General features: G+C 42.5%; 1 protein-coding gene and 1 pseudogene across 1 annotated transcript; both read left to right on the top strand.

The window, feature by feature from the left end:
• The first annotated feature begins 41,799 nt into the window (after positions 1 to 41,799).
• On the top strand, positions 41,800 to 123,607 carry LOC148521287 (uncharacterized). Its single transcript, XM_088475338.1, has 3 exons — positions 41,800 to 42,239; positions 51,978 to 52,048; positions 123,454 to 123,607. Exons 1-3 carry the CDS (start codon positions 42,139 to 42,141, stop codon positions 123,591 to 123,593), a joined length of 312 nt encoding a protein of 103 aa, XP_088331464.1. The 5' UTR covers positions 41,800 to 42,138; the 3' UTR covers positions 123,594 to 123,607.
• LOC148521288 (PHD finger protein 3-like) lies at positions 46,638 to 48,924 on the top strand (annotated as a pseudogene).
• Positions 123,608 to 144,179: the final 20,572 nt, after the last annotated feature.

Genomic DNA, 144,179 nt, shown 5'->3' with positions numbered 1-144,179 from the left:
AGTTACATTTGACTAAGGGGTAATCCAGTACTGACGCCAGTTGAGCTAAACTGAAATATGTTTTCAGCTTCCCAACCCACACCAAAAGGAAGCCTGGCCCAACCTTGGGATTTGTAAGATTGGCCTAAGCAGCTTGCGCACCAACTAGGAACCTGTAAAATGTTGAAATATGTAATTGACACTACACCCAAAAAGGGAAATGACATTGTGACTGTTATGTGTTTCTTGTGTCTGTTTGACATACAAAGACAAAACACAATCTAACTTTTAAAAAAGGGAAATCCTTGCAGGAACAGTCTACTTATGTCATGCTAAACTATCTGGTTTTTGGATTTAAAAAATGAGCCAGAACGTATATTTGTCTGAAAAAATTTATTTAGAAAAGTGAACAAAAATAAAAAAACTACTGGCGAAGGAGGCCAGACAGCCGGTCGAGGGCCACAAGAATGCCAATTACATGTTGGCGCATCTGGCCAACACAATCCGCCACCTCTTGCCGACGCCTCTGTTCCTCTGTGGGTGAGAAAAGTGTGTGGGTTAATACAACAATAGGGAATCCACATTAAAAAAACAAAAACACAACGAAATCACTCCTAAACCTAAAAAAAAAAAAAAAAAGGGGGTGCTGCCAAAAATACAAGGCCTATGTACAAATTCCCACAGGTGTGATATGTGTATGTTGAAATCACCAGGAAGAGGTAAAGGCAAACTGCAAAATCACCAAAAGTCAAGCCACAAAAACACGAAGAAAGGCACGACACATGATTACATACAAACAGTTTGTGCTTTAAAAAAAAACAAAATAAAAACATACCGGGAGCCAAAACGGGAGCTCCGGAAATGCCTCCATGATCCTCCTCGGAGGATCCGTCATTCCCCAAAGAATGGGGAGGAGTTATGATGGACTCCGGGGAGGGGGTAATTGGAATAGGGGTGGGTGGAGGAGAGGGGGAAGTGGGACGGAGGGGAAGGAGGCACGACATTTCCGGGAGAGGGTCTGGGAAGGATGGGGAGGAGTGGGGAATAGGGGAAAGATTTGGGGTGGAGTGTTGGCTGGGGGTTGGGGATAGTGGCCGGGAACGCCGTCTGGACGGACGGTGACGGCGGAGTCTTGGCTGTCCCCCTAAAATATGTCAAAGAAATTGCGGTTAGTTTATGGACAAATCCGGGGACCAAAACTAAAAACAAAAAAACCCCCCAAAAAATAAGCCAAATAGGAGTAGAATGAATAAATCAGAAATAGAGGGAAAACATGCACACGCAGATATGAGTACAAATAATAAATAGGACAGACAGGAAAACATGCACACGCAGATATGAGTACAAATAATAAATAGGACAGACAGGAAAACATGCACACGCAGATATGAGTACAAATAATAAATAGGACAGACAGGAAAACATGCACATGCAGATATGAGTACAAATAATAAATAGGACAGACAGGAAAACATGCACACGCAGATATGAGTACAAATAATAAATAGGACAGACAGGAAAACATGCACACGCAGATATGAGTACAAATAATAAATAGGACAGACAGGAAAACATGCACACGCAGATATGAGTACAAATAATAAATAGGACAGACAGGAAAACATGCACACGCAGATATGAGTACAAATAATAAATAGGACAGACAGGAAAACATGCACACGCAGTTTGCCCCACAAACACAAACATTAAAACCACAATACATAACACTTACTTTCCTCGATCTCCATGCGAAAGCATGCCAGCAAGCGGGGCGTTCGCCATTGCAGGTCGGACCACCTGCGCTCCAGCTGCCCGATGTTGCGGCGTGAGCCGAAGGACCGCAGGCGGGTCCGTGCCTCCGCATACGCGGAGCGCTTCTGCCGGTTGGTCATGGGTTGAGGTTGGCTGGTGATCCGGCGATCCATGACCTCCGTAAGCACCAGCAGCTCGCGCCAGGTGAATTCGGAGGCTCTCATGATGGCAATGGTGTTTTTCTTAAAAATCATTTTTGATAAAGTGTGTAAAAATTTACTGATTGGCTAATGTATTTTGGAAATTAACAGGAGCAATTTTATTGGTTAGTGTATGAGTCATGTGTTCGACAGGGCCAGAAATCTCTGGAGAGTTATGATAGGCTTGATGCAGTGACATGCGTAAGCAAATTTAAATAAAGAAATGAACCCAGGGAAATATGCGGGGAACCACAGCAATAGAACAATTGTTTAATTGTGGTTCACATGTTTTTTGAACAATAAAAGCGAATGTTTCATCCATACGTATTCTGCGGGTAAACACAAACACGGACAAGAGTAAAGTTTCTTGCATTGTGTTGAAAAAAAACAAACAATTAAGCTAATTGATACATTGATTGGCATGATACGATTGATGGAGGTAGGCAGAATAAAGGAGCAGGTAATCGACATCTGACAAGGCCACTTCCTGTTTATACTTGTGCGTGCGTTCCTTTCAAGCCATTTCGGGGATGTACGCTCGCTATTTCGTACGCTCGTTAGTTAGAGGAGGGGTCGTCAGAGTTTAGGGAGGAATTTTAGATGCGAACGAAAATACGAGCGAGCCATTGAATTTAAATATTTTTGTACGTACGCCTAACGTACGTGCGCCCGCTTGCGAGTGGGTCTGAATGAGGGCCTTAATTTTCTAAAACATACGATTTGTTTCAGAATACTGTAGTAGCTATAATTGTATTTTAAATTAGAAACTTCTGCTGAGATAAGAAATAATCCTTTTTTACAGCTACAGTATTTCTGATTGCAGAATGTATAACTTCCTAGAGATGAGGTTGTTACAGTGGGAATTATTAGCTGATCACTGGGAAAGGTACAGCTGCACATTGTTAATTTTGACAGACCTTATGACAAATGACTGGAAACTCATGAACAAATTGGAGACATCTGCGTAAGAGCTATTTTCAACACTGATAAATACATCATTACTTATATTTACAGACTCTCTCATCACAGGACGGAGATCACTTCATTCATTGATCCAGGATTTCATTTCAGCTATTGAACAGGGCAATTATTATATTGTCCCAACTTAACTCTACAGATTAATCTCATATTTTACGTTAAGGAAGTGTTGATTGATTTTGATGTACAAACAATACTACAGCAAATGAGACTATTAATGATTAGGAAAATAATTAATTGTGTCTGAGGTGGAAAAACCAAGCAAGGTTTTTTAAATTTTCAAGGTTTTTTATTTTCCTGGCAATTGTCTGAAAAGTGCATTTGTTTTGTTTAGTGCATAGTTCAGTGTTTCCTAACTCCAGTCTTTAGGGACCCCTAACAATGCAAGTTTTACAGATCTCCTCAGTATAACAATATATATAATTATCTCCACCAGTGGATGTTTTAAAATGTGTCATCCAGTAATACACCAGTGCACCAACTGGGAGATCTGTGAAACATGCACTGTTAGGGATCCTGAGGACTGACGTTGGGAAACACTGGCATTGTTATTATTACTAATACAAGGAACAATTTGTGTTAAAATTCAGAATATTGTTTAATGTATTCCTTGCTTTGTCAGTTTGTAACTGAGAGAAGTGATTAAAGTTGATGAGAGTGTTTTTCTTATATACCGTTACAGTATGTTCGAAAGCAAAAATTAAAAAAAAAATAACATACCTAACCTTTAAATGAATTCAGATGATCCTCTATGGTACTTGTAGTAGAAACTACATGTACATCCAAGCAGTGCATAGCCTGGGTCCATAGCAAAATTTGGGTGTGCCTGCTAATGTGATTCTAGGCTCCTGGCATAATGTGAAGATGGGCGGTAGAACTGCGCTCTCGTTGACCAGGGGGTGGTGTGTTGTGGTTTCGGGGTGCTGCACCTTTGTGTGGGAGTACCTTTCCCGCACTGAAAATGTATGGGGGTAGGGGGGGTAAGGTGCGCTCTTCCTGCTAGTAATGGTGATGACTTGTGTGTGTTTGTGAGTGGTGTTAATTAGAATGTTTCTTCTGGTGGTGGTGATGTTTTGGGAGTGAGGAGGGTGTGATTGGGTATGGAGTGTAGTTTGGAGTAATGTGAAAAGGGGAATGGAATAGGATCAAAATGAGGCCAGTGAGACACAGTAATTTTGGGCAAAATCTTTTATTGAGTAGTCACAATGCTGCTCTGTTAAGATCCCGGGCAGGTGGGTGGGGTTCAGTGATGAGTGGTGATGAGACTGGGGAGGTAGGTAGACCCTTTTAGGGGGCTCCTTCCCGTGCGGTTCAGTGGCCTTGCACGTCACCCCTGCTGGACCTATGGTCGACAGTCTAGGAAGTCTCGGGGGGTGGGGGGATTTGCAGAGTGGGTTGGAACACCTGTGCGGCGTCCCGCGTGTTGGTGTGAGTCTTGGCAGTACTTACCTACCGGTAGGTTTTTTGTTGTGGTGATGTAGGTCGACGTTGCGGCCGTTGCAGATTGGCTGGAAGCTGCAGGTTTGTTGGTGAGCTGGATCAGCGTGTTGCTGGTGTGCTGCAAGTGCACGGCTGTTCTGATTGGTCTGCGGAGGTCAGCGACCGTAGTATGCAGCTGAAATTGGCTCTTGGTCGTGCCGCTGGTGGTGCGGAGCCAGAGGTGTGGATGGGTGAGCTGCTGGGAGGCTGGGTTGCAGCGTGTGTGCTGAGAGTTGCTGAGCACACCTGGGAGCAGGGGGGGAGAGGGGCTGGTCCGGGGTGGAGCCGGTCACTGGAGGTGTGAGCGGTGCGGACCAGCAGGCGGGTGGGCTGAGAGCTTTCTGCACTGGTGGTCCCTGGTGGGGATGGGGATCTTTAGTGGAGGTCAGCCTGGATCGGTGTCGGGTTTGATGTGAGGGTCTCCAACGCGTTTCGGCACAGGTGCCTTCTTCAAGGCGTGCTCAGCAACTCACTCCTGGCCAGGGGTGTCTCCACCGTCGATCCCCATTTCCACGAGGGACCGTCAGTGATAAGAGCATCCCGCACATCCGGCCGCAAGTCCGCCCAGCCAACATCGCCAGTGACCAGCTCCATCCCGGTCACACTTTCCACATCCCCCCTCCTCCCTAGCTTTTTTTGAATCAGTATCCCGGGCAGACCACCCCCCAGGGGTGGTCTCAGCACACACGCTGCAACCCAGCCTCCCAGCAGCTCACCCATCCACACCTCTGGCTCCGCACCACCAGCGGCATGACCAAGAGCCAATTTCAGCTGCATACTACGGTCGCTGACCTCCGCAGACCAATCAGAACAGCCGTGCACTTGCAGCACACCAGCAACACGCTGATCCAGCTCACCAACAAACCTGCAGCTTCCAACCAATCTGCAATGGCCGCAACGTCGACCTGCATCACCACAACAAAAAACCTACCGGTAGGTAAGTATTGCCAAGACTCACATCAACACGCGGGACGCCGCACAGGTGTTCCAACCCACTCTGCAAATCCCCCCACCCCCCGAGACTTCCTAGACTGTCGACCATAGGTCCAGCAGGGGTGACGTGCAAGGTCACTGAACCGCACGGGAAGGAGCTCCCTAAAAGGGTCCACCTACCTCCCCAGTCTCATCACCACTCATCACTGAACCCCACCCACCTGCCCGGGATCTTAACAGAGCAGCATTGTGACTACTCAATAAAAGATTTTGCCCTAAATTACTGTGTCTCGCTGGCCTCATTTTGATCCTATTCCATTCCCCTTTTCACATTACTCCAAACTACACTCCATACCCAATCACACCCTCCTCACTCCCAAAACATCACCACCACCAGAAGAAACATTCTAATTAACACCACTCACAAACACACACAAGTCATCACCATTACTAGCAGGAAGAGCGCACCTTACCCCCCCTACCTCCTGGTATAATGTGCATGTGCTCAGGTATAATAAGCGTGTCCTCGGGGACCCTAACAGTGCATGTTTCACAGATCTCTTACTTGGTGCACAGGACTGGAAGGAGGGACAGAAAAAGTCTTAGTAGACAGGGCTACACTTACCTCTTTGCAGTGTGAAAAAATCAGAGAGAGAGAGGAAAATAATACTAGTTGAAAGAAAGGTGAGTAGAAGCATATGCGGTACCTGCAGAGAGAAATGAAATCCTGGAATGCATAAAAAATGGAATAAAATCATGTGACTCAGAGGTCCACGCTAATTCCATGCTGTACGCATTCGGCCAATGTTTCTGCTCATGTGTGCGAATCGCACTGCGCCTGTGTACCAATGGTTACCGCTGAAAGCCACAGAATGAAGTTAAATGCAGAGATGGCAATTTCAGTGGGAGTTCCTGGGGTGTACAAGTGTGTGGCTAGCCAGATGTGGGTGTTGCAGATAGTCACGCGGCTTTTGCTGCAGTTGCACTGTTTTTGTCAACCGTGTTCAGACAGATATTCTGTGCTTCCACAGGGCTGGTGCAATGTTCAATGGTGTGACCGATGTGCAGCCGATGGTTCAATTTAATAAGCAGAGCTGTGGAATAGTGTAATAACCAGTGGGCATCGCAGTACGTATTCCATTGGCTGCAGCATTAGCATAAAGACACAGTTGCGCTGTGGAAAAAGACACAGTCACTGCTGCATTATAGTCCGCCCCTGAATCAAGCCCACAAAATATTACCATTGTTTTAGTCAGTTAAACCACACCTTGAATAGAAATACTTATTTGGGCAGCTCACTAAAAGGACATAAGAGAACTTGGGTGGGATGTATGTAAAAGAAAAATGCAATTGAATGGAGTAAACCCACCTGAAAAAATTACATTTTTGGAGGTTTATTACATCACTGCTGCAGTCCCACAACACAGCAGCCCACATTGGTTTATGGGGCCTATTCATTAAACTTAAAAATTCTCTGGAGATAATTAGCTTTAGAACTCTCATGGAGTTCTAGCTAATTACAGGTGGAATTCATCATTCCACCTCTCCATAAGTATCTATTCCGAAAAGCATTTTTGCGATGACAGCTTTTCGGGAAATAGATACTTTTCCCTGCCTACACTACCTTATCGCATCTGGAAACAGTGCTGCGCATGCGCTGTTACATCTGTAAAACCAGCGCATGCGCAGCACTGCCTACAGATGCGATAAGTTTGTGTAACCCACCCCCCTCCCCCCTCCGCTCACCTCCCCCCCCCGACTTACCTGTCCGCGCAGCAGCCTCCGGCTCCGCGTCCTGCTGGACTGTCATGTGGTTTCCCAGCAGACCACAAGACAGATTAGAAAAACAAAACTTTTTTTTTCTTTTTCTAAACTTTCTTGTGCTCTGCTGGGGAACACACATGTCCGACCAGCCTCCGGAGCCTGAGGACGGAGCAGAGCGCCGGAGGGACTCGTCAGGGGACCTGCACACGCGGATACAGGTAAGTTTCACCTGCTATTCGCCACCTCACAGTGGCGAATAGTAACTGCATCAAATTCCGAAAATTTATAATTTTCGGAATTTGATGAATACCACAATTTCCACATCCCCATACTAATGTATGGGGAGTGTGGAAATTAACACAGGGGAACTTAGCAAGGAGATATCTGTGATATCTCCTGTGCTAAGTGGCTACATGAATACCAAAATAACGTTATTTAAGGAAAATGTCCTTAAAAACGTTATTTTAGTGTTGATGAATAGGCCCCTGTGCCTGCTAGCTAACACCATCATTGGATGGCACTGTCTATTGAAGCCCATGGATCCCTCTCCATTACTTTTGGCTTAAGCATGTGCAGGCTGATGGCCGCACATGCACATATTAACCCCATGGTCATATATCTGTAAGTCTGAGCATCGCCAGGACATCTCTATATCGGAATGAGATATCTAAAATGCTTGTATGCTGCCAAATACAGAGGGAGATGATCGCAATATATATTATACAAATAATACACCCCCCCCCCCTAAAGACAGTTTAGAGGTGGGCAAATATGTGGTGTAGCCTGTCCAAGAAGATATTGTTTGATTCTTGTTTTATAAGATTTTTTGAGACTTCAACACAATGGATTCTGAATATCATGGTAAGCAGTAGCAGCTGCGACTGTTATTGTAGCCACTACCGATAAATTATGCTAATGCCTATAGGAGGTGTCTGAAGGATCCAAAGACGCAGCATAGGATCACCATCACGATCATCGCTCCCTAAACTTTACCTGTGTAAAAAGCCCCGTTACAGCCAGTTCTGCCCCTTCCATCAGAATGTGTGCAACTCAGCATCCCTCACATGCAGTACATGTTCAAATCTACATCAGCCCCTATGTGTCTCAATTCCACTTTTTCTGTTGTAGAAAGGGTTGTGGTCCAAAGGGCTCTGAATTGACATGTAAATGAAAACAAAAGTAATTGCATTGAATTTGCATGTTAGATACGGTTCCCTAGTTAACAAGGGTATGAAAGGAGATAGCGAAAGATCAGTATTTCTACAATTTATGTTACAGATTGTTAATAATTATGTGTTGTTAAATGCTATTACCTAAGAAGCCAAAGCAGAGTTAGTAAAAAGGGGAACAGATTTAGAGGTCAGGTCTTTATAAGCCCTCATTTGATGAATTACATTTTAATATAATAATGAAACAAGTCATAAGCTATGACATTTTGTTTTATTTTAATTATGTATTCATATTTACTAAGTATGACAGTTACAGGGGCAGTCCATGCATGTTCTACCCTTCCACACTCCATTCAAGATGGCATACAGTATGGTACAGTGAATATTTTGTAGTTATAGTGATACAACAAGCATCCAAGTGGCACCCCTAGGCATGTACATCACAGAAAATTCATCACTGGAAGTAAATCAGGCATATGTTGCTCAAGACAAGCATGTATGGAATAAATGCGTTTAGTCGCCCTAATGCAGGGATGTACACATCACAAGATGCACATATGCCTGCATGTGTAACATACGTGCCTGGTTTACTACTAGTCATGATGATCAACCATATCGTGGGCTTGCATTTGCTAAATGGATTGTCCTCATACACCTATCCTCAAATCAAATAGCCCCATTTAGCACGACATGAACTTTGCTACTTACCCAATCCAAAACACTAATCCTAAGTACCTGCAGTAGTACAATATAAGTGAACTAAGACGCAAAATTCAGGAAAAAGTACACAATCCAGGCAAAACAAGCAAAAGACAGGCCCGGTACGAGTAATCTTCCCCATGTATCATTATCTTTGGTTGTAATGGATATGTAATTGAGTGCCAAACGGTCAAAATGGGCGTTTTAAGGGTGTGCATAATTAACAAAGCAGCGTCATCGCTATATTGTAAAGACGCCCCCTGGCCGCTCGCATCCTACGTCATCTCCGCTATTTATTTGATTAATCAAGTACATCGAAAGGCGTCTGAACTGCTCACAGTGCTTGTGGTTGGATTTTCCTACCGCAATCATGCAAACAGTTCAGGCTAAGAAACAACCAAGTGACATGGTCGATGACGCTGCTTTGTTAATTATGCACACCCTTAAAACGCCCGTTTTGACCGTTTGGCACACCTGCGTTCGGATCTCCACTGCCTGTTTTCAAGCACCTTCCCCTGTTACCACCCACAAACGCCTCATTCTGTCACTCAAATTAGCAGGCATTTGCTATTTTGCAAGCACACAATTTCCGACCGCAATGACTGGTTGGCGCATGCACATTGCGACCCATACGCATGCGCAGATGTGCAAACATCGCTCGGAGCGAACGAGCGGCCGCTTACGAGCGGCTCTGAATCAGGCCCTCTATTCCCAAGTCTGAATCAGGCCCTGAGTGCGGTCAATGACGCCTGGATGACACAAATGGCAGAGGGCAGGAATGCAGACCGTGCCGCCAAGATGACACTAGCGGCAGGTAGTACAAATGCGGACCGTGCTGCCTAGATTACACAAATGGCAGGAACAATAAAGCTGACTGGATACTGGGAACTCAACTGGACACAGGAGACCACGCTAGAACCGGAAACATGTGAACGCTGTCACCGGCATTGGAGCAGCGTTCACAGCAGCAGGATATGGACACAGGAGCCAATCCGGACCAGTCCCAGAATGACAAACAGGAGGTAGGCAGAGTATCAATGAACACTGATCCGACGTTCGCTTTGCACAATATTAGCAGTGTGGCGGCTTGTAACAAATATGCAAATGCTAGTATCAGCCTTCCCCTGGTGTAGTAGTCTACGTCTGAATGAGCAAGCACTGAAATGTGCACTGTAACACTGCAAATGATTCTTGATACACCACCATTGGCACGTCATCACGTGCACCACCGACACTTGCACCTTTCCTACGGCAAATGCAGTTTCTCCATCTGTGGCTGTGCATCTGGGAACACAGCCGCTTTTACCAACACAACCACAGTACTCCCATAACACGCCCATGAGACAGACTTTACTTGAGCACACTTCAGGCCACCTCTGAGTCACCACCCAGGAATGCTCATTACTTTGCCGCCCCATATCTGATACCATCTGTCCCAATCGCGTCTTGCATACAGTCTGTGTAATGCATGTGCCGTAGGGGTTTTCTGCACTTTTCACACATTCACAGTGGCAAATAATCGCTAAACTATGTAAACATCAGTATTGCATTCAAATTGCGTGGCCCCCTGAATCAGGCCCTTAATGCTTATCCTCTATTGAATGGTTTTATACTGTATGGCACTGTATTGATTTTAACGATGTGTGTTTAACAGATTAATACAAGTGTATTTTTATTCATTCGAGACTGTATCTTCCTTACCATGGCAACCAACCATCCTTGTAGAAATGAATTTGATTGTAGAAATAGAACATCTATATTCTGTTCCCGTTTTATGCAATAATAAAATTTTTTGCAATGTTTTTAATGTTTTTTTGTTTCTATTCTTCTTTACTTCATTTACTTGTTACCACAGTAACCAGGGTTCATAGTGTCTAGGGCGTCCACATCATAGTGCCGGTGTCACGTTGCCATGACACTTTTCATATCAATTGGGGTCAATTTAATATGGTTTATTTTGTATTTTCAGTAAGGGAGACCTTATGTGAAAAGAATTTTTGCACAGATATTGGGGAACTTTTTTTTCTTTTCACTATTGAATAAGCTTATTGCAAATTTTTACTGATATATATTGCACATTGTATTTATAGGTAAGTACATGCATGTTTATTATTCATTGCACATTGCTGAATGTGTAACTGAGCGGATATATAATTTTTATACTTTACTAATACAAATACAATAAGCATATGATTTGTGGGTGTGCTTATATTGCTTTACTACTTGAATAGTCATAAGTGAAACTAGACAGTATTCATTATATGTATTCATATAATCTTTTCAAAGCTGAAACCAGTGGCGTAATTATAAATTTTGCTCCCCCCCTGCCAATAAAGTTTCAGGTGCCCTGCCCATAAAACAAACACACCCAAAGACAACGTTAAGGTGTGTGGTTTCATGATACAGTAATGTCCCTTACACATTATGACACACTAAGTAATGCCCCTTATAACACATTATGCCACACCGTAATGCCCTTAAAACACATTATACCACACCGTAATGCCCTTATAACAAATTATGCCACACCTTAAAGCCCCTATAACACATTATGCCACACCGTATTGCCCCTATAACTAATTATGCTATACCGTAATGCCCCTTATACATTATGCCACTTTTAACACATAATGCCACACAGTAATGCCCTTTATAACACATTATGCCACACTAAGTAATACCCCTAATAGCACATTGTGCCACACAGTAATGCCCCTTACACATTATGCTACACAGTAATGCCCATTGCATCCCACCCTGAAAGATCTACTTCACCAACCCTCCTCTCCTCTCCTCTCCTGCCAGTCTGTCACCTCAGCTCAAGGCAGGTTGCACAGTTTCTATGTCCATGTAGAACCAGATTATTGGGAACATAGCTTATAACCTGTAAACTGCATGTATCAAGTTAGTGCCCCTAATACAGTGCCCCCTGTAGTTGTCCCCCTGTAGTTGTGCCCCTTATGCAATGCCCCTGTACTAGTGCCCCTTATGCAATGCCCCCTGTAATAGTGCCCATTATGCAATGCCCACTATAGCAGTGCCCCTTATTCAATGCCCCCTGTAGAAGTACCTATTATGTAGCCCCCCCTGTAGCAGTGTCTCTTATGCAATTCCCCCTGTAGTGCCCTTATGCAATGTCCCCTATAGCAGTGCCCCTTATTGAATGTCCCAGTAGTTGTGCCGATATGCAGTGCCCCCTGTAGTTGTGCCACTTAAAGTAGTGTTCCCCCAGTACTTACCTGATCCCAGTACTTACCTGACTCTACGCAGCATTCATCCAGGCTGTCACTCATGCTGCCATGCTGACTGGATTTAACTTGATCCATCAGGCATGGCTGCGCAGGCTCCTCAATTCGCGGGTGACGTCATGACATCACCCGCACACTGCATCACTGGGAACACTGGCCTCTGAAAGCATAGAAGGGTTCTTTAGCCTCTGATCACTTCATAGGCCAGCATTCACAGTTGCAGTGGTGAAGCAATGGCCCCCAGCACCCCAAAACCACCGCAGGGGCTGCGGAGGCCGTAGTTATGCCACTGGCTAAAATGTTATTGTAATTATGCTTATTGGTGTGTCTACTTTTTACCATAAGCATAATATCTTACCCATTCCTGGGGCCAAGTATAACATATGCAGCCAAATCTATTATATGCAGAACCATACTGTATATGGTGTCTTCCTTACTGAACTCCACTCCGTTGCTGATATTTCCTCCTCCTAATGTTAAGGATAGAGGTACGTCCTTAACTCAGTCCAGCAACAGCCTTTAGGACTGGATAACTTGGCTTGCTGCAGCTGTGTAGCAGCCTTGAGGGCTGATTATTCTTGTCAGGTAGTGGCCTGTGGGCCATGCAGTAAGTTGCGGCCTTTGGGCCGTGTAGCAGCCTTGAGCTGTGTGGCAGCCGTCAGGGCTGGTAGACACTGGTGTTGGTGCGCTAGATTGTGCACTTAGGATGCTGAGGTGCGGCCTATATCACCGGGTTGACACAGACATTGGTGCACAGGATTGCGCACTAAGGATGCTGAGCCTATATCACTGGGTTGACTTTGGTGCACTATATTGCACACTTAGGACTGCGAGTGCATATGTGCCGCCAAGATGACACAAGTGGCTGGGAATCGAAATGCACACCGAGATGACACAAGCGGCAAACAGCAGATGTTATGCGGCTGATACAAACAGCAGACAAGAAATAAAGCAAACAGGAGAACTGGAACCCAACTGAAACAAACAGGAGACTGGTCACAACCGGAAACATGTGAAAACTCTATAACCAGAAATGAATGAAGGGCTGGCTGCAATTTAACAGATACAGGGTCCAATTAGAGCAAGCCCTGCAAGCCTCCCTAATGACAGACTAGTATGCACCTGGTCTGTGCTGTCACGGCCAGGGTATTTCAGCATGGCGCTAGGCGGGTGTTACCTGTGAGGTCATTGTGGCGCGGGCTGTCTGGTGGCGGAGCTGGTGTCTGGCGGGGGCTTGGCTGCACGCGTTGCTGTGCGGCCCTGTTGTCACTCTGCGCTGGTGAGGCCTGGCGGCGTCTCCGTTCCGTTTGGCATGGGCGCCGCCATCTTGCCTTCTGGCCATGTGATGCGGCTGGCCAATCCTGGTGAGTCACATGTTCCCTCCGGCCAGTAACAGCACGGCATGGGGTATTTAGGAAGGGTTAGTGCCTTCCTTCTTTGCCAGTGCAAAGTGTATCTCAGCCTAGCTGAGAGGGAGTTCTCTGTGCTTTCCAGTTCCTGTGAATTCGCTGTCTGCCAGTCTGCCTGTCAGCTCCTAGCTCCCACTGGACTACCCCGCTTCCTCCATCACCCTTGCCCATACCTGAGTGCCTGAGCCTGCTGACATCCTGCGCTTCAGTTCACTACCTGCAAACCTGGCTTGATTATTTTCAGTTCACTACCTGCAAACCTGGCTTGATTATTTTCAGTTTCACTACCTGCACACCTGGACAGCTCTAATTGTTTCTACTTGGACATTAACCCTTTTGCTCCCACCACAGAACTCTTGTGCACATTTATATATTCCTGGACTTTTATTTACTGCCACATTATATGCCTACTCAAGCAATTATTAAAAATCCTAGTTTTATTTTCAAATCTGCTTCTGTGATCGCTCCTGCTACCACCCTGTGTCCACAAACAGCCCAGAACATAACAGTTTGCACTGGTCCCATGGAGCCGGCCACGGATCAGGAGTCAGGAGTGGATTTGTTCCGATGCATTTCTGGTCGTTTAGAAAATCTGGAAAACATGCAGCATCAGATGGCTCAATTTCTGCAAGAGATGTCCAAGCGACAGGATAGTTTGCAAACTTCCTTTTCTACCCCTGAAGTACCAGCATCTACATCCGCATCAGCGTCTGGGAATACAGGAGGCAGATCATCTCCCCGCTTACATCTTCCTTTACCAAGTAAATTTGACGGCAATCCTAAACTCTGCCGAGGATTCTTAAATCAGTGTGACATACATTTTACCCTGCAGCCTGACAACTTTCTGACTGCAAGAACTAAAGTGGCTTATATAGTCTCTCTGTTATCCGGCCAGGCCTTGGAATGGGCTTCCCCACTCTGGGAGCGCTCAGATCCGCTGCTGGATAATTACGCAGGCTTTGTGTCATCCTTCAGGAGGATTTTCAATGAACCTGGGCGTACTGTATCAGCTTCATCAAACATCATGACACTGAGACAAGGGGTCCGTCCTGTCAGTCAATATGCCGTGCAATTTCAAATTTTAGCATCAGAGCTCAAATGGAATGAGGAAGCCCTCACCTCGGCCTCCTGGCATGGGTTGTCAGACTGACTAAAGGATGATCTAGTCACTCGAGAGCTTCCTACTAATCTGAACGACATGATTTCATTGTGTATCAAAGTTGACCTACGCTTCAGGGAACGTCAGGCTGAAAAAAACAGAACTGACCGGCAAAGGTCATTTACCCCCTCCATTTCTACCCGACCCATTCCTTCTCCTACTGAAGAGGAGCCTATGCAGGTGAATCATACACACCTCTCCAAAGAAGAACGTCAGAGAAGAATGCAAAAGAACCTCTGTCTGTACTGCAGAGAGTCCGGTCACCTGCTGATCTCCTGCCAAATCCTAACTGACCCTGGAGACATCAAGTTAGGAGTTATGAACCCGTCTCCAAAAATTAAAGATTTCACGATTACCCTAGCCTTTGATCTTAAACCCAAACCTGTCTTTGCTACTGCTCTACTTGACTCGGGAGCAGCCGGAAATTTCATAACGTCTAGTTTCATAGATAGATTTCAGATTCCTTGTTTGTCTCTCAACCATGCCATCTCTCTGACCTCTATAGACGGACACCCTCTAACTAACGGGATAGTCACCAAAGAGACTCAACCAGTATTGGTCCGAATTGGAGCACTTCATTCTGAGTCCTTAAAATTCCTGGTGATATCAGAGGCCTCTCAAGAAGTGGTTCTTGGTCTACCCTGGTTACGTCAACATAATCCCAGGATTGATTGGAGTTCTATGCAGATTCTGTCATGGGGTATGGACTGTCAGAAATCCTGTCTTCCAAAAATTCGACCTGTGAGAAAGACAGTTCCATTAGTTTCTTCTGCCATTCCCAAGGAATATCAGATGTTCGCCAATGTGTTCTCTGAGCAACAAGCAAATATCTTACCCCCTCATAGGGAATGGGACTGTCCAATTGAATTGATACCTGATAAGATACCACCTCGTGGTCGTACCTATCCGCTGTCCTTGCCTGAGACCCAAGCCATGACTGAGTACATCCGGGACAACCTGGCAAAGGGGTTTATTCGCCCCTCTACTTCACCTGCCATAGCTGGGTTTTTCTTCGTTGGCAAGAAGGATGGTGGTCTAAGACCATGTATCGATTATTGAGGCCTTAAAGACATTACTGTAAAGAATCGATACCCTCTTCCCCTGATTACTGAGTTGTTTGATAGGGTCAAGGGCTCTGTCATTTTTTCTAAATTAGATCTGAGAGGGGCTTACAACCTCATTCGTATCCGAGCTGGCGATGAATGGAAGACCGCTTTTAATACCAGAGATGGACATTTCGAGTATTTAGTAATGCCTTTTGGATTGTGTAATGCCCCTGCTGTCTTTCAAAGTTTAGTTAATGAGATTTTCCGGGATCTGTTATATGTTTCGGTTGTTGTCTATCTGGATGACATACTGATTTTTCACCCTCTGTGGCTAAACATCAAGAACATGTTAAAGAAGTTCTGACCCGTTTGAGAGAAAACCACCTTTACTGCAAACTGGAGAAATGCGTCTTTGGAGTGCCCAGTGTACCTTTTCTCGGCTATGTAATATCTGGCTCCAGTTTAGAAATGGACCCCAAGAAGGTACAAGCAATTCTGGATTGGACCCGACCTCAGACACTGAAGGCCATTCAGAGATTGTTGGGCTTCGCCAATTATTATAGACGCTTCATTAAGGGATTTTCTACACTGCTGGCTCCCATTACAGCCTTGATCCGCAAAGGTGCTAATCCTGCCCAATGGTCACCTGAGGCAGAGTCTGCCTTTCATCTTCTAAAACAGGCCTTTATCTCAGCACCAGTTCTTCAACAACCAGATCTGGACAGGCCTTTTTTGTTGGAAGTGGATGCATCATCTGAAGCTGTGGGAGCAGTTTTGTCTCAACGTTATGAGGACAACCGAGTCCATCCGTGTGGGTTCTTTTCTAAAAAATTCTCACCTGCCGAAAGGAATTATGCCATAGGTGAGCAAGAACCACTAGCTGTAAAGTTGGCGTTGAAGGAATGGAGATATTTGCAAGAAGGCGCCAAGTTTCCATTTACTGTATTTACGGACCATAGAAATCTCCTATTTCTCAAAAACCTCCAATGTGTGAGTCCTCGTTTGGCCCGCTGGGCAATATTCTTTGCCAGATTTCAGTTCACCCTGACCTTCCGGTCTGGAGCACTTAATCAGAAGGCTGATGCCCTATCGAGATCTCTCCTCTGTGATGATCAATCTGAAAATCAAAGCAATACCCCTGTCTTGGAATCAAGAGTTTTCGCCGCATTACAAGTTCAGCCTCCTACGGGAAAATCATTTGTGGCCCCGGAATTAAGGAAGCAGCTTCTCACTTGGGCACATTCCTCTCACTTCGCAGGGCACTCAGGCACTCGGAAGACCTTAGAATTCCTGAAAAGACACTATTGGTGGCCTTCTATGAAGGCAGATATAATGGAGTTCATCTCTTCCTGCTCCACCTGTGCTCAGCATAAATCATCACGACAAGCTCCAGCTGGGGAATTGCTTCCATTACCTACTCCATCACGTCCATGGATGCATCTCTCCATGGATTTTGTCACAGACCTGCCAGTCTCTCAAGGTTTCAACACTATCTGGGTTGTAATAGACCGATTTTCTAAGATGGTCCACTATATACCGTTGAAGAAGTTACCTTCTGCCCCTGACCTGGCACAGTTGTTTGTCCAACACATATTTCGTCTACATGGCCTTCCTGCTGAAATTGTCTCTGACCGTGGTGTGCAATTTACTGCAAAATTCTGGAGGGCTTTGTGTTCTGTTCTTCAAGTGAAGTTAAACTTTTCCACGGCCTACCATCCGCAAAGCAACGGCTCCACCGAGAGAGTTAATCAAGATCTAGAGACTTTCTTAAGAATTTTTATGTCATCTTCCCAGGACAATTGGGCTGCCTTGCTGCCGTGGGCTGAGTTTGCACATAATGCTTCCTACCACTCGTCAACTAACCAAACGCCATTTCAGGTTGTATATGGCCTTCATCCTCGTGTTCCCGAATTTCGAAGCCTGCATGTTTTCGATGCTCCGGCCGTGGAGGACACGGTGCGGAATTTTGCTGCCATCTGGACTCAAGTACGGTCGGATTTGTTGAAGGCATCCTCTCGCTATAAGACCCAGGCCGATAGAAAGCGTAGAATAGTTCCACGCATGCAAGTAGGAAACCAGGTCTGGTTGTCTACTTGGAACCTTCGTCTAAGAGTTCCGTCTATGAAATTTGCACCCCGCTTCATCGGTCCCTTCACCATAACAGAAGTTATTAATTCAGTGGCCTACCGTTTACAGTTACCCCCATACCTAAAAATTCCCAATTCCTTCCATGTTTCCTTATTAAAGCCCCTAGTCCTGAATAAGTTCCATAATGCTCTACCTGCTTCTCCTTGAGTCCAGATGGAGAGAGGAGTTGAGTTTGAAGTCACCCAGATCTTGGACTCTCGTCTGCGCAGAGGTCATCTTCAGTATTTGTTGGACTGGAAAGGTTACGGTCCAGAAGAACGTTGCTGGACCGATGCTCGTGATGTCCACGCTCCCACACTCATCAGGAGATTCCATTCTGCCCATCCGGAGAAGCCTGTTGAGTGTCCTGAGGCCACCCCAAAAAGGGGGGGTACTGTCACGGCCAGGGTATTTCAGCATGGCGCTAGGCGGGTGTTACCTGTGAGGTCATTGTGGCACGGGCTGTCTGGTGGTGGAGCTGGTGTCTGGTGGGGGGCTTTGGCTGCGCGCGTTGTTGTGTGGCCCTGTTGTCACTCTGCGCTGGTGAGGCCTGGCGGCGTCTCCATTCCGTTTGGCAATGGCGCCGCCATCTTGCCTTCTGGCCATGTGATACGGCTGGCCAATCCTGGTGAGTCACATGTTCCCTCCGGCCAGTAACAGCACAGCACAGCACAGGGTATTTAGGAAGGGTCAGTGCCTTCCTTCTTTGCCAGTGCAACGTGTATCTCAGCCTAGCTGAGAGGGAGTTCTCTGTGCTTTTCTGTTCCTATGAATTCGCTGTCTGCCAGTCTGCCTGTCAGCTCCTAGCTCCCACTGGACTACCCCGCTTCCTCCATCACCCTTGCCCATACCTGAGTGCCTGAGCCTCCTGACATCCTGCGCTTCAGTTCACTACCTGCAAACCTGGCTTGATTATTTTCAGTTCACTACCTGCAAACCTGACTTGATTATTTTCAGTTTCACTACCTGCACACCTGGACAGCTCTAATTGTTTCTACTTGGACATTAACCCTTTTGCTCCCACCACAGAACTCTTGTGCACATTTATATATTCCTGGACTTTTATTTACTGCCACATTATATGCCTACTCAAGCACTTATTAAAAATCCTAGTTTTATTTTCAAATCTGCTTCTGTGATCGCTCCTGCTACCACCCTGTGTCCACAAACAGCCCAGAACATAACATGTGCAAACAGAAGACAATTAACTAGTGTGCAGCTGATACTGCACACAGACAGACAGGAATGACAGGCTAGGCTAAACACAGACAAGACAGGATTTAATACAAGCAACTAAGGGCCTGATTCAGACCCACTCGCAAGCGGCTGTCCGCTCGCAAGTGGGTCGATGGTCTGCACTGAGCATGCGCACGACGGAGGGAGCTCCGTCGTGCGCATGCGCCAGACACGATGAGCGAAGGACTTTCCTTCGCTCGTTGTGTCCGATCAAAGGGGGCGTGCTGTCAATGTTGATTGACAGCACGCCCCCTTTGGTGGGCGTGCCAGGGGCGTGCCTCCCTGACGGGGGCGTTCCCACGGGAACGCCTCCCGTCAGAAGCCGGCCCACTGACATCACTAGTGATGTCAGTGGGAGTGATTTTGGCTCTGATAGAGCCAAAATCACTCCGGAGCTTGCGGTTGAAAAACCTCAACCGCAGACTCCGGCTCGCAATTTCGATGGCCGCGATGGTCACGACCATCGCGGCCATCAAAATGCACGCTCGTATAGCCTGTGGGTGGTGACCCACAGCTATACGAGCGTCCAGGAGGACGCTCCATGAAAATGGAGCCCGGCCCTCATGCAGAGCCCGGCCCTCATGCAGAGCGTGAGGGCCCACAGGCTATACGAGCGTGCATTTTGATGGCCGCGATGGTCGTGACCATCGCGACCATCGAAATTGCGAGCCGGAGCCTGCAGTTGAGGTTTTTCAACCGCAAGCTCCGGAGTGATTTTGGCTCTATCAGAGCCAAAATCACTCCCACTGACATCACTAGTGATGTCAGTGGGCCGGCTTCTGACGGGAGGCGTTCCCGTGGGAACGCCCCCGTCAGGGAGGCACGCCCCCGGCATGCCCACCAAAGGGGGCGTGCTGTCAATCAACATTGACAGCACGCCCTCTTTGATCGGACACAACGAGCGAAGGAAAGTCCTTCCATCGACGTGTCTGGCGCATGCGCACGACGGAGCTCCCTCCGTCGTGCGCATGCTCAGTGCAGACCATTGACCCACTTGCGAGCGGACAGCCGCTCGCGAGTGGGTCTGAATCAGGCCCTAAGACTGGAAACTGCAACCAAGATGATCTGATAACTACAGATCCTAACAGTACCCTCCCCCCCCCTTGATGAGGGGTTAAGGAACCCCTAGACCCTGGTTTGTCTGGAAAATTCTCAAAGAATCATCTATGCAATGTAGGAGCATGTAAAGGTCTTTCCAGAATCCAGGAGTGCTCCTCTGGTCCATACCACTTCCAGTGGACCAGGAATTGAAGGCCATCTCATTAAATTCTTGAGCCAAGGATTTTTTCAACAAGGAATTCCAGGTGACCTTGAACAAGCACTGGTGGAGGCCTGACTGAATGCCTCAAAAAAAACCTGGAGGAAAAAAAAACGGTTTCAGAAGAGAACAATTGAAAGTGTTATTGATCCTGAGAGACCGGGGTAGCTTCAGTCGAAATGCCACAGGTTTAACTTGATAAATAATTCTAAATGGACTAATGAACCTGGGACCCAAGATCTGTGATCTCTGGCATAGATTGATATTTTTGGAGGATAGCCTCACTAAGTCTCCCACTTTGAAATTACAGAGCCTGTGATGTTTGTCAGCCAAGACCTTAGAACAACGAGATGCTTGGAGAAAAGAATGGTGCACTTCTTCCAGACTGATCATAACTTGGAAACAGATGAGGACAGAGGAATTGTGGTTGATGTTGTTTCAAAGGAATTACTCCTAGGATGAGCCCCAGAATTGCTGAAGAAAGGAGATATGGAAGAAGAAGAAAATATGGCAGGGGTAGTTGTAAGCAAATTCAACAAATGGTAAAAGAGTAACCCAGTTATTTTGACACTTGGAAATGAAGCAACAAAGGTACTGCTCCAGGGACTGATTGGCCCACTCTGTCTGTCCATTGGACTGTGGATGGTATCCAGATGACAGACTGACATTGATACCTAAATCTGCACAAAAGCATCTCCAAAACCGAGCAACAAATTGGGTACCTCGATCCGAGACAAAGTCCGATGGAAGTCCATGGATTCTAAACACACGTTGGATAAAGAGCACTAACAACTCCTTAGCTGAAGGCAATTTGCTGAGAGAAACAAAATATACCATCTTCGAAAATTGATCCACAATGGTCCAGATGACCAAACAGCGGGAAGATGAGGGAAGATCCACCATGAAGTCCATGGCTATATGAGTCCAAGGTTTCAAAGGCGTAGGTTGTGGACACAAGAGACCAGATGGAGTAGTTCGGAGAGACCCTCCTGCTGCGGCTCCAGCAATACAGTGATCACTAGGTGATCACTGTGTGGAGGAGCAGCAGCAGCGGCTCTGGTAGCCGCCACTGCTGCTCTGTATCTGGGCCACCAGCGGGACACCCTCCTGCTGTGGCTCTGGAACTACAGTGATCACTAGCTGATCACTGTGTAGAAGAAGCAGCAGCGGCGGCTCTAGTAGCTGCCGCTGCTGCTATGAATATGGGCCACCAGCGGGACACACTCCCGCTGTTGCTCCGGAACTACAATGTACAGGAAGCAGCAGCCGCGACTCTAGCTGCTGCTTCTATGTACACAGGCAGCCCAGCAGCACCCCGCACACTCCCACCCCGGCCTCAGCTCCTCCTCCTCCCCCATGATGCCCGTTTTGATAAGGGCATATATGTGTGTGTATATAATTATAAATACACAAATACATAAATACATTTATACATATATATATATATATATATATACATACATACACAAAGTCAGAAATCCACTGCACTCGCCACTCCCAGATTTGGGGTGCAGACCTGCACTCGCCATTCCCAGGAATGGGGTGCAAGTTGCTTGTGACCACATTGCTTAAATAAATACAATCAGAAAACTGATTGTCATAAAGCTCACCTAGTGCTATGAAAAATTAATCCACACAGTCTGTAGCGCAGCTGAGGTGGAGGGAAGGCCGAAAGCCCATGTTTGGGGGTCTCCCTGTAAGAGGGAAATCACTATCCCAACTCGTTGGATCTCCGAACCAGAGGATATGGGTCTGAGCTTAAAATAGAGCTTACCGTTTGGTTGAGCACCAGAATCTGCGCAGGATTTTGCGCAACCTCCATGATGAAAGGAAGAGGATTGCCTCTATCACAACAAGAAGAAAGTTCTCTATCTGTGTATGTTTTTAGTCGGTGATAATATTAAGGATAGAGGTACCTCATTAACTCAGGTTAGCAACAGCCATGTAGCAACCTTGAGGGCTGATTATTCTTGGCAGATAGTGGCCTTTGGGCCATGCAGTAAGTTGCGTCCTTTGGGTCATGTAGCAGCCTTGTGGGCTGGTAATTCTTGGCTAGTAGCGCCAATGGGCCATGAGCAAGATGAAGACTTTGGGCCGTGTGACAGCCTGGAGGGCTGGTATGTCTTGGCTGGTAGCGGCCTGTGGGCAAGATGCAGCCTTTGTGGTGTGTGGCAGCCTTGAGGGCTGGTAGACGCTGGCATTGGTGTGCTAGATTGCACACTTAGGACGCTGAGGTGCTGCCTATGTCATCGGGTTGACACAAGCGTTGGTGCACAGGATTGCGCACTAAGGACGCTGAGGTGTGGCCTATGTCGCCGGGTTGACACAGGTGTTGGTGCACTAGATTGCGCACTTAGGACTGCGAGTGCATTCTGTGCTGTCAAGATGACACAAGTGGCTGGGAGTAGAAATGCACACTGTGCCACCTAGATGACACAAGTGGCAAACAGCAGATGTTATGCGGACCGTGCCGCCTGGATGGTACAAACAGCAGACAAGAAATAAAGCAAACAGGAGAACTGGAACTCGACTGAAACAGGAGACTGGTCACAACTGGAAACATGTGAACACCGGCAAGGAATGAAGGGCTAGATGCAATTTAACAAATACAGGGTCCAATCAGAGCAAGCCCTGCAAGCCTCCCTAATGACAGACTAGTGTGCACCTGGCCTGTGCACACAGAGAAAACAATGAACTAATGTGCAGCTGATACTGCACACAGACAGGAATGACAGGCTAGGCTAAACAGACAAGACAGGATTTAATGCAGTGTCTCAGTAGCAACTAAAACTGGAAACTGCAACCAAGATGATCTGCTAACCGCAGATCCTAACACCTAATGTCTCTCTAAATGCAGCTGGGTTTACATGTCAGCCAAATCTATAAAACTGCTGTATTCTGCCCTTTTGTGAACTTTGCCAACAAATCAGAGATCAGTGCAGACCAGGAAGCCAAGCCAGCTCTGGGCCTGACATAACAAAACATATTGATACTGTAGCTGTTGGGCTGCATTGATACTGTACTGTAGCTGTTGAGATGCAGAATCATTTCAATAATCTTTAAAGGATGAGAGCCATAATAGCAGGGTCTCTGCCATAATGACAACCAGCTCCAGACTGCTCAGCATGGTATCAATACCAGAGGAAGATCAGGCCCAGGAGAAAACTCTGGGTTTCCCTTCCCTTCTAGAAAAACAGACTCATGCTGAAAGCACTAGAATTCTTTCCACGTCCATGCTTTGTGGGTGAGCGATAATACCATTGTAAAAAGTACATTTAAGCATTTTTTTATTTTTTTACTACAGATCCCAGTAAATCCTTAGAACTACAAGTGCCAGCATACCCATGGCTGCCAATGCATGAAGATACTTGCAGTAGGAAGAGCGTTTTGCCAAATAATGTACAACTTTGATTTGAAGAAATCAATAAGATCTAATAGAATCAGAATTAGGAAACATAAATATTCACAGTCAAATTTTAAAATGTTACAGCATTTCCTACATTTGCTTAACCAATATATTCTCCTCTCATGTTCCCACATCAGCTAGTGTAAAGCGGCAGCAGTATCTGATCTGATAAACAATTAACGAAGCAAAACAAAATATAAAAATATAAGTGCAATTGTCCAATTTGATAAACCCCCTTATGCAATCACGCCAAAGTGCTCCATGGCAATATGTTATCTAGTCAAGTAAACCTGTAACCTGCTCTAGCAGCTGTCAGTCATAGTGGGGATTTGGATGTGAGCATAAAAGGCAGACAGAGCCTACAAATTGCATAATCAAATGAAAAATCCCCTAGACTGAGAGTGTGGGCTGAGAACTAATTGAAAGTTTGGCTGTGAAAGCTCAAAAACCAATCTGACAAAAAACAGCTGTGAAAACAAAACAACTATGCATTACAGAGATTTGTCTACAAAGCTTAGCGGAGGCATACAAAAGGGATTTTAGGTGGAGAAGGTTGATATATTACTTGGAGGTGAATGAAGGTATGGTTTGTACTACTTTAGAATAAAACATTTATGAGATTGCTAGAATCGCCAAAGTCAGTATTCAAATTGAAAAAGATTAAGGAGTTTTTGAGGAAGGAAAGGGAAGCCTCACAAAATGGTAAAAGTTCATGTTCGACAGAAGAGGGGATATGCTGAAGTCACGTTCTAGGTTGATAAATGAACACACAATTTCACAGCAGAATGTCATCATTCCAGTTAGGGCCATTCCTAGATACTATAATCTGTATTGTTACCCATCATTCCCTTCTATGATAAATTATTTATCATAATCATAAATAACATTATCATAAAATATAATGTACACTGTGCTATTAGAGACAGGACTTAGGGCTCGATTCAGACAAGCTCACTAGATGCGTTTGCACACTAGATGCGTATGCAAATTTCGGCAAGGCTAGTGAATGCATGGCAAAGCATTAGCATGCCCACTATGTCTTAGCGTGCGATCGCATTGTGTATGCAGATGCCCACCAGCCTGTCTTAAGATGCCCACTTGTGCACATCACCTCCAGGAAGTATATACAACCATCGGTACATCGAGTACCATCGGAAGCGAACGCTGCGCATGTGGCTGACCATACCCTACCGCAAGCACTGCGAGTGCTTCAGTATGAAATACAAACAAGTGACGTATACTATGACGCTGCCTCTTAAATATGCATGTCTCTGAAGCGGTGTTAAGATGCTCAGGCATGCCTGCGTTCACACCTCCACTCCCCCACGCACGCGCATTGCGAATCGATGCATATGCATGCGCAGAATGCAAACAATTGTCTGGCTGCGTATGAACGCTTCTTAGTGAGTGGATCTGAATCGGGCCCCTAATTCATTTTGTAGAAGGAAAACTGTGCACAGATCATACCCTTTATATTGTTATATTCTATCACAGGGAAGGAAGAATTCGAATTACAAAATCACATACAGCAAGTGTCCATTCATTGATAAACATATATTTTAAATTTTAACAAAGTTTTCACATAGGCTGTACTCCCCACAGAGTATATATAAATGAATACACATAATTAGCATCCTAACTTGTACTTTAACAATTACAGTATAATATAAACATAGGACCTCATTCAGAGCCGCTCGCAAAATGCAAGCGCTCGCTCTGAATGAGGGCGGATGCTTTTTCTTTAAAAGCCAGCCTCCTGGCCACTTGCTAAGCTGTGGGTGACCACCCACAGCTTTAGCGAGTGACCAGGTGATGGTCGCGATGGTTGAGACCATCGCGACCATCGTAGCTTGCGACGAGACTCGTGGGGTAGAGTCTCGTCTCCCGCAAGCCCCAGGTAGCTTCCTGCTCTAACAGAGCAGAAGCTACCTACTGACATCACTGCTGATGTCAGTAGGGACGACTACAAATGACAGACATTCCTTCAGGAACGCCTCCGTTTGTCCGGCCACCCCCCTCCCCGCCTACAAAATGGAGAGAGCTGTCAATCAACATCGACAGCCGCCCCTTTTGTAGCGAGCCCTGGAGCGAGTGAATTTGTCACTCGCACGGGGCTTGCGCACACGCACTGTGGCCGCTGCGCACGCGCAGGGCCTCACCATCGACACGCTTGCGAGCGCATAGGCGATTGCGAGCGGGTCTGAATGAGGTCCATAGTGTTAAAGTTTCCAAAACATGTTGGCAATTTGTAGTCTACTATATTTCATCTGCCTTTAGTTTTGGACGTACATCCTCTGAAAATAACCTTTGCACTATAAGAAATTTGCTGAAATAACTGATTTTTCTTTGGCAGTAATGAAGCTTTTTGTTATCACTCATTGCAATCGATTTCAAATTTTATTTGCACTTCTGTCTAATGTACTATCCAAACTGGACAGGCCACACAAGAATGAAGGACTAGATTTATCTAATGAGACCACAAGCATTTCTGTAGAAAGGGCATTTCTAATGCCATGACATTTAAATTAATATGGAGTATTGCACTTCCGTTTGCTAATCTAGTTGGCTTCCTGGCAGCAGATCTGTTCTTCTCATATCAAGTCTCAATTGAAAGAAACAAATTGCTATCTATTTTTCTGTAGCAAGTGATTAGAGGCCAAATTTATGATTTCTAATGTACAACAGACTCATGGAGCTACAATTACCTAGGAAGGTGCAGTTTACCATAGTGTTATATTTTCTTAAATGTATGCCTATTAAATTAACAAAAGAGCTACAGTATACTACTTGTACCAATAGAGATACACACACTAAGTACTGTTGGTCGCTATGTATAGACCTATAATTGTGGCATGTACATAGAGATCCATATTGGAGACATGCAAAAAGAGCCCCAAGTTCGGTTTAAAGAGACCCATACTGGAGGAATGTATGGGAGACCTGTACTGGTGGCATGTATACATAGACTTAAGATGTGCGTGGATCCCGTGTTTTAGTTTTGGCAAAACCACCCTCATAAGTTTTGGTTTTGGCAAAAACAACCCTCAAGTGTTTCGGTTCTTTTCTGTTTTGGTTTTAGATTCTTTAACATTTATAAAAACAGTTCGAGTCATTTCAAGTCAATTTTGACCACCTCACAGCTCACAATATTATTTTCACCCAAAGGCTGCAGCAAGCTGGCTGGCTGAATTAAGCAACAGAGAAGCAGCACAAACACGTGGCAATTAAAAAACAATATAGCACATCTATAAAACATAGTGGCACTGCAATGGCAGACGGGATGGCAGTTGATTATAAACTATACAATGCTATTAAATGTTTTAATTCAATCAAGAACTAGATCAGAGGCCCGAGGCCAGCACAGGTAAATTGAGGTTGTAATATTGCCAGTTTAAGGTTTGATTGATTGATTGATTATAGAATATAACTACAAAGAAAAACAAATCAGAGACATTGAAAACAATATTAAAAAACAAGCATTCAAAATCCCAATGAGATTGATTTATTGATTGATTATTTACAGTACTAATATTACTATAAAAAAACAAAAAAAACTAATCTAAGACATGGAAAAATTATTAAAACACAAAGCATCCAAAATCCCAATGAGATTTTTAAAGTGGTAACTGAATCCAAACAGCAAGTCACAGACCTTAGGATTCAAGACAGTGTAACAGCCTAGCCCAAGTCAATATTTATTATTATATGATTACATATTTTGATGATACTTCTCTGTATCTGCTGAGAAGCTGCAGAACACAAGGCCTATACACCTGGATGAGAAGTTGGTGATGGATGGCATTGCAAGCTACAAAAGAACATCAATGTCCCAGTAAAGTACAGTAATATACACTGACTGTCAAACACACACAATGTTAGCAAAGTCCATAATTAAAAGTGGTGCATGATGGATTTCCCTTTGGCACTTCCATCTACCCTTATGCTGTATATTAAAAATGACATGCAGTTTCACAACCAGGCACTTCAGCATTAGGGACTGCCACTTATGTGGCTGAAGTGTTTGGTTTGTTTGGGCCCCCACAAAACAAGCTACCAATTGGCTTAAAGCAGCTAATAGTGTTGTTAATCATCTCTATGCTTGGAAAATGCCTTTATCATCCTCATCCTCACCCTCACCAGTTTTAAAATAATTATAACACAATATTAGTTCATAACCACTGGAATCCACCGTTACAGAAGTCGTTTTGTTGTAATTGGCAGCAAAGGGCTTCCTCATAAAATTTGTAGTTCATTTATATGAACGTCAGTTTTTCCACATTTTGAGGAAGTATCCTCCTATGGTGATCTCTCATAAGGTCCCCAGCTGTGCTAAACACTCTCTGTGAGTACACACTGGAGGGTGGGCAGCTTAAGTAAATCAAAACTAGTTTGTACACAGGGCTCTAAATTCTCTTTTTTTCCCCCAGTATTCAAAGAGACTGTGTGACATGCTAATTTGTACACTGTCATTAAAATAATCATCCACCATTCTATTGATGCTTAATTTATTAGATTGAGTCACAGTAGAGGTGTCAATAATTTTGGACAATTCTTTTAAGCCTGACCAGATGTCACAATGGTGTTTTACTTTGGTGTGCTGAGTTGACCTATCCTTATCGCCAGTGGGTCTCTTGATCAGTTTTTTTCCTGGCAGCAGCATTTGCAGGAGAAACTGAATCAAAAGATGTTGTAATATCATGTGCCTCTTGAGCTGAACATACTTGCAAGGAGCTCTTAGCATGTCTTAAGATCTGTGTCAGTTGGAAAGAAAGACAATACATATGACTTAAACATAGGATAAAGCATGGTTGCCAAAATGTAGTGGTCCAATTTCAAGATGTTGTAAACCCATTAGTCCTAGTGAAGCAAACAAAGAACTTGATCTGCAAGTCCAACATACTTAGCAGAATCACTTTGTTTCATCTCCTCTTTCAGTTTCTCAAGTTTCCTTTCCAGTAGTTTTTAAGGAAATCACATGCTTCAGGTTGACAGTGTCTAATTTCACGTCATTGGTTTCAGTAGCTTACCTAAAACAGAGTGTTCTCCAGTGTGCTGGACTAAGGTACAATCCCCCTCCTTTCCCTAAATCATGGTTTATCATGTATGTTTAGATGGCTTCTTGCTGATCCTCTAGTCACTGAAGCATTTAGAGTGTGGAATTCCAACTGGTTACTACCTCTTGCTTCAGTTGGTGCATTGGTGGCATGGCAAATGGAACTGTTGTTGCAGCTGCTGCAATGTTCTACATGCAATTGCTGAATATGGGCAGACATTTTTTTAGGCCACAGACAGCATCTCCTGTCAATTCTAAAGAATTCTGAACCACTAAGTTTATTTTGTGCTCAAGAGATGGTACATGTTCAAATTCACCCAGTTGTAATGTTTGTACAATGTTACTTGCATTATCAAAAATTACAAATCCTGGGGAGAGTTTTAGTGAGGTAAGCCATTTTGCTATCACATCACTGAGTTTTCCAACAGGTTGACACCATTATATCTCTATATAAAAAACAGCACACAGCTTTAAGCCAGGTGTCTTTACATCATGTAGTGGCAGTATACTGTACAAATGATCCCGTAATGAGTACAATATAATGTCTGTAGTGTTTAGAGTAAAATGCAGCTGGGTTGCATACCGTAGAAATTGAAGGTGGTGGCAAGTTCAGAGCAATGTATTAAGTTCTGCAGAGTACCTCAATAATATTGATCTTGAATTCCACTGTCTTTATGAAATACTACATGTGAGTCTTCCTCCCAACATAGATATGTATCCTTATAAAACACAGGACTCACACACCAAATGATTTAATCCTTTGTTTAAATCTGTATAGTAGATTAATAATACATCATTAAATAAAAAATACAGATTTACAAAATTATATTGTCCCTTTCTAGGCCTCGAACCCAAGGCACAAGCTTTGGAAAGCGCTCACCTTACCCACTCACCCACAAAAGCCAGCCATAGCAGCTATTATACCAATTGTGCATGTCATGTCTAGCATGCATCTTTACACCAGCATGTACAATGCAATGTCAATAGTTGCTTATAGTCTAATAAAGACACAGTAGCATATTTTTAGGCCAAGTGACAGTGACAGGTTTATTTGAGAAAAAAAAGGTGCAGATTCACTTTAACAATCAAGAAACAATCGAGACCACCACACACAGTAGCCTGTTTGTTTGCTGCAGTGTGTGTGACTAATAAAAACATACACTAAATGGGAATGACAATAATGCCTGCAGTCACTCTTCCCACACCTAGTGCATCTACAGTACCTGCTCAAACACTCACTGCATCTACCTACTCAAACACCAAGTGCATATAACTACTCAAACACCCACTGCATCTACCTACTCAAACACCTACTGCATCTACCTACTCAAACACACACTGCATCTACCTACTCAAACACCCACTGCATCTACCTACACAAACACCCACTGCATCTACCTACACAAACACCCACTGCATCTACATACACAAACACCCACTGCATCTACATACACAAACACCCACTGCATCTACATACACAAACACCCACTGCATCTACCTACTCAAACACCAACTGCATCTGCCTACAAAAACACCCACTGTATCTACCTACACAAACACCCACTGCATCTACCTACACAAACACTCACTGCATCTACCTACTCAAACACCCACTGCATCTACCTACACAAACACCCACTGCATCTACCTACACAAACACCCACTGCATCTACCTACACAAACACCCACTGCATCTACCTACACAACAACCCACTGCATCTACCTACTCAAACACCAACTGCATATGCCTACAAAAACACCCACTGTATCTACCTACACAAACACCCACTGCATCTACCTACTCAAACACCCACTGCATCTACCTACTCAAACACTCACTGCATCTACCTACTCAAACACTAACTGCATCTACCTACACAAACACCCACTGCATCTACCTACTCAAACACCAACTGCATCTACCTACTCAAACACCCACTGCATCTACCTACACAAACACCCACTGCATCTACCTACTCAAACACTCATTGCATCTACCTACACAAACACCCACTGCGTCTACCTACTCAAACACCCACTACATCTATATAGTCAAACACCCACTGCATCTACCTACACAAACACTCACTGCATCTACCTACACTAACACCCACTGCATCTACCTACTCAAACACCCACTGCATCTACCTACACAAACACCCACTGCATCTACCTACTCAAACACTCATTGCATCTACCTACACAAACACCCACTGCGTCTACCTACTCAAACACCCACTACATCTATATAGTCAAACACCCACTGCATCTACCTACACAAACACTCACTGCATCTACCTACACTAACACCCACTGCATCTACCTACTCAAACACCCACTGCATCTACCTACACAAACACCCACTGCATCTAACTACTCAAACACTCATTGCATCTACCTACACAAACACCCACTGCGTCTACCTACTCAAACACCCACTACATCTATATAGTCAAACACCCACTGCATCTACCTACACAAACACTCACTGCATCTACCTTCACAAACACCCACTGCATCTACATACACAAACAACCACTGCATCTACCTACACAAACACCCACTGCATCTACCTACTCAAACACCAACTGCATCTACCTACACAAACACCCACTGCATCTACCTACTCAAACACCCACTGCATCTACCTACTCAAACACCCACTGCATCTACCTACTCAAACACTAACGGCATCTACCTACACAAACACCCACTGCATCTACCTACACAAACACCCACTGCATCTACCTACACAACAACCCACTGCATCTACCTACTCAAACACCAACTGCATCTGCCTACAAAAACACCCACTGCATCTACCTACACAAACACCCACTGCATCTACCTACACTAACACCAACTGCATCTACCTACACAAACTCTCACTGCATCTACCTACTCAAACACCCACTGCGTCTATCTACACAAACACTCACTCCATCTACCTACACAAACACCCACTGCATCTACCGTACCTACTCAAATACTCACTGCATCTACCTACTCAAACACTCACTGCATCTACCTACACAAACACCCACTGCATCTACCTACTCAAACACTAACGGCATCTACCTACTCAAACACTAACGGCATCTACCTACACAAACACCCACTGCATCTACCTACACAAACACCCACTGCATCTACCTACTCAAACACCAACTGCATCTGCCTACAAAAACACCCACTGCATCTACCTACACAAACACCCACTGCATCTACCTACACAAACACCCACTGCATCTACCTACACAAACACCCACTGCATCTACCTACTCAAACACTAACTGCATCTACCTACACAAACACTCACTGCATCTACCTACTCAAACACGCACTGCATCTACCTACGCAAACACTCACTGCATCTACCTACTCAAACACGCACTGCATCTACCTACGCAAACAACTACAAGTAGTGTACACTAGGCCTGATTCAGAGATGGGTAGTTATGCGATTTCAATGCAGATTGAACAATTGTTTGCCATTGCACATAAGTATAAGCCACACTGCGTGTGCGCAGCATTCGCATTGCGATTACGGAAGCACAGATGATCCCATCACAAAGTGACTGACAGTTTTTCAGTGTTTGGGGTGGTAACGGGGAGTGGTCATAAAAACGCAAGTGTGTCTGTCCATTTAAATGCAGTTACATGGGCGTGCATAAATTAGCCACTGCGAGTACATGTGCAGCTCTGCCTGTCAGAAGAGCTCCCAAGGCTGTGGCAGGTCAGACCTGTCACAAAAGTAAGATTGCCACCGATGTGCCTCGATGTTACCGATACCATGCAGGTAAGAAGGCAGCAGTGGATATCTTTATGCTCGGGTGATCTTTACTAACGTTAGGATATACTCGCTACTGCATTGCATATGAAACCACAACTGCATTCACATTAGTGTCTGTCTCTGAATCAGGCCCACTGTCTACACTACAGTACACAGCCCACAGTCCCACACCCAGGGGCGCCGAGAGGGGGGGGAGCGGGTACAGATTACCCGGGCCCGGGCTTCCTGAGGGGCCCGGCGGGGGCCCGGGTCCGACAACGCCCCCCCTCCCTCACAGCAGCCCAGCACACAGCGTGTGCTGAGCTGCAGTTGGAAACTGCTCGTGGCTGCTGAGCAGCAGCCACAGCAGTCTCCTATGCCTGTGCGGGGGAGCGATCACACTGATCGCGCACCCCCTGGCTTTGCGCCGGGCTGAGGGGGCGCTTTGCGGCGCTGCAAATCTTTTTGATTTTTTTTTTCGGCAAAGGGAGCATGGCCACGCCTCCCGAGATTAGGCCACGCCCCCTATTACCGGAGGCCGCCTTGGCTCTTGGCGGTCCTGCCCACACCTTCTCCCTCCACTGAAATTGGCATCCTCCTAATGGCATTTTGTTCACAGGCACAGTCCCACACCCTCTCCCTCTGCTCTCCTGTGTGAAATGGCACCCAATCACGGCAGAGGGACTTTTATATGCAATCCAAAACATGCGAGAAGATGATGATCCGAACTAGGAGGGAAGAGCCGAGCCAGGACTCTTGTCCACTTGGAACCCTTAAGTTTAGGTGTGTTTAATATCCAGGAAAACTGAACCTCTAATCTCTAAAATAGACCTATTGTATACTGGTATCATGAATTCAGAGATACTTACTTACGTACCAATATATACGTACCAATGAAAACAGTGATTGTCCATAACCCTTTAGATAGGCAAAGGGACAAACTTATTCAAATAGTGTTCAAATGATTATTTTTTGGTTTATTAGTTTTACATGTCATGTGTCATGTAACATAATGAGTACCATTAATCAGGGTTTAATATACAGATATATATATGTATCCATGTTTTAGGAACCAGTTCAGTTACTTACTTGCTAATGTTTCCTATGTGGCTCTGAAGCAGAGAGGAGGGTGGCTGTAAAAAGAAATGTGTATACCATTATTTCATTGGGACTTGTTTAGGTATTAATAAATTAGTGTACTTCCTGTCACATAAAACATAGGTCACTATGGAGATGAGGTGTCTTAGTGTTCTACATGTCATATATGCATATATGTACGTGTACTGTATATTTTATGTCATTGAAATAGGTGTCCTTGTGATTTAATGTGTGTAGGCAAAGAAAATCAAACACAATACTCTTAAAAGACACATTTGTCAAATAGGCAAGGCGAAGGATAACATGATTTCTTACAATAACACATAATACACATATCTTTTGTGAGGGTCACTGCTATTGCAGCATGATGACATAATTACACATATGGAGCCAGGAAAAGAATGTTATGCCCACATCAACTTTACAGTACAAATTAAATTATTATTATCGATATTTTTCAATATGTTTATCTTATGACTTTGGTGTCTTTTTGTCAACCTGGTACAACATTCTATTTTGGATGTAGCATTTGTACAAGAAAATGGGATTGTGATCGATGACGGAAAATGTACATATCAACAAAATTAAACATATCCCCTTAAAAGCTGACTTTTATTGCATTTGAAACGCCGAGATAATTACAGCTTTTTACCTTTCTCCCTGTTTCATATAATAATTTTCTGTACTTTTTTATAACTTAAACCATACTTACCTAATGTATTCCTCCTCTCAGAGAGGTCCAGGTGGGAGATATAGGTGTAGTTGTGGCGTGAATCATGTCATTGTGTCTCCACTCCCCTCTACTCAATATCACCGTCTGTGGCATCGGAATGTAAGGGGAAGGGTCTCAAATGTACTGATCAAGCCCCCGGACCCATGATCCAGGATTCTAGTCTATACTCCTGGGAGTGCAGAAGAATTCAGGAATCTCCTGTACATTTTGGGAAAGTACAAAAACATGTAAGGACTATTTCATGTGTATATTTAAATTTTTTATCTCTTATTTATGTTTTACTTTGCAAAATAAACAACCAGATTATCTCCACATATTAGGTGGAGTTCAAATCTAGCCGTGTTGCACAATTAAAAAGCTCTGTTGTCACCTCCTATAACAGAAATAAACCCACAAATGCACACACCTGGAAGCTATTTAGATTATCTTGTCCCACAGAGGAATAAAATTAATTACAGGTGGATTATCTCTTGTTCGAAATTCCAAAAATCCTAAAATCCTAATTTTTTACAGCACAGACTGAGATACTGAAACCTTTGCTTTCTGATGGTTCAATCAGGGGTGGTTCAAGTGGTGGGCTGGCAGAAATTAATGACCAGGGTGCTGAGGTTTGTGGACATTTTTTACCTTGTGTTTGGATCCTTTCTATGAGATACATATAACAAATTTTGGACTTTTTATTCTGTGAGTCCTGGACTAATTTTTGGTTTTATAATATTATCTACATTGGTGTGATGAAGTGCTACATTGGTGTGATGAAGTGCTACATTGGTGTGATGAAGTGCTACATTGGTGTGATGAAGTGCTACATTGGTGTGATGAAGTGCTACATTTAAAGATGCTGTTATGGGATTAATCTGCATTCCTGTACTGTGAGTTTGGTACGCTGACCTAGTGTTAGCGATACCCTTATATGAATTTCTCCTGCACACTGTCTTGTGAGTAATGGTACACAGTGCCTCAAGTTCCATGTCACAACATTACATCCGGTGGGGAAACACTGGTTACTTATTTGTTTATGTACTTTGTAAGGCGCTGTGGAACACTTGTGGCGCAATATAAATAAATGATAATAATAATAATAATAATAATAATAATAATAATAATAATAAAGATACCGTTATGTGTAAAAGAAATGGTGCTCATTCTGTGAGTGGGGTTCGCTCCTTTTTTGTTGTTGTTATATCCAGAATTTTGGGATATACTTTCCAGACTTCATACAAATAGGAGTCCAATTGTCATATTTTGGTTATATATATCATGACGAGAGACAAGAATGCTCAATCATGTTTGAGATACATAAAATCTTTGAGGAGATGTACAGTACATCTGACTCAAGGAACGTATATATTTCATTGAATTTTACGTGTATATATACCATGGATAAGCGCCTGTGTGTGTATCCCTTTTCCCACCTTCATTCTTTTATTGCATTGATTTGAATGTGGTGACATCATTTAGGGTTAGGGGTTGCCATAAGGCTGCTATGCGCAATGAGACTCACCACACCCGTATTATTACTTGTCATGTTTATTAAGAAGGTTTGCAGGCTTCAACTCACTAGTGATCCAGTAGCGAAGTTATGTGCAAATTTCCTCAATTGGGATCTAGAAGATAGAAGCACAGAATTAATTCCTTTTCTAACACTGACTGTAACGGTGGTAAAGAAACTTATATTACGGAACTACATCGTTTCTATTCCCCCTTTCCTAGTAGCTGTCAAAAATACCCTACTACAGTTTTTATAGTTAGATAGGAGGATTACATTACCAGATAGTGAAAAAGGAGTTATACATCTTCACAAAAAATATATAAATTCTTTGGATTCGGATATTTGAAACTACTATGTGGTTTTTACTTCGTAATTTAGATTGACGTCTTTGGTTGCACTTAGACTGGGATTGTGATTATTGTAACTGCTTGATTCATAACAATAAGACTACAAATTGTTCTAAAAAAAAAAAAAAGGGTAGACACAGTCTGGTGTTATAAATGTGCAATATAATTATATGCCAAGTAGCAATAAAATAGGCTTATCTGTATAATACTCTTGGACCTTAGTCTGCCTTCCTTATTGGATATATTGCAATTCCTGGAAACAAGGAAGAACTTGATAACAAAATGGTAACGTGTACATAAAACAACTTTAAAAATAGCTTATCCAAATAGCTCAAAGTCCAAAATTCCCTTTTTTTTATTCTTAAATCATATAAAAATTTTGCAATCAATTTATTACACTGGTAAATTGTTGATGTTTGTCTAAGCTTGTCCCTGTTTCTTAGGCGATGTCATCTATATAATAATGAAGAGAGGTTAAAGACCAGGAGTTATACACAAATAAACCTGTTTTAATTCTCACCCGTTATTTTGTTTATATTGTAAATTATACAAAACACACTATATTTACATTACAACGCCAGATGACGCCTACCTTTTCTCATTACTTTCCAATCTGCTAACACCTGGGGACAGATTTACTAAAGAGTGAATTTTTGAAGCCGACGACGATCAGCGTTTTTGACCTATGTTTTTCAAATGGCATTTGTAATTGATGCAAAATCAGGCACTGATTACTACTGTATTGCTGTTTGAAAAATATCAATCACTGATAGCCAGCAGCTCTGAAAATCCAACGTTTAGTAAGCCTGACTCCTGGTGTCTTTAGGGATGGCCGCCACCCTACTGTATAAATGGACTGTACTGATGTTTTTGAATTTGTGGTTGCCTTTTTTATGACATGTATATATACTTCATGTTATGTGCATAGGCACGTATATATACAGTATATTTTTGTGTTTCAGCACCATTGCTGCATTTTTGTTGCATTTTAAAACAAAGAATTATTATTAATTTTGTCCACTGTACTTTACAGATTTTATGCTATAAATATGATTATCAATATGCTCATTTTTGTCAGCTAAATGACATTAATATCCACTTGCATTCATGTGAACCTAGGTGGGGAAATAAACAGGAAATGTGAATATAGAATGATAAATGATAAAGTGTACTTTATTTTAAATGATTTCAGCTTCAACAGTCCATAAACAGAATGCAACTTTATTATAGGTGAAAAGATAAGGGAAGGAATGTGCATTAGGGTTGGCTTGTCATCTTAGATCAGTGATTCCCAACCTCGGTCCTCAAGGCACACTAACAGTCCTGGTTTTAGTGATATCCATGCTTGTGCACAGATGGTTAAATCAAAATAACTGAGGAACTAATTAAGTCACCTGTACTCAAGTATGGTTATCCAAAAAACCTGGACTGTTAGTGTGCCTTGAGGACCGTGGTTGGGAACCCCTGTCTTAGATGCTACCGCTTAAGCGTCAAAAAAGGATTTAGTAGAAGTTTAGAAAAGCATAAAAGAACAGTGAGTAACCTGGATAATGAAGATTTAAACATAGATTCCAGAGTAATATCTAGTGCTTTGCAACCATGGTATCTTTACCCTGAGCTGTGGTCAGTGCAGCTTTGATTTATTAGGTGAACATGACATGTTACAAGTAATGCATACCCTCCTTAATCAGGGTTCTGTATGTATAGACATATAAGGGAGGTGTGTATACTGAGACCTATATTGATGGAAATAGTTCAGTTACTTACTTACTAATGTTCCCTACATGGCTGTGATCAGAAAGGGGGGAGATGGAAAAACATGCATGCCTTTCAGTTGTTGGGACTTGCATGGGAACTAATAAGAAATGTGCTTTCTGTTACAGGAATCAAAGCTTGATATGGAGCTGTGGTGTCTTAATGTACAACAGGTCATTCTGTGTATATATATATATATATATATATATATATACACATGTATGTGTATACATGTATATATTATGCCATTAAAATGCGTGTTCTTGTGGTCTAATATGTTTTAGACAAAAATAACACTCTTAAAAGACAAATTCATCAAAGATGCAAAGTGAAGTAATAACATTATGATTGTCAATAACACTTAATAATACACATATCTCCTGTGAGGGCCATTGCTAATGGTTTGTACTTAAATAATTACACAAATGGAGAGTCAGAATGCCATACCTTCTTAGATTTTCATAATGTACTATATATCAGACATGTGCATGGACACCCGTGTGTCACGGGCTGGGAAATTGGAAGGGGTGGACCCGAGCTGGGTTGAATGACAGAGACACCAGGACCAGAAGGGAGTTTGAATTTAGATGGTTTAATGTAATTCTTTAACATACAGATGAAAAGAGGACTAACTGAGTGATGGTAAATAAAGAACTTGGTGCAGAGATGCACAACTGCAGATACTGAAAACAAACACAAAAGTCTCTGAGGTTCAGGGGGTACTGTGGAGGAGAATTGGAGGGTTAAATACTGTAGAACTTGTACATGCATTGAATACTGAGTTGAATACTGTAGCAGAGTAGAATATATCTCCTGGATGGAGTATGCAGGATTGGGAAAGCACTTTGAATAGAACTCCGGGATGGAGTGTGCTGGATTGGGTGAGCACTTGGAATAGAACTCCAGGATGGAGTGTGCTGGATTGGGCAGGAGTACTCCCGGCTGGAGTACACAGGAACAGAGTCACCTGTGAACTGGAACTGGAAACAGCAGGGCTCAGAAGCATAGGTCTGGCTAGAACAAGTGCACTATTGTACTGGCAATGAGATAGAGTCAGGGAAAGGCTTTTATACCCTTGGCCGGATGGTGATTGGCTGGAGTCACTGGAGAGCACTGCTGACTGGATGGGGTTGAATCACCTGACCTGATCCAAGATGGCCGCGCCCATGATCTGGATGTCTGGCATGTAGCACAGGAAGTGCAAGGAGAGGCAGCAGGAACAGCCAGGCAACAGCAGAGATGCAAGGAACCACCCTCTGGCATAGGCCTCACTCTAGACTCCCCTGAAAGCAGCGGCCGGTGACTCAGCAAGCCGCGATGACATCAGCACATGGGAAGAAGCAGGGGTCTCCGACGGAGGTCTCTAGCATGGTTTGCAACACCGTGTTTTTGATTTTGTTCTAAAATCATCTTTGTGTTTTGGTATTAGTTTTGGTTTGGTAAGGTTTTAGTGGTCCATACATTTCTATCAGTAATGGGTAACATCTGCAATAGTTGAAGCCAGATCTTTATAATTAAATAGTAGACATAACATATATACAATATTATCAGCAGAGGTGTTAGGAGAGGTGTTAGTATTTATCAGAACAAGAGGTGTATTTACTAAGCCTTGGATGGAGATAAAGTAGACAGAGATAAAGTACCAGCCAACCAGCTCCTAACTGTCATTTCAAACACAGCCTGTGACATTGCAGATAGGTGCTGATTGGCTGGTACTTTATCTCCGATCACTTTATCTCCATCCAAGGCTTAGTAATAGACCCACAATTCTCATTATACACTGTCAGTAGGCACACACTGCAAAACTCTTTGTGGTAAAACTATTTATAATAAACTGGTTTAGGGATGGCCATCGACCATCGATGATTTATAGTCGTTGATGGTTTATGGCCGATTTTGAATGTTTTTCCCATTGATGGGGCAGAACCAGATGGTTTCCCTCCATCAATTGAAGAACAAAACTGAATAGGTTTTTTGTTTGTTTTAAAGGTGCCGGGACACAGAGCATAGCACCGCCCCCCCTACACCCACAAAGCCATGCCCTCGGTTATGATTGTCCCAATCAGTGATAGAACAGTGATAACCATCGGGTTGGTGAAGACATCGATGGTAATCCATTGCATAGTTGGTTATCATCAGTGGCCACTTGCTATTTTGCCATGGTAACCATACCGATAGCCATCCCTAAACTTGTTTGATTTAACAGCACACAGACATGACAGACACATGAACAACAGCAGTACTTCAGCACATCACATCTTCTTCTTCTGGAACATTCTTGTAACAATAGATACATAACTATTTACAGAGTGATAACACACCAACACTTTGTAACAGCACCACCTGCTGTCCCTCCATTGTAATCACTCAATCTACACTTAAGTCTCAGACTGTTGTAATATCTCAAAAAATATAACTAATAAATTGAGGGACTCATTGGCAAAGAGGCATATGGCACATCTACATGGATTTCACATTTTAATGCCATCAAGTAGCTTCTGCCATCTAGCATCTACTTCACTAACTTCTAACATAGTGGGATGTGCCTATTTCTCACTAACAGCAAAATAAAAATCCACAGTATTATATTTCAAGACATATCTAGGTGAAAAGTGGCTCATACCACTTGGTTAAATTTGATGATTCTGATTGTGAATTTTCCAGTGCTTGTAACAAACTGTTTACATTGGTTTCAAGATGGAGGCTTCAGGCAGTGAGATTAATGTTTTAGATAAAGAAAATACCAAATTAATGAGTAAAAAACTCTCTCATAATGAAAATAAATGGAAGAGAAATAAAAGTTGCAAAGTATTATGATCCACTGCTGAGATTTCTGACAGCCTAATGGTGCATACACACGATCAGATTTTTCCTTCAGATATGAACGATAACGATTTAAAAATCGTTCAGTCGTTCATATCTGAAGGAAAATCGTTCATATCTGACATGCCTGAACGATGGACGATCAACGATGCGCGTTCCCGATGGTCAGATAACGATTTCTGATATCTGATGTGTTTGCAGTCAGACTTGGACGATTCCATTCATTTTAATGCAGTCAAAAATCGTTCAATCGTTCAAATCGTTCAAATCGTTTAATCGTTCAATCGTTCATCTGACAAATCTGACAAGTCTGACAAATCTGACCGTGTGTACGCTCCATAATGGTGCATACACACGATCAGATTTTTTCTTCAGATATGGACGATAACGATTTAAAAATCGTTCAGTCATTCATATCTGATGGAAAATCGTTCATATCTGACATGCCTGAACGATGGACGATCAACGATGCGCGTTCCCGTTTGTCAGATAACGATATCTGACATCTGATGGGTTTGCAGTCAGACTTGGACGATTCCATTCATTTTAATGCAGTCAAAAATCGTTCAATCGTTCAAATCGTCCAAATCGTTCAAATCGTTTAATCGTTCAATCGTTCATCTGACAAATCTGACAAGTCTGACAAATTTGACCGTGTGTATGCTCCATTAGTAGTTTCCAGTCCTGGCTGTTGCTGGGCAGCAGAGAAGCTGTCAGTATTGTGGAAGCATTCAGCTGTAGCCAGTTTGTAATCAAGCTCTCAGTGTGTGTGCAGCTCAGCTGCAATTTAATCTACAATCAAGGAAGCTGGATTACAATGGTTCCTCTTCCTGTTAAATTGCAATCAGTCCCAGCATTCCCTGCTGGTGAGTCTGTTCCTAGCATTCAGTCTGTTTGGTTCCATCCTTCTCCCAGTCTCCTGTCTCATCAGAGCCATTTACCTGGCTAGTTCATCTGTGTTCCTGGTCGAGTATCTCACAGTCTGCTGTGATCGTGTTACCAGCCATGTTACCAGCCTGCAGTCTAGCCACATTATCAATCATCCACATCAGTCTACAGTTCAGCTGCCCCATCTGTAGACAGCCGCTGTGCCTTCCTGCGGCCCAGTTTTGTTCAAGTTCCCATTCATACCTGTGACTCTTACCATCTAGTGCAACCCTGCCACAGCATATTTCCATCACTATCTGCGGTGTGCAATCATATCTGTGAAATTACCATCTCCTATGGCAACAGGGTACCTTACTTGTTGTCCACCTGCTGGTGCATCAGTCCTCGCCAAGTCCATTGCTGGGTATTCAGATTCAGATCGAGGTTGCCAGCTCAGGTACGTCCCAACTACATACCATCTCCAGCCTTCAGGTGTTAGTAAAACACTGTGCCGAGAGGAAGTCCTGGCGATGTGCATATTCAGTCACTAAGGGAACAATGGGTTGGTCTTATAGGTGGAAAATCTCCCTTAGTGACTCTTTGGGATTATCTTGCATCACACTGTAGCATCACAACACAACGTTCCATGACATACAGAGTCTTATGCAGTTTATACCACCTGTTTAGGCTCCATTTTATCAATCCTTGAAATATGATGAAAGCCTAGTAATGCTAAAACTTGAAAACATGGATGAGTGGTGCAAGCACTACTGTGGCACTACTGCTGTGACTGTGTCAGGTCGTGAGGTGCAGCACTAAGGACTATTTCACTGAAGGTCTGTGGGGTGCAAGCACTGCTGTGGCTGTATCAGACTGTGAAGGGTTGTGCGGTGCAGCACTAAGGACTGTGTCAGTGAAGGCCTGTGGGGTGCAAGCACTACTGCTGTGACTGTGCCAGACTGTCAGGTTGTGAGGTGCAGCACTAAGGACTGTTTCATTGAGGGTCTGTGGGGTGCAGCACTAAGGCCTGTGTCTATGAAGGGATGTGCATTACCTGCAAAAAGTCTGTATGTGGCACTTGCACAAGTAAAATTGAACAATATTGCAAGAATTGTACAAAAGTATAAGACATAATAATATAGTATTGCTGTTTTTTAATAAATATGTTTAATAATATTGTAGTATTTTTGTTAATAAATATGTTTAATAATATGTGTTTCATTTATTTCATATAAGCCAATACAAAAATATAATTATTTGAGGCAAGTATTATGGGAGTCTATCTGACTCCATTTGGGCATCTAAGAGGGTCGTAAGTATTGGGTATTCTAGTGTTAAGCCCATTGGTAGCTTGTTTTGTGAGGGGAACAAACAAACCAAGCAATTCAGCCACAAAAGTGTCAGTCTGTGTAGCTGAATTGCTCGATATGTTAAACTGCATGTCATTTTTAATATACAACATATATTTCAAGGACAATTCCATCTTGCATAAGTTTTCTTTTCATTATGGGCTGTATGTTTGGGGGGCATTAGGGGTGGTCTTACTTGCATAGACAAACATTTTTATTGGTTATTGCACAAATAAATTACTAATTTACACACACATTTTTAACCAGTAAATAATACAATATTAATAGCCAAGGATTCCTGCCAAGGACTGAAACAATGGCCACTTGCTATTTTGCCATGGTAACCATACCGATAGCCATCCCTAAACTGGTTTGATTTAACAGCACACAGACATGACAGACACATGAACAACAGCAGTACTTCAGCACATCACATCTTCTTCTTCTGGAACATTCCTGTAACAATAGATACATAACTATTTAATATAGAGAGGTCCATATTGAGTTTGAGGTTGAGGAAAGACATGAGACGACAGCTAAAAGACAGCCAGTGGTGTTAATCATACGAGCAGGATAGCTTTCATTTGAAGGAGATAAGATATGGATATTCTCAGCATAGATATGCTCGTGAATATTTTGCTTTTTTTTTTCTCTGATGGTGGAAATGTAAGGGGACATAAGGGGGACCCAGCAGTGATGTCTGTGTATTTCAAATTAATAACAAAGTGGGGAGGAGGTAAAAACTGCAGAAAAAATGCTGACACTTTGTGTTTGGATAGGGCAGTTTTCTTTAGGCTAAAAGGGAGAGGTATCAAACCTTCTAAAGAGGACAGAAGCCAAGAAAATGAATAGTTGTACTGCAGAGCTGCAAACTCCAAATCAGCCTATCTTACACTAACCGATATTAGGAGGCTGAACTGCTGGCCATACTATTCCCCCCCTCCTCCCTCCTAAATGTTCTTAATCAATCAATCAATCAATCAATCTAATTAAATAATCAATCCTTCTTTCCTTTACTGTATCCGACTTTCACTACATACATACTCCACCTCCATTTCTCTGTATTGCCCTCATTCCTCTGGTCTATTATTAATAAAACATTTTTGGTATCTATGGGGTTGTATAATCTATTAAATTGCCATCCTGTCTGCATCTGCTGTGTGGCAATGTGATGTACTACACTCTTTTAAACTGCCATGTGTTTGTGTCGCTGCTCTGTTGCTTAGTTTAGTCACCCAGCCTTTGGCCAATATTGGTGAACAATATTGTGAGCTGTGAGGTGGTCAAAATTGACTGGAAATGATTGCAAATGAATGGTATTGGGGTTACAAATACTGTAGACACAAAAACATGCCTGAATTATATGATTTTAGTTGTTTTTATTGTTTAAAAAAAAAATACAGATCCAAAACCAAAACATGTGAGGGGGGTATTGCCAAAACCATAACATGACAATGAATTAGAACCACAACCAAAGCACGGGGGTTGGCGTACATCTGTACTCCCTACAACGGTACCTAACATTTGGTTGCTGTTGCCCTGCTGATTATTTGAGTGTTATGTTCACGGATACAGCAATATTTTATTAAACCATGTCCTGGTCCTGCATTGTTTTGTCATGTAAGTCTCTGTTTTATTTTGCTCATTTGAAATGCGCTGCAGAACCCTTGTGGTGCCATAAAAATAAAGGATGATAATAATAAACCCCTGGAAAGCATGATTATGACATACAGTATTTGCAAATACTATGTTCTCTCCAAGGCAGTAGTCTACGGGGAGTAAATTCTGTTTAACACATGAATAGTGCATCATGCACTATGCAAAATATGCTTTTCCAGAAACTAGAGAGGTCCATATTGAGTTTGAGGTTGAGGAAAGACATGAGGCGACAGCTAAAAGACAGCCAGTAGTGTTAATCATACGAGCAGGATAGCTTTCATTTGAAGGAGATAAGATATGGATATTCTCAGCATAGATATGCTCGTGAATATTTTGCTTTTTTTTTTTCTCTGATGGTGGAAATGTAAGGGGACATAAGGGGGACCCAGCCGTGATGTCTGTGTATTTCAAATAAATAACAAAGTGGGGAGGAGGTAAAAACTGCAGAAAAGATGCTGACACTATGTGTTTGGATAGGGCAGTTTTCTTTAGGTTAAAAGGGAGAGGTATCAAACCTTCTAAAGAGGACAAGTGGAGAAATTGCCCATAACAACCAATCTGAATGGTTGCTAAGCACAATACCTCCAATTAGTCCTATTTTTTTCAGACGGTTTGATAAGTTCCAGCTCAAAGGAGCGAAGGGAATTCAGGAGTAGGTGAATTGTCTACATTATAGGAGGCAGAGAGTAAATTCATAAAGATTAATATCAAATCTTTAAATTGTGAAGCACAACTGAAAATGCTGGCTATATATAAGTATATGATACTAAATGTATGAGGAATTATATATTAATTAATTTCAGTTGCAAATGCAGTAGCGCATGCATGGGGGGTTTCTGAGTACCTGGAACACCCACATTCCCAATGGAACACAGAGGCAGTGAGGGCTGGTGGGCATACAGGAAGAGGATGTTCCCCAGCCACTCAAATTGTGTTTGTAAATGCAATAAGAGAGGTCACACTGCAGTCACAACATCCAGCGGCCGGACGCTCTGTTCTGCAGTCAGTAATGCTGTGTAATGCTGATCCGGCCATCCATCAATCACAGTGGTGGGATGTATTCACACACTGACTGGTGGATGGCTGGAACTATCCACAAGAAGGTGTATCAGTTAGAAGCAGGACTGATAGATGGTGGGACCAACCAAAGGCAGCCAGGTGAGGATTAGACATTCTGATATTTAACAAGAGGTGGGGAGAAAGTGCTAGGTTTTTAATCATTGAGTGGGGGCATGTTTTTTGACGATGGATGGGTATGATTTTAATGAGTGAGCGGGGAGGCAGATCTATGGTAATATTTTTTTAATAAAGGAGAGGGAGTCTGATTTGGGGTGTGATTTGTAATGAGGAAGTATGGGTGTGTGTATATGTGTGTCATATATATATATAGAGAGAGAATTATAGGTTGTCCAGCACACAAGTTATGCTGTTATATCTAGAGTTGTGCACCTACCCCCGTGTTTTGGATCTGGATCTCCCCTGGTTTCAGCTCTGGATGGGTTTTGCCAAAACCTCACCTCCATATTGTTTTTCTGTTTTTGGATCTGGATTTTTTCTTCAAAAATAATAAACAGCTAAAATCACATAAAATTGGGCCTTTTTTTGTTCCTACAATATTATTAACCTCAATAACATTTTATTTCCAAACAATTTTGACCACCTCACAGCTCACTATATTGTTTTCATCCAGTTTAGGCCCAAAATTTGCATCTGGCTAAGCTAAGCGGCAGCAGTGGGCGGCACAAACACATGGCAGTTCAACTTCAAACATGGCACATCAGGAAACACTTTTATTATTCAAGAGAGGCCTATAGAAGCAGTGGCCGCGCTGACACAGATGGTTTATTATGTGTGACAGCTCCGGAGAAAGCGGTGCGGAGGTCTATCAAGAAAGTGAGAAAATGGAAACTATTTTATGTGGATCCCACTAACCCTGCCGTGTCATCACAGAACCGTGAATGTTACTGCCCATTTGGGATTATTTGAGAAGTTTGTGGTAGAAACTCTATTTAACACCTTGTCTGATCCTAATCCCAATGTACAGTTTATCTACGTGCTGAAATCTCCTCATGTGAAATGGCAGACAGAGCATTCTCTGGATAACCATATTTCTAAATATGTGAATGCACTTACTCTGAACAATACCTCAGTGATGGAGAAGATGCACTGGATGATGAACAGAGTCTCTCCTGTTAAAACTAAGAAAGAAGACCAAACTTGCCAGCTGCTAGGATATTGGAATGCAGATTCCAAAGAAGTACAGATACTGGATGAGCTGGAGAGTTGTTCTGACCAAATGGGTCAGGGAGAGCACATTCTAATCGATGATGATGATGATGATGATGGTAACATAATACATGAAGAGGATGGAGAACAATCTCCGATACAATTAACCACTATGCTCGATACAAAAAGGACAAGAGACCTGTTGGCGAGTCCAGAATCCCTAAACATATCACAGCCCATAGGAAAGTCAAAAAAGAAAATGTGTAAAGGAATGAAGACTCTCTCCCCCCTGATGCTGGCTTCAGGCAAGTCACTTAAAGATATTCGGACCACCACAGTACAGACGCTATATGAAGTTCTGCTGAAGAGTTCAGGAGACAAAAAAAATCTTGATGTGCATCTGGAAACATTGAAAAAAAATTGGCAAAGAATGTTTAGAATGAAATTTGCAACAACTTGTATAATACTGGTGTGAGGTACACAAATAAGTACAGCAGTCTCCTCTTCAATCTGAAAGACCCAAAAAATAAGATTTTATTTCACCGTGTGGTACAAGGGGAGATCACTGCACAAAGTCTTGTTCAGTTGAGCCCAACAGAAATGGCTTGACTGGAGCTGACAAATTCTAGAAACCAAGAGAGACAGCATACTCTGGAGATCATTGAGAAAGCAGAAAAAGCACTCCACCACAAGCGGCATATGACAAAACTCACACACGAAGGTTTAATAGAAATAGATACAACACCAGATCAGATGTTTACCCTGGAGGATCTGTCTGATTCATCATGATGCCCCCAAGATTGTGCAAATTCTGCCAAAAGAGAGACTGACACCACGGCTAAACATAAGTCACCTTCTGGATGTCAATTGTCTCATTGGCATGGGGAAAACCCAGCCCTCAGATGAGATGGATCTCAGCCAGTGGACAACATTGAAATCCCCATTAAAAAGTCACAATGGAAGACTACAGTGTGGAGAATCTTTCTTCACAGTCAGGAGAGGCCTCCAGAGAACATGAAGAAAGATGCTCTAAGTGCTGAACTTCAATGGATTTCTCAATCATGTTCAGCGGTGTGGAAAGGTTTCATTCACATGTTTTCTATAAAGCATTTCAAAGTTACAGCCTTCAAAGTGTCTGGCTATAACACCCACCTTTGCCAGGAAATACCAAAGATTATCATAAGCAAAGGATTAATCTGTCTGGAATATGTCTGGGAATCCATGGATCATATCTGGCCTGAATGCACTAAGACATCCAGTGATTCTGTGTTCTGTAGTCAACTTTATTCCTACCTGAATCGCAAACTGAAATATGGAATAGTGAGCACAGACAACATGAAGGACTTTGATATTCCGCTGCCTGCATGCCAACCGATACCTCCCAGACTACACCCACTGGGGGGACCAGGTCTTGATAATGACCATCCCCATCTGTTGCTAGAATTTCTTCTTCCAAACCATCCATCTTGGACTTCCTGTCCAAAAGGGGTGAGCAGGTTACAGAAAGAGGAGCTAGATGTCCCCGATTAAAAATTTTTTCATCTATAATAGATGATGTGGAGAGAGAAGAGCTTTAGATGTTGGAACAGGGGCTCCCACCTATTTGGCTTCCCTCCAGAGAGCAGAGCTCTGTTCCTCAGGAAGTGGCTATGCCTGAGCTGATAGGTAGTCTATGTCTGTTGGTAAACACCCTTCAGGAGATGGCAACCCAGAATAACAACAACTATAATAATGTGTCCACTGATAATAACCAGCCTGATCCCTTAACAGCAACATACCCCATATGGCCAACTCATAACATGACACCCAGTTTGCAGCTTCCTCTTCCGTTATGACACTTATCCAGTCACCATGGTTGATCAATCAGCCATGTGTGGTACACCCAATTTTTGGCCTTCTACATTCTAACATCATAATATAACACACTAGACTTATAATCTTTGCTTTGTTTATGTTTTTGAATAGAACAGTTTTCGAATTTAGGATGTCCACTCTACATAGGTTCATAAATATAGGCTTTAGTTTTGTAGAGCATATAACTTTATAAGCTGTTAGGACAACATTTCTGCTATGTTTAAGATTAAAAAATCAACTTTTTGTAAACCAATAACTTTAAAAAAAAAAATTTTCATGCAATATTCATGGTTTGTTTTTTTTTTTTAAAGAGATTTTTTTTTTTATTACTAGTTTTGTTTACAAAATGCAATAAAAATATTTATCAAAATTAAAAAAATAATTTTTTTTTTTTCACTGATGGTGTGGAAAACACGCACACAGAAAAAATTGATTGTTTTTTTCACACTGGGGGTGAACCCCTGAAAGAGGCAGCAGCCCCTTAACAGACAGCAGCACAGCACCACTGCATTGATGACAAGTGTGGCTAACACTAATTTTTTTCACACTGGGAGTGGGTGAAGAGCACCCCTGAAGGACAGAGCACCCCCTGGACAACACAGCACTACAGCCAGCCAGCCCCTATGGACAGGACAAGTACAACAGCCAGCCCCTATGGACAGGACAACAGCCAGCCCCTATGGACAGGACAACGCCAGCCAGCCCCTATGAACCCAACTACAGCCAGCCAGCCCTTATGGACAACAGTAGCCAGTCCCTATGCACAGCGTCAGCTGTGCAATAACAATAATAACACAACAGCATAGCACAGCTCACAGCTCCCTCCCTCTTCACTATCCAGAGCCAAAATGAAAAATGGTGGCGAATTGCAGGACCTTTTATAGATCCAAAACCCGCGAGAATCCGACAGCGGGATGATGACGTTTTGCCTCGTTTTCAGATCCGAGTCAGGCGGGAAAACCCGAGCCAACTCTTATCTGCTTCGGATCCCCGTAATTCAGGTGGGTTCGTTTCTCAGGGAACCGAACCCCATCATCTCTAATTATATCTGCTTAGGTGCCTTCTGCCATAAATTAGTAATTATAAAGGAACAAATGCAGTGGCACTCCAAGGCTTTAAATCAAGTCAAAGTGTATTCTCCAACATTTCAGTGCCTTATGGCCCTTTTTTCAAGGTACATTGTTTTGTGTTTAGTATGCATATTTTGTAAAATAAACCTGGTTATTTACTAAACATATCAAACTATGGAGTAAATTTATTTTGCTTTAACAATGTTGTAATAGTCCGGTCTGTGGTTTCCTGGTACTGCTGGGGAAGAAGGATAAAGCTGAAGGTTATTTCCAGTGTGGAACTCCACGACTCAGATCTAGGGAGAGTAGATCTTAGATCTAAAGAGTATTGTGATAGAGTATTGTATATACGCTGGAGTCTATAGTTATACCTATATAGCACCATTCATTTACATTATATTAGCCCTTACCACTGCCTCTACAAGCCCCGTGACTAGGAGAACCAGCAGGAGCGAATTGCATAATTTGGTGAGTACTTACATTTCTTACCTATCCTGCATTATCGTGTTCACCAAGTCCCTGATACTGCACAAATGTATTATATTTGAGGTGGAGAGGAGTACGAAGAGGTTTACATTGTCACCAGCCTTTATTATCAGAACATCACGGGATTACTATTCAACTATTCAGAGATTGTCTGTGAACTTTTTCCCTAAAAGTTTAACTCACTCTTGGACACAAATACGAACATTTCCCAATTAGGGACTGGGATTATATACAGACTTTATGGATACAATCTAAAGAACACCCTACCTACAGATTAAAAATTGCGATTTGTTGATATCAAGCAGGACGATACATGATTAAAAAACAATAAAACAATTAAGACACGTACGAGAATATACACAAAAGTACACTAAGATTTCCCCAGAGCGCACCATTATTGTTCAATTTATAGTTGTCTTTAAAGAGGTTGAGATACCTCTACCGGTGGAGCAGCTAGGGGCATTCCCACAATGGGCCAAGAGCGCTGCTTAGTTTGCCTACGCCTAGGGCCGGCTCTGCCCATTAGTCTCTACCTAGAAGGAAGTTCCTCCGCTGATACAAACACAAGAAAAAGGCTTTTCAAACCTGACTTTAATTGCTGCTTTAGACTTGTATTGTTTGAACCATGTCTGCACCAGCATCTCTATTAACTATATTTATGCTTATTTGTATCTGCATCTCTATGTAATATATGTGCAGGTTAATATAAACAAATTGGTAAGAGGCAAGTTTTTCAAACTTGACTTTAATTGCTATATTTGATCTGTATTGTTTGAACCATATGTGCATCTCTATGTAATATATCTGCAGATTTTTGTAAAATATATATATATATATATATATATGATGCAAATGATGGTATATACATCCCAATGTAATGGCGTTATTGCTATTATATGGTCAATTAAATTTAAGTATGGGGCTACAGAAAACTATTTAATGGTGTTTAGTTCTATAAACCACAGGTTCTCAAACTCGGTCCTCAGGACCCCAAACAGTGCAAGCGACATAATTAGCTCCACCTGTGGATCTTTTAAAATGTGTCTGTGAGTAATGACTACACCTGCGCACCTGCTGACCTGGAAAACGTGACCTGTGTGGGAAAATGAAGACCGAGTTTGAGAATGACAGCTACAAACCATGTACCTTATGTATTTTCAACTTATAAAAATAGTCCTTTTTCCCCTTATGATCTCACTCACTCTATAATAATTTCTATTATATATGTAGTAATTATCAGAGCCATAAATAGACTTTTTGGTGCCCTGTGCCAGAAAGAGCACTGGCTAATCCCCCCCCCCCCTGCTATTTTTCAAATAGGGACATAAGACCCTAAAAAGGGCCATGGTCTCATGGGGAAGGGCCAGGGAAGAAATAAGCTAGGCCAGGAGATGCTGGTGATAATAGAGGTAGCTACAAGTGAGAATGATAATAAACAGAAAATTGACAGGCCAGAACAGTACCCCCTGTCCTGCAGTGCCACTTTACCCTAGTTACGGCCCTGGTAATTATGATTATACTAGAAGAGTAATCCTCAATTTTTCTAAATAGGAGGACATCATACTTCCACAGCTGGCAATTTGCAACCTATATTATCTCAAGTTTGGTCCTAGATGTTAAAGGTATGTGAAATACTATCTTTTATAAAAATTATTTTTCTTTTTGATAAGCTTTTTTTTTTTTAATATAAGCAGAATTAAGGGTATTTTATTATGAGACCATTACAGATCCAGCAATGCTTCACAATTTACTAGGTGTGATACTCTTACAGATTTTTAAAGGAAGTAAGTAAATCACTGACCTTCCCATTCCCGGATATTACCGCACAAGTTGCACTTTGACAACAGTTGTCCGTAATATGTAATCAAATTGAGGTATGGAGTTGAAGTTGTATTATAGTTTTTCATAATGTATACACATTTGTTCTAGAACTCGTATTCATAATATTACCTATATATGTACATATTTTATGTTTTGGATTTATAAGCTCATACCAACCCTGTATGAATCTTTAATATGCCTACACAGATCTAGTCTAAATTTTATTTTTTTCTTTGACACCCTTTCTAAAACATTGTTATATATTTTAATTTTTAAGATTAAGAATTCTATTTCTCGAGCAGTGAAACGTGTGGAGAAGTGAACCAGTAGCGAAATTACCAATAGCAACCAATCAGCTTTGATGTAGCATTGATCAAGTACAATCTATAAAATAATAGGAAGGGGCTGATTGGTTGCTATGCTCAACTTCTCCACTGGTCCTTTTCACTGCTTGATAAATAGACACCCTAAACCCTGAAGAAGTCTCTTGGAGACTAAACACGTAGGGTAACCTTTCACTGGACCCACTCTGAGAATATGAAATTGTGGATATTGACTCCAACAAAAGGGTGAACTGTACATGCTCACATGTGGGATTCTTTTAAGTATCATTCTTTTATGTATCATTCACTGATTGTAAATTGTACTTATTAAGCTGTGCAAGTGTTTTATAAAATAAATACAATTTTGCTTTTAAAAGGTTGTCATGTATTATGTCAATTTTTTTAAAGGACTATTTCACACATGATTGTAACCATAAAAGTAAACTTGATAGAATTAATTCACATTTGACTATCTTTAATCTAGAATAGCGCCCACTCATAGACATTTCACCTATAAAAAATATATATATATATATATATATATATATATATATATAATGTAGCAAAGGCTCGGCACTCGTTCCTCAGGGTTATAGCAATGTGGGTGCCCTTTGCAGAAAATGTAGACAATGTGGTAGATTGGCAGCGGCACTCCTCAATAAGTTACAAGTTGGGTATATAAACCACTAGTTTACTTCAACGTTTCAATCATACACGATTTTCTTCAGGAAGCAATGAACAAACGAAACAACACTTACCTAAATACCGCACCACGAGTGAGACACACCGCGTCTGTCGGAAGCTGTCAGTGACGTCACCTGCGGCACACAGACCGGCGGGCGCGAGGTATGACATAACGCTCACTATGACAACGGAGTACACAAAACAAGATCAAAAGGTGCCGTGCCACCACCACCAATACATAAGAAATATATAAAGAGAATGCATAATAAACATCTGAAAAGTCGGCAATGAAGCAGGAGAGAAGCCAGTATGGACAATAAAATCAAAATATGCACAAATAAAGATGACAATAGGGACATATATATGAGGTCAAGTACCTAATCAAATAAAACAAACCAGAGGCAACATCTCATTCAGTCCACAAGGTTGGACTGTGTTTAAACGGTGTATCCACCTAGTTTCTGTCTGTAACAGGATCCTAGACCTGTCACCACCTCTAATATTCTCCAGAACATGGTCTATCATTTTATAACGTATAGTGGACAGACCATGTCTGTGCTGTCTAAAGTGGCGTGCCACCGATTGTTCGTTGTCACTACAACCTAAAGCTAATCTAATGGCCGATCTATGGAGAGCCATTCTTTCACGAAATTGGCGAGTGGTCTTACCAATGTATAAAAGCCCACAAGGGTAACGAATCTAGTATATAATGAACTGGCTGGTCAGGTAAGTATATGATTAATTTTATATCTAAAACCTGTATGCGGATGTTCAAAACTGTATCCTTTTTCCATGAAGCTGCAGGTCGTGCAGCCAAGACATTTATAATTACCAGGTTTTTTGGATAAAAAATGTGTTTTGGTGATTTTACTGAAACCAGTAATATCATTATGGACAAGCCAGTCGTGAACATTTTTTCCTCGTTTGTAACAAGGCAGAAGGGCAGTATTTTTAAGAGACGGTAAGTTAGTGTCGGATTTAATGAGAGGCCAATATTTTTTGGCAGTTTTAGCAATTTTACCACTACCAGCACTAAAATGATTGACCCAGACCAAACTATCTATTAATTTCTTCTCTTTGTTTTGTACAAAGTCTGGACATTTGGGGGCAGATAAAGCCTTTTGGCAAGCAGTATTCAAGGATTTAAGGATCTGAGTAGAGGTTATTCTCTTAAAGCCTTTTGGCGAGCATTATTCAAGGATTTATCTGCCCCCTGATGCACGTCTAACACCAACATAGCTGTCAAGGTCTCAGCTATCTGCTTTGCAACAGGATGACTGCTGTCGTACTTCATCCTCATCGCAAAGGACTGTTGGAGGGTCAATTGTTTAGTAAAAGAAATAGTGGTGTTCCTACTTCCTCTCTGGGATGATGAATGACTCCCAGTGGCAGCAGTAGGCGTAGCAATGCAGGATCCTCCGGAGGAATCCCGGATAGGAGAGGAGTCAGTCATACCAGTGACATGGCCTGCGGGACTACTTCTGTTCCTGACTGAGGAGAAAATTGACGAGGAGGGAGTTGCTGGTGTGGTTTGCAGGTGCTTGGATACAACAGGACAAAGGGATTTAGGTGTCCCTGGACTGCTTACGGTCTTAGCCACAGTTTCTGAACTTGACAGTGACTTTTTATGAACATGCTGCAGGTGCCGTATAAGAGAGGATGTTCCTAGGTGGTAAACATCCTTACCCCTACTTATTACACCTTTACATAAGCTACATATGGTAAGACAGTTGTTGTCCGGATTTGGATAGAAATATTTCCAGACCGAAGAGGTGGATTTTTTGGTCTTCTGCCCAGGCATGACAATGGGCTTATTCATCCCATGGACAACAACTGTCTCCCCCGGTGCCTGAGTTAAACAAACCACATCACCATCAGAATCTTCCTCGTCAACTTCCTTCTCAGCGCCAGCTACACCAATATCCTCATCCTGTTGTACTTCAACAGTGGCATCTTCAATTTGAATATCAGCAACTGGACTGTGGGTGCTCCTTCCAGCACTTGCAGAGGGAGTGAAAATGGTGGAAGAAGCCACCTCTTCCCATCCAGTGTTGGGAAGGTCAGGCATCGCAACCGCCGACACACTTAGACTCTTCTTTGGACTTTGATATCTTCTTAGAACACAGTTCTTTGCTGTGCTTTTTGCCAGCTTAACTCTTTTCATTTTTCTAGTGGGAGGATGAGGGCTTCCATCATCATGTGAAGCTGAACCACTAGTCATGAACATAAGGAAGGACCCTAGCCATTCCTTGCCACTCCATATCGTAAATGGCATATTGACAAGTTTAGGTTTCACCTCAGATGATTTAAATTTATTTTTTAAGGTAATTTTACTGAACTTTGGCTTTTTGGATTTTACATGCCCTCTACTATAACATTGTGCATCAGCCTTGGCAGACTACATTGATGGCATTTCATCGTCTATGTTCATGACTAGTGGCAGCAGCTTCAGCGCTAGGAGGAAGTGGTTCTTGATCTTTCCCTGTTTTATCCTCCACATTTTTGTCCTCCATTATTTTTGTGGAGTGAATTACCCCTGTAAAAATAATTTGGATTAATTAAATGGAATCGACTGGAGTGAATACACAACACAGGGCAGCGTACCCCAACACCACACAGGGAATCCCCTGTAAACATTATTTAGATTAATTAGTCTACTGGAGTGAATACACAGCACAGGGCAGCATAACCCTACACCACACAGGACAGCCCCTATAAAAATTATTTGGACTGAATATACAGCACAGGACTGCACCACTGGACTGGACTGATACAGCAGAGCAGGTCACCCCCAGACTGATACAGCAGCACAGCACCACTGGACTGGACTGATACAGCAGAGCAGCCACGCCAATTTCTCATGGACACTACACTAGAGACTGAGACACGTCCTCTCACTACCCTCTCCAGGACTGGAGTGAAGATGGAGGCGCATAATGTTCAAAGTCTGGGTCTCGCGAGAATCCGACACCAGAATGACGTTTTGCCTCTTTCTGGGAACCGAGTCTGGCGGTATTTTTGAAATCTGAACCTGCTCATCCCTAATATCAATTATTAATATTTTCATACTGGCAGCTCTGTTACAGCCAATTTGCTAAATTACAATATTCATATCGGTAGGGTTAGTGAGCATTGAACAATATGCACTAGAAGATGGAATATTTTTCAAATGTAAGTGGATTTACAGTGGATGTCATTGTTCTTTGTAATTAGACAAGAAATAAGCATACATTGGAACAGTAATGAAATGAGTATAATAATAGTTTATCAAACTGAATAAATCTGTAGAAATTCATTAGTAGCACTAGCAATCAATTATTCTTCTGCAATCAACCTCCATACATTACTCCTCTCAGTCTGGTACTGAATCAGAGATGGATGCTTATTGTGCCGCCTCTGTATCTTTGTATGCAGCAGCTGTGTAAAATTTAGCAAACGCCGCAGTAGGTGTCTAAAGTAAAAAGACATAAACTGCCCTTTACTGATCCGCTGCTGTATCTGAAGATGCTGCATCAGATCATCTGCATGACCGGACACGGTCGGACTTCTAAGCAACCCTCAGGTTACTCAGGATGTCTGGCAAAATCATGCTGCAAGGGGTAGTGAAGCAGCAAGTTTTCAGCACTTACAGAAAACAGGGCCGCCATACCAGCATTACCTGTAACGCTCCCCATCGCCAAACCCAAATGCCAGCAGTATGTTAATCAAGCTGCAGCTGTTGAGGCACTGTGACCGATGTTGCAATACCAGATCTGCACATGAGAAGTCCGGCTCCTGCGCATACGCAGATCAGTAAATATCGTATTTACATTAATCTCTGAACCAGGCCCTCTCTCTGCATATTTATTAATTAATTAGAAAATTCTATGAAGACACATGTATAGTACTGTTTTTTTCTTCACAACTGTAAAAATAATGGGGGTGAAGGTTTCTGCTATAGCCTACTGGCTGGGAAAATAAGCACTGAAACATTTTGATGGAAGTTGACTCAACAGTTAGCTAAACTAGATCAGTAATCATAAATGTTCTTAGGACCTCATTCAACCTGATGGTTTTCATACATCTCTGATGGTGGGGCACCTGCAGAATGGGTCCTGCGCTGTTGTACGCAGTGCCCCTGTGCCACATCCTGATTGACAGGCTGCTGCCATTGGGGGCAGGACGGGGCGGTACAGGCCCAAATCCAAAAAATGAGGGTGTGCCATCCCCATTTTCTGGGAGTGCCGAGGCCAGGATCTGCATCTTCCGATGTAGACTTCCTGGCCTCAACTACGGAGCTGCATGGGCATAACTGAGTAACCTCAGGGTAACTCAGATGGCCGATGGTCTTGCAGATGATTTTATGCTGCAATTAGTATGCAATGCTGACAGTTTTCCTCAGCTGTAACCTGCTGCATTAGCATATGTTAGCATCACTGCTGTCTCCAAAGACACAGCAATGATGCTAACTATGCCCATCTCTGAATCAGGCCCTTAGATACGACATACCCTACCTGGGTGTCACCCGCCAAAGGGTGGCACCAAGGTGCCGACTCCCCCTCAGTGACAGGAGCCGGGTGCAGCACTGTAGCATTAAATCTAGCATTTGGCTCCTGACACAGTGAGTGAGCTGGCACTGCACACAGTGCAGTCCGCACCTCCGGCACCCCCCACGACCACCACCCCCGAGTGATAACAAAGGGAGTTCAGCCACAGGACCATGCCCCTTTCCTGCAAGGCCACACCCTGTACTGATGAGGCTACACCCTTTTTGTTGGCGTGCAGCCCTGCCCGCATCGGGTGTCGGTGCGAGGAGGGACACCACTGCCCTACATGGCCAGCTAGAAAAGGTTGAAAAGAAACTTTTCACATAAAGACTAATGTTGCGTACAAACGGGATGATTTTCCTAAACTATATGAACGATAAAGATATTGTTGAATGACATCATTCATATCGTTCATTATTAGGCAGTGAACGATTGATCAATGACCAACGATGTGTGTTCCCGCATGGACGATAAAGCTATCTTTATCGTCCATGCATGCAGGCCAACTTGGACGATATCATCAGTTTTCCCTGTTCAGAGATGTGGCAGGATGACTCACTGAAAGATATCTTCGAACGATATCTTTGAAAGATATCTTTCAAGTCGTTGGTGGTACAGATCGTACCATGTGTATGCACCCTAAGTTCTGCTAGAGGCATGTCGATAAAAGGATTAACTAGAGGTGCTTTAAAATTCAGCAGTTAATGAATTGGAACTTTTCAGATAGGTTATACTCCAGAAACAATGTCTTTCACTTTCCATTTTCTGATAAACAGTTGCAGTGCCTCTAACGATGGGTACATACTAGACAATATGTCACCCGATCCTGCGGATTGGGCAGACATATCGTCCGATGGAACGACCCAGACGCCGATTCCAGCATAGTGGATGGAACCAATTCCCGACATATTGGGCGGGCGGTCACTGCATCATGCAGTGTTTACCAAACATCCGATATATTGTGCGGTTGGGTGACTCATCACAGGGATACACACATCGGCAAGTGTGTGTCCAGCGATGCGGCACCCAGCTTAACAGAGTTACAAACATTGTGGTAAAAAAAATTTTTTCAATTATATTGTCCAATACTTAAGGAAACCATTAACAATCAACCTTTGGTAATATTTAAGAATAACAACCTTCAGCATATACTGGCATCTAGTCTTCTGCCAAGATTGTGAGAAACACTAGATTGGCTACCATCTAAAACAATAAGCTGCTACAGATGCAGTGAATCATCATGTCTACATATATATTTATTATTTATAGAGCCACTAGCTTCCCATGAATGGTGTTTCAATGGACAGGGCCTGATTCAGAGATGGGCGCAGTTGCATTTCCAACTGTGATTTTGGATGTAGCTTGCTTGTGAATATATGGTAATGACTTAGCTGATGTCTTTGTCAGGTAGTCTGAGTTGTGGCCACATTTAATACTTATACTTCTGCAGTGGTGTAAGCAAAGAGAACTTTTTCAACAGTGAAAAATCTCTAAGCGGATATCATAACATGGGTATATGTACTAAGACAAGAAGATCCCTTCTAGAATGGTGATCCTACAACATGAGCAGTTTTATAATCATATTACATTTACAAATACACTTAGTTGTTGGCATAAATAAAACCATACATAATCATCTGGGATAGCAGTTTTGCATATGAGCAGAATGAAGCTGCTTAATCCCTGCTGTCCTCAATTGGACTAAGTAAATACATTAATATATACCATTTACACAGCAGTATTATTGTAATAAAGTAAACTGTACAAAGCAGAGTAAAATAGTTTTGGTCCCTGTTGACCTCAATTAGGCTCCATGATCACACTGAGCAGCTGTTAGTGAAACGCCCCCAGTCTAACTGTCTGTCCCTGTCTGTGCATGGACAGGGACTTAAAAGCTTCAGTGGGAAAATTATTTATGCTCCTACAGACCGGCTCTCTCTACTCCTCAATACAGGTATCCTCCATTTCATAACAATTTCATCAGTGCCTATCATTCCAGTAACCCTGCACTTACTACTTCTCATCAGAGCTCTGGGAGTGAAAAGTGTCTGACAGTAGATGTGATCCTTTTTCTTCCTTCTGGTCAAGGAGAGGCGCTCTGTTCTCTCACCCCCCTCCCTCACCTCATCCATCCCTCCACTACATTGCAGATGAAGGGGCAGCAAAATCAGAGTTCCTTTATTCACCTTGTACCCACTGCCTTTTACTTTCTTTTGATTGGTCAAAGATGTGACTATAACTTTTAAATATACAAGATCTCAAACCAACTGCCATATGTGTTAATTTAAAACTTAAGAAGGATTCACCTTATACTGGTAGTATTTCAAGTTCAGCATATAGGGGCTGATTCGGAGATGTGCGCTAAACCGATGGTGAGATCAGACCTATAAAGACTAATCTCATACACTAATCAAGGCTGCTGAATAACATGACCATTCAAGCTTCTGATGAACCTAGAAACTGCTGCGTTAAGTTTACCCCTCACCCTATCCAGTGCCGAACATCCCTAAATACCCCTCCAAAATCGCAGAGGGATTATTTCGGACCATACTAACACTACTTGTGGCCAATAGTGCAAAATGACTTGCAAGTTTTACCTGATACCTTTGATAAGCTCAGGCTGCTTCCCCCTAAATGAAAAACCAACCAATCTGGTGTCCCAAACTTGCCTTCAGCATTCCAAAGGAGGTCTAGATGACCACCCAATATCAAATCTCTTAATCCAATCCAACATACATCAAAGGTAGCCTTACTAGCTAGTGATTGTCTGCAGGCCCAATATATATATATATATATATATATATATATATATATATGTAATTATCCTGTAAAACACACCCAATAATTCCCCAAGAAAACCTGTAAGAATAATTCCCAACATTAATAATAATAAAATTCCTATTCCTAGTCAAGAATGGGAAAACAATAGTTATGGGTGACCCAGATGAAGGTGAAAAACACAAAAACCTCTTTGAGGTCAATAATTGGAAAGAACTTAATTTACCCAAAGTGGTGGGAGGCCTTGGGTTTCCCAAAAAACAACTTGCAGGAAGTGCCAGTAACTACTATAGGCAAGTTATCCCACCTTATATAATTCTTGTAAGATGTTGACTACCAATGACCTAACTGCTTTATAGACTCGATAGAAGAACCTTACGCCGCGACACATACATTGCCAACCCTATTCTAAATGAGTGCATGCCATAGTGTTCAAAAGGCAAAGCTAAAGCAACCAAACATTTATTGAAAATGCTTGAGAACTGATACTTTGAATCAGGTGAAAAGTCGGCATGAATCAACAATTGAGCCCCACCATCCAGATGCAACTTACCAAACCATTCAGCTAATGTTACAGGACAAATTAGCAGTTCCAGATGTACCAGAACAGAGATTCACCTAATTGTCCATTTTAGACCAACTGTATGTATCAGGTTTCATAATGTTAGCAAGCAAAAACAAGTAGTCAAAGAACTTTTATTGACTGCTACCAACTCGCCCACCCTCAATGCCCTGAAAAGAAAAAAAATGTGAAACTAAACAAATTAACCTCATAGTCCCCCAAAGCAATTCTCTATACTGCTACGATCAATTCTTTAAACAATCCAAAGTCTATAGGTCTACGAGAATCCCATGGACTTACTTGCTCCCATGACCCATCCTTCATGGTCATAGATAGAAGGAACAACTTAGTCGGATCAACTAAGTCACACAAGTAAGAAAAATAAGAAATGACAGACTAAGCGGCAGATAATGCCGCCTTAGAATGGCCCAGTCCATGCCAATCCCAAACAATCTCTAACATAGCATCATGAAATATCTTACCCTTACTGCTTGGCACAAGAAAACCCTGTGTGGCAGTCCAAGCTGCCTAATAGGTCTTCAGCATACGGAGACCCAGTGACTTCAAAACAAATCCTTCAATGCCGGCCTGATAATCTACCACACATGATCAGAATAAATTAAACCAGTTGAACTAGCCAATGGGACAAGTGACCTAAACCTAGCTCATTGAAAATGAGATGAAGTGTCTGCAATCTCATTTTCAACCCCCCGTATGTTAGGAGACTGAAATTCAATATTACTATGCAGCAAAGTAAAGGTAAATGTCTCAGTAACCGTAAAACCAGGGGGAATACTACCCTTTTGTTATTGATAGCTTGCACAATGCCCAACTAAATCTGCTGATTACTAAGCCTAACTGCCCAAAGCTCAACCGCTACCGCAATCAGAAAAAACTCCAAAAGTACCATATTAGCAGTTAAACCATGAATCAGGCCAAAATGCACTATAGTATCTCACAAAGCTCACAGGCAAAAGTATACTATCTCCATCAAAAAAGGTGCAAAACCTACAGAATTTGAAGCATCTGTAAACAACTGAAGCTCAGAGTCGGCCAACAGTTGTGGTAGCCATAACCAAAGCCATTTGAAATCATGTAAGAAAGCCAACCATCAACACAAATCCAAATGGTGAACCTTACTAACACCTGGGGGTACATTTGCTAAAGTGCTGGTTTTTAGAAGTGGGGATGGTGCCCATAGCAACCAATCACATTCTACTTTATACATTTATCTAGCAACTTCTAGAAGGTAATAGCTAGAATTTGATTGGCTCTATGGGTAACATCTCCACTTCTACAAACCCATACTTTAGTAAATATACCCCCTGATGTGGCTATTTCTAACCTATGACAAAAAAACCCTACCAATAGGAATAACATGACTCAAAAACCTTTTTTGCTGAAAAAAGCAGCAAAGTCCTAATGGAGTATCAATAATACCTAAATATAGGACAACCTAGTGACTGGTCCCCCAGTCTTTTTCAAGCAATGACAGAGAAAAGCACTTGTACCGAAAAAAGCAGGTCCTCAAACTGTGCTGTTGGCTGGCCTTACTAACAAAAAATTGTCAAAATAGTGGGCAATGCCTAATTGCCACATAGCTACTTGAACGCACCACAGCAAAAAGGATCTAAAACACTCAAAAGTGCATTAAATTGAACTTCCCATCTGTCTACATAATAGAGACCATCAACTTTGAAACCCATGTACTTAAAGAAAGTAGGATGCAGGGAGAGCAACCAAAAGACAGACTTAGAGGTACAGTATAATTACTAAAGTGCGGGTTTTTAGAAATGTTGTTGTTGCCAATAGAAACCAGTCAGATTGTACTTATCATTTATTTAGCACCTTCTAGAAGATAATAAATAGAATCTGATTGGTTGCTATGAGCAACAATTCCATTTCTAAAAATCTGCACTTTAGTAAATATACCCCTTAGTATCCACCTTGGCCAACAAAGTCAATTTCCCAAAACCCTGTACAATACATAGAGCATCTTCAAATGACTGATAAATGACATAGCAATCCTTCTTCAGAACCACCCCTAATGGTAAAATACAAAAACCTTCCAGAGGAGGAGAAAGAAATGATCTGCACATGCGCCCAAATCTGATCTGTGCCTCCACTTTACAATGGACCATATACAGTACCCTTGACACATCTGAGACTAAACTGCTAGCTCCGCTGCTAGAGCTCTTACACTTCCCTTTAAAATAATGTACAGTATAGTGCATTAACTTGCATGGCTTATCAGATGAGCTGTATGAATCAGTAGAATCATCCGATAAAAAGGAGGAAAGCACTGTAGGTAACTGCTATGTCTTTCTCACCTTCTCCAGATGTGGAAGGGGTTTACAAAGCAACTCTGGACCGAACTGATTGTCCCACATTGCATGGTGCACCCACCGCACCTTGACATAACGACATCTGATCTTCATGTTCAAAACTAGCCTAGGCAGAGGAGCCTGCAAGGTTGCTGCATACTGTAAACTCAAAGCAGCTGTATGTGAGAAATAATTGGTAACAGGAACAACTGAAGGAGCAGATGAGGTAGAAGATACCTGCTAAGCGAGCTACCTATCGTGGGGCAAAGTAATAGATCTCTTCATGCAATCATGCAGTTTTCAATGTATGTGACTTAGGGGGTCATTGAGACCCGCTCGCGAGCGCAGGATGCTTGCAAGCGGGTCGATGTTCCCCCACTGCGCATGCTCACGCCGGAGGGTGCTCCGTCATGCACATGCGCTAGACTCGGCGAGCGACGGGCTCTCCATCGCTCCGGGTCTCTCACCAAAGGGGGCGTGCTGTCGATGTTGATTGACAGCACTCCCCCTTTGGTGGGCGTGCCGGGGGCGTGCCTGCCAGACGGAGGCGTTCCCATGGGAACACCTACCGTCTGAAGCCGGCCCCACTGACATTAGTAGTGATGTCAGTGGGAGTGATTTTGGCTCTGATAGAGCCAAAATCACTCCAGGGCTTGCGGCAGCGAGACCCTACCACAGGGTCTCCGTCGCAAGCCCGATGGTCGTGATGGTCAAGACCATCGCGACCATCATCATGGACACTCGCATATGCTGTGGGTGGTCACCCACAGCTATGCGAACGGCCAGGAGGCCGCTCCATTTTCATGGAGGAGGGCACTGATTCAGAGCGAGCGCTCTGGTCAGAGCGTTCAGCTCTGAATCAGGCCCTTAATCTCTTGCAAAGATTTGTTTTTACCTGTATAGTCTATATTGTTCAGTGAAGAATAGTTTATGGTATATATCTTGGCTGGTTTTTGCTCCAACTCAGAGCAAATTAGCTCCTCTAAAAACTCATGAGCTTTCTATTCACCATACTTTGACTATTACAACCTCATTGGATCACTATAAAAACTTTTACACACCTCCTACAACTATATCTACTTCTCTATCCTCCTGCTTTTATTAGCTGGTGACGTATCACCAAATCCAGGTCCAACACACACACAGCGGATTTACTATGGAATAAATATCCTGCAAACCTCACATGACCCCCATCACCCTCCAAATCAATAAATGTGCCTTATGGATTCCACACTCGATCACAATTTCTAATTATTTTACATCTGAACATCTCTTTACAACAACTACATTCAGAAATTTCTACATTTACTTGAGACTGCTGGTTCACACCTTAACCAAACTCTTTAAATAGCCCTTGAAGAAGTAGCTTCAGCTACCCATCAAACTTCACATAAACTGAAATAACAACCATGGCTTTCCATAGACACCTACAAAAACTGTCACGTAAAGTAGAATGTCAGTGGCGTAAATCTTAATCCAAATGACTTCCTCACATAATGTAAAATAGGAATCCACCCATCTGTCATCCTAACCCTCTGTCCCATGCTCATTGTCTACCCCATCTGTGTTACCCCTGTCTGTCTACCCCTCCCCTTTAGAATGTAAGCTCTCACGAGCAGGGCCCTCTTCCCTCATGTGCTTTTTCTTCCTTTACTTATATTGTTATCTATTCTTTACTCCTTACAACAGCACCTAATTCTTGACTTGTGCCATCCTGCTACTGTTGCAGCAATGTTTATATACCTTGTACTTGACTTGCAATGACTTGTACTGTATGTCACTGTTTTCTTGTTCTGATCAACTGTTTCTGTAGTTTATGTACTATGTAAGGCGCTGCGGAACTCTTGTGGTGCCATATAAATAAAGGATAATAATAAGGTAAGACATCATTAATTGCACTTAATGAATGTAAAAAGGAAAACATTACTTAGTTCTACCAAAGAGGAAAAACATTTTTTAAAAATATTACACTGACATAGATTCCTTACATTTCTTTAATTGTAAAGAGTATAGACGCAGGGTCCCTCAATTGAAATAGAAAGTGTTGGAAAATATTTCTATACAAGAAGTGTCTGACAGCAAGTGTATGCTGCATCATAGAAAGATGTTATTGATTGATTGCGTGCTTAAAAGCCTAATGCTGGCCATACACTAGCGCGATTTTGGGCTGATTGCCCGATTTTCGACGCATCGTATGATGAATCATGACGAAATTGTGTAGCATTTAGGTAGGATAAGATTTGATGCGTGCTCCCGCTGCTCTTAAAACGTATTGTATGATCAGATGTGCATCCTATCATATCTATCGTAATCGTATGCAGATCGTGTGTGTTAAAAAGCACCAAATCGTGCTGTCGGGACTGCCGGGGAGTTCAAGGGAAAACATACAATGAATCGCATCGTACTACATCGTACTAGTGTAATGGTGCATACACATGGTATGTTATCTATGAAGGATAACTATATCGTACAATGATATATCGTTCATATCGTTCATTTTTATGCAGTGAACGACCAACAATGCACATTCCCGCATGAACGATAATGATATCTATGATCGTCCTTACATGCAGGCCAACTTGCACGATATTGTCTTTCAAAGATATCCTTTGGTGCATACACACGGTCAGATTTCCCTTGTCGATTTGAAGGATAACAATATTGATATATCGTTATCATTCAAATCGACCAGTTTCTGTCCCCTTCGAACGATGGTGAAATGCACAGGCACGGATGGTCGATATCGACCATCACCCGTGCATGCAGGCCAACTTGGTCGATATCTACCAGGTTAGCCTGTTTACTATAGGGACCTGCGATCGTTGATCATGGGTCGTTATAGTAGTTGCGGGGTTGATACATGTGTTGGATGTTCGATATCGAACATCCAACACATGCAGTATTATCATATATATACATTATCTGATCATCTCCAAGTCTGAACGAGTGTACCCTCCATTTGAAAGATATCTTTGAAAGCTATTTTTCAAAGATATCTTTCAAGTCGTTGGTGGTACAGATCGTACCGTGTGTATGGAGCTTAAGGGATTGTAGAAGAAATCTAGTGATAAGTAAAGCCGCACATTCACTAGGCGATGGGGTAATGACAGTACGATTACAACATTGTAATTGTACCATCGTTCCCCATCCCCTGCAATGCCTACACTGAACGATATGTCGTTCAGTGCAGGCACCCTCCCTCATCCCCGAACATGGTCAATCTGTCATTATCGGCTGATTAACCGGCATGTTCAGGCGATGATTGATGCCGAAAACGACCAGCAGGAGCATGCATCGCTGGTCGTTTCCGACATTATAGTGTACGATTTGTCATAATCATGCTCATTAATATCGCCTAGTGGATGTGCGCCTTAATTCTTGCGTGTCTTTCTTTTTTATATATTTCTGTTTTATTTTTTCCATTGCATTTATTATAGGTTCATTCAAGTTTATGCATTGTGCATTAACACGTTTCATATTGTTTATGCTTATTGAGAGATTGTCCAGCTATTACTTGGTATGAACATACATGTTTCTTTATAGTATTTACTTTGTATATTTATTGCCATCACTATATTTCTATTTTCCTGTGTTAGTAGAAGGTGTTCAAAATTATTATTTTGTATATTGTTCCAAATTAGGTATGATTACCAGAACAGTTTTTCTCTACTAATTTGCTTTTCTGATATAATTATAAGTAGAGATTAGCGGTTTAGTTTTGTAGAAAAGCGAACACATCTAAATTTGGGGGTTCTGAGTCAAACTGAGGCATGCCTCGTTTACTCCAGCCAAATCTGTGTCTCAATTTCAAGGCAAAATTTCATAATCCCAGAAATGTCGGATATTGAGTTTTTTGGATTGCATATAAATCCTTCGCTGTCAACTTCTGTACCACCAACGACTTGAAAGATATCTTTGAAAAATATCTTTCAAAGATATCTTTCAAATGGAGGGTACACACGGTCAGATTTGAAGACTATCAGATAATGATATCTGATCATACTGCATGCGTTGGATGTTCGATATCGAACATCCAACACATGTATAAACCCCGCAACTACTATAACGACCCATAATCCATGATCGCAGGTCCCTATATCAAACAGGCTAACCTGGTCGATATCGACCAAGTTGGCCTGCATGTGGCTCTTGAGCCACATGCGGCTCTTCCATTGTTCTGATGCGGCTCCCCTGAATGCCTCCTCTGATAGGTGCGCAGCTGTTCAGAGGAGGCTCTTCCTTTGTTGCAGCAGTCTGCTCCGCTCTGGAGGCATGTATGTGCGATGGAGAGACACATGGGGGGTTTCTGGTGTGACACAAGAGGGGGCTGCTGTTGTGATAAGAGGGGGCTGCTGTTGTGACAAGAGGGGACTGCTGTTGTGACACATGGAGAGGCTGCAGTGACATCAGGGGGGGTGGATTGTATTATGTGAATTTTTTTTCCCCAATTTATTTTTATGAATGTGGCTTTTTCAGTGTATTTTATGTGGCTGTGGCTTTTTGTGTATTTTAAGTGGATGTGGCATTTTCAGTGTATTTGTGTATTTGGATTTCTCAGTATATTTTATGTGGATCTGTTTTTTTTAATTTTTATTTTATATTGTTCTGGCTTTTTCTTTCCCTTTTAATAGTTACCTCCACGGTGATAGTGTGCATGTGCTTTTACATGCTCCTAAACACAACATACCAGGGGAGTGGCCTAGCTGGCCATGCCCCTTTTTTTGCACATGCACCTTAGGCGTGCACATGATCTTGGCTCTTTTACACACCTACAGATATTTTTGGACTCTTTGCCTCTAACTGGTTGGCCACCCCTGGGCTACAGGATGGAGAAACATGGGAAACAGCATGGGGTCCCCATGCCACATTGTCGACCAGCCCCAAACTGGTCAGTTCAGGGCTGGAATTCCTTGGGCTGATTGGGGGATGCTAACTGTCATGGTTTTGGAAGAACAGTCCTGATTTTGGAGAACTGTCCAGCACAAACAGGTCAATGACTTAAGGAACTGTTAGGAGGTTTTTTCCCTCTGCATGCTGCTTTCCATCCCTGCTGGCCGATCATAGCCTACTGCACTGTCAAGCAGAGGAAGGGTTAAAGTGATGTACTGCACCATACAATAGCATCTCCATAATGTTGGGAATCTGTACAAAGTGTTGATAAAATCATCAGTGGTTGTCATCCCTGAATTGAGGGCCTGATTGTACTATATTAGCATTGCTGCTAAAATATGCTAATGCTCCAGGAGGCATCTTAGGACAATAGACTCCCCCTGACACCATTGCAGATCCCATCAGATCACCATCAGCCTTCTTATGAACCTAAGGCTACTTAGAATGGCCATTGCAGCTCTGTAGCTGGTGTCAGTTAATCTGCCTCCGTAGACGTAGACACGGACCTCTTCATTCCTAGAAAACAGTGATGAAACACCCACCACTCATTCCCTGCCCCCAAATTGGCACAGCATATCAATCATGCTGTGACTTAGAGGCACTGCGACCGTAGTCATAGATAAAGACCTGTACATGCACAGTGTATATCTAACACAAATGGTGTTGTATGCAAGCCATCGGGTTTGCATCCAACTCTGAATCAGGTGCTGAGCTCCTTCCCATGGGGAGGTTCAGAAGCAGGAGCTATTGTAAAGACTAGTTTCCTCCTCCATCAGAAAATGCAGCATGTAGGAATATTTGGAGGGGACACAACATAGGGAAAATTATGCTGGAACATATGTGACAAGGGAAGTTTGAGGAGGGCATGTGTGACATGAGCCAAAGTACCCACTAATTCAGTCGTTTTCAACTCCAGTCCTCCAGTACCACCAGCAGATCCTGTTTTGTGGGTTTCTTTAATCATACACAGGTGAGTTAATCTATTTTGCTGGTTCAGTAACTATTCCACCTGTTTCCACAAACAGAAATCCTCAAAACATGATGTGTTAAGAAAACTTTAGTTTTGAGGTTGAAAAGCACTACATTTCGTAAAATGCCCTTTGTACAGCATGATCAAACACATCCCTACACCCTACACTCCTTTAACATCTGTGCTGTTATTCCATGGTTGCACTTCCCTAAGCAATATATTTTGTGTTCTGTTTTACCTTTTCAAATTTTGTGTTCTGCAATTGAAATTCAACTATGATTTTTACAAAACTGAAATGTCGGTCAGCAGGTTCACTCTTTCTCCTAATGTAGTGCTCATGTGACTCTCATTAAGATATACTAGTGATTAATACATAAAGAGGTCATAGGGGCATGCTTTACAGTATCTCATATCACATTTATTGATTTTACATTTTCAGTGATATTTCACAGCATTTAATTGCCCATTTGATTATTTTATGCACATAAAAATAATATTATCATCCCTTGCGAGTTGGTGAAAATAATGTAACATTTTCTGTATTTTGCTATTGTTATCCTCCTCCAATCACTGATATTAATCACATGCAGAACAAAATCTAATACTAGTGCCAATGGTCAGAAATTTCAGAGTAGGTCTTTAACCATTGGGATACCCCAATTCTTCCTGATACACATATCATCCAAAGCAATTAATTTATCTTCCTAAAGACACCATTTTGCTTGGCAAAATAGTGTCAGACTGAAAGCGGACATGTAAAATCTGTCCTGTGATACCGCAATGAAGAATAAAATGCTTTGCAATATGGTCTGTGTAAACTTAATGCTCTGAGTGCCACTAATGTGAAATATACAGTATGACTGCACCCATCTGCTTCCAGAGGGCAGCAAGCATCCATTTTACACTCCTTTGATGCTTTCGCAAAACACTGCTCACATATAGCAAGTGAAGGACATGTATTAAATTCCTGAGCATAAAGGCAGAGCGATCTGAGTTAACATTTCCCTGACATCCAAGGCTATTTTATAGCATAATAACACATGCTATTGACTAAAAGGGAATGAAGGGTAAAGATTACTCAAACAAAACAGAGAAAAATGTATATACTTCCCTTATACAACACCTATGAAGATACAACATCTAATAAAGTGCATATAGGAGGCTCATGTAGAGTTATTATTATTATAATTTATTTATATGGTGCCACAAGTGTTCCGCAGCGCCTTACAAAGTACATAGGCAAATAGGTTGATTTACAGTACAATACAAGACATGGATAATATCTATTGCTACATTTGTGACCATAACACCCAGATAAGCAACAGAGCAAAGCAACCAAGTGTTAGGTGCCCTAGTGGGGAGTAAGAAGTAGATGAAAGTAGAGTTAGGAGAAGTACAAGAGGGTAGAGGGCCCTGCTCATAAGAGCTTACATTTTAAAGGGGAGGGACAGACAAACATGTGTGGCACAGATTGGGGTAGGCAGGGAGGAAGGAGTATGTAGCAGCAAGTTTAAGATGAGAGCTAGAAGGCTTTCATGAAATAGTGGGTCTTGAGAGCCCATTTGAAGGATTGTGGAGAGTCTGATGGGAAGAGGGAGAGAGAAAAGTGAGTGAGAAAAGGAGAGGTCCAACCTTGGGGAACACCTACTGTAACAGGTTGTGGGGGAGAAGAGGAGACATGAGAGAAGACAGAGAAAGATCAGTCAGAGAGGAGGAAAGCCAGGAGAGGGCAGTGTCACGTAGACCAAGGGAGTGAAGGATTTGCATAAGTAGAGTGTGTACCACAGTGTCGAAAGGAGCAGAGAGCTCAAGGAGAATGAGTAGAGAGTAGTGGCCCTTGGATTTAGCAGCAAGGAGATCATTGCTGACTTTTGTGAGGGCAGTTTTAGTGGAGTGGAGAGAATGAAAGCCAGACTGAAAAGGGTCAAGGAGGTAGTGGGAGGAAAGAAAGGTGGTAAGGCCGAAGTAAACAACACGCTCAAGGAGCTTGGAGGCGAAAGGGAGGAGATAGATGGGTCGGTAGTTGGCGAGAGCGATAGGATCAAGGGTAGGTTTTTTAAGAATGGGGGAGACAAGGGCATGTTTGAATGCAGCCGGGACATTGCCTGATGATAGGGAGAGATTGAGGAGGTGGGCAAGATGGGAGTAGGCAGAAGGAGAGAGGTAGCGGAGGAAATGTGAAGAGATAGGGTCAATGGGGGAGGTCCGGATGAGGGACATGACTTCCTCTCCAGATACAGGGGAGAAAAATGTTAGAGTCTGTAAAATGGATGAGGAGGGGTGATCCAGGAAAGGAGGAGGTGGAGAGCTTGGGAACTGGTGGGATATGATGTTCTGATGTATGGAGTCAATTTTAGATGTAAAGTAGGTAGCAAAGTCAAGGGCAGAGAGTGAGGAAGGGAGGCGAGAAAGGGGTGGGCGGAGATGGGAGTCGAAGGTGGTGAAGAGACGCTGGGGATTTGAGGACTGAGAGGAGATGAGGTTCTTGAAATATGACTGTTTAGAGAGGGAAAGGGCATCACTGTACGATGAGAGCATAAATTTGAGAAAATCTGCCTGAGAGCATGATCTTCTCCACTGTCGCTCAGCAGTTCGTGAACACTTTTGCAGATATCTGGCGCATTTGGAATGCCAGTGTTGTGGTGTGAATCTGCGAGGGTGAATAGTGATCGCCGGAGCAACAGAGTCCAGAGCAGAAGTAAGGGAGGTATTGTGTAGGGAAGTTGGATGTAAACGCAATTTACAGTACACCCTTTTTAAAATGCAATTTGAATTTTTCTTTCTGTTGAACATGCACACCCAAAATTTGCACTACTTTCCCAAACGAGGGCCTGATTCAGAGATGTACGCTGATCCCACAGCTGCTGTGCGAAAATATGGAAATGTCGCAGATGCTAAGATTTATATTGAGCCACCCACGTGACATCGCAAATTCCAGTGATTGCATACAAATATTCAGCTCTCCCCCAACTCAGTGACTGTCAATCACTCAGAGTTCAGTGCGACTAATGGTGCATACACACAGTACGACTTTTATGAGCGATTTGAACAATATCGTTCATATCATTCTCATTCATATCGTTCACTTTTTTGCAGTCACCAACCTGACAATGACCAACGATGCGCATTCTCACATGAACGATAACGATATCTATGGTCTTTCAAGCATGCAGGCCACCTTGGATGATTTTGCAAAGATTTTCCTATGAAAAGATAGCTTCACTGACATATCTATCATAGATATCTATCAGTATGTACAACCAAAATCGTTTGCCCTGCACTACACAAAGTTGGAGGGAAATCTATCAACGATATCTATGGTTGTTCAAGTTATTCTGTGTGTATGCAGCATTAGACATATCTGCAGATTACTAATAGCTCAACTGAGCAAATATTGGCATTGCATACATCTTAATTGCATAAATCACGCTTATTACACCTTGTGCCAAGGAAGGCAGAAGACAGGAAGGAAAAGGGGGCATGAGGGCAGAATGGGGGTTTCAGTATGGTGAAAGTACAGCAAAATGCATCCCATGCTGACCACCAAACAGATTCATATGTGCTTATTTGTAGGTAGGTCATCTCTGTTGCTAAATACACACTGATGGCGACAATATGTGGTTGCATCAGAGTGGATAGATGCAAAAATCCCTTCCATTTATACTAATAGTATAGAAATATTGCTGCTGATATCTGTTTGCATTATTACTCTGTCACACCCCGAAGTCCGTGTTACCGAATTCGGCGCTGTCACTTTGAAGCTCTCCAGGTCCCCCGCTGGCCAACTGTGGCACCACCAAAGTGTTTAGCACTTATCTTTAATTGTGAATGGTGTTCTCCTCTAAATGGTTCATGACATTCTATACCATGGGTGTCGACATCTTGGACTGGATCACATGACCCACTTTGCCTACCAGCTTTCAGCAACTTCACACAATCCACGCAGACTATCAGCACATAGAGCACCCTACAGTACTTAAATCATGAACTGCTGATAGCACATTGTTAGTACAACATTTCTGTTGGAGGATCAGTAGCCTGGCTTCAGGTTCAGGTCCTGCCTCAATGTGTTCCGGTACACTTGCTTCAGCATTGCTGCACTATACTGCTCCAGTGTAATTTAGCAAACCTGCTCCAGTATTGCTTCACAGAATATATCAGTGTAGTCTGCTTGATTAGTTCTCCAGCACCCAGTCTCAGCATATACTGCAGGGTGCTTCAATTGTGCTTCCAGCACCCAGTTCCAGTGTATTCCTGAAGCCTGCTTCAGTTGTGCTCCTGGCACTCCGTTCCAGTATATAGCAGTCTACTCCAAGATATCCAACATACTACTACAACCAGAGCCGTAACTAGACTTTTTGGTGCCCTGTGCCAGAAAGAGCATTGGCGCCCCCTCAGTTTTCAAAGGGACATAATGTACCCAAAAAGGGAAATTTCTTCATGGGGAAGGGCCAGGGAAGAGATAGGGGAGGCCAGGAGATGCTGGGGATGAAATAAGAGGAAGCTACAAGTGAGAATGATAATAAACAGAAATTTGACAGGCCCAAACAGCGCCCCCTGATCTGTGGTGCCCTGTGCGGAGGCACCGGCCGCACTACCCTAGCTACGTCCCTGACTACAACCATGGGCTACCCTAATAGCCTGCACCTGTTCTCTTTGCCTGTCCTACCCATTCTGAAGCATCAGTCTTCTGCTACCACTAGTGGTTTACATGAGGAATAGCATTATTAGGCCACTATTATACCATCCAGATTCACTCACACTCTAGCACTGACAGCTAGCCTAATGGAGCACGACCCGAATCAAGAAGCCCCTAGTGCCATGACACTGTAATAGCAATTTATTGGCTCAGTCATGGCCAATAAAGCCAATGTCATCTTGAATTAATGTTTTACTTTATGTACAATCACTGTATGCTAGCCTGGCTGAACTGGACACATCACACAAAGATCCCCATTTACTAAGTAGTTTTATCACCAAAATATAACCCCCCTTTTACCCTCTAAAGGGACACCAAGTTACTAACTCCCATTTCACTAGTCTAATGTACCCACCTATATCCTCCCTATAAGTGGTACATATAATATTATCAGTGCCTCCACCCAAGTACTAGTATATAGTGTGGGCCTACTTGGGAAAGCCTTACCACAATGAAATATAGGTATGTGGGAATAAACCCAACATATAGGTATATATGTTTAAACACCTTTGACATGCTTACTCTATAATCCTTGTACTGCTCCTTGGATGCTAAAGCTTGAAGTTTATCATTATAGATCATCAAATTCCTTAATAGATAACTTACATAGCAACTGATTTTATGTCATAACGAGTTAACATTTATTGTTAGTATAGAGTTTCCAATATATCCATTCAAATAACTGAGATTTACAGCCATTTAAGATATACCTATACTAAAATGGTGACTATTCTCCTTTTTACTGTATTATTATATACACTTGTAACTATATTATATCAAATAAGAACATACTACAATTTATAGGATTCGTAGCACTGGTACAATAAAACATATAACCTACTACGGCTGTATTTATATATGCATATATAGTTTCGCTAACTTCAAAATGTTGTTCTAGTCTCTAGAGGATTTGAAAGTTCACAAGTCCTGTATCCCCAACCAACATATAGTGTGACACAGTTGGGATAGGGGTCCCTCTCCAGGGGTAGATGGACTCCCTCTTTACACAGCAGCCATAGAAACAGGAGACAGGTCTGGGAATCTTGTACAAATTGGTCGGCACCAGTATTTATTGTGCTACACAAAAAACTATAAACAAAAGCATAAACATAAATCCTAGCTCGGCTGGGCACTAACTACACAGCAGATTCCCTTGCTATAACAATGGTAGGGCCTATTGCCCTCACCATCAACAAAATAAGTGCACAGTACTTACAGGGTTTTAACCAAGTGTCTCTGAACAGGCTAGACTGCCAGTTCCCCCAGGTATGAGACACTCAGCCACAAACAAACCCAGCTTAAATCAGCTAGTTCCAGGTGGAAGCCCTAATGAGGCTGCCACCAAGCTGAAAGGCCCATGACCTGGAGTGGCCTGTGGATGGAGCCCTCCCTCTCCTCTCATCCACATTCCCAGGACCCAATTCGGCTTTTCACAGAAGCCAACATTACTAGTCTGCTTTCCTAACAGACTTCTCTTGGGGGTTTTAAAAGACATAAGTCAGGAATCTGGGACAGGAATGTGCTTCTATCACATATTCCCCCATTTTGTTTTAACCTGTGGGCAGGAACAACTGCAGCTCCCAAACAGTGACCGTGTGACAAAGCATCTGCATTGGCCAGCTGGCTTCCTGGCCTATGTTCTACCATGAACTTAAAGGTCTGTAATGCCAAGAACCACCTTGTTAATCTCACATTAGTGTCTTTGTTCTCTGACATCCACTTCAAAGGGGCATGGTCAGTGATCAATCTGAACTTCCTTCCCACCAAATAGTACCTGAGAGTTTCTAAGGCCCATTTTATGGCCAATGCTTCCTTCTCAACTGTAGCATAGTTTCTCTCATGTACATTTAATTTCCCACCATCCTTGCTCTGGGACAGGACCACTCCTATACCAACTTCTGATGCATAAGTTTGCACAACAGACTCCTTGTTAAAATCAGGAGTCACCAGAATGGGTTGGGTACACAACGCTGTTTTTAAGGCCTGAAAAGCCTTCTCTGCTTCAGGACTCCATTCCACCATGACTTTCTGTTTGTCCTTGGTAAGGTCAGTCAGTAGAACTGCAATGGTTGCAAAATTAGATATAAACCTCCTATAATACCCAGTAATCCCTAAGAAGGCTCTCACCTGCTTCTCATTCATGGGTCTTGGCCAGTTTTGTATTGCTTCAATTTTATTAAGCTGTGGCTTTATCAAACCTCTGCCAATGGTGTATCCAAGATACTTTACTTCTTCCATCCATATACAACACTAGGCAAGTGAGCCTGCCAATCAGGGCTATGAATGACCACATCACCTAGATAAGCAGCAGCATACTGTCTATGGGGCCTTAGAATCCTATCCATCATTCTTTGAAAGGTCGCAGGTGTCTCATGTAACCCAAAGGGCAACATCTCATATTGAAACAACCCTTCTGGTGCTGAAAAAGCTGTCTTTTCTTTGGCATTCTCAGTTAACGGGACTAGACAATACCCTTTGGTTAAGTCAAGTGTGGTTAAATATCTGGCTGTTCCTAGCCTTTCAATTAATTCAGCCACCCTAGGCATTGGGTAGGCGTCGAATTTTGACACACTGTTCAATTTCCGGAAGTCATTGCAGAAACGCACACTCCCGTCAGGCTTTGGAATAAGCACAATGGGGCTTGACCACTCACCATGTGATTCTTCAATGACACCCAATTCTAACATTTTTTAAATTTCTTTAGACACTGACTCCCTTTGGGCTTCTGGTAACCTATAGGGCTTTAGGTTAACCTTAACCCCTGGGTCAGTGATTATATCATGTTTGATGACCCTGGTTTTCCCTGGTATGTCTGAAAATAAGACCCTATTTTGTATTAGAAACTCTTTAACTTCCTGCTGTTGAATGGCTGACAGGGTTTTTGCTACTGTCACTTCGGGAACCAAGGACCCTGGGTTTACTGGAGGGGTTCGGACGGCTGACAGAGCTGCTCTATCCTTCCAGGGTTTTATAAGATTTACATGGTATATCTGTTCTGGCTTTCTTTTCCCAGGCTGGCAAACTTTGTAATTAACTTCCCCCACTTTTTCTAGAATATCAAAGGGAACTTGCCACTTAGCTAAAAGTTTCCTTTCTACTGTGGGAACCAATACCAACACTCTGTCCCCAGGAGTAAAGTTGTGTAAGCAAGCATTGCACCCTCTGCTGTGCCTGTTGGGCCTGTTCCAAGTGCTCGCTTACTATCGGCACCATAGCAGCAATTCTTTCTTGCATTGGAGAAACATGCTCAATAACTGTTTTATACGGACTGGACTGCCCCTCCCATGTCTCTTTGGCAATGTCCAGTAACCCACTTGGATGTCTCCCATACAACAAATCAAAAGGGGAAAACCCTGTGGAGGATTGGGGAACCTCTCTTATGACCAATAGCAAATAAAGTAAAAAGTAATCCCGATCTCTACCATCTTTGTCCACTACTTTTCTTAGCATGTGATTTAAAGTTCTATTAAACCTCTCCACTAACCCATCGGTCTGGGGATGGTACACAGAGGTTCTTAATTGATCAATTTTAAACAGGCTGCACAACTCTTTCATGATTTTTGACATAAATGGGGTACCTTGGTCAGTCAGGATTTCCTTAGGTATTCCCAACCTGCTAAATACATGGACTAATTCCCTAGCAATGGTCTTTGTTGATGTATTGTGCAACGGTATTGCTTCCGGGTACCGGGTAGCGTAATCCATTATCACTAAAATATATTGATGGCCCAGGGCAGACTTCATTAATGGTCCAACCAAATCCATAGCTATTCTTTCGAAGGGAATCTCAATAATAGGCAACGGGACAAGTGTACTTTTAAAATGCAGCCTTGGAGCATGATATTGACATTCAGGACAGGACGCACAATAGTCAGACACCTCTTTATGGACCTCGGGCCAGAAAAACCTCTGCAAGATACGCTCAGTGTTTTTTTCTACCACTAGGTGACCTGCCGTTATATGAATATGAGCCAGGTTTAACACTGTTCTTCTGTATGCCTTGGGAACTATTAATTGTTCCACAATGTCTTCCCCTTTTTTAGTCACTTGATACAAAAAATCCTGGCACACCACCATGTGAGGATACGACAATGGAATATCAGAGTCTATGGGTTTGCCTTCAATTACTTTTACATTCTCCCTGGCTTTTACTAGAGCAGGGTCATTCAACTGCTCCACGGCAAAGATCTCTCTCCTGACCTCAAGATCAGGCAGGCAATCCATGGGATCAACAACACTTCCCACCTCAGTGGAAGGCACACTGCCTGGTGAGCCACCATCACTCTCAGGTTTGCCAACCATGCTAGAAAAAGGGAACATCACAGACTCTGAAGAAACTCCCCCTTCTACTGCATCAGTAACTCTCTCAAATGGGTCGGGGTTGTTTACTTCTGGAACAAATCGGCTTTCCCACAACTTCCAGAATTGGGCAAAGTCTCTCCCCAATATCACATCATACATTAAGCCATGTACCAAACCCACAGAGACTATCGCGGAACCACACGGTGTCTCAATGTTCACTTCTGCAGTAATATAATACCTAGTATCGCCATGTATGCAGGTCACACCAACAGTTTTCCCCTTACGCTTCAAGGGGTTCACCAGTTCAGCTTTCATAAGTGTAATCAGGCTACCACAATCTAACAGAGCCTCTACTCGGTTGCCCTCTACAGTGAATACACACATGTGCTTATCTGTCTCAGTCTGCCGGTCAGCAGTACAGGCTGGCTGTGCAAATAAAGACATCCTGTGGTTAATATGAGCAGTATCACATTGCATAGGTTCAGAGGTAAGTGAACAATTAGCCACAATATGGCGAAAACCACCACATCGGAAACAATGAATCACATTATAACCTACTCTTTTACGGGGTAGGAACCTTCCTGGCCTGGCTGGCCTGTCTCCAGGTTCCTTACCCTCAGTCTAAGGTACATTCCATTGCCCAGCACCCTTCTCCCCTGGAACAGTCTTACCAGTCTCGATGGAAGTTCGCTTGTGCGTCTTCGGGGCTTGGTGGGGCAGACTCAACAGCTCCTCAGCTGCCACGTACCTCTCCACCAGTTTGACTAACTGATCTGCGGATTTAGGGTCTGCACGGCTCACCCACTTGCGCAGAGATGCAGGTAGCAATCATAGATGCTGGTCCATCACAACTCTTTCCACAATCTGTTTTCCTGTTAGCGTCTCAGGCTGTAGCCATTTTGGGGTAAGATGGATGAGGTCATGCATCTGTGAATGTGGAGGCTTTTCCATTTGGAACTCCCAGCAGTGGACTAATTGGGCGCGAATGAATAGAGTGATTCCTAAACGAGCTAGGATCTCTCGTTTCAATTTCTCATAGTCTTTGGCATCAGCTAGGCACAAGCTGTAGTAGGCTTTTGTGGCTCTCCAGACAAGAAAGGTGCCACCAGACTTGCCCATTGTTCCTTGGGCCAACTCTCCCTTTCTGCTGTTCTCTTCAATGCAGTGAGATATGCTTCCACATCATTGCCCAAAGTCATCTTCTGTAGGAAGTGACTTGTGCGTATGGAGCGAGCGGTGGCAGGAGGACCAGTGGTAGCATCACCAGACCAGGCTACTAGGTGTTGTACCATCTCCTTTAAGCCTGGCTGTTTTCTGCTAAGGCCTGGTGGGTTTCCTCAATGGTAACCTGTTGCTGCCTCTGGGTCGCCTCCAAGGCCAACAGTTACACCTGGGTGGATTCCTGCTGAGCTCTGGTAACTTCCTGCTGAGCCGCCGTAGCTTGGAGCAAGGCTTTTACAACATCCTCCATGCTGCTTTTAGGTGTGGACTGGAAGCAAAATCTGACTTCTCTAAGCATCTGTGGGTACCACCTCCATGGACTTCAACTTTATATATCCACCATAAAAAATGGATGTCTGTCACTTTAAATTTTAAACATAGAATTATTTTCCTGGCTGCAACTTCAGTGTGTATGCCTGTATTCTCCACCAAATGTGACACAGTTGGGATAGGGGTCCCTCTCCAGGGGTAGATGCACTGCCTCTTTACCCACCACAGCTGTAGAAACAGGAGACAAGTCTGGGAATCTCATACAAACTGGTCAGCACCAGTCTTTATTGTGCTACACACAAAACTATAAACAAAAGCATAAACCTAAATCCTAGCCGGGCTGGGCACTAACTACACAGCAGATTCCCTTGCTATAACAATGGTAGGGCCTATTGCCCTCACCATCAATAAAACACATGCACAGTACTTACAGGGTTTTAACCAAGTGTCTCTGAACAGGATAGACTGCCAGCTCCCCCAGGTATGAGACACTCAGCCACAAACAAACCCAGCTTAAATCAGCCAGTTCCAGGTGGAAGCCCTAATGAGGCTGCCACCAAGCTGAAAGGCCCAAGACCTGGAGTGGCCTGTGGATGGAGCCCTCCATCTCCTCACATCCACACCCCCCAGGACCCATTTCGGCTTTTCACAGAAGCCGACATTACTAGTATGCTTTCTTAACAGACTTCTCCTGGGGGTTTTAAAAGACATAAGACAGGAATCTGGGACAAATATAGAAGCCATTCCACACTTCTCCAGTGCTTCTATCACAATAGCTATATATTAAGTATATATCCTGAATGTTCCGACTGGGCTGTGTGTTGCAATTACTCCAACTTGCCACTAGATGGTGGTGTTGCAGGGTCTTATAGAGTTTATTGGAAAGAAATATACTGACGATGTCTCTCCAGACGAAGCCTTTGGTCATTTTAATAACTGACCAGTACTTTGTATACATAAGGAGAGCAAGTGCTATACTGCAGTGTTTCTTATGCAGCTAGTGTTGAGTGCACTGCATTTCAAGAGTTCTCTTACTCTATTGTCTATCAGTCCCCACTAAGTGGCTGCCGGTCAGGCACTCCTACTGTCACTCCCCAGCTCATTACACCGCAGAGCTGTCGGTATGCAACTATGCCTGATACTGTGGTCATTGCTATGTGAGTGTCTTGCATGATACTCACTGTTAGCAGGGCACTGCTGCCGCTGCTAACTTGTCCACCAGGAGCATTGCTCTCTCAGCTTCCTATCATGCCCTCTGTATGACTGCTGCTGCTGCTGTGCTATCTTGTAGGGAACTGCCGCTGAGTGTTCGGCCTCCTCTACTGCAGACACTCCCCCCCTCTCCCACAACACTGACTTTCAGCTGCCGAGATGTGCCATGACTCTGCCCCCTCACAGTAACCAGGCAGCTTCTCCATCACCCCGGCTCTCCCTGTGCTGCTCCACCACCGGGACCTCTGCAGTGATGCTCTCCCCACTGTCAGCAGTAAGCCTCTTCTGCTCCATCAGGGCAGGATGAGTACCACTGGCCACCTGCTTCCCCAGCTCCGGCTGGGCTCCCTCTCCGGCTCTGCCCCCTGTGCCCAGAAACTCATATCGCTCCCTAGCTGCCCGGGTCACAAGAGGGCAGGCACTGGAGGGAGGGATCCGTTGACTGGCCAGCAGACCCACCAGCTGTTCTATTTATACTGCTGGCTAGAGAGGCACGCTACCCTTACTTTGGCTGTGCTACCCTCTCCTTCCCGCCTGCAGCGTGAGCCACTTATGCTCGCACTGCTTCTAGAACTCTCTCCCACATCGAGCTGACCCCTACACACTCTGCCTATGTTAGGGGGTTTTAGTCAGTGTGGGTTCCTGCCATTTCTGGCACCTTCTATCACCAGCTTGTGTTGTGCTGTAGCTTACTATACAGGGACATGCCCTACATGTTCCACCTTCCAATAAATATAAATTTTTACATATTTTATAATTGAGTTACAATACAATAGCATAAATATTACTTAAATAATATATTTCTTTTAGATCTAAATATATGAATTACTACACACACATGAAATACATATATATATATATATATATATATATATATATATAATATTTCCATAACCCTTAACCAGGGTTACAAAAACGAGTGATACATTTCACTGTGTATGATAAATGGTTCTCCAGCCAATCAGCTCCCAGCTGTCATTTTTCTAACAGTTGACAGTTGGGAGCTGATTGGCTGGAGCGCCATTTATCATACACAGTGACATTTATCACTCGTTTTGGTGATAAAACTAATTAGTAAATGAGGCCCATAGATGGCCATCTCAGCAAGCCTTGCACAATGCTGCTTTTCTCAGAACACATTTCACACCTGTGAGTTAAATGCTCATACATCCAACTCAGCATATGCTTCAGAGTGTCATAGTTGAATAATACAATTTGGGGTACATTTTGTGAGAAAAATTTGAAAGCATAATCCCCCCATGTAATGCCTATAAGTGAAAAAGATATTTATTCTAAACCTTACATGCCTAATGTCCAGATTTTAGGGATCTGCCCCACCTTCCTGATGGAGACAGCATTGTTCCAATTGGTTTGAAATTGGGAGGTATGTTCAATCCACTGCAATTCTGCATAACCGTGCAGTGGTGAACAGGTGCCAAGTATACAAGGCATTGAAATAGAATCTTATGGACAGGGAGACAGGGTAGGAGATTCAGCATCTTGGAAGTGCTGCTTACACCATGTGATGTGTGACCATGCCCCTGATTTATTTATGGTGTCTTCTGTTAAAATAATAATGGATAACTCAAGTAAGTTTGATGGCATTTAAACCCCAAGACTGTTACAGGTACAGTAGTGTGCTAAATGACATTTTGACATTGTGGTCCCCATTTTGAGTTGGGTGTGTGGTGACAGTTTTGATTGCACTATAGCTGCAGGGAGGTGTAGTCTTGAGGTGTGTCTTGCTGTTTTTATAGTGTACCATTGGCTGTGGATCAGACTCCCACATTTCCCTCCCATTTATGTTGTTTGTAATTTTGTTGGTTTTAAGGCAGTCCAGTAGCCATCTTACTGCACTGGTGAGGCGCTTTCCCATTCAATACACTGTGTAGGCTGATTTCACCTCAATGGAGTCAGCTATAGCTCCCTGCTGGGTAGGCCTTACTTGTGTTATTGGTATGGGAGTCAGAGACCTCTCACTTCTCATTGTTGCTTGCGTGCAAATTGTCTATGCATTGCAGACATTGTTCGAACTTGCATAGTAAAGTGGTTTCACTAACCATCTGGCAGTTCTTTCTTCTGCGACCATACTATTTTATTTAAATGATAAAGCTGACCAGTTTTTATGCCACTTATGCATTGTGTACTACATTGTATTTATATACAGTATATCGAGTGTTAAGCTCTTATGGTTATTTATTATGCATTTGGTATAGGAGCTGTAATCAGCCACTAGGCAATTTAATATAAAAGTGTATGAATAGCTAATTATTTTAGAAATGTATGGACTGTATGTCCCACAGTTCTCTTGTGTTTTGCTTCTGCTTATTTGGATACTGTAATTTTATTTCTTGTACATTTTGCTGGTGTTTCATGTTGTTGTTTGTATCAGAACCTACGTTGTATTTGATTGTCAATACTGGACTATGTATTTTGGTTTATTAATGTAATGTAGTATTTGTGATGCTGCATTCTAATAGTGCAATGCACGAGTCTTGCTGTTCAATGTGCTTTCAACCCCTTCTACTGATTTTTATGTATTAATGCAACAGAAATGAAAGCTTTTTACTTAGCTGAATGATGAAATGGAAGTCTGATTTGAAGATGTGATTACAATGAACAGGACCATTATGGAAGGCACTTCCAAGTGAATGTATTCATGTGATCTGATTTATAAAAAAATGTTCAGAGGTTCTGAAACACATTGTGAACAGAACAAACTTAAAACATATAGGGGTTGTATTTTTTTATGGTTTAAAGTAAATAAATTATGTTTATTTTATTTGTGCACTTAATGAGTTCACTAGGATAAACATTTCTTCCAAGCTTTATTTGTGTTAATTGCTGAATATGTAATTCCTTTAGATATCTTTACAATACCCAATTCAAAAGTAATCTACAGAAAATGTTTTGAAGTTGTCCACCTTTAGATAATTTTAATGTATTATTGTATGTATTATTGGCTACATTGACTATTGCATGCCTACTGTACCTTCAATTTGTTTTTTGATTATAATTAGTTTGATTGGTCAAGAAGATAACAACATATACTGTATTAGTACAATTGAAAGAAGATTTGCGTGACTCAGCCACAGAATGGGACAAGACTAGGGTATTCTAATGTAGGCCAAGTACATTAGAGACACTTTCATGAAATTGCAAATACATGCAGACTGTGCAAATATGCATATATGTCTATCTGAGCCATATTGTTTCTGGTTGGTCAAGGGCACATCTGGGGATGATGATGACGGCCGGTGGCAATAGTGAACTGCTTGTGATTGGCTGTTAAGATTGGTCCAATAACACTGATTGGTGCTTTCTTTATTGCTCAAACATAGATTCTTTTTGAAAGTGTTTTTGCAGTTTTATTTACTGTATATAAATTAGCAAATTTATTACATTTCACATATTGTAAAGGAAATGGTTCAAATCATGGGCACAATGGGTAGGTAAAGATTTGTAATGTGTGCCTGGCATAAATTACATGCATATGTTGTTGCCAACCAGAAGACATTTTGAGTTCTGCATATTGGCAAAAATACACAATTTTTGTGTGTAACATTTTCAGTTATGCTTATTTTGTAGCTCAGTCTGCAACAGCCCCTAAAACTCTACCTATTAATATTTGACTGAAAAAACCACAGAAAGAATATGAATGTATTTAGGAGGATATGTACAAGCTAAAAAACTAATGTTATTTATACTTTTACAAAGTTGAATCACCACAGATGTGTTTGTCGAGTTCTCCAACTGCTGTATAATGTTTTCATACATTTTCATTCACTCACTAGACACTAACAGAGGCATTATTTTTTTTTCTTTGAAGTTTGCTTTTTAAGAGTTTTTCTGCAAGTATATTATATAGCCACATCAGCAAATGAGCTTTAAACATGGTGGTGGCGTGGCTTAGCTAGGCATGGAGTAGGACACAGGTCCCTTTGCTTTCCAGCCTAGTACTCCTTGCTGTACCCCACGGAGGACTTCCACTCAGCAGTGATTCCATGTATCCTGTGCCCTACCTGCCTGTGTGTGGGTCTCCAACTGTCGGAAGGTCCGGCGGCTCCTCTCCAGTAGTGTGCTGTGTCCTGGTCCCTGACCAGCGTAGAGAGCGGCGCCATCTTGTATCTGGCTACCTGTGCTGTGGCTGCTCCCTCTGGTCTCCTGCAGCTCCTGTGACCTGCGGGGGCAGTGGTTCTCCTGTGCCTGGCTTTCTGAGAGTCCCGGGCTGCTTCTCCTGGGTGCTCTGCACTGTGGATGACGGCCTGTATAGAATGTCGCAGCGCCATCTTGATTTGTGCCCTCTGTGCAGTGGCAGTCTCCACTGGTCTCCTGCAGCCTCTTAAACCTTTGGAGAAAGTGGCAACCTGGCGGTATATTCTCTCCTGACTCGGCTGTATCCTGACAGTTGCAGTGCCTTTGGCTGGGAGTGACCCCCTTGGAAGTTTGTGCAGCGTATCGGCACTATTTTGGACCCTGCAGGTACATGCTGTTTGCTGCATCTGCCTCCAGTACTCCTCTCCCATTCTCTACTGTTCGGTGCTCCTGGGGACTGTGTGTGTCTACTTAAACCTTATGTGATACGCGGACTCCTACAAGATTATGCTGTAGTTAAGAGATCTGCTTTTTGAAGTTAAAGAAATACAGCTTTATTTCACCACTGTGGACCCTCCCACTACCCTGCACTGACTTTTGTCCAGGAATGATGATGTTTGTCCATGCAAGATGACGTTTTGCCTCTTTCTGAGTTCCGTTTTTTTGGAGGCAAAAATCCGAACTCCACGTGGAAACTCGATCCTATCTGAGCCTGCACATCCCTAGTTTAGATCCTTATATACTGGGGACATGTCCTTTTAAGTTGCAGGTTTAGCTTCCCTTATTAATTTGAGAGTCTAGTTTAGTTTTTCTCTTCTAGGTTAGTATTTTTGGGTCTAGGTGTACCTGTGTTGGGGTGGGTATGCAGTATGGGGGTGGTTGACTCTGGGTATTTATTTTGTATGTTTTTTTCTTCTATGTGACCATTTATGTGTTGTGAAGATTGGCTGACGGAGTGCTCCAAAATATATGTTTTGAAGTTTTGGGCTGATTTGGGGCATTTTCACATTGTTTCTCCTGTTTTATGGTACCCTTCCATGATATGCTAAATCTACTTTCCTGGAATGTATGGGACCTGAATGAGAAGGTAAAACATTCTCTGGTCCTACATCAAATTAAAGCTAAGACCCCTGGGATAGTTTGTTTACTGGAAACACATTTAATGGGTAGTCCTATCTTGTCACTTAAAAAACCCTGGGTGAGATGGTCTTTTCACTCCACTTTCCACTCACACTCCAAGGGGTCTCTGTACTAATACACAAATCAATGTGCTTTACCTGTACTAAGGTACAGATAGATCCCCAGGGTCAATATGTTTTTTCTTGCAGGAACTTTATGCCTCTCGCCTTATTTTGATAGCAATATATATACACCCCCTTTTAGTTCGATTGTCCTTAACAAAGCCTGTGATTTTCTTTTGGAATTTCCTAATACTCCTATTATTTGTATTGGAGATTTTAACAGTGTACTTGATGAATCTCTTGAGAGATGGAGGGAGGGTCCTCAGATATCAGGAGGGGGTCAGCATTTTCCTTTAGCCCAATGTTACTCATGTTATTCTGTGTCCCATAAAGTGTTTTCGCATATAGATATGGCTTTGGTGTTGCATTTTAGAATATTTGTCGAGGGGTGTCTCGGATCATTCCCCTCTGTTACTATCCCTTGACCTGAAAGTGCTTCTTTTTGGAAACTTAACCCCTTTCGGTTAACGCAGATGGGGGCGGCTTCCGAAATCCTGGCAGCATGGCGTGAATTTCTTGAAATAAATACAATTGCGGATTCTGGTCTTCTAGTTTGCGATGCCTTTAAGGCTTTTTTGAGAGGTTCTCTCATATTTAGGATAGCACAGCTTAAAACTTTTAATAGAAACTGTGTGTATGAATTTGAGACTAAGTAAAAGGTACTTGAAATGCTATACCTTGTTAGTGGCCTTTCTGCTGACAGGGGGGAATGCTTATTATACACAAACTGGATTGAATTTTTATTAGATAAATCCAAACGATGCCTGCTGTTTGCTTTACATGACTATTATATTCAGAGGGATCGCACTGGAAGATGTTTGTTTTACTTGGCTAGATCTGAGGTTTCCCCTTCCGCTGTGCACAGACTGAAGGATGTTGCTGGTACGATCATGAGTATACTTCCTCTATTGCTACTGCATTCTCCATTCATTATGCTGATGTTTATAAATCCACAGCTCATGATTCCTATTCTGAATTGTCCTGTTATTTGGATCAGATAATTTTACCTGTTTTGTCTGATGAGCAACACATTTTTTTAGATTCCCCCATTTCATTAGAAGAGGTGGAGGATGCTATTAAATCCTTTCCTAACAATAAAGCTCCTGGGGTTGACAGACTCCCCAATGAATTATACAAGACCCATTTGAGTTTTTTTGTTCCCCAGCTGTTGGAGATATTTGAGCACTTCTATAAGAATGGTTCTCTTCCCCCCTCTACGGCGGAGGCTATAAATATATTGATTACAAAGCCTGTTAAGTACCCACTATGTCCTGATTCGTATCATCCTATCTCATTACTGTCATCTGATATTAAAACAAACAGGTTTTATGCTAGGAAGGTCCACTGCCACTAATCTGAGAAGGGTATTTACCTATTTACAGGTGGCTGGTGAAGAGATGGATGATGCGGTTCTCATGTCCCTGGATGCAGCACATGTGCATTAAATTCGGTGGAGTGGCCTTTACTCTGGGGGGTTATATCTAGATTTGGAGTGGGCCCTAAATTTCTCACGTGGATTAAACTCCTTTATTCCTGTCCAGCTGCCAGAGGCAGTGTGAATGGTTTTGTTACTAATACTTTTAGATTGGAAAGGAGGACTAGACAGGGATGCACATTGTTCCCTTTGTTGTTCGCTCTAGCTATAGAACCCCTGGCCTGTGCTATTAGAGCCTCCTCTTTGATATCTGGTTTCAAAATCACGGACAAAGAGGAAAAAATTGGTCTTTATGCAGATCATATGATTCTGGGTCTCATTCAGATGTTACCCAAATGCGCATGCGCACGACGGAGGCGCCTCCGTCGTGCGCATGCGCGAGACCCAGCGAGCGATGGGGAAGCTGTCGCTCGGGGTCTCGCACCAAAGGGGGTATGCAGTCGATGGTGAGTAACAGCACGCCCCCTTTGGTGGGCGTGCCGGGGGTGTGGCTGCCCAGACAGAGGCGTTCCCATGGGAACGCCTACCGTCTGGGTCCGGCCCCACTGTCATCACTAGTGATGTCAGTGGGAGTGTTTTTGGCTCTGATAGAGCCAAAAACACTCCTGGGCTTGCGGCAGCGAGACCCTACCACAGGGTCTCGTCGCAAGCCTGATGGTCGCGATGGTCTTGACCATCGCGACCATCTTTTTGGCCGCTCGCATAAACTGTGGGTTGTAGGCTCTCCACGGGATGCTGCGGCCTATGCCAGATTTCAGCAAATACAACTATATATTTAGCATAGGGTCTACTGGACACTGCCTTGACTTTTTGAAATTGGTGGCTCTGATGTGGACTCTTGCCTAGTGGTGTAACTAGAGGAGGTCAAGCAGGGTTCGTGACCTGGGTGCCGTGGCAAGCCCTGCAGAGGGGGCGCTGCCGGCCAGATCATCGTACCCACGCACCAGCTCTCCCCCCGCCATCATTGTGTCCTGAATGTCTACTTTAATGAGCAGACAAGTGTGCAAGCTAGCCTGGTGCTGGTTGGGCTTCCTGTAGGGAGAGCTGCAGCGGCAGCGTCCAGCCCCTCCCAGGCCGTCTTCTTCCTGACCTGGACTAGAGCTGCCTGCTGCCTGCACCGGGTGAGGAGTAAATATTCCTTCCCCAGTGATCTCTGTCTCCGCTCACCACAGGTGGGTTATTGGGGGTGCAGGGTGGCAGGGCCGGATTAATAATGGGGCAGATGGAGCTTCAAAATACGCCCACAGCATTAGCTATTCTGCTGTAAACAGGGAACAAAAATTCCTTCTACAGCATCCTACCATTGGCCACCCAAGACAGCCTGCGCGCCCGCCGCCTCGCCCGGCCGTGAACCGCTAAACCCCCTCTCTCTTGGCCACGGGAGATCAAAAGCTGCTTCCGGCATGTAGTGGTTAAGTGTTATTGTGGCGCAGTGTGGAAGGCTCCATTAGCCCTCACTACGCGGCTGCGCAACATACACAATAGTGAGTAACTCGGCGACCCCAACGCGCCGAGTGATGTCACAAAGGCGCTGCCCCGACATCCACCGCACTCTAACACAGCTGTTCTAGCTAGACCAGTTACCACCAGTGAAGCACAGCAGACACTTACAGGCAGCTCGTGAAGATGGCCTGAGGCTTCAGTCCTGCTGGCTGGCGGCTGCTGCTGTGTAATTAATGACATACAGGGTAGGCTGGGTGGCTGATACAATTTTAATAATATATGTAGTCTGTATATATATTTTTAATATATACACGTGTATATTTATAAATATAAATATATATATATATATATATATACAGTATACATATATATATATATATTCAACTATATAGGTGTGTGTGTGTATATATATATATATATATATATATATATATATGAATATAATGTATATACGTTAAATATATATGAATATATATATACAGTCAGGTGCATAAATATTGGGACATTGACAGAATTTTCATATTTTGGCCTCTATTCACCACCACAATGGCTTTGAAATGAAACAAACAAGATGTGCTTTAACTGCAGACTTTCAGATTTAATTTGAGGGTAATTACATCCAAATCAGGTGAACGGTGTAGGAATTACAACGGTTTCTATATGTGCCTCCCACTTTTTAAGGGGCCAAAAGTAATGGGACTATCAACTCAAAAGCTATTTCATGGACAGGTGTGGGGTATCCCCTCGTTATTTCATTATCAATTAAGCAGGTAAAAGGTCTGGAGTTGATTCTAGGTGTGACATTTGCATTTGGAATCAGTTGCTGTCGACTCTCAATATGAGATCCAAAGAGCTGTCACTATCAGTGAAGCAAGCCATCATTAGGCTGAAAAATCAAAACAAACCCATCAGAGAGATAGCAAAAACATTAGGTGTGGCCAAATCAACTGTTTGTAAGATTCTTAAAAAGAAAGAACGCACCGGAGAGCTCAGCAACACCAAAAGACCCGGAAGACCACGGAAAACAACTGTGGTGGATGACAGAAGAATTATTTCCCTGGCAAAGAAAAACCCCTTCACAACAGTTGGCCAAATCAAGAACACTCTCCAGGAGGTAGGTGTATATGTGTCAAAGTCAACAATCAAGAGAAGACTTCACAAGAGTGAATATAGAGGGTTCACCACAAGATGTAAACCATTGGTGAGCCTCAAAAACAGGAAGACCAGATTAGAGTTTGCCAAACAACATCTAAAAAAGAAAACCATTACAGTTCTGGAACAACATCCTATGGACAGATGAGACAAAGATCAACTTGTACCAGAGTGATGGGAAGAGAAGAGAATGGAGAAGGAAAGGAACTGCTCATGATCAAAAATCATACCACCTCATCAGTGAAGCATGGTGGTGGTAGTGTCATGGCGTGGGCATGTATGGCTGCCAATGGAACTGGTTCCCTTGTATTTATTGATGTTGTGACTGCTGACAAAAGCAGCAGAATGAATTCTGAAGTATTTCAGGCAATATTATATGCTCATATTCAGTCAAATGCTTCAGAACTCATTGGACGGCGCTTCATAGTGCAGATGGACAATGACCCGAAGCATACTGAAAAAGCAACCAAAGAGTTTTTTAAGGCTAAAAAGTGGAATGTTATGCAATGGCCAAGTCAATCCCCTGACCTGAATCCGATTGAGCATGCATTTCACTTGATGAAGACAAAACTGAAGGGAAAAGAACAAGCAGGAACTGAAGACATTTGCAGTAGAGGCCTGGCAGAGCATCACCAGGGATGAAACCCAGCGTCTGGTGATGTCTATGCATTCCAGACTTCAGGCTGTAATTGCCTGCAAAGGATTTGCAACAAAGTATTAAAAAGTGAAAGTTAGATTTAGGATTGTTTAGTTTGTCCCATTACTTTTGGCCCCTTAAAAAGTGGGAGGCACATATAGAAACCGTTGTAATTCCTACACCGTTCACCTGATTTGGATGTAATTACCCTCAAATTAAATCTGAAAGTCTGCAGTTAAAGCACATCTTGTTTGTTTCATTTCAAAGCCATTGTGGTGGTGAATAGAGCCAAAATAAGAAAATTCTGTCAATGTCCCAATATTTATGCACTTGACTGTATATATATATATATATATATATATATATATATACACAAACAACAAAAGTGGACTAGTATGTAAGGATTCACACATATTGTCAGTTACATACTGCACTATTTGGCACATTGTCCTCTTTTGTTGTTTCTAGATTTTGGTCATGGACTATTGATGGTGATGGCAACACTTTTTGAAGAAGGGAGTGTGCTCACATTTATATGATTTACTGCTTTCTATGTATGTCTTTGTTTCTTACTGAATTGTTGGAGCTGTATTTGGGCTTTTAAGCACTGATGTTTTCCAGTTTTTCAAACACACACATATATATTAGGCTTGCCATACCATCTCTTTAATTCAGTGCACATGTGAATTACACATGTTCTGTGGCTGATTAAAACTAGGTGAGATGTAGACTTGAAGTCAGCCAGCCACAGAATCTGTGTAATTCATATGTGTCCCAAATTAAAGGGATGATATGGCAAGCTTAATACTGTGTATTGTTTTGTTATATGTGTAATAAAATTATTAAACTCCTGTACTAACACTAATTTATATTCCATCCAGCCAGCACCCTAAGGAGGGTGGTGCAGTCAGTGCCGTCGCACAGGGTAGAGAGTCCTGTGAGCATTACTGTCACAGCCCAATAGCTTCTGCATCTGGCTAGCAGGGTGCCTGGAATGGCACAGACCACACCCCCATATCAGAAGTCACACCCCCACCATGCTGGGCGGACCTCCTGGGGCAGCACACTATAGGCCCTTCATAAATTTCAGCTCCAGGCCCATATGGACCTTAATCTGGTACTGAGGGTCGGGTGGGTAGCTAAGCTGCCGTGGAGAGAGGGGGTGACAGGTGACGGCGGGTGGATGTCAAAGCTGCTGCAGGGGGGTTTAGGAAGGCTGCTGGCTACATTTGTGTGAAAGAAGTGCGTGTGTCTATATAGGCTGTATAACACTATGTGTCAGTGTGTATCTATGTCAGTCAGTGTGTATATGTCAGTGTGTGTGTATCTGTGTCAGTGTGTATGTGTCAGTGTATGTGTCAGTGTGTGTGTATATGTGTCAGTGTGTATGTGTTTCAGTGTGTATGTGTATCTATGTCAGTGTGTGTATCTGTGTCAGTGTGTGTCTGTGTGCTGAGAGACAATGTGAGGAGAAGATGATGGTGTGACTAAGAGACTATACAGGGGGGAGCTGATTGCATGACTGATAGATGATGCAGGGGGTGGAGGTGACAGTGTGCTGAGAGATGACGTGGGGGGAGGTGATGGTGTGTTGAGAGATGACTCAGTAGGGAGATTATGGTGTGCTGAGAGTTGACACAGGAGACTTGATACATGATGCAGGGGGTGGTGATGGTGTGCTGAGAGATGATGCCGGGGGAGGTGATGGTGTGGCTGAGAGATGACATGGGGGGGAGGCGATGGTGTGGCTGAGAGATGATGCAGGGAGGGAGATGATGGTGTGGCTAAGAGACGATGCAGTGAGATGATGGTGTGGCTAAGAGACGATACAGTGAGATGATGGTGTGGCTGAAAGATGCAGGGGGAAGGAAGTTACACAGTTTACGCACGAGTCTTGTTGAACTGCGGTTGAATGATGATGACCTTGTTAATATTCCTACACAAACAGGCATCTTACGGATGATGTGACCTACATGAATAGTGAATACCGACTGAAGATGTCGTTGTTCCAGGGAGGATATATTTCTTCAGAGATTCTGCATTGTGAGAAACCACTGTATAGGTAAGGTGCATATAGAATGGAACGGAATGTTCCCAGAGTGGCAAGAAATGGGTGGTGTGTCATGTAGCAACACCCCTTCTGGCAGGTGAGCATTTTTTTGATGCATGCCTATGGCGCGCAAACTATGTTTTGCTATATGGTGGGGGGGTGTCACCAATCTTAAACTTTCCCTGGGCTCCGAAGACCCTAGTTACACCACTGCTCCTGCCCTAAGTGCTCTGCTCCTTCTGATGATTTCTGGCATGATTTTGGTCCTGTCATCCCGTTACCCTCTTCATGATCGCTAATAGCTATGGTTCCTTTGTCATTTTGTTTTGTGTGTCTCCATCAGCCATTAAATCTCTATATATGTATATGTGTATATATATATATATATATATATATATATACAGTCAGGTGCATAAATATTGGGACATTGACAGAATTTTCAAATTTTGGCCTCTATTCACCACCACAATGGCTTTGAAATGAAACAAACAAGATGTCCTTTAACTGCAGACTTTCAGATTTAATTTGAGGGTAATTACATCCAAATCAGGTGAACGGTGTAGGAATTACAATGGTTTCTATATGTGCCTCCCACTTTTTAAGGGGCCAAAAGTAATGGGACTATAAACTCAAAAGCTATTTCATGGACAGGTGTGGGCTATTCCCTCATTATTTCATTATCAATTAAGCAGGTTAAAGGTCTGGAGTTGATTCTAGGTGTGACATTTGCATTTGGAATCAGTTGCTGTCGACTCTCAATATGAGATCCAAAGAGCTGTCACTATCAGTGAAGCAAGCCATCATTAGGCTGAAAAATCAAAACAAACCCATCAGAGAGATAGCAAAAACATTAGGTGTGGCCAAATTAACTGTTTGGAACATTCTTAAAAAGAAAGAACGCACCGGAGAGCTCAGCAACACCAAAAGACCTGGAAGACCACGGAAAACAACTGTGGTGGATGACAGAAGAATTATTTCCCTGGTGAAGAAAAACCCCTTCACAACAGTTGGCCAAATCAAGAACACTCTCCAGGAGGTAGGTGTATATGTGTCAAAGTCAACAATCAAGAGAAGACTTCACAAGTGTGAATATAGAGGGTTCACCACAAGATGTAAACCATTGGTGAGCCTCAAAAACAGGAAGACCAGATTAGAGTTTTCCAAACAACATCTAAAAAAGCCATTACAGTTCTGGAACAACATCCTATGGACAGATGAGACAAAGATCAACTTGTACCAGAGTGATGGGAAGAGAATAGTATGGAGAAGGAAAGGACTGCTCATGATTCAAAACATACCACCTCATCAGTGAAGCATGGTGGTGGGAGTGTGATGGTGTGGGCATGTATGGCTGCCAATGGAACTGGTTCCCTTGTATTTATTGATGATGTGACTGCTGACAAAAGCAGCAGAATGAATTCTGAAGTGTTTCAGGCAATATTATATGCTCATATTCAGTCAAATGCTTCAGAACTCATTGGACGGCACTTCACAGTGCAGATGGACAATGACCCGAAGCCTACTGCAAAAGCAACCAAAGAGTTTTTTAAGGCTAAAAAGTGGAATGTTATGTAATGGCCAAGTTAATCCCCTGACCTGAATCTGATTGAGCATGCATTTCACTTGATAAAGACAAAACTGAAGGGAAAATGCCCCAAGAACAAGCAGGAACTGAAGACATTTGCAGTAGAGGTCTGGCAGAGCATCACCAGGGATAAAACCCAGCGTCTGGTGAGGTCTATGCGTTCCAGACTTCAGGCTGTAATTGCCTGCAAAGGATTTGCAACAAAGTATTAAAAAGTGAAAGTTAGATTTAGGATTGTTTAGTTTGTCCCATTACTTTTGGCCCCTTAAAAAGGGGAAGGCACATATAGAAACCATTGTAATTCCTACACCGTTCACCTGATTTGGATGTAATTACCATCAAATCTGAAAGTCTGCAGTTAAAGCACATCTTGTTTGTTTCATTTCAAAGCCATTGTGGTGGTGAATAGAGGCCAAAATATGAAAATTCTGTCAATGTCCCAATATTTATGCACCTGACTGTGTGTGTATATATATATATATATATATATATATATATATATATATATATTAGGGGTGTGCACCGGCCACTTTTTGTGTTTTGGTTTTGGATCTGGATCTTTCTTCGTGTTTTGGATCTGGATTGGTTTTGCCAAAACCACCCTTCCGTGTTTTGGGTTCTGGGTTTTGTGTTTTGGATCTGTATTTTTTTGAAAAAAAGCATAAAAACAGCTGAAATCACAGAATTTGTGGGTTTTTCTGCTCCTATTCAATTATTAGCCTCAATAACAATAATTTCCACTCATTTCCAGTCTATTCTGAACACCTCACACCTCACAATATTGTTTTTATGGCCAAAAGGTTGCACCGAGGTAGCTGGATGACTATGCTAAGCGACACGAGTGGGCGGCACAAACACGTGGCCCATCTAGGAGTGACACTGCAGTGGCAGACAGGATGGCAGTTTGAAAAACTAGGCCCCAAACAGTACATATTGCAAAGAAAAAAAAGAGGTGCAAGATGGAATTGTCCTTGGGCCCTCCCACCCACCCTTATGTTGTATAAACAGGACATGCACACTTTAACAAACCAATCATTTCAGCGCCAGGGTCTGCCACATGACTGTGGCTGAAATGATTGGTTCGTTTGGGCCCTCACAAAACAAGCTGGCAATTAATGTGTCCCTGCACAAACTGGCTCTACGGAGGCAAGATGTCGTCCTCATCCTCCTCATCCACCGATTCCTTGGATAAAACAGGAAAAAGGGATTTAGGTGTCCCTGGACTGCTTACGGTCTTAGCCAAAGTTTCTGAACTTGACAGTAACTTTTTATGAACACGCTGCAGGTGCCGTATAAGGGAGGATGTTCCTAGGTGGTTAACGTCCCTACCCCTACTTATTTCACCTTTCCATATGGTACATATGGCAAGACAGTTGTTGTCCGGATTTGGATAGAAATATTGCCAGACCAAAGAGGTGGAATGTTTGGTCTTCTGCCCAGGCATGACGGTGATAGGCTTTTTCATCCCACGGACAACAACTGGCTCCCCCGGAGCCTGACTTAAACAAACCACATCATCATCAGAATCCTCCTCGCCAACTTCCTCCTCAGCGCCAGCTACACCAGTCTCCTCATTTGTCAACAGTGACATCTTCAATTTGCATATCAGCAAGTGGACTGTGGGTGCTCCTTTCAGCACTTGCAAGGGGCTAGCAAATGGTGGAAAGAGCCACCTCTTCCCGTCCAGTGCTGGGAAGGTCAGGCATCGCAACCGCCACCACACTTGGATTCTCCTTGGGGATTTGTGATATCTTCTTAGAACGCACAGTTCTTTGCTGTGCTTTTGCCAGCTTAACTCATTTGATTTTTTTAGCGGGAGGAGGGCTTCCATCGTCATGTGAAGCTAAACCACTAGTCATGAACATACTAGTCATACTAGTATGACTCACACTAGTCATAGGGAAAGACCTTAGCCATTCCTCACCACTCCTTGTCATAAATGGCATATTGGCAAGTTTACGTTTCTCTTCAGATGATTTAAATGTTTTTTTTAAGGTCATTTTCCTGATCTTTGTCATTTGGGATTGTATGTGGCCTCTACTATGACGACGTTGATGGCATGTTATCGTCTATGTCATGACTAGTGGCAGCAGCTTCAGCACTAGGAGGAAGTGGTTCTTGATCTTTCTCTATTTTATTTTTATCGGAGAAAGTTTGGTCCTCCATTTATGTTATATCGATTTGATATATACGTGCGGCTAAGGCGCACACAAACACAGAAAATATTTTTTTATTTTTGCTGGAGAGTAGTGCACTTTGTGGGTTACACCACCCTTTAAGAAATGAGCCAGCCGGCTGTTTACTTATGGGACACAGGCACACGCTTGGCGCTGCTCCTTTGTTGATACACGTGCAGCCACAGTGCACACAATTCACAAACACAGAAAATATTTTTTTATTTGGTTTGGAGTGTACTTTGGGGGTTACAGCACCCTTTAATGGTCAAGCCAGCCGGCCCTTTACTTATGACACAGGCGCACGCTTGGAACTACTTTGTTGATGCACGTGCGGCTACTGCGCACACAATTCACAAACACAGAAAATATTTTTTTATTTGGTTTGGAGTGTACTTTGGGGGTTACAGCACCCTTTAACGGACAAGCCAGCTTGCCCTTTACTAATGGGACACAGGCGCACGCTTGGCGCTGCTCCTTTGTTGATGCACGTGTAGCCACAGTGCACACAATTCACAAACACAGAAGAAATATATTTTTTTTTAGCACTTGGGGGGAGCACCCCTGATGGACAGAGCACCCCCTGGACAACACTACAGCACCCCTTCAGGACTGGGACACTGCACAGGACTTTGGAGTGGACACAGCCCCTATGGACAACTGACTGCACAACACAGTCCAGCCAGCCCCTATGGACTTTGAAGTAGTGGACACAGCCCCTATGGAAAACAGCAGCACAGCACAACACAGCCAGCCCCTATGGACTTTGAAGTAGTGGACACAGCCCCTATGGACAACAGCAGCACAGCGCAGCACAGCACAGCACAGCACAGCACAACACTACTCTGCACTACACTACACAGCCCAGCCAGCCCTAACTCCCACCCTCCCTCTTCACTGTCCACAGCCAAGTGAGAAAATGGCGCCGACGCGGTACCTTATATAGGATCCAAAACCCGCGAGACCCGGAAGGCGGGATGATGACGTTTTGCCTCGATTTCAGATTCGAGTCAGGCGGGAAAAGTCGAGCCAGACTCGGATCAGAGGTGCTCGGGGGGGTTTGGATTTCAGAAATCCGAACTCGCTCACCCCTAATATATATATATATATATATATATATATACATATATACATACATACATACATATATATATACTATGCAAATATTGACAATGTGAATGTTGCATACCTGTATTTGCTCTCTAAAACCAGATTCAAACTATGGGGTTGATTCAGACACGGACGCTAAGCTGTGCTCTCTCACTGCCAAAAGGGGCCGGGTATGCAAATTTCGCGATTGGACTGTCTGGTGTAAGGACACCATCTATGTTTTAGAGAGTGACAGCAGAGTGAGCGCATGCCGGTATAAAGACGCCCACTTTTCTTTCTTAACACACGTCATCTCCAGGAAGTGTATGATTAATCAGAACCATCGAAAGCTGCACGCAGCGCTTGAGATAGACCCTACTCCACTGCAAGCACTGCAGGCTGAAATACATCCAAATGACGTGTAGGACGTGTACAATGACGCTTCCATGCTAAATATGCACACCCATAAAACTCCGTTTTGATGCCCAGACACGCCTGCATTCGCAGCACAACTCCCCTGTTCACAAGCACCTTCCCATTACCACCCACAAATGGCACTGTCACTCAAAGTAGCGCTCAGTCTTTGTATTAAAAGCAGACGATTCCCGATTGCAATGACTGGTTCGCGCACGCGCACTGTGATGTATACGCAGACGGGCAACAATCACCCATAGCATGTGTCCGCGGCTTAGCGTCCGGGTCTGAATCAGGCCCTATGTTCTGTAAATGTAATATTTTATTCTATGTTGGAATGCCAGCTGATTTATAATTGCAATAATTGGTATGTATTGCTGTTTGTTATTGGTCGTACATTTTTCTATTGCATTTGCTTGTTCTTTTCTTTTTGTTGAATTTTTTTCATTACTAAAAGAAACCTAATAAAAGTACTCAATTAAAAAAATAAAAAGCTTTAAATAAAGTTCATTTACAGACATGAAAATGCACAATATTGTATAATATCATGGCAAATTTTTACAAGGTAAGTGAAGTGATATACATATAGGGGCAGATTCAATTAGCCGCGAGATTGTCCCCACGACTATTTGCCGGCCAAAATCCCCGCTGCGTGGGGAAAAGCAATTCAATTAAACTGCATTTTCCCCGTGCCGTAAAATCGGGACTCACGCACGTAAACACATTGATTCCACGTAAACTGTGGAATCAAATTTTTTTTTTCCCTGCGTGCGTGGCCGAATAACATGGATTTTACCTCGCACAACCAGGTGCTGCGAGATAAGGTCTCAGGGACTACCGTGCAAAGAATCCCCAGCAATTGAATTGGACTGGTGCGGCAATTAGCTGCGGGTTGTAATTGAATCTGCCCCATAGTGTTTGCAGAGGTGCAATATTTGGTATTTTCTGATGTGAGGAGGTGGACAGGTCAAGTGTGTTCTCTGTGGAGTGAAGGAAGGTGCATAACTACACATACTTTTGGACCCACATACATAAATGAGATTTTATATTTACTTACAGCAATCATTTACTGATGTATACTTATATTAGATTTCCTTTTCCCAATTTTGCAACTCCAATCTAAGAGACCTTTTATCAATGTGGCCAAAACATAATCAATTTCTGTTATCCTTTGGGCAGCACAGAAGGTGTAGTGGTTAGCATTAATGCCTCACAGCACTAAGGTTGTGGGTTTCATTCCCAATACGGCTCTAACTGTGTGGAGTTTGTATATTCTCCTTGTGCTTGTGTAGGTGTCCTCCGGGTGCTCCATTTTACTCCCACACTCCAAAAATATACTGTTAGGTTAATTGGCATCAAACAAAAATTTACCCTAGTGTGTAAGTAGGGACTATAGATTGTAAGCTCCACTGGGGCAGGGACTGATGTGAATGGCCAAATATGAACTATAAAGTGCTGCAGAATATATGTGCACTATATAAATAACTGGTAATAAATAAAAAATAAATAATATCCCTTATTGCATTGATAGAAAATATTTTAGGGGCCTTTATAACAAAAAACTTTACTGGTTGTCAGAATGTGACTGCCCGCCAGCCATTTCTCTTCTGGAGAAGCACTCCTGTTTGCTAGGTAACTGGGAAGCTTGTTTTAATTATGCTATTCAGCTGCTACTGAGTGCAGTAGGCGGTTGGAGGTTGGATTTACTTTGCTTTCTGCTTGCCCTGACCTTAGATTTTAGCTTTTGTTTTAGTTATCTGTTAAGAGAGTTCATTAATTGTTGCTATATTACTAGTCATGCTCAGTACATCAGTACTGCACATAGAGAGTAATACTATCGTATGGGTTGCTATTTAGCGTTGCATCCAGAAAATTGCATCCTTGATTTACACTACAAAAAGGGGCATATTTATCACAATCCACATCTCAGATGTGGATAGGATGTGATAAATTTGCACAAATTCACAATGTGATATTTGAATACATCACAAGGATATATCAAATGTCGCATGCAGGGACAAAGCTTGTGAGAAAGCTCTGTCCTTGCGAATCCTCTCCAAGAACTTCTTGACCTCTTAGGGTATCTTTTGCGGGCTACCACTCTGCTGAAGCCGTCCACTCCTGGATCGCCCTCCCTGCTCCCTTTAGAAAATAAATCAAATAAAACTTATCTGCAGCAGGATCGGTAATTGGTGTCTCCTGCTGTGTTACCCAGTCAGCTGATCTGTGCAGTTGCAGGTTGAGATGCTGTGAAATTCACGGTAGGCATCTCAATTGAGGTCCACATATCAGCTGAGTCACACAGAAGTAGACTGCGATCTCCTATTCCTGCGTGCAGGTAAGTTTTATTAGATTTATTTTCTATTTTCCCCGTGATCAGCCTGTGGTCTGCCTACTCCGTGTTCTGCTCTGCCTGTGATCTGCTTACTTAAAATTTGAGATACTGAGGGCATGGAAAAAAAATTTTAATAGCTCCTCCAATTGCCCTTTCATACTAAATACTGTGATACTAAAATAATTTGAAAAGGGTTTGAAAACACCTGATTTACATTATTTTAGTAAAAACAGTATAGCAAATCTCTTGGAAAACCATTTTCCTCTTTCAAATTATTAGTTTGTTTAAATTATACATGTGTCTTGTAGGCATCATCATCATGAACTACAAAATCCATACCTGGTTTGTACAGTATCTAACATTTTACAAAATCCCCTTAACTGGCAATTGCATGCCTTTACTGTTCTGCACTTGTGATCTCTGATCTGCCTCTACCAGCACAATAAGCCTTAAATGCATGATATATGCAACTAATTCTGAATTACAGGTAAACTAAAGTAATAAATAACACTTGTATTTATCTATATTCAGCAATTCATTACATATAATTTATTATCTTGTATGTGTCATAACCTTAGTCATTTCTTAGATAATTGAATATGCATAGAGGTGTCAATGTTCATGTGATATAGTTAGTAATCTCTGAATTTTTTATGTGACATCATCAATCACAACATAATACATGCAATATTACAAGCCCAATTTTCTGTGTTTCTAGCTTTGAACAGAACCTTAATTGGGCTTTTAAGAAATAGTTTTATAACAGTTATTTAATGTCACGTTTCACATTTAAAAATTAACATCGAACATAATTGATCAGTCTCGTAATAATAAAGCTGAGCAATGCCTCTGTCTCCCACATCCTTGTGTAATAGCAAAATGAGTCACACAATCCCTCTTATTCATGTTTTAAACAAAGGGTAATCAGTTTAGGCAGGCTAGCTGTCACGATCTGCACAGAAGGTTCCTCAGGTGAGGACTACATCCAGGGGGTTAGGGTGGCCAGGGAACCCTAGGTAAATGATAGTGACTAGGTCTCCCTATTGCAGCCAAACCCAGGTTTGGCTAGACCTGCCCAGAGGCGCAGAGTCTAACTCACTTTGTAGTCTTTACCAGTGACCCCTCCAGTTGGGATATGGGGTTCGCTGCACCAAGTGAGCAGGTCGCAGCTCTCTGGACAGGTATCTGGGAGTGGCAGGAAGACCGGAAACTATATTTAAGAGAGTTACCACTGAGAATCCTAGAAATGTATTAATTCTAGAAGATGAGATGGTCACTGGAGATGATCCAGCTGCTAGGTGATATGGACTAACATGGCTGCGCCCATGCCGGCTTCCTGGGAACCAGGACGCATGCACGGAAGCCCTAGCAGACCCCAGGGAGAATACTCAGCCACCACATACCTCCACTCCCAGCGACTGAACACCTAAGCCCAAGGTTGCCGGCGCAGAGGTGAGTAGCGGCCGATCCCAGGCCCCATCCTTACACTAGCATCCTGGAAACCTGCAGTAGCACCATAGGTGAATTGTACAATCAGAAATATGACATGCCCTGATGAGCCTGTGTTCTGTGGGCCAGTACTGAAACATGAGAACTGCATGATACTGCAGTTTTTTCCAGGGACTGCAACATGTTGTAGCAATAGAACCCTATATATCTGTCTGGTTAATGATGTTAACGAGAAGACTACGCACAGGAGATTGTGGTCAGCTGACCAATCAGAGGGTGCACAGGAGCACCAGTTTTGGAATAATGGTAACCAAATATAGGTTAGTAGATGTTTTTATCAGATGTGTGTGAGATGCTTTTATAAAATATGGGATATAGTACAAAATAAAGGCCTTTTTATCTTCCGTAACAAAAACAAACCAATGAAACATCACAAATTGTAAGAGTTTAGGAGTATCTATGTGGTTGTTAGGGTAATTAATTCAAAAGATAACAATCATATATAGTGCACTTGTGTTACATTGGAACATCCCTAAACATACTCTATGACCAGTCTCTGAAAGTCTTGTTACTTTTAACAGGGAGAATCACGAAAGTGCATTACAATTTACTTTCAAAAGGCAACAGGCTTTAACAGTGAAACACATAGACTTTCTCTAGCCACATTGCCCAATAGAGTTGGCAGAGACCTGAGTCATAGTATGCACTATAATCTAAGTGTGCAAACCCTAGACTAAACAGATATGTGCTCCTAGTTTTTGATAGGAAACAAATTACAGAAAATACTTCCTTCATAAAATGCATCTAAACCCCAGAACTAAAATATGCAGGTGCTATTTTTAGTAACAGTGGTATTGGTGGTGGCTAGGAAAACCAAATTCCCCCAAAAGGTTGCACCTTTCTAGGATCCATATCCAAAGATCCAAACAACCCCCTGCCCAGCACTCGGCCCATGAGATAGCCAATTTTGCTTATAATATTGTGCTACAGTGTATGGTTTATAGATTTCTAGTAAACCAAATAAAAATGCACTATGGAAAGTAGCACTCTAAAGGTGCGATCTTACCTCACGTACAACCCAGTGTTTGTTAGGACTGGACAAATATACATTCTCTTTGAGGAATCTTTTACATCTTTAGGGGCTGTTGAACCACTGACCTGTTTAATGAGAAGGTAAAGTTCTATATTTGTACTGGAGCACTGTGTCTCCTGATAATAGTACAAACAAATAAATCAAAAATGTTTTACATATATCTGTGCATATACTAATGTTCAGTATCATTACACAGATCATTTACTACATTGAGATATACATTCCTATATGGATTTATTTATGATGGTGAGCGCTGGACACATATCCCTTTTTCTGCATAATTCTGTGTTTATGAGTCTGGATAACTTGTGTGACCAGCTGCACCCATTGTGGAGAGAGGATACTTTGAGCACTGGTGTCAGACCTCTAGTTTTTTCTGGTTTAGGGATAGCCATCGACCACCAATAGTTAGAAACCATTAATGGTCATCACTCGATGGCCAATGGTTTTACCTTCAATGGTGAAGAATTAACTAGATTTCCACCATCGATGGTAGCCATAAGTCTACCAGCTTATGATTTTAATTTTGGCTAGCACAGGGCTACAGTACTACTGGCTCATCTAGTTTTTTAATTTTATTTAATAAAAGATTTTAATTTTTTTATTAAATTGTAGAACTGTAGGCTATCATTACAGTTAGTGTTATGACATCCCACTGCGTAACGGGGCTGATTCAGGGATGTACGCTAACTCAATGGTTAGCGCAAATGTTTGATTGTTACTGCTCTGCATCAGTGCAGGACCTATACTGTGCATGTGCAGTACGGGTCTGCGATCCCGCACACAGAGTGACAGCAGACTGTCAGTGGTTGACAGTCTGCTGCCGCTTCTGGGCAGAGAGGGGGTGGCAACAGCTTCCATTTTCCTAAACAGAGGTATGTCGCCACTTTTGGGGGGAGGGAAGAGGCCAGGATCTCCATTGGCTGATGGAGATTTCCTGGCCTCTTTTGAGCAACTGCGATTGCCGGCTTCGGTGACCCACAGAGGATCATGCTGATGATCCAATTCTGCATCCATGGACACAGCTTGGTACAGCAGTGCATGCTGTAGGCCGGACGCCTCCTGCTGCATTACCATATTAGTGCTATCGCAGCTGCTATCATGTTAGCAGCTGCGATAGCAAATCAGTCCAAGCCTAAATTACCCCATACATTATGAAAGTGTCTTTATACAATTCATTTGGCAGATTCTTCTTGATATATTTATGATCATTAGTGCAGAGTATACCTTGATAAATAATATCAATTTGATGTACTAAGCACTTTAATTGGATAAATGTTTTTGCAGTTTATGATTAATGATACTGTTGATGCATACAATTGTTTTTTATTTATCCTTTTTCTGAATATCTTATAGCCTCCTACATAAAAATTGGCTCCTTTTTAATTAGTTTAAAAAAAATATGTTTAAAAAATCATTGGCGTTGTAAAAGAAAACATTTTCATACAGCAAAGCTGCATAAAACATTTTTCACTACATTTTATTAAAACTGTGATACAAACCTGTTTCAATATTAGATCACATACAGTAGACCATGTGTAGTGGTTTCTTTAATGATAATCTCCATTGCAACAATTATTTTTGATTTTAATTTAATAAAAAAGTATTTTTATTTACTACAGCGTTTTAGTACAGGTCTATTCACACACTGTAATTGGTCACCATGCTATTTAAGAACCTCTCAATGCTTTCTTTATTAAATATCCAAGAAGAATCATTAAAATATTTTATTGGGTAAAGCCCTAGATTTTGTTATTATTTTTTTATTAATGGTTAGCTTTGAATACTTTAATACAAATATTCATGACTAGGCTTACGTTTAGGTGTTTGCTTTGGTTACATAGTCTGCCCAGAGCTGAATTTATTTCTAGGCAACGTAAGCATCCATTTAAACCACGGTGGGACTCAAAGAGGCTGTGGCTGGGTGGCCTAGGCCACCCAAATTCTAGCCCTGACTAAAGCAAGTGGCACTGCTGTACCATGACAGATGTACCACTGACTGCGCTTCTCCATGATCAGCAGGATGCAGGTAGGTACAGGTAGCCCTGTGCTACTGTTATGTAACTTCATTGCACCGACATCGGCAGTGGCTGGTGCAATAAAGTTTATTTTGTTTATTGCAGTGCATGTGATGTCAGGAACAATGTGAGGGTTGGCTGGAGGGACACTCTGGGGGCTGCCTGGGAGGACACCGTGTGGGCTGACTGGAGGGACACTGTGGGCTGGATGGATGGACACTGGGGGCTGGATGGATGGACACACGGGGAAGGCTGGAGGGACACTCTGGAAGCTGACTGAGGGTACACTGTGGGGGATGGCTGGAGAGACACTGTGGGGGCTGGAATGACACTCGGTGGGCTAGAGGGACACGGGTCTGGCAGGAGAGACTCTGTGGGGGCTGAAGGAACACTGTGGGGGCTAGAGGGACACTGGGGGCTACCTGAAGAGACACTTTGGGTGTTGGGAGGGAAATGTGGGAGCAGGAGGGACACTGGTGTTCATGTTTTTTAAATTCATTATGGCGATTTGGAAATTTCATTATTGTTTCAGATACAAATCTTTGATATTGAAGTACCCATATTGCTATTGAGCCTTTTATTTGTTTTATGTGTGTTATGTTTAAAAGAGTCCTTTACTAAAATAAAATCTTGAACATTAACTGTCATAATCTGCCATAGTGTGCCCCACAGAGAAGCACTTTCCCTCTCCTTTCTCTTGTACACATATACAGTCAGGTCCATAAATATTGGGACATTGACAGAATTTTCATATTTTGGCCTCTATTCACCACCACAATGGCTTTGAAATGAAACAAACAAGATGTGATTTAACTGCAGACTTTCAGATTTAATATGAGGGTAATTACATCCAAATCAGGTGAACGGTGTAGGAATTATGACAGTTTCTATATGTGCCTCCCACTTTTTAAGGGGCCAAAAGTAATGGGACAAACTAAACAATCCTAAATCTAACTTACACTTTTTAATACTTTGTTGCAAATCCTTTGCAGGCAATTACAGCCTGAAGTCTTGAATGCATAGACCTCACCAGATGCTGGGTTTCATCCCTGGTGATGCTCTGCCAGGCCTCTACTGCAAATGTCTTCAGTTCCTGCTTGTTCTTGGGGCATTTTCCTTTCAGTTTTGTCTTCATCAAGTGAAATGCATGCTCAATCAGATTCAGGTCAGGGGATTGACTTGGCCATTGCATAACATTCCACTTTTTAGCCTTAAAAAACTATTTGGTTGCTTTTGCAGTATGCTTCGGGTCATTGTCCATCTGCACTGTGAAGCATCGTCCAATGAGTTCTGAAGCATTTGACTGAATATGAGCATATAATATTGCCTGAAACACTTCAGAATTCATTCTGCTGCTTTTGTCAGCAGTCACATCATCAATAAATACAAGGGAACCAGTTCCATTGGCAGCCATACATGCCCACACCATGACACTAACACCACCATGCTTCACTGATGAGGTGGTATGTTTTGGATCATGAGCAGTTCCTTTCCTTCTCTTCTCTTCCCATCACTCTGGTACAAGTTGATCTTTGTCTCATCTGTCCATAGGATGTTGTTCCAGAACTGTAATGGCTTTTTTAGATGATGTTTGGCAAACTCTAATCTGGTCTTCCTGTTTTTGTGGCTCACCAATGGTTTGCATCTTGTGGTGAACCCTCTATATTCACTCTTGTGAAGTCTTCTCTTGATTGTTGACTTTGACACATATACATCTACCTCCTGGAGAGTGTTCTTGATTTGGCCAACTGTTGAGAAGGGGTTTTTCTTCACCAGGGAAATAATTATTTTGTCATCCACCACAGTTGTTTTCCGTGGTCTTCCGGGTCTTTTGGTGTTGCTGAGCTCTCCGATGCATTCTTTCTTTTTAAGAATGTTCCAAACAGTTGATTTGGCCACACCTAATGTTTTTGCTATCTCTCTGATGGGTTTGTTTTGATTTTTCAGCCTAATGATGGCTTGCTTCACTGATAGTGACAGCTCTTTGGATCTCATATTGAGAGTTGACAGCAACTGATTCCAAATGCAAATGTCACACCTAGAATCAACTCCAGACCTTTTACCTGCTTAATTGATAATGAAATAACAAGGGAATAGCCCACACCTGTCCATGAAATAGCTTTTGAGTTGATAGTCCCATTACTTTTGGCCCCTTAAAAAGTGGGAGGCACATATTGAAACTGTTGTAATTCCTACACCGTTCACCCGATTTGGATGTAATTACCCTCAAATTAAATCTGAAAGTTTGCTGTTAAAGCACATCTTGTTTGTTTCATTTCAAAACCATTGTGGTGGTGAATAGAGGCCAAAATCTGAAAATTCTGTCAGTGTCCCAATATTTATGCACCTGACTGTATATATATATTCATTTATTTATATTTATGAAAGCAGTGTGTCTATAGTGCTATGGATTGTTTGAGGAAGGGGGGCCCTAAACAGGTGTTTTGCCCCATGAGGTCTAAATCGGGCTCTGACTCTATTTTTATTGAACAGTAAGGGGACGGTCATTTAAAAAATTATAATGTACAATAAACTAATCACAATGAAATAAGATTAGGGCTCTAATGTGTCCTTTTTTCCAGAATAGTTTCCCTTTCTTAACTCCAAATCTTTAACTCACAATGCTTATTTTACCATTATTTAAATACCTGAAGAATCCAAAGTAACAGGACAAGAAAAACATGCTAATTTAATTGTTTTATCTGATATGGTATATAAAAGAAGGTTTGGTGTAATTATTATGGTTGTAGCAGTCTTTAGATCACATAAATGCCCTATTTTTTTTTTATTTATAATGTTTGTGTATGATGTACTCTACAGTGGGCCTGATTCAACATGGACCGGTATTGCGATAACGTATGCAGACAGCCGATTGTTGCATACTGCATATGTGTATGCATTGCAGTGCGCGTGTGAGTTAGCATTGCGATCGCTTTGCGTTCACCTACTCAGATACAAAGCCATTGCAGAGTGAGTGATGTCAGGTCAGCATTTGGGGATGGTGACACAGGTGTGCCTGTCCGTTTGAATGCCGTTACTTGGGCATGCATAAATTAGCCACTACTATGGCATATGCAGCTTTAGTACTCACTGCGTGCGATGTGGTCAGACCCGTTGTCATTGTGCGTGAGGGACCAATGTTACTCGATGTTCCCAATGTATATGCAGGATTGCAAGGTATTGCGGATGTGTGAAAGCGGTAGTGGGCTACTCTATAATGACTTTGGGCATCTCTGTAATAGCTTTGTGATTGCAGTCATTAGCATATATTTGCAGCAGTCCTGCATGCCTAATCGCAGCTGCGATCAAAATAGCGATTCGTAATTAATCAGACCCAGTATTACAAAGATAACACTACAGTTGTTTTCTTTATTTTACCAGTGGTGGACAAGATTGAACTTACATTGTCAACAGCATGTACACGAGAGAAGAAGTACTCTTTTGTGGGGCACTCAACCTACCTATTGAATGTAATCATAAAATTGAACTTTTATTAGTATGTCGCTAAAAGCTTACATATATAGAATGTTGAGCATATGATATCAAAAAATATATTCTATACATAAACAACATAAAACATAGAACAACAGATAAACTTTACACATTAAATATTAAATCTGGCCACAAAGGCCCAGTGGATAAACATCTGACTGACTTGAAGCAAAGAGATCATCAATTATCTAATCTCTGAGTTCCTGTTCATGTTAAATCAAACGTAAGAGTTCTAACACCATTTCGTCAGACAGGTGGTCCGGGCTAGCATCCGGTGGAAGCAGGGGATTCCACAGAGGGTTGCCCAGCAACGCAGACGCATGTCCAGTGACGTCATCGGGGGACCCGGCTGCCGCGATAAACAATGAAAAGAGAGAGTGTGTTTCTTGTATGCAGACAGTAGCGCTGTCCGGCTGTGAACATAGAAGAGCAAGTGAAGTGAGATAAGACTGTGAAACCTGTGAACATAAAGCAGTGCATAAATAAAAAAGTGAAAAAGTCAAAAAGACTACTAATTGGCAAAGGATAAAGCTGGATGTAAGGTGTTAGAAACAAAGAAAAACAGATATGGTGAAATATGAAAAAAATGAGTTAGGCATACGTAAATACATAAATATAAATCAAGTAAGGTCATAATTATATCGCACAGAAATGCGAGCATGGGAACAATGCATAAAGGGAAAGGCTCCATAGAATTGCCAAAAATAATCTCACTCAGTTGGGGAAAAAAAATTAAATACATAGGATAAAGACATCAGAAATTGTTGGCACGTCATTCAGATGTCCAAACCGGCCCTTGACTTATGACACAGGCGCACGCTTGGTGCTGCTACTGTGTTGATGCACGTGCGGCTACATCGCACATAAGTCACAAACACATAAAAAAAATAGTTTTTTTTTTTTTGGAGCACTTTGAGGGTTACAACACCCTTTAACAGACAGACGCACGCTTGTCGCTGCTGCTTTGAGGATGCAGATACAGCCCAATTCACAAAGACAGTAAAAAAAAAATATTTTTTTATTGTTTGTGGAGCACACTTTGAGGGTTACATCACCCTTTAACAGACAGACGCATGCTTGTCGCTGCTGCTTTGAGGATGCAGGTGGAATCTAGACGGGATTTGGAACCGGGGACACACTACCTCCATCAATTGTCTAAATCCCACTGCACTAATGGTGGATACCGGACGCACGTCTAACACCAACATAGCAGTCAAGGCCTCAGTTATACGTTTTGCTTCAGGATGACTGCTGTCGTACTTCATCCTCCTCGCTAGGGACTGTTGGAGGGTCAATTGTTTAGTAAAAGCAGTGGTGTTCCTACTTCCTCTCTGGGATGATAAATAACTCCCAGCAGCAGCAACAGCACTAGGAGGAAGTGGTTCTTGATCTTTCCTTATTTTATTTTTATCGGAGAAAGTTTGGTCCTCCATTTATGTTATATTGATATTTACGTGCGGCTAAGGTGCACACAAACACAGAAATTTTTGTTTTATTTTTGCTGGAGAGTAGTGCACTTTGTGGGTTACACCACCCTTTAAGAAATGAGCCAGCCGACCCTTTACTTATGGGACACAGGCGCACGCTTGGCGCTGCTCCTTTGTTGATGCACGTGCAGCCACAGTGCACACAATTCACAAACACAGAAAATATTTTTTTATTTGGTTTGGAGTGTACTTTGGGGGCTACAGCACCCTTTAATGGTCAAGCCAGCCGGCCCTTTACTTATGACACAGGCGCATGCTTGGCACTACTTTGTTGATGCACGTGCGGCTACTGTGCACACAATTCACAAACACAGAAAATATTTTTTTATTTGGTTTGGAGTGTACTTTGGGGTTAACAGCACCCTTTAATGGTCAAGCCAGCCGGCCCTTTACTTATGACACAGGCGCACGCTTGGCACTACTTTGTTGATGCACATGCAGCTACTGCGCACACAATTCACAAACACAGAAAAAATATATATTTTTTTGCACTTGGGGGGAGCACCCCTGATGGACAGAGCACCCCCTGGACAACACTACAGCTCCCCTTTAGTACTGGGACACTGCACAGGACTTTGGAGTGGACACAGCCCCTATGGACAACAGCAGCACAGCACAGCACAACACTACACTGCACTACACTACATTACACTACACAGCCCAGCCAGCCCTAACTCCCACCCTCCCTCTTCACTGTCCACAGCCCCTAATTTGAATAAAGTTTAAGAAAAACAAGAAAAACAGTCCATCAACTGATATATAGCAGAGATGGCTGCAACAAAAATTAGTGACTAATCCAAGGACAGTTGTGTCAGAATATGTAATGAAAATTTCAAAGTATCTCTACTTTCAAAAAACATATAAAAAGGATAGTCTCTCCACTTCACTATGGCAGAAATGGCTGCTGCAGGGCGTCTTACTATTGCATGGGACGCCCTGTGAGCGGATCCCTCCCTATACATGGAGATAGAAGTATAGGTCATAGGCATCTGCTGTTATACAGAAACACTGAGATAGGTGAATCTGGGCAGAATCAGTGCAGATACACCTTCTTGTGTCTGTTAATGAGTGGACTGTGAGTGAGCAGTCCTGTGAGTTCCCTGTCACACTGATGAGTGCAGGAGAAGGGAATCCGTGCAGAGTACTGTCCCTCCTGCGCCCTGATGGGATAAGCCAGCGCAGGGACAGAGAAGGGGAGCGCTACTGCACTCTTCCCAGAGTACCTGTGTGGAGAGGTAATGTGCTGCTCGTGGTGGTGGTCATCCAGAGTGGGTATCCCAGTATCCCAGTGCACCAGGGACACCTCGTGGTTTGGACACACACTGTGAGAAGCAGCACCCTGGAGAATTACCCTATTTTCCACACATTTGCATCTTTACCTTTTACTTTCACTATTTAAACCCTTTATTTACTCTGCTAAGGCACTCGCACAAGAAGGTGTATCTGCACTGATTCTCACCAGATTCACCTATCTCAGTGTTTCTGTATAACAGCAGATGCCTATGATCTATACTTCTATCTCCATGTATAGGGAGGGATCCGCTCACAGGGCATCCCATGCATTAGAAAGACGCCCTGCAGCAGCCATTTCTGCCATACTGAAGTGGAGAGACTATCCTTTTTATCTATTTTTGAAAGTGGAGATACTTTGACATTTTTATTACATATTCTGACACAACTGTCCTTGGATTTGTCACTAATTTTTGTTGCAGCCATCTCTGCTATATATCAGTTGATGGACTGTCTTTCTTGTTTTTCTTAAACTTTATTCAAATAATTACTGTATATCTTGGCACAACTACCTGATGAGGTTAAATATTGTTGATATTACGATTTATACCTTGTGGATGATTTACTATATGTGACGTCAGGACTCAAGAGTTATGTAAGCTCTCCACACGTGTGTGTGTGTGTGTGTGTGTGTGTGTGTGTGTGTGTGTGTGTGTGTGTGTGTATGTATATATAATATAAATATATATATATATATATATATAAAATATATTATGTAATCCTGAATGTGTCACTATTCACTACTGCTCAAATTCTCAAATTACCTGTTATTCTGAGATTTATTCATACAGAATTGCATGCTGAGATTTGGAACTATGGGCCTGATTCAGAGCTGCTCGTAAGCGGCCTCTCGTTCGCTCCGAGCGATGTTTGCCCAACTGCGCATGCGTACGGATCGTTATACACATGCGCGAACCAGTCAGTGCGGTCGAAATTCATGTGCTCGCAAAATAGCGAATGCCTGATAATTTGAGTGACAGAATGAGGCGTATGTGGGTGGTAACAGGGGAAGGTGCTTGAAAACGGGGAGTGGAGATCAGAACGCAGGCGTGTTTAAAGGTCAAAACGGGCGTTTTATGGGTGTGCATAATTAAAACAGCAGCATCATTGACCACGTCACTGGGTTATTTTATAGCCAGAACTGCTCGCAAGATTGTGGTAGCAAAAACCAACCACAAGAATAGCGAGCAGTTCATACGCTGGTCGATGTACTCGATTAATCTAATAAATAGCGGACATGACGTATGATGCGAGCGGCCAGGGGGCGTATTTTTCCAAAAAACGACCGCAAGTTTTGTTCGCTCATTCAGACCTAGAGGTGTGAACAGACCGCAAAGAGCGAACGGTTCATTTGAATAGCCACCCCTATTTTCTGGACGAACGAGCGCTAATTGCGTCCGGCTCTGAATCAGGCCCTATATATTGAATAACATTGGTGTGATTATTCATTTATAATTCCTATATATTTGATCTTAATCTCAGTCATATAATAAGTGGACCTACTTGAACAGATAGCATAGGTGACCACCAATAAAATTCCAATGCCTATCAATAGAAGGAACACTCTCCTTCCTTATATATATAATATCATCTCTATAATTTTTCGCCACCCTGACTGACGAAATGGTGTTAGAACTCTTACGTTTGATTTAACATGAACAGGAACTCAGAGATTAGATAATTGATGATCTCTTTGCTTCAAGTCAGTCAGATGTTTATCCACTGGGCCTTTGTGGCCAGATTTAATATTTAATGTGTAAAGTTTGTCTGTTGTTCTGTTTTATGTTGTTTATGTATAGAATATATTTTTTGATATCATATGCTCAACATTCTATATATGTAAGCTTTTAGCGACATACTAATAAAAGTTAAATTTTATGATTACATTTAATAGGTAGGTTGAGTGCCCCACAAAAAAGAGTACTTCTTCTTCTCTCGTGTACATGTCCAATATAACTCTCATGGGTGCACCTCCATAGAAGAGATTATCACACAGATACTGTTCTTCAATTTATATAATTTGGAATACACCTACCTTTAAATCCATATATTTTTTTGTGTGTTCATTATCAGTGCTTGGGATATCCCCAACCCCCTTTCCTTTTTTGCTATTGTCAACAGCATACCAGACACTACAAAAGAATTGTAAATTTAACATTGAAACACATAAAAGCAAGATAACATTTCAGTGATAACAAAGCTCAGTTGATATTAAAACAAAGTAAAAATACAATAATGAAAGTTGAGAGCTGTGAATAAAAGTCACAATCACTCAGCAAAGTCACACATGCTGTAAAGTGCATGCTATTAAGGGTCACAAATGTCAGTTAGTCACCAGGTCTTTACTTTATATCTTCCATTTTTATGCAATTTCCAGCATGGAGTAGAGTATCTTTGATCTTGTTTTCATCTCTGTCTATGGTGACAGTGGTATTATAGTACAGGATATATGCTACAAATTACTATTGTTGAGGCTTTTTTTTCTTTGAAGCTGTCTCAATTCACTACTTATTCACTTTCATTATGGGAAACATATTGGGAACATATTGTTATGTTATGAGAAAATCAGAGGGATTCCATCTTGCTGCAATAGTACACTTTCACTGCTGTTCTGGTATTAAGGACATGTCCAAACCTAATTGTCTCAGATATTGCTTTGGTAAATGGTGGAACTCTTGGCATCTCCTTACTGCTATTGTTGCTGACCCTTGTATTGCATTATTTGCAGCAATGTGGTGTCTGTTATCATTGCATCTAGAGAAGTGGTTGCCCCACGTTGCCTGTGTAAGAGTTCTTGGAGAAAAATTCAACTTATTTGCATTTTAGTTATCCTTGTATTTCTATCATCCTGCTGGTCTCTAACAACAGATGCAAGCTCAGAAATTATGTTGTTCAGCAGGGCCATGCAAAGGGTTCTGCTGTTACCCAGAGAACAAAGCTATCCAATATGTTCACCAGTCAAACATAGCTGCACCTGTTCCTTGCTAACTAAAGTGGTGCCCAGTTCCCCACTCCCAGCTTTCTGTTCCCTGTTGTGCTGCACACATGATATCAGGAGGTTGCAACACTGTCACTGTAGGGAAGCCAGTGAAGAGATGAAGAAAAGATGAAAAGAGCACTAAGGAAAGTTTGTGTGAGGGTGGTGGTGGGGTTATCAGGAAGAGTCAAAGATGTGGGTGAAAAAAAAAATGCAGGTACTGTCCTGAACCTCTCAACACAAACAGTATTATATTTATAAACAAAGTGAACATTCAATTTGTTCAAAGTATTTATCAGAAGAGTCTATGCATGTTATCAAACCTCTTGGTAAAGCAACTGGTCCAGTCCGAAGCAGATATGTCTTCTACATGCTGAATGAAGGTCTCCACTGCAAATTCCAGTGACTTAATACGATAAAACAAATCCCACACAACTTGCGCCTGATATGTGAGAACACGAAGAAGTAGCAGGGGCCATGTTTGGACTGTACAGAAAAATACCAAGCTCTTGGATGTGTTCATAGGCCAGAAAATCTACCATTTTCCTGGACTTGTGGGCAGGTGCATTGTCATGATCAAGAAGAAGGGCATCACAAGCACGACTTCTTGGATGGTGCCTGGAAATGGCTTCCAGTTCTTGGCTTTGGTTGGCATACCAGTCCCCAGTGATGGTGCACTGCTGCATGAGTGGTACGGTATCTACATGACCAGTCTTGACCACAAAAACAGCCACTATCTGCTTGGACATCGGAACTTTTGTGGTGGCGCACCTCCAACTAGGGTCCTTTGGGCTGACTATTATTTGGTCTCTGGGTCAAAACTGTAGATATAGGGTCCATCACCACTGATGATCTCCAAGAAAGAGTTTGAGCGACTGCCAACAAACCTGGCCAGCATGTTATGGCTCCAAGTCACCCAAGCCTCCTCGAGTCAGCTGATGGGGTACCCAGCATGCAGAAACCTTGCTAAGACCAAGCTTTTTGCAGAGTATTGAGTGGATGGCTCCCAATGAGATGCTTATCTCCTTCTCTAACTTGGCCATGGTCACCATGGTATACACCTCAACTATAGCTCACACGGCAGCAACATTGTCCTCGGTGATGGCGGACACAGGTCGACCGCAGAGCTTCTTGTCTTCCAGGGACAATCTCCTGTGACAAAATTCTGCAAACCACTCAAACTCAGTTGTATGGAATGGTGCTTCCTCCCTAGAAGCAGCTCGCAGTTGGTCAAAGCTCTCCTGCTCTCACAGATCATTCTTGTATTCGTAGTAATTCATGGCTCTCCAGTGGCCTCTGTTGAGCTCCATAACGAGTTTCTTAAAGGAAGTGAACAAGCAGACTTCTTCGGTGTGCAGTGCTACTTATATATATATATAGCTCTGTGCCCATGGAATTTCACAAGAACTTTAGTCAGAGATTACAGTTCACAATCAGACAGTCATATTGTGTTTACTCTACGTATGCATTGCACATCTGAAAACCTATTGCACACCCCTTGTATATTTGAATTTACATGTACAACTTTCTCTCTGCCTCTTCTTGTCTGTGTGTTTCTTTGTTGGTGAAGGATGAGAATGCTTCATATGTTTTATGGGAGGAAATATTAACCTCATAGGATTTCAGGCCTTTGATGTGGTTTGCTGCCAGGTGAAAAGATTCAGTTGCAATAAAGTTAATGAATGCAATGAGTACTTATGGAATAGGTCAGAGGCGGATTTACCGCTAGGCAACATAAGCAGCCGCCTAGGGCCTGGTGGGTCCCGGAGGGCCCGCTGACGGCTGTGTATACCGGCCCCGGCAGTGTCCGCACATCGGAAAGCTGCCGAGTGAAGTTTGGCTCATCACTCTCCTCTCTCCTGCCCTATGTGTACCTACAGCCCCCCTGACAGATGGATGCCCTGCACACTGCCGGCAGCGGGAGCGGAGCCAATTTGGCAAGCCCCGCTCCCATCTCATCCAGCGAATCGTGGCATTACATAATGAGGGGGTGGGGACTAATGATACAGGATGTCTGCCCCCATTATCAGCCTACAGCCTGAGCAGCTTAAATAATGTATGTATGTATGTGTATTTCTGTGTTAGTGTGTAGCTATGTGTTACTGTGTAAGTGTTAGTGTATACTATGTATGTGTTAATATGTGTATGGGTTAGTGTAAGTACATGTGAAAGTGTGTGTGTTAGTGTGTGTATCCTGTACATATATATACACACACACACCATAAAGCAGATAGATGGCACTATAGACTGATGAATAATAATAAATACGCTTGAACTAGCGTTTAGTAGTCAACGTTTCAGAGCCTCCGCTCTTTTTTCAAAGCTAGTTCAAGCGTATTTCTTATTCATCAGCCGGGAGTACCGTCCATTTGCTTTATGGTGTATGCTATTATACAGTAAGGGCAACCGGGTGCAGCTGCTACAACACACAGGAGTGCCGGACAGTACGTGGGTTATAGAATATATATTCCACGGTCTGGCACTCACTATGATATAATAGCTTGACCAGCAGGGGCACAGAGAGGGGGGAAGGAGCGGGATACATTTGTCTGGCCTTGTTGGAGTGGCCCGGCAGGGACCCGGGTCCGGCGTGCTGCCCTCCTCCCTCTTCACAGCAACCCAGCTAGCACATGCTGCTGTGTGCTGTGCCCTATACCTGTGGGGAGGAAAGTGATCACACAATCGAGAAGCTTAGAGCGTCCCCACCCCAATGCGCAGCGCTGCTTGACAACACTGTATAAAATATTTATTTTTTACAAAATTATCCTAAGGGGGCGTGCCCATGCCTTACGCAGTAGGCCACTTCTCCCTTCCCCCGAGCCCGGCGTGGCTCTCTGCACCCCTGTTGACCAGGTGCCCTCATAACAACCTACAGACGACACCCTCTGATTATTACATCGCCATTGTTTGGAGAGTTGTTATTGGAACCTGAGTGCCACACCTTTGGGGGAACTATCTATCTATCTATCTATCTATCTATATATATATATATAGAGAGAGAGAGAGAGAGAGAGAGAGAGAGAGAGATAGAACCCCCCTTCCCCAGAAAATCCTGCGTTTGGTGCTGCGGGAGTGAGCAGGTGGCTGTTTGGTGCTGTGGGGGGCTGGGGGTAACTTCCTCCAGCTGGTAATGACAGTGAAGAGTGGTGGGCGGGCAGCCAGAAGGGGGTACTACCGTTTGTCAAATAATAGTCTAAGGGGGGGGTGAGGATGGGCCAGCTGCTGCTACTATTGGTACTGCCCCAGCCTCTATCTACCCTTGCCCCTTCCTTACCCCCAGCACTGCCTTTCCCAACCCCCTTCCTGCCCACCAGTACTGCACCAGCTGCTATCTACCTTTGCCCCCTCCCTACCTCGAGCACTGCCTGCCCCTAGCCCCCTCCTTGCTTCCCTGCACTGTTGCAACTGCTGACTGCCCTTACTGCAATCTATCCCCAGCTCTAACCCAACTTATCCATGCCTTTACCCCCAGCTCTACCCAGTGGCTGATCCAGGGGTGGGCGATCGGAGCTCCCGGTGTCTCCCAGTCAGGGAGATGTGTCAGTGACAGGCTGTCACCTGACCCGGGAGCCAGGGAGGAAGCGATCACAGCCGGCTCCTCACACCCTGTGATCAGCTGTGTGGTCTAAATAGACCATACACTTATCACTGCTAAAAAAAACAACTTACCTCTGTCCAGGGACAGAAGATCTGGGCTCCGGGGATGTCCTCCCTCCAGTCAGCTGGTCCCCTGGCTCCTGCACTGTGACCCTGGTCAGCTGCTGCATTAAACAGCTGACCGGGTCACAGTGCAGGAAGGGAGAGCAGCTGACCGAAGCCCGGAGCGAGAACATCACTGGAGCAGTGGAGGTAAGTGAAAGTAAAGGGGGGGGTTGCCATGATGGGGGGTCATGGGGGGGATGGGGGGTCGCATTGCCGCGAGGGTGGGTCGCGGGGGGGAGGGGGGTTGCCGTGATTGGGGGGCAGAATTAATCATTAACTTGCCCCCCCTAATACAACAGTCTAGATCCACCCCTGGCTCTACCCCAACTGCTGCTTGCCCTTAACCCAGTCTACCTCAACTGTTACCTGCCCCCAGCACTGTCCCAACTACTGCCTGCCCTCATCTCCCATAATAAATAATTGAATTAAACTAAATGATTGAAAAATTTATTAAAAAGCCAAATGGTTGCCTTTTTTCAGTAAATGCAAGTGAACCTGATCCCATAATAAAAGTCTGTGAGTTTAGGAAATATAGTAGATAGGCAGGATAAATTGCAACTACTTCCCAACCAGTGGCAGATTTTACCTAGGGGCTGAACAGCGGCAGCCAACCCAGTAAAATCTGTTACCTCAGTGTGCCAGTTGCAATCCGTGACTGCACTGGGTACACTGTGACTGGCAGCGGCTTCCCATTGGAAGCATTACCTAACAATCACAAACAGGACAGACAGCCCCAGGGGGAGGTGTTTTCTTCCCCTGGGGCTGCAATTAGTAGAGAGTCGCTTCTAGTGGAAGTCGCTGTTCTGCCTTTCAGGTAGCCCAACACGGCTTTTATGGTCTGCAGCCGAAGCAGTACCTAGAAGCCGGTGATATGCGCATGTGCGGTGCCACCGCCGCTTACGCCGGTCCCGGTGCCAGCCAATTCCATTGTGCAGGCGCCGGGATCCGGCCAACTGCACCAGCAACAGTTGCAGCCACCCTCATGCAAGAGGGTAGGAACCACTGCTGCTACCAACTGCCTTGATTTTGGCAGGATAGTTGTCAACTAACAAAGTTTTAAAAAATTGAAGGAGGAAAAATTCTAAATAATGTAGGGGGAATAAATTAGGAAAATATAGTGTTATGGATTGTTTGAGGAAGGGGGGCCCAAAATCGGAGTCTTGCTTAGGGCCCTATAAAGTCTAAATCCGCCTCTGGAATAGGTCATTAGAAAACAAAAACACTGTGTGGTAAAACCAATGATAATAGAAGAAAGGCTTTAGTAAAAACAATAAAAAATAAAACACTAAAACATTAAATGCGAAGCTAGTATGCAATCAAAGCCTGATGAGAAATGATAATCATAACATAAAGGGGTATATTTATTAATCTGAGAGTTTTTAGAAGTGGAGATGTTGCCCATAGCAACCAATCAGATTCTAGTTATTATCTTCTAGAAGGTACTAGTTAAATGTTAAGTAGAATCTGATTGGTTGCTAACTTCGGAAGTCTTGCAAGTCTTCCACCTTACCTTGATAAAGCCTAGAGCGATACGCTGCGTCGGTCCTGTTGTGCATACTATTATCCACTCTGTCCCTTTAAGATAAAATATGATTATGTAACAGGATGGTGTTTTAACCCCAAGAGGGCTGTGATCACTGTGCCTGTATGAGCCTGTTGTCTCCAGTGGTATATGGATACCTGTGGTGTGGATACTTCCTTTGACAAGAGCACCTTTAACAGACCACTGGATGTTATAAATGTTATGAAACGTGGATAAAATTGATATGTAATAAATTAACCAGGACATTTACATATTTCCACTACCCACAAACACCTTTATTCCTGATTAGAAAATTACCTGACTGTCATATCAAGGAAATCCATTTGGTGGATGTGGATACCCTCTGTTTATTTCAGAGGAACATATTTAATCAGGGAGTGTGATTGACTTTTCAACTACATAACTGAATTAGTTACCGCGATTAGACGCGATAGTGAAAAGAACCACCCAATGGTAATGTCTATCATTCAGATGTCTAATAGTAGGGACAATCTGATTAGCTGAATATATCACTGTAGAGTACAGCTTCTAACAGTCAAGATTAGTGGTGATTAAACAACATATCTATACAAAATATATACTAAAATATACTGTTATTAATAAGCACTGTAAGTTATTTTAAAATAATATCAAACCAACATACTGTGATCAGCGTGTGTCACTTGATATTTGGCAACTCTATAATATACATATTAGATTCTGTGGAATCCGAACCGCTCCGAACATAGGGGATCTGAGTCCACCCGAACGCTGTTCGGGTGTTCCCCACCTGACTGGGATCCCCTTTCGGGGCTGAACAGCGGCCGCCTGATGTCAGATTCTCTCTAGAGAATCTGACATCAGGGCTCCTCGAGTGTAGGGCAGACCGCTGTGATAGCGGTCTGCCCTACACAGATACAAACACACAGCCGCCAGCGGCAGCTGTGTGTTTGTTACAGCAGCCAATGAGAGTCATACAGACTCTCATTGGCTGCTGCATGGAGGGAGCCGGCTGGAGCTCACTCAGGAGCTCCGTTTTCCGGCTCCCTCCTCGTCGCGTGGATGCAGAGCGGACAGCGGCTGGAGCGGGGATTCAGGTAAGTTTTTTATTTTTTTTATGTGTGTAAGGGCCGGGGGCGCTACTGGGGGGAATACTACTGGGGGGTCTGCTACTTGGGGGGGCATACTACTGGGGGGCCATTCTACTGGTGGGGCCTGCTACTGGGGGGCATAATACTGGGGGCCATACTACTTGGGGGGCCATACTACTGGGGGGGCATACTACTGGGGGGGCCATACTACTGGGGGGCATACTACTGGGGGGGGCATACTACTGGGGGGGCCTGCTACTGGGGGGCATACTACTGGGAGGACATACTACTGGGGGGTATACTACTGGGGGACATACTACTGTGGGCATTGTGTAAAAGGGGCACTACTGTGGGCATTGTGTAAAGGGGCACTACTGTGTGTTGTAACATAAATAGACACTACTTTATGGTGTAATGTGAATCAGGGACACTATGTGTGGTGTAATGTGCATAAAATTGTGCACTGTGACTCCTTGGGCCGTAGCCTACTTTGTAAACAAGTACTGTGATTCTGCTGGCCGTACCCCACTGGATGGGTGCACTACTTTTCATTTCTGCCACTGCTGTGTGGCAATGTGTCATAGATGTGCTTTATACTGTGGTGTCTGTGTCATTGTGCCGCTGCTATGTCGCTTAGTAACCAGTCAGCTCACTGCAACCTTTGGCAAATAATGTTGAAAACAATATTATAAGCTGTGAGGTGTTCTAAATTGACTGGAAATGAATGTTATTGAGGTTAATAATACTCTAGGAAGAAAAAAAAGACAAATTTATGTGATTTTAGCTTTTTTTGTAAATTTTTGTAAAAAAATCCAAATCCAAATCCAAAGCCAGTCACCACAGTTTGGCAAATCCAAATCCAAAGCCGGAAGACGAATTAGAACCAAATCCGGCAAAAATGGTCTGGCGCACATCCCTAATACATATAACCTTCAACATCACACAAAATTGAATGGACATTTGTGATACATAAATAGGCATATTAATCATTAGAATATGAAATATCATTTAGTAAACAAATTTATTGGAGACATTGGGCCAAATGTAATAGGTTATATGCACATATGGATTCGCACCTAATCGCATGTTTTTTTAGTTGCGATTATCACTCTCAAATTGCATATGTAATAGGTTACGATAATTCAGCCACATACGCTGTTTGCATGCAACGTCGCGTGAGGAAACTCCAAGGAAAAGGCGCGAATTTTAGACCAACTGTAATGCGAAATTCATTTCAGCAAGCATACTGACACAAACAGAATCACCCATTGAATGACTTAGGCATCACACACATTATATACACCCCTGAGCCACCATTTTGTGCTTTGATAGGGAGTGAGGAGCTGAGTGAATGAGAGGAGAGGTGTGGTCTGACTGCAGACTCAGTGACGCAGAATGGCAAGCAGGAGAGCTGGGGGAGCTCAGCAGAGGCTGGAGGAGGAGAAGGATCCAGGAAGTGTTTGTCAGGCAGAGTCACAGCCATCACTAGGAGGAAGGGTTGTCTGATGAGGAAGTGCAGGAGGAGGATGATGACACACAGGTGGAGGAGGAAAATGAAGCTGAGGGGGAGGATGAAGAGGAGGAGGCTGAGTCTGCTGGTACTTTGCCTTGGAAGACACGCTGTGAGTGCAAAATGCGCTTCACCTATGAAGAAAAGTCTGCACTGGTACTTGCTATGGTACCAGTGTTCACACGTCTCCTGGGAGAATGCACACACTCTACCCTCCTGGCCAGAAAGAAACATCACAGAAGCTGTTAGTAGCTACAGACGTGACATTTACAATGTTAAAAAACGTTTCAACAACATCAAACGTGTGTTAAAGGGGAAAATTGCGGATGAAGTTAAGCAGTCCCGCAAGACCGGTGGTGGTTGTCACATCCCCATACACTACGTATCTTATGAACAAGAGCTCAAACAGATCATTCCACCAGAGATCCTACCCGGGACTCAGACTGAGGATACAGACAGACCTCCAAACCCGACCCTATTGGTGAGTAACAGAACAATACTCATATTACATATTTGTATTAGCATAATTTTCAGGTGTATTAGTACTGCTATATTACTGTGCAATAAGCTGCTGCTGTACAACTACACATACAAGTATTCTGTGACCTAGATTGCACAGAGTACAATGATTTCAATGTTTGGGCATGCTGGGATGTGTTGTGCTACAGCATTTTTATTGGGGGGGGTGGTTGTATGACTAGTAAAGTTAGCAAGTAAAAATAGAACTTAACTCAATTGCACTGTTAGTCATTTTTTTGGATGCACTATGTTTTTTTTTTTTACATTTTGCCCACTGCTCCAAATACTTTGTAAACACATGTAATGGGGCAAATAATAATGTCTGGAATTGTTCCACAGCTGCTCCAGGGAGGAAGAATTCAATGGCAAAAAGGGCTCATCCACATGTAGAAGAACATGCTGCAGGAATGTGCTACATTGGAAATGTTGGAAAATAATCAAATTAGTATGTACATGAGCATTTAATGATGAAATAGAGCCAAAGCAAACATGCTGTAATGAGGGAATTATCCTTAGATTTTAATACACAACTTTAGGATAAATTCATGTGTCCACATTCTGCAAATAATGCAAAAGCATTCAAAATGTCTAATCCCCCCCACCACCATTACAAAAATAAAAATAATAATCCTTACCTTTTTATAGGTCCATCATGTCCACATCCACCAACTCCACAACTCCATCGTCAGGAAGAAGATGATGATCATGACATTGTCTTAGTCACAGTAGATCCTGGCATGGCTGTGGATGAAAATACAGAAGTGGTTACTAACGACAACCAGTAACTGAACTGCAAATCACCAGAGCCTACACCTGCACCTCAACAACCCCCTTCTGTAGAGGAAACAGCTTTGTCTCTTGATAGCTTTAGAACTTAGCAGGTCTTCTTTATGGAGAGACAAACACAACAAATGGATTCCATTAATCATATGTTAAAAAAATATCTAGTGCTAACAGAGTGGTGGATGGTACACAAATTACAATGGCTAACAATATTGATTTAAGGCTGCTTGACCTCACTCAGACTATTCGGTCACAGACTGAGGCACTTATAAACCTTCACAGAGAGTTAATAGGGCAGAGGGCCTAATAAAGGCAACATCATCATTAACTATTAGTAGTGTGTGTACAACTTCACTTAGTCCATCACCTACCACTCCACCCCGCCACAGTCTACGCACACGTGGTGGTGTGCTTAAAGCCATAGTTAGAGGTAGAATAGGTTCAGCAGACAAAAAGTAAATGTTACACATGTTACAGTATGTTTAAAATGTTATTACTACACTTTTGGATTGCTTACAATGTTCCTTCATATTATTTCAATGTTGGAGTATTGCTCTCTTTTGAAATAAAAACATGTTACAGTGCAATTACTGTGACAGAGGTTAAATTTGTGATTTTGTAAACATTTTTACCTAATCATCTTTATACAATATTTATTTGAAGTGTGTTTTTTCATTTTTTATAAAAGAAAAAAAAAAACTTACCAGGTACTCTCTGTGTCCCACAGTTGCAGCTCAGTCCCCTGTGAAATGTATATACGCTTTAAGTAATATGTTTGTAGGCATACAACTTTAACACATATACACATATACATTCTATAACATCCTGTCACAAATACTTATGTGAAATATACTGCTGTATGATCTTCTGTCGAACCTCATTCCCACCCTCTGTATTGACAATGCCCTCTTATGGAAAAGGATCCGGCTCCTCCACAACTACTGCAATGTTCCCATGGTCATCATGGCCTTGCCCAAGGACCATGTTATGGAGCATGCAGCACGACTGAATGATGTCACTCACTTTACGCACATTGTAAAGTAGGATGCCAGCCGACCGGTCCAAACAACGAAACCTGTTTTTAAAGGTACGCTCTATTACTGACCTTGTAGTAATGTGTACGTTGTTGTACCGGTGCTGTGAAGGGCCTCGTGGTCACAACAGAGGTATCATGAGACAAGTCTGACACCCATATCCTGTCACCTAAATGATGAAAGATGGTGTTTAAAAACTTCAAATAAAACTACTCAAATTGCATTTAAAAACAAACACTTCAATGACATGTAAAGCTAGATTCAGTACGAATTGCAATCTTGACATTTTGTTATATAAAAAGCCATGTCATAAAAAATTAAATAAATACAGTACAGCAATAGAGAGAAACACACACCTATTCCAAATTAAATGTAAAATATTTATAACTAGAAAAATAACATACCAAGTAGCCAGCCCTCTGGCATGTTTCCTTCTTCAAACCTCTCCCACAGGGCTGACTGGCTCAGGATATAGGCATCATGGCAAGACCCTGGGTAACCTGCAACCACACTAAGGACCTTATTCAGAGGCGGCCGTACGGTCTACGACCGCACGGCCACCTCAATGTTTTGCCAGTGCGCATGCGCATGAGGGAGCTGGCACCCTCGTGCGCATGCGTGAGATCCGCTACGACCGACAGCGCCGGTCGTAGCGGGTCTCTTTCCAAAGATTGCGAGCTGTCGATGTTGATTGACAGCTCACCTCGTTTGGAAGGCGGGCCGGGGGGGTGGCAGCCCAAACGGAGGCGTTCCCATTGGATGTCAGTGGAGGCATTTCCATAGTGATGTCAGTGGAGAGCTTCCGGCTCTGACAGAGCCAGAAGCTCTCCGGGGCTTACGACAAGTGAGACCCTACCCTAGGGTCTCATCGTAAGCCCCGATGGTCGTGATGGTCTCTGACCATCGCGACCATCACCCGAGCGGTCGTTAGAGCTGTGGGTGTTAACCCACAGCCTAACGACCGCAACAGAGGTGGCCGGTCAGGATGCAAGTGGCCGCCCAGTTTCTGAGCGACCGCTTGCATCCTCCGACCGCCTCTGAATGAGGGCCTAAGAATCTTGAGGTTAGCATCACAGACCACCTGCACATTGAGGGAGTGGTAGCCATGTCTATTTACATAGACATACACCCTCAAACGCAGTGACCTGATCCCAATGTGGGTGCAGTCTATGGCTCTCAGCACATTAGGCGATGCTGAGAGCCGACAGAATGCTACCTTAAGTTTCTGACACTTGGACTCACAATGAAGGAACGAGATATATGTTCGCCACAATTTCTTCAGGGCAGATAACACTTGAGATAAATGCCTAGAGAAAGTGGCTTGTGTAACACCTAGCACTCTAGCGCTCACTGACTGAAATGAGCTAGTGGTAAAAAAAATGCAGAGAACACCTTAATTTATGCAGCCCAGGCACTGCATAGCTGCTACCAGCCAAAGGCTCCAAACCATATCTGCTCATATAGGGTCATGAGGTTTGTGCGGTTCAATCTAAATAACTGAACCACCTCATGATCTGAGAGGGAGTCCAGGTCCATCCTTAGTCTATATCCTCGCCTGGCATGAAGCAGAATAGGGACCTGGATCTGGTGATACTCCTACACCCTCCTCCTGCGCACCTCCTCCATATAAAGCAGGCCACAAGCATACTGCTCCAATGAAGACTGTACAAACTCCATTACTCCAACCCTCACAGGTGCAATGGCTGTAGATGTGGTTTATCTAGAGATGTTATTAAGTTTTATGGAGTTCACATGGGTTAATTTGGCACAGATTTTTGGAATTTATTAAATTGACTTTAAACTCGCTTATCTGAACCTGGTCTAAAGTTTTTGCGAATTTCAATTAAGTTTGGATTGCAAATTCCTAACTCACACTCTATTACATTTGGAGAGTTATACCTTTAACATTGGAAAACATCTGGATGCGAGTTTCAAAATGTCGAATTTGATAAAGAAGAGAAACATGCGAAAAAGCCTGTTCTCACACTTTATTCAGGGGCGCCGAGAGTGGGGGGAGCGGGTACTATTTACTCGGTCCCGGGTTTCCAGGGGGCCCAGGTCCGGCAGCGCTCGCCTCACCCTCCATTCTCTCTCCCTCACAGCAGCCCAGCACACAGTGTGTGCTGAGCTGCAGTGGGACTGCTCGTGGCTTCTGAGCAGCAACCACAGCAGTCTCCTATGCCTGTGGGGGGGAGTGATCACACTGATTGTGCCCCCTCTGGCTTTGCGCCGGGCTGAAGGGCTCACAGCGTCCCCCTCCCCAGCGTGCGCGCTACAAAAGTGTGTTGTTGGGTGGTTTTTTTTGCTCAAGGGGGCGAGGCCACTCCTTCCATGATTAGGCCATGCCCCCTCTTCACCTGGGCATGGCAGGGCTCTCTACACCCCTGACTATTACATTTGACAGTTCAGGAAAAGTACGAATTAAATGTCAAATTCGCAAAAAAAACTAAAATCGAAACCTAATTACATTTACCCCATTGAGTGGAAATATAAATGCACAGCACATTTTAAGCACATTTTCTACCTCTCTCACATCATCTCTAATTTTTTACCTATTTTTGCTGCTTTTTTGTTTTTTAATATTAATACGATATTAAAGTGTACAGAATAAAGGTTATATTTTAATAATTTGTCTATGGAGTGCACCACATAGGACAATTAATTTTCCCCTTTTTGTTGTCTGATATTATATTTGCCTATGGTAGCACCCCCCATTCTTTTGATCACAGCATTATAGTACAAAGGGGGCCTTTCCTTACAAATGAACAATACTATATCCTGTGCAACTGAGCTATTACATCTTTTATAAGTCTTCCACCTACTCAGAAATATTCTGGAACGCAGATATACTACTGTAAATATCAATCTCCAGCCCTAAGAGGAACAGCTTTTGAGATTAGAAATTTGTTTGTATCAAATCCCACAAATAATAGAAACATGTTTCCATCAAGATGATATATGCTATTCTTTTAAGCTTCTGTTAAAGTAAGCAAGAATTCAGTTCTTTTGATACTATCCTCACTCGTCCCATTATGGGAGTGATTGACATTTATAAGTGGTCTTTTGCTGTACTATACAGTGCATCCGGAAAGTATTCACAACACACTTTTTCCACATTTTGTTATGATACAGCCTTTTTCCAAAATGGAATAAATTCATTTCTGTACTGAAAATTCTACACACAATACCCCATAATGACAAAGTGTAAAAAGTTTGAGATTTTTGCAAATTTAATAAAAAAAAAACCCACTAAGAAATCACATGTACATAAGTATTCATGGCCTTTGCCATGAAGCTCAAAATTGAGCAAAAATATCTGCTGCTTTGAAGGTCCCAATGAGCACAGTGGCCTCCATCATGCGTAAATGGAAGAAGTTCGGAACCACCAGTACTCTTCCTAGAGTTGGCTGGGCGTCTAAACTGAGCAATCGGGGTAGAAGGGCCCTAGTCAGGGAGGTGACCAAGAACCTGATAGTCACTCTGTCAGAGCTACTGTACAGCATTCCTCTGTGGAGAGAGGAGAACCTTCCAGAAGGACAACCATCTCTGCAGCAATCCACCAATCAGGCCTGTTTGGTAGAGTGGCCAGACGGAAGCCACTCCTTAGTAAAAAGCACATGGCAGCCCACCTGGAGTTTGCCAAAATGCACCTGAAGGACTCTCAGACCATGATGAGACAAAAATTGAACTCTTTGGCGTGAATGCCAGATGTTATGTTTGTAGGAAACCAGGCACCGCTCATCACCAGGCCAATACTATCCCTACAGTGAAGCATGGTAGTGGCAGCATCATGCTGTGGGGATGTTTTTCAGTGCAGGAACTGGGAGACTAGTCAGGATAGAGGGAAAGATGAATGCAGCAATGTACAGAGACATCCTGGATGCAAACCTACTTCAGAGCGCTCTTGACCTCTGACTGGGGCAACGGTTCATCTTTCAGCAGGACAACGACCCTAAGTACACAGCCAAGATACAAAAGGCATGGCTGAAGAACAACTCTAAGAATGTCCTTGAGTGGCCCAGCCAGAGCCCAGACTTGAATCCAATTGAACATCTCTGGAGAGATCTGAAAATGGCTGTGCACTGATGCTTCCCATCCAACCTGATGGAGCTTGAGAGGTGATGCAAATGGGCGAAACTCCCCAAAGATAGGTGTGCCAAGCTTGTGGCATCATATTCAAAAAGACTTGAGGATGTAATTGCTGCCAAAGGTGTATCAGCAAAGTATTGAGCAAAGGTTGTGAATACTTATGTACATGTGATTTCTTCAGTTTTTTTTTTATTTAAATTTGCAAAAATCGCAAAAGAACTTTTTACACATTGTCATTATGGGGTACTGTGTGTAGAATTTTTAGAACAAAAATGAATTTATTCCATTTTGGAATAAGGCTGTAACATAACAAAATGTAGAAAAAGTGAAGCATTGTGAATACTTTCCGGATGCATTTTATGTTGTGTCTATTGGATTCCCACAAGCCTGCTATCCGTTGCCAGCCTCCTGCCACTTACTGTGACTGAGACAAGGGTTTCAAGATGTGCTTTTCAAGCTCTTTTGAAAAAGCACAAAGAAACAGGCAAAGTTGAGGGCCGTAAACACAGTGTATGGCCAAGGAAACTTAGTGCATCATGTCTTTTTCCTTTCGACGTCGGAAGATGTCCAGCAGTGCTTTCAGCTCAAAAATGGCAGAAACCAGTGGGACGCAGGTACACTCATCTACTGTTCAAAGAAGTCTGGTCAGAAGTGGTCTTCATGGAAGAATTGTGGCTAAAAAAACATATCTTTCTACGTGGAAACAAGGCCAAGCGACTCAACTATGCATGAAAACATAGTAAAATGGCAATTAGAGAAACAGAATAATCCTGCGCACTGAGCTCTTTTAAAGGAGGTAAGCTGCAACAACTTATAGGTATCCCCACCAAATTTTGTGACACCTTTCTTAAACTCGAGAAATTAGTTAACAAAGACACAAGACTTTGGTGGGATACACACACCCTGCAATGGTATAAAGAAAATAATTTAATACCCAAAGGCCTACGAATTAAAAACCAACCCACATGTAATCTGGAGGACACGATCTTTATGACCAAATGGGATGAAATATTATGAGATTGTTCCAACAAATTGATTCAATTCATTATCTGCCAACAACAGGAACAATTAAAACAATTAGAAGAGGAAATACAGAATTTAAATTCACAATTGGAACCATATCACAATGAACAGGAGTTCATAACACTCTCAGAGTTAACAGCTACTAGAGTACTGAAAATTCAGAACACACTGATAGAAAACAAAAAGAATAAGATCATAAGGGACAAGTTTGGTATCAAAACCGCTAGGAATACTAAGAAACATAAAACACCAATATCGAAACATCCATATAGGAACATACCTTGTAGTCCCATCTACAAAAAACTTAATTTAACTTAGAAACAATATATGTCCAAAATACATAAGACAGACCATCAGATTGATTTATTCAAAGACATTGAGAAAGAACTCTCATTAGAAGATTCAGACACAACTGATTCAAACATCTCATTTTCTATTTATGAAATTGGAGACGAACAGGATTATGAGGACCTAGCTAGGCTATCCCTAGAAACAGGATGGATCAATAGTAGTCTACTGAATGACAAACAAGTTACACTGACAGGGACACAAATACAAACCACCTTACAGAGTGACCATCTAGAAGCATCCAACACGCCCTCCAGAGAGGAAGCAACTCCAATTATACCTACACTAAAAGAAGTATCAGTGACAGAATGTGCCAGTCCCCTTTTTTTAGATCAGGGTATTATGGCCAACATGTCAGCAAAACCATCACTGGGGAAAAAAAAGTTAGAAGTACCAGAAGGGGATGTAGAGGAGGTGAAAAAAGCAAGAAAAACATGCAAAAAGAGACAATAGAATTAGGGAAAGGCATATTTAATCTGAGCAACACCACTCTATCAGTAGAACAAATGAAACTATTAGACAAAGGATTAACATTTGCCCCAGTTAATAAGCTGGATAAATTCCAAACCTATTTAGACCTACACAGTTTCAAAAGGAAACTGTTATTAAAGAAATTCTTTTCTTCCACGCTACCACCACAAATTAAAAACTCGACACAAAAGGGAACGTTTAAACATACTTCCCTCAAACCTTCCTCTAATTTTTACCCCAGTCACATGCAAGGAGCACAAATTGAAACATTCATCAAGATGGTAGAAAGGGACATTGAGAAATTAGAAGAACCAAGAAGCAAATATAAGGCATTCAATCTGACACGAAAGGAAACATTGGCCATACAGGAATTACAGAATAACCATCACATCATTATAAAACCCGCAGATAAGGGGGGAGGAATAGTAGTATTGTCCAAACAGGATTATCTCAAAGAGGCCCAAAGAATACTCAATGATGAGACAACGCATCAAAAATTAAAGATAGATCCAACCATAAAATTTCAGGACCTACTCAACATACAACTCCAGAAAGGCTTACAGGTGGAAGTTTTGACAGATAAGGAATTCAGATATATACAGACGTACCATCCCATTATACTGGTATTCTACTACCTGCCCAAATTGCACAAAATGCAGAATCACCCCCAGGAAGACCAATCATTTCCGGTATAGGAAGCCTAACCTCCAAACTATCAGAATACCTGGACCTGGTACTACAACCGTATGTACAAAAACAACGGTCATATTTGAGAGACACAACATCTACACTTAATTACCTGAAAGACATCACATGGGATGAAGACCTATGGCTAGTGACGGCAGACATAACATCTCTCTATTCAGTAATAGATCACCAACAAGGCACTGCAAGTATTAATTATCACCTAGAACAGGATCCTGACATGCTAGAGACACAACAACACTTTACAATAGAATGCATCCAATTTATCTTGGAACATAACTACGTCTGGTTTGAGGACCAGTTTTACCTTCAACAAACAGGTACTGCTATGGGCACGAGATTCGCCCCAAGTTATGCCAACCTTTACATGAGTTGATGGGAGGACCAACATATCTGGAATGATCCGGATCTTGGGGCGAATCTCGTGCTCTGGAAAAGATATATAGACGATATATTAATGGTCTGGAGAGGGGACGAATTACAACTTAAAGATTTCATAGGACGACTGAATACCAATAATAACAACTTAATATTCACAGCCACTTACAGCAAAACCAATTTAGAATTTCTAGACCTTGAGATCTATATTGAAAATGGTAATATACAAACTAGAACTTTCAAAAAGAAAGTAGATGTCAACAGTTTTATTTTATCTAGCAGTTGGCATCATCCTAATTGGTTGAGCGCAGTACCAAAGAGTCAGTACATCAGACTGAGGAGAAATTGTTCAAAAAAGGAGGATTTCATTAGACAACTCAATTTATTGAAAAAAATTATGACATTGAAACCCTAGGGAAAGCATTCAAAGAGGTAGAAAATGTAGAGAGAGACACACTTCTATAATACAAAGAAAAAGAGAATACCCAATTAGAAAATAGAATTCTTTTTATTACGAATTTCTCTAAATAATACAAAGACATACAAAAGGTTATAAAGAAACATTGGCCTATATTACTAGAAGATGAAACACTGGCGGATCACCTGCCCCCCTTCCCGAAGATTACTTATAGGAAAGCACCAGACCTCAGATCTAAGCTGGTACATAATCACATAGCCCCTACCACTACACGACAAATGACAATAAATAATACCAAACCGACAAACAGATTCTTTTACTGTGGGAATTGCCCAGGATGTATGAACATCAGTAAATGTAGCACGAAACCTACAAATACCTTCAAATCACAACATACAGGTATCACATACGATATAAAAGACAGACTTACGTGCAATAGCAAGAGAATCATCTATTTATTAGAATGCGGGTGTGGGAACCAATACATAGGTCGCACTATAAGACCACTAACAATCTGCATTGGGGAACATATACGAAACATCAAGAAATGCCTGGAAGACCATAATCTGTCGAAACATTTTAAGGAATTCCACAACAGTGATCACAAATCACTGAGATTTATAGGGATAGAAGAAATAAAACCCAACTGGAGAGGAGGTGATTTTACAAATAGAATCAACAAACAAGAACTTGGATGTACGAGCTTAAAACATTTGTACCTAGGGGTCTAAATAAGGACAATGAGGTCATGTCTATTATATGCAAAAAGGCATGACAAAACCAACCCCGTACTTATTGGTTCCCTTATATTGATTTGCAACAAAAGTAAAAGATGCCATGAGACACTGTAGACATATCCATCAAACATAATTATGTATGTTCCAAACATTTTGAGGTTTAGGAACATCACTGAATCAAGCTGTAATAGACTTGGTATGGTTTTAACTAATAACACTTATTGGTTTGTTTTTTCACATTTACTTTTTATATACCAGAATAAGTCGAATTAGACATGTCATAGTTTTAACTGACAACACTTATTGGTTTGCTCTTTCATAGTTTTGGATTCACTTTAATTCTATACTTACTGATAAAGTTATAGGATTGTGCTATTAAATGCAATGCCAGTACACCAGAATGGTTGATTGATAGCAATCAACACCTATCCAGAGTGACTGAACTATCCACCAATCAATTAAGTTGTCTTTGAACACCTTTGGACCACCCTCAGACTACTTATTCAGATGCCATGAACTCTATTACTACAGCATCTCCTTGAAAAAGGCCCTAAAGGCTGAAACGTGTTGGAGTACACTACACGCTAAAGAATCTAAAGTTATCTGCTTTTTGCATACACCAAGGACGTAAGACCAAGGTGCACTGTATAGATGATCCGGAACCCTTCTTCACCAACTACTGTTTCCAAGAGACATCAACGTACAACACCGTCGTAGTCACGTGACCAACCCAGGAAGACAGCGCCGCAGAAGTGTGGAAGTCGGAGCCGGCAGGGCTAGGAGCGGTACCCTTCAGGGTAGAGAGGGGAGTCCCAGGTCGGCAAAGGGAGACACACGGCACATTACTCTCACGAGCGGTGTGACCGTGGTGTCCCGGCCCCCGACCTCAGCGCACACTGTGGTGTTGTATGTCGGAGGTGGCGTGACATACCGGGCACCCTCCGACATTGATGCCAGTTAGCTACACGCACTGTAAAGAACCAGCCTCTCCCATCAAGGCCACACCGTACTCCCTGACCCCAGGAACATCATCCTGGGCACCTTAATTCATCAACCATCATCATATTTTCATTATTAGCGGGACGCCGCAGATTGTCTAGATTGTTTTGTTTTGTTTTGAACATGCAGTGACATTGGACAGGAACTTTTTAACTATTAGATTTCCGATTTACCACTCATCCTACATGGTTGAGAGATACAGAGACCATCTCATATTTGTGCACCAGTTTTAACTATCCTTGGTTTAGTGAATAAATATTTTTGTGTTACTTTGATACATACGCATACTGGTTACTATTTTGTTACATTATACATTCCTACTAATTGGGATTTTCATACCAATGAGATATCAATATCTGGTCTTTTTTCACTGAATACTACTTGGTATATGGTACTCAATCTATACCATCAGAATCTATTCGTTTCAATTTAATGATAATTAGTAATTTATTGACAATTAGTCATTCATACATTATTGAACGGAACAAGAAGGTTGAGCGCTACAACAAACCCTTTTTTTATTCATAGTAAAATGGCAGCAGGTGCTTTGGACTGATCAGTCAAAATTTTTAATATTTTACAGTTTGTTTGCCAAATGGCTGGAGGGCAGTACAATAATGAGTGTCTGTAGGCAACAATGAAGCATGGTAGAGGTTCCTTGCAAGTTTGGGGATACATTTCAGCAAATGGAGTTGGGGATTTGGTCAGGATTAATGGTGTCCTCAATGCTGAGAAATTGGCTTCAAATGTATTCTGCAGCAGGACAATGACCCAAAACATACAGCCAATGTCAGTAAGAACTATCTTCAGTGTAAAGAAGAAAAAGGAGCCCTGGAAGTGATAATATGGCCCCCCACAGAACCATGATCTCAACATCATTGAGTCTGTCTGGGATTACATGAAGAGACAGAAGAGCAAGCCTACATCCACAAAAGATCTGTGGTTAGTTATCCAAGATGTTTGGAACAACCTCCCTGGCAAGATCCTTCAAACACTGTGCAAGTGTACCTAAAAGAATTGATGCTGTTTTGAAGGCAAAGGGTGGTCAAAGGGTGTTGATCACTTCTTTCCTTTTCCATATATTGATTACTGGAGGCTTGAATTCACCTTATTTACCTAGAAGCTTTACTTCCTGGAAACTTGTTTGGATGTTTTCCTAACAAAACTGAACAGTCATAATATATAGAGAAGTGTGGTTCAGTTTTCCCAAAAAATTAACACACCCGGACTTAGAGGTTTCGAGTCAAATCGAGTCCCAGCTTGGATCACTTTTGGGGTTATGAGTAGAACGGAGTCCCAATTCGGGTCTGCTGTAAATTCAGAACTCGTATTTGAAAACCGAATCTCGGTTTTGAATTGCATTTAAACATGTCCAAACTACAAGATTTTAGCTAATTTTATAAATTTTAAAGAAAACCAAAACCCTTGAGGGTTCTCGCACATCTCTAATAGCATATTATAGTGGGTTGATCCACAAATTTGCATGGGACCTGAAAGGACTATTCCCCTTTTTAATGCAAAACACTAAACAAATGTTTTTGTCAGCCTGTAGCAACAAAGTGAGTCCCCTTTTTGCAGTCCACTTCAATAATCTGTCTATTCCTATTAACTTATGGTGCCTGTAGTTCCACATCAAGTAGTAAGGAAAAGCAGGACTTTATACAAAGAACATCATTTAAGTTAATATACTACATCAGTTGTTTCCAAACTCTGTTCTCAAGGCACCCTAACAGTCCAGGTTTTCAGCACAAGTGACTTAATTAGTACATTAGTCAGTATCATAATACCATCTATACACAAGCATGGATATCCTTTAAAACCTGGACTGTGAGGGTGCCTTGAGGACAGAGTTTGGGAACCCCTGTATAACATACTTTATAATTACCTATATTTAATATGTTTAAAAAATAACACCGGCTTGTTCCTACAGTATTTGCTATAAAATTCATACATGTTAACCAGCATGTAGGTGATTTTCCTTCAATTTGTCTCCAAGAAACGTCTGTAGCTTTGCTTCAAGTCTTGCTTATGGTACATTATCTATAACGGTGGTTCTCAGTCCTCAAGACCCTAAATAGTTCATGTTTTTCAGGTCACCTGTGGATCTTTAAAATGTCATAAGTGGGGTACACTTTGTCTCCAAAATTATAAAAAATTCACTTTTATTAATAAATGTATAAAAAATTCAAATGAGAAGGTGCAAACAAAAATTCATGAAGAAAAATATATAATTATTAATCAAAGATATATAGAACTACAATTCTGTAGTATAAATCTCCTTGAAAATAGAAAAAGGAGTTCTCTAAATGTACGTAACCTATACAATTAATGGAGTCCCTGTGCGCAAAGAGACTCCTGTGGAGACGTGGCCCGGACGCGCTTTTTGCCTGAAGGCTTTTTCAAGGAGGCACCGCGCACTAGATCATCATTAGATGTAGTGATTGCTGTTGTCACTAATTTTTGAGCATCACATAGTGTCACTGTTGGGTAATAATAAGGTTAATTGTATAGGTTACGTACGCTTAGAGAACTCCTTTTTCTATTTTCAAGGAGATTTACAGTATACTACAGAATTGTAGTTCTATATATCTTTGATCAATAATTATAGTTTTCTTTATGCATTTTTGTTAGCCCCTTCTCATTTTCATTTTTTATACATTAATAAAAGTACATTTTTAATAATATTGATGACAAAGTGTGCCCCACCTATGAGAGTTTGTTCTTTTTTTCTTTCTTCTTTTTTTACTTCTGGATATTTAACTCTCCAGAAGCACCTCTGTCAATGTTCATGATTTTGGGGCCTTAGATAAAAAATATCACACATACTATTATAATTTGAATTTCTCCATCTTTGAGATCATTATTTTTGTTCCTGTGCTGCGTTTTCCTTCCTTCCCCATTCCCATTGTTTATTCAATCTTTAAAATGTGACAGTAAAGGGACCCATACATCAGCAATCACAAAAGAAATTCACATATTCTGTTATTTGTTTCCCAATTTAAAGATTCTCTACCAATCTGCACTAATACATAATAATAATAGATATGTTTTCAATGATTTTCAGATCATGTTCAGCATACACAGATCTGCCAATGTTGAAAGGCTCATCATTTTACTAGTAACAGTCTGCAAAGCTGCTGATTGTTACCATACACTAGCAATCTACAGCCCCAATTGATCTGTGAAATCCAACATGTTGGACAATCTGATTTACCAAATCCAATCACTTTTTGGTTGCATTCTGTGATCTGTGAAACCCATACATCGCAGATTATTTACACAATCATCTGCAAAACGCCAAATTAGCCCCAACTAATTGCTGATGTATGTGGGCCTTTAGTCATACACCAGTGCACATGCTGGTGGTCTGTAAAATGTGAAATGTTAGGGGTTCTGAGGACCAGGGTTGAGAAACATGATCTGAAAGGTTCAGTTTTCAGAATTTACATTTCTGACTATGTAAAAAAAAACCTCAAAACTAAAAAAGTGAGACAAAAATAGAAGCAATTTGCAATCATTTGCTGTTCTCTCATGCAAATGAGCTGCTAAGTGAAATGTTGGCATGTTTCTGATTAGCATATTTATGTTATTCATATATTAGCAGAACACACTTGAAATCAAAATTTTCTGTGGCAAAACTCTCCACTCATTAGCAGAGATAAGGAACAGTTCAGCAACAAAATTACTTATGTGTTTAACAGTCCAAATTAAACTGATCACAGCTTCCTATCTCTGATTAAATTAAATAGGAATAATAAAGATATACAAAGATAAGAAGAGAGCCAGAAAAATTGTTTTGTAATGAACCTAATAAACCAAATTAACTTTGTTACTAAAAGGAAAGTCGACAGGGAATTGTATGCAGCTTGAGCGGGATGGACAAATGACTCCCTAGATCAAATTACACTTTGTACTCCCATCTGCTCAACTGCTTCAAAACGACAAATGCTCCTTAATGTCCAGTAAGACAGGAAAACATAAAGTAGCTTCTGGATTGACAATAAATGTTGGCTTCCAATATGGTACCTGCCAAAGAATGAGGCCTGTCTGGGGACTCACATTAAATCCTGTAGAGGAGAATTGTTGCATGAGTTTTGGTATCCAAAATATTTTGTAGATGTTATAATAGAGTTTGATACTACAGGCTTGATGTTACCTGGTTGCCACAGGATACAAGGGATCAGCTTCTTACTTTGGCACTGAACTTCAGCAACACCCTTGTTAGTCCTTTTCTCCACACCAGAACAGAGAGGCAAGGTTCACCACCACAAACACACTAAAGACACATTGGTATAAGTGCAACAGGTTTACTCTTGTATATAAGAGTGGATATTCATTTTGGAAATAAATATGCTTTTAAAACAAATAGACTCTTTAGAATAAATATGATTCTTATACAAATATCCACTTTTAGAAAAACTATGGCCCTCATTCAGAGCCGCACGTTACCAACAGTACGCTCGTTGCGTTCCGATGTTGACTAACCGCGCATGCGTCGGTGTTACACTGCGCATGTGCGTACGGCAGATTGCGAGTTTTTTTTCTCTCGTTCCTAAAATAGCGTACAGGAAGTGACATGTCAAATGTGATTGACAGAACAGGGCGTTTTTGGGTGTTGACGGGGGTGGAGATGAAAAAACGCAGGCGTGGCGAGGCGTTTTCGGGGCGTACATACATTAGCAGATGCGAACGTCAAATGTGTTCGGACCGTCTCATACGTCACTGGAACATCCGCTTTCCCTTCAAAATGCTCGCACAGCTTAGGGTCAGGATTACTCGACCACATTGGCGATGGCCTTCTCCTCCGTCTCGGGACTCAACGATGGTGCTGCGATTAATCGCGGCTGGTCAGTAAAGTAATTAGTGTTGGATTGAAAACCGGCTTGGTATGTGTTTGGAAAGCAGTTTATTGGGATAGCACAAAAGCGTACGCAGGTGGAAATCAGAGCTGCTAATGTCATGATTACACAATCAATTAGCGTACATTTTGGGTGTTTTATTTTGGCCACAATTTGTTGGTTATGCCCTATTGTAACAATAATGTCACCATGTTTTAATTAGCTCCCCTTTTTTTTGGTTTACTGTGGAATTTGCATCGCTATGTGATTTTTTAAACGTTCCTTAAAGAGGCCTTTTTTTTTTTAAGAGGGTCAGTTTTTGCCTTTAGGGCCAGGATTAAATGGAACCCATTTGTACAATAATGTCACAATACAATCTCATTTTTTTGTTTTAAATTTATTGTTTAAACACAAACAAATTGGCCTAATATTTTGTTGCCTTTTTTTTGTGGCAAAGATATTTGTTAAAAAAAAAAAAAAAGCCATAACTGCTAACATCAACGTAAATACCAAATGTAAAAACATTTCACAAGAAAGGAGAGGGAAGTTTTGACCAGAAAGGAATATGAGCCAAGCACAGAAGGAGTGTGGGAAAAGTCGCCATTGCTGTCACCGTTTTCTCGCCCGTTTGGCTGGGTGAGGGTGGGCGCCAGACCGGGTCCGGGATGCCATCGGGCTGGCCTGTCCAGAGGCAGATGTTGTGGCCTCTGGACTAGGCACAGGGCTAGGCACATTTGGAGGATTGGCTGATGTTGTGCCAGAGGTGGAGGATCCGGATGTTCCGGCAGGAAGGGAGGTCGGCTCCACCATGTGCTGGCGAACGAGCTGCTCCAGGGCATCGGCGATGCGGATGTTGGCCCTGGTATTTTCCGCCAGGGCCTGAGCAATGGTCACGTTGGCCGCAGCATTTTGCTCCAGGGCCTCAGCCACCCGTATCAGACTGGCGTCCATCCTCTGCAGAATCTCCGTATGGCAATCCGATTTAAAATTGAGTTCTGTGAGGAGGCCCACTGCCTGCGAGGGGGCACGCCCTGGACTGGCTTCTGCAGGGTCCTCAGCCGGATGTACTGGTTCCTCCCCTGCAGAGCCAGCAGAAATTCTGCGGCCAAGGCTCCCCTCTGGAGCAGACTCATCCGCCTCTGTCTCTGTTAGGAAAATTGCGAAAAGACTCACATTAGAATCTACATATTGGCACAATAGCATTTCAGAGTTGGTGACATCACAAGACTTACCTTGGCCAACATGAGGAGCCGCAAAGTCTGGCATGTCCGTATCCATGTTGGACACGCCAAACACCTCCACAGCCTGCACACACCCCTGTGCCAGCTCTTCTAAGTCTGTCAACTCCAATGACACAGGGGTGGGACCCCCACCTGTCCCCCTTGCATGCCTAGCCCTGTCGGCAAGTTTTTGCTTGAGACGATATTTGAAGTCTGCCCATCTGTGGAATGAAATTGGAACCATTATCCTTTTTTTTACAATGGGGTTTGTTTATAGGATGGGAAAGTGTTTACTTACCGCCGTTTGACATCCCGGGCTAGACGGACATAATCACCCACCCTATTGACAGCAACGGCGACCTCCTCCCACATTCTCCACTTCTGGCTTTGGCTCATATTCCTGGCTGCCTGGGGCAGGATGTCAACGCACTTCTGGATCAAAACCTCCATCTCCTTGCTTGTGAAATGTGGCTGCCTTTTTTTTTTGGCAGCTTTGGCAGGTTGACTGGGGCCAGCAGTCTCTTCCATGTCATCCTCCTCACCTATTTGGGTAAATATGCAGATTTAGCCACTTCTCAACTTGCCCAATATATTTGTTTTAAAATAATCATTGAGCCAAAATGCATGAAGGCCTTACCGCCGGATTTTTGGCCATTGTTTCCCTGGTCTGAAGCCATGTCTCTGCTTCCAGAATGAAATCAACCATAAATTCAATGTGATTTCGTGACGTATTTATACATGCGTCCTTTGTTTGCGGCCGCATCATTGATTGTGCGTCCCTATGATTCATCCTTAATTTGTGCGGGAAAATAAACACTATTTATGGCTTGGTGTGTGTGGAGTCGAGGTTGGGTTGTTGGATTGTTGGCGGTTAAGTTGGTTGGATTTGGTTGTTTGCGGTTGGAGGATTTGGCAGAGTTGGTTTTTTGTTTGGTTTTGCTACAGTTGTTTTGGTTTTCCGTTCGCATTTTTTTGCTTTTTTCCCCATCCTTTCCTGATTTGGTAAGTTTTGTGCATTCTAATTTGTGGCCAATTGGTGTCTACTTCTGTTTTTTGCTTAGCTATTTTTTTTTTAACACTAATTTCATCTTTTTTAGTTTGTTTTGGCTTTCGGACCCAAAGACCTTTTTTTTGGAAATCATATATATATTCGAGTTGGGTAAGTCCATTTTTTTTCTTGCATTTGCGAACTAATTAACGCATTTTTGACTGTTGGTGTAGTGACTTGCATTTGCGAACTAATTAACGCATTTTTGACTGTTGGTGTAGTGACTTGCATTTGCGAACTAATTAACGCATTTTTGACTGTTGGTGTAGTGACTTGCATTTGCGAACTAATTAACGCATTTTTGACTGTTGGTGTAGTGACTTGCATTTGCGAACTAATTAACGCATTTTTGACTGTTGGTGTAGTGACTTGCATTTGCGAACTAATTAACGCATTTTTGACTGTTGGTGTAGTGACTTGCATTTGCGAACTAATTAACGCATTTTTGACTGTTGGTGTAGTGACTTGCATTTGCGAACTAATTAACGCATTTTTGACTGTTGGTGTAGTGACTTGCATTTGCGAACTAATTAACGCATTTTTGACTGTTGGTGTAGTGACTTGCATTTGCGAACTAATTAACGCATTTTTGACTGTTGGTGTAGTGACTTGCATTTGCAAACTAATTAACGCATTTTTCGCGGCTTATTCATCATGTAAACCAGTTTTACTTTTCCCTTTTCCATTTTTGGGGTCCATTTGAACCCTATTTGACGTACGGTGTGCAATGTCGTTTTCATCGATGGCCAAATGTGTGTTTTGCCTATTTTATGTGTTGGCTTGCAACAATTTGACAAACAAAAATTCACCCTCGAAATTTTTGATGTCTCATTTTTGGCTTTTTTACAGTTTATACGTATCATGACAATACCCCGGCATGTAAGCAGCTATGGATGGTATCAGAAAGCTAAGTTGTTTTATGTTACTTTTGGGGTGGCTCAAAAGCCTTACATTGTAAACTTTGAATTTCAGGTAGATCTGGGGCGAATTGTTCTGGCCCTGCTCCCGGAAGACGACCAACCTCAAACTCGTCCCAGGCGTAGGCATCGTAGACATGCAAGGCCCCAGATATTTCGAACACGTGTCACCCTTTTTGGAATGCCCGATGATGAGGTTTTAAGACGCTACCGTCTACCTCCCAAAATCATCATAGACACTCTCTCATTAATAGAAAGTGATCTTGAGCGGCAAATTGACAGTCCAACAGCAATACCACCACTGACGCAATTTATGGCGGTGTTACATTTCTGTGCCTCAGGATCGTTTCAAACAACGGTGGGAATAGTGGCGGGCATCTCCCAATCCTCCTTTTCCCGGATCCTGAGGGCAGTGATGGAGGCACTTTTCAAGCACCTCCATCATTTTATTAAAATGCCTTTGGATATGGGTGCCCTTAGTGTGGCCAAGGCCAATTTTTACCAAATAGCTGGCTTCCCACACATCATAGGGGTTGTGGATGGTACTCACATACCACTTCAGCCTCCAGCACGGCTGGAGGCAATATTTAGAAACCGTAAACACTATCACTCCCTGAATGTAATGGTGGTATGTGATGCCTCCCTCCAGATCCTGTCCCTGAATGCTAAATTACCCGGAAGTGCTCATGACTCCTTCGTCATCCGGCAATCAGGGATATGGCAGAAATTAACCAACCTACAAGCTGGTGATGCGTGGCTTCTGGGTAAGTGGAGACCTTTAGTACATAACAATGTTAAGCTTGATACACAGTGTTCCTGATGTGGTCTATTTTTGTTCACAGGAGACAGTGGATACCCTTGCATGTCCTGGCTGCTCACTCCTTATTTGGCTCCCACACCAGGGCCACAAAGTGCGTATAATTCCGCACTTACAGCCACCAGGCAAGTGGTGGAGCACTGTATCGGCCTTTTAAAAGGCCGATTCAGATGCCTCCACCGCTCTGGTGGCGAGCTCATGTATGTGCCGGATATGGTGTCTAAAATTGTGGTCCTGTGTGGGATATTTCACAACATTGCCATAAGGAGTGGTGTCCCAATGCAGCCAGAGGATGCCTTACCTGAGGATGGCCCCCCCGAGGTTGGTCGAAGGTCAGTATGTGGGGGGGCCATACGCGATGATGTGGTGGCCAGATTTTTTAGGTAAGTTTGAACAAAACTACAGTGTTTATACCTAATGTGTTTGTGTTTGTTTGCGAACATCTAATTTTGTTTTTTTTTTCTCACCATCTTCTGTTTGTTCACATAATCTTTGGCACTCCAACGCTCACTACTTCCTGCTACCCTTACCAAACCTGGATCTGGTCCTTTTGGGCATATATTCTGGAACCCATATCGCAACGCCATGTCTGTGGAATCATGTTGGCATGGTCCTTCGTCAACCAGTTCTTGATTTTTTGTTTTTATTTAATTATTTCTTGGTATGTGTTGTATTTGAATTTATCACTGTGTTCTTTTTTTGGGAGTGACCACTTTGTTTTCTCTGTTATGTTGTGAATAAATGTTTGGAGAGTGAAATGGTCTTCCTTTTTTGGGACGTTAACAGCAAGTGTAACCAGGTTAACACAAGTTACATTTGACTAAGGGGTAAACCAGTACTGACGCCAGTTGAGCTAAACTGAAATATGTTTTCAGCTTCCCAACCCACACCAAAAGGAAGCCTGGCCCAACCTTGGGATTTGTAAGATTGGCCTAAGCAGCTTGCGCACCAACTAGGAACCTGGAAAATGTAGAAATATGTAATTGACACTACACCCAAAAAGGGAAATGACATTGTTACTGTTATGTGTTTCTTGTGTCTGTTTGACATACAAAGACAAAACACAATCTAACTTTTAAAAAAGGGAAATCCTTGCAGGAACAGTCTACTTATGTCATGCTAAACTATCTTGGTTTTGGATTTTAAAAATGAGCCACAACGTATATTTGTCTTAATAAATTTATTTAGAAAATATAACAAAAATAAAAAAACTACTGGCGAAGGAGGCCAGACAGCCGGTCGAGGGCCACCAGAATGCCGACGACATGTTGGCGCATCTGCCCCACACAATCCGCCACCTCTTGCCGACGCCTCTGTTCCTCTGTGGGTGAGAAAAGTGTGTGGGTTAATACAACAATAGGGAATCCACATTAAAAAAAAAAAACACAACCAAATCACTCCTAAACCCAAACAAAAAAAAAAAGGGGGGGCTGGCAAAAATACAAGGCCTAGGTACAAATTCCCACAGGTATGATATGTGTATGTTGAAATCACCAGGAAGAGGTAAAGGCAAACCTTCAAAATCACCAAAAGTCAAGCCACAAAA

This window comes from Taudactylus pleione, unplaced genomic scaffold, assembly GCF_031769625.1.
Source record: "Taudactylus pleione unplaced genomic scaffold, aTauple2 ptg000170l, whole genome shotgun sequence".
In the NCBI taxonomy this organism is placed as follows: Eukaryota; Metazoa; Chordata; class Amphibia; order Anura; family Myobatrachidae; genus Taudactylus; species Taudactylus pleione.
Note: the sequence above shows the minus strand (reverse complement) of the source record. Positions and strands in the feature narration are given on the sequence as shown.

What these genes read in the sequence shown, in the direction of transcription:
- LOC148521287 (XM_088475338.1), top strand. Translation starts at nt 42,139, where the DNA reads ATGGCAACAGGGTACCTTACTTGTTGTCCACCTGCTGGTGCATCAGTC. An exon ending in GATCGAGGTTGCCAGCTCAG is followed by an intron (nt 42,240 to 51,977) that starts GTACGTCCCAAC and finishes TTTTCTAAATAG; the next exon opens with GAGGACATCATACTTCCACA. An exon ending in TTTGGTCCTAGATGTTAAAG is followed by an intron (nt 52,049 to 123,453) that starts GTATGTGAAATA and finishes ACCTTTTTATAG; the next exon opens with GTCCATCATGTCCACATCCA.